We start from the raw sequence: 144179 nt of genomic DNA, 5'->3' as shown, positions 1-144179 counted from the left end.
ACGGTGAAAATCAAAGAAAAAATAAAGAACTACGTCCAAGAGATCAGGGCTCAACAATTTCTTGGTTAGAAAAACACAAGTATTGCTTATGATAAATAAACACCAAAATAGCACAAGAATGTTCTTTTAAAACAAATTGATCTTTCAATTATGTCTTATTAAGAAACACTTATCACGAACGAAGCTGAAAATGTCTCAAGGAACGATGTTTGATATAGATTGATTCTTTGAGGTAAATACAAGAATAATTTTATGTTGATTACAAACTGGGAAAAAAGTGTCTGAAGTTTATCAAACTATTTTATTGCTAATTTGAACTGAAGATAAAAATTGTTATGCTGTTTTCAAAATTTGATAAGATTATGTTCTTGCTTTTTCAAAAAAAAAAATCATAAATCTTATTAACTTTATTCAAAAAATACCATTCCTCTGTATGGAGTAATAATTATATTTACTACTGATTTACAACTGTTTAAAATGATTACACTATTATTAAAAGCATGTAAAATACCAGCGTATTAAAAAATTCTACATCTTTTATTCTCAAAATTTGTATGTTATTTCCTTTTTTACTTTCAAGTTTATTTGAATTCATTGCAAAACAAAAAAAAAATAAATCATAAACTTACGTATAACAAAATCAAGATAATAATTAAAAACTTACTTATTGCATTTTTTCTCCAGTTGTTTACACCATCATGTCAAGTTACTCTTCTTTCCACTTGCAGTTACCTAGAGAATAATCTCCTGCTTTCAGTTCATTAATATCCGTTCTATTACGTTGAAGATTAATTCCATTTCTATTGACTGTTCAAAGCAATATCCAATAATACTTTTGTTTCGGCCAGTCCTTTCACAAATACAGTCTCCCTAGATTATAACTTCTTTAATATCTGTACTGAAACATATAAAGTAAGACTTTTAAATGTATCACAAGTTCACTTGCTATCTGTTACACAAGACAGTCATATTGTTAAATGAACAGTTGAACATGCATTCGTTTACGGAATGTGTACAGCGTTTTGTATAAATCATAAACATGAATTTAACAAACGTGAACGCCCGTCTCTCACAGCGTTTCTCTCCATGCGATACATCCATAATGCAGGTATGATAATTCCATAAAGCAATTAAAAATTTAAATTCAACAAAAAATAATGTTTAAACAACCATAGTTACGTGAAATGAAATGAAAATGACAATAATGAAAATAGAACTTAAATAATAATAAAATTTAGAGACTTTTCAAAACAAGAAGGATAAAAGAAAACAACAAATAAAGAATATAAACAACAACAAAAAGCAACCAAAGAAAAACAACTACAAGCCATCCCCTCCTTCCCCCCATCCACCCTCCCTTTTCCCCCCACACACTTGTCAGCATTTTAGGACCCATTTGATTAAAACTTTTCATAAACGGTGTTGAAACCCCGGCAAAGGGGTTTATAAAGGAATATATGTTATAAAGGAAGTAAAACCAGTAGAAAAAAAAACAGAATATTAAGAAATACAATGAGTCACAATCTAATGCATTTAAATACATCACGGCTCAGATTTCCAGTAGTAAGACCGAGATGAAAATAACAATTACAATACGAAACATCGCAATATTTATCTGGATAAATAACAACACAACACACATTTACACAACAAACAACAAAAACGTTTAAATTATTGATTGAAAAAATATCATTAACATGAATGATTCATTCTCTGACATATGAACACAATTTTCATTAAGAATTATTCTACCATTTCTTAATTTACCAGTTATTTCTGCACATTACTGACTTGCGATAGCTTGTCGCCATTTCATTTAATAAGGTAACATGTTTTAGTAATTAAACTGACACACAAACAAATAAAAAATCTTATAGTGTGTTATGGGGATCAATGTAAGCATAGAGGATTTTCTTCGTGCAATTGTTTAATCAGTAAAATGTTATATTAGAACAGTAGAATACACAAACTTTATGAAAGACATGATTGTGCTTACAGAGTATATCATCATATACAGTACATAAAGTACAGTACATAGCAGAAGTAAAAATGATCTTCAAAGTATGTTAAATGTTCTTTATAACTGGTTTGTTACAAATTATATGAATCCGCTACAATCCAACATTCTACATTTTCCAAGTCCGTCTTTAACTTGTTAAGATTATGTATTTAGAATAGGATATATGTAACTTTAAATTTAAACTATGTTACACAGTATAAAATTCTTGGTCTTGCATTGACCGAACATCTTGATTATTCTGTTACAACTACAACTGTTGCTTAAGCTGCCCATACATCATTACGAATGCTTATTGCTAAAATTAAAGCTTTTGGAGATATGAAGCATATAGTTAAAAAAATGTACGAAGCTACTGTTATACCAATAACCACATATGCATCATCTGTTTTGGACTATGATAAATATTCTTGATTTCACGCTGTGCCCAATAGAGCTGCTACATGTTACTTTTTGGATATGTTGGAAGATAAACCCCAAATGCAGAGTTTTCTGGCAATATTGGTTGAAAGCCTATGATATATATTTTGTTGGAAAACTGAGTAAGATTTAGTAATATAAATGTAGGCATGTCCAATAAACAAATATTTAATGGGCAGGAAATGTGACAACTTTTGCAATGGCACATCATCAATAGGTACAGAATTAATACGTTACAAAGGTTTGCCACTGGAACAACGTTTGTATTTCCATTGTCAAACTATGGTAGAAGGTGAAAAGCATGTATAATTATTATATTGGCATCTATATAATAACATTCGAAGTAACGAAGCACAAATACTGAACAGTGGTTTTGATATCCTCTCAGAGAATTGATAAAAACAATGTATTTTTGTCTAATCCGGAGATTGTGTTTTATGTACCAAAACCTCTTACAGTATAACATTATGAATAGAAAAAAAACATATTTTATACAATTGACATTTATTTTAAATAACTTTGTGTGTTTTTATATGTACTGTTAAGAAAATACATTTGCTAATCTTCTACTACTTCTTTTGTTTCATTGCATGATATTTTAATAGTGCAATGTTAGTTTTACATTATGAGGTGTAAAGTTTTAACTTATATTTAAGCAAGAATTGCACAATATTTATATTTTGGGACAAATATATTGCACATTATCGTGCAAATTTTGCTAGTTCTTCTTTTATTGTGTAGTCCCGAGAAATAAATGTATCACTTTGAGCATCAGTGCCGAAATAATGAGAGGGAAGATTACTGAAAGGACCATACAATTGCTCTTGGTAATTTAAAGTGCTTGCACATCAAAACAGCAAAACCAAAAGCAAGAGTTGCACAAGCAGCAGCTGTTGTCTGTGTTTTATGAGTTTAATAATGGCATTAAACTGCTTATGTAACAGTTGGGAACATTGTTTAGAATGATTGACAAAATCAATGCACTTTCAACTATTTAAAATCTAAAAAATACTGTAAATGTTTTATTGGATTTTCTTTATTTTCATAACATATACACACAGCCGCCAAGATGTGCATTTATTTTATTTCGGTTGAATATGCTCCACCTTAATGTTTACTTTTTCACGAATGTCTCGAAATTAAGGGAGGACAAACTGAGTGCATATGTATGCTATTGCCATCAGAATGATTGCGGAATGCAAAATAATGGTGTCTTGTTTGATTTATTCAGAAGACAACTCTTATACTATATATCAATTTTTTTATAATTTGTGTTCATGTCGAAAAAAATGCGGCAAATAATGTTGTAGACAGGAAAAAATAAATCTTGAATGTGATTTATTTACACGTTCTATAACGCTTGCACAAATTTATTGACACACTTTTTGATAAAACGAATTTTATGTTCAAGAAAATTTTTCGGTTTTGCGACCCCTGCCGAACTAAAGATGAGCTATAAATCAGCATTTGGTAAAGTCTGGATTCACACAACTTTTAAAAGGAGCTTATCGACTTATAATGTCAGCTGTAATGCTAGCATGGGGCAGGTAAACATAAAAACGTATATGTATGCAAGTCTATTATAATTGAAAAAATACGGGCTATCAAAAATGATTTGACATTTATATCCCCGAACCAGACAATTTATCATATATCTGTAGTCAGTTACCTAAGTAGTACACCAGCATAAATTTTAAATTTTCAGTGCAGAAGGTTTACCTCCGAGTGATTTTCAATCCCTCTATATTATCAATTCAAACATCAAAATAAAAGAATAATAAAAGAATCATAAAGATATAAGATGTGCCCGAAAAAATCCGATTTTGCTAGTCCTTCTTTCACTTAACATTGTAGGCGGTGAAATAGGAAATCCCATAATCTTTGTTTTATCGTTTTGCAGCACCACAGTTATGATATTTACACGCATGTAATACACTTTCTATGTTACAGTAGTAATAACAATTAAATTGAATTTCTCGAAAATATACCTTCATCATTTCTTATGTTTTGTTTGGTTGTGAGCCATAGAACACAAGCAGTGGGGAGGTATTAACTCGTTATTTTGAGATAGATAGAAACCTTCAAAATAATGAGAAAACATTCTATAAATTTCTTAGTTTATACGAATTCGTTTTAGAAGGTATAGAATGTATAGAAGCTATTAAGCTTATCGTAGCACTCTCGAACCCATTCCGGGAACCAAACAGTACTAAACAATTAGTGTAAACTTTCTTGCTCACGAAACAACGTCTTGTTCCTTACTTACAGTTATTGAATCTAGCTGGTAGTCACCTTTATATTACTAGTCCAACACGTTAATCACTCGGTCATTCCGCCATCTACTGACATGGTTTTTGAAGGTGACTGTACAGGTTTTGGACAAGAAATGAAAGCATATTTGTTACAAAATATGCATCACAGTAGCAGTTATCTAAAGCAAAATAATAACAAAATAGGTACACTTTAGGTACATAATAATGTAACGGTCTTCGTTCGAACATGGGCGTTTTTGGATAAGTATGAAATACAGTACATTCATCTCCTATGACAAAAAATAGAAAATAAAAACAACTAGCAAAAAGCAAAATATACATGATGAATTATCAAAACATGTTTATCAAGAAAAAAGTAAAGACCGTAATTTCTATGCAAGTAGATAATATATCATTGATTGTATCGGTACAAAAACATACGGATATGTTGCGATTCATCGCCGGCAACAAGTACTTTGGTATGGAATCCTCGACCCGTAATATTTTCATGAACATACTGTCATTTATTTCAACTGTTTTTACAAATGTTTTAACACTTTTGTCTTGTTCCATAAAGACTTTACTTAAGAGTATTAATAGCATAAACCTTAAACAGCTGACTGTACATACCTTTGGCTGACCAGCTTTAAAATGTCTTCTTAATATTCCCTGTATTGATAATGAATAGTTCAAAAACTAAAAACCAAACGTCAAATTTAAGCAAATCAGCAGCTTAAGGGTAAAGACGTTCGTGGTGTGTTAATTAGTTAAACTTAAAAGCTTTACTTCTGTAAGGCTTCTTCTCTCATTACAATCAATGTATTGCATATATTATACGGGTTATCTGTCCCATCAGATGTGACATAATATCTTATCTCTCAAAAAGTATTGTCTAATAGATTGTTGATTTGTCTTTGTTTGCATTGACATTAGTCTTTATTCAGGGGGTATGTGAACCAAAAATACATTTTCACCGCGCATGTTTTAGTGCGTTGAGGGTGAAACAGTTCGCTGATTGATACCTTGCCACGTTTTGTTTTGACTAGCTTTAACGATGTTGTTCTAACAGAAAGATATGTTTTTCCTCCGTTATAAAAGTATTCTGTTGTTTGTTATTATAAATTTTAAACATCTGGAATATGGTAGGTTTGTAAAGAACACTCAAAACAGAAAGGAAACAGTTAAGGTTCCTTAACATTTCAGACTCGGTTTCATTTAGTATATACATGAGAGACAATGACAGATGTACATCTCTCATTAGCGCCTTCATTAACATCGGCGTAAGCAGTATCACTAAAGGACACAGAAGGACCACAAAGATATTGCAACACTGCGACAAATTACGGGGCAACCTTTTGCAGCTGCCACCGATTAAATTAAACTTTGAAAATCTAGGAAAAAGTACAACCGTGATGGGCACTGGAGACGAAACTTGAAAGTGAAAATTTCGCGCTGGTTTTGATTGTTCAAGAGAGAGAATAAAGTCATAAATCATCAATAGTTGTAACAGAGAACCTTGTTAAGCAGAGGATGATTGTGTTATGCTTATACGTAAAATATATATGCATTTTTTCAATTTGGGACATAATATGAATTAGTATTATTTCAATACGATATATTATTGGTTTATAGTCAATTTAAGACGTTACAAGTTTGAACTGACGGAATATCTTGATCTGTTGGTCCTTGACATTACGTGGCATTACGGAAGTAGTCAGTCATTGAAATGGATGTAATTCATTCAAATGGAATTCACTTATAAAATACAAAAAGAACAACAACGCATTTGCATTTCCCATTACTTTTGAAAAATAAGTCTTAAACTTCGTTAATCAAACTCCTCGTGTTTATCAACAGTTTGACGTGCATCAGATAAAACTTAATTAGGATATTGCTTTTATCTAAATTGGATACCTTTGGCCATCAGCACGATATATAAGTATGCATGTCAGGGTAAAATAGGCGTTTTAGTTTTATGCAACAACTTAAATTAAAAACAAAATGTTTCAAAAAATCACTATTTTTACAGATCTCAAACATTGATTGCAAGTCATCATCCTATTACACTACAAATATATACATGTATTTTTTTCTCTTGACAGTTATCACCAACAAGACTTTGTTTGTATTTTCGTATTTAATGAAGTTATTTCAGTTAAGATACAAGATTTAACACTGTCTTTCATGGCTTATCGGTAATCTAGTCGTATTTTGTACCATCATGTTAGAAACTAATTACATTTACGTTAGTGACTTTTTTCCTTCAATCAATTCTTATTGACGACGTGTACAACATGTCTGTGGTATGACAAAAAGCTATTACTTTAATGTCGCTGTACACGCATATGACACCATCCCTCTAAGTATTTAATTGGATTTTTCAGTAAAAAGGCATGGGAGTAATGAACTGTAACTTAATAGGTTATAATAAATTAATTATACTAATTTTTCATTACATGTCAACAGTGCAGTTTAGCAACGCTTTAAATGAATGTTCTGTATAATAAAATATCCATTTAAGGACATGCGGCAGGAGTATATGTGTGTTTTATTTATATATATAAAAAATCATTCAAATTGGTTTCGGGGGAACCCGTTAACATTTTGAAATATTGCAAAATTAGGTATGTTATTTCACTTACAATCTTTTTTTTATAATTATCATAATTAAAAAAAAAACGATTTCGATTCAGATGCATAAAGGTTGTTCATTTAAAAATTACAGTATTAAATGAAGAATTTTTACTCATTGGAAATATATGATATATATAAATATGTGCTTCGTAAACTTAGAACGTTCAATGTTGTTAACATTCACTGAAGAATATCTTATCACAAACTGCTGCGAAGATATCTGTATCAAACACGAGAAACGATACGCTAATGCATATTATGTTATTTGCCTTACGATGAAGATGAATATCATTTCAAATAAGTTTACTTGTATATTTGCCAGAATGATCAACGTAAAAATATGTTTATTTTCATTAATATATACAAACTGAAGCTGTGAAACGAGAAGATATTTCGTAACATAAATAATTACATACACGAGGAAATGATTACAGAAGAAACATGATACTGTACCTATGATAATTGTATGGTTGATTAACCATCAAAGTAGCATCTTTTTTGTAATTGTGTTGTACTGATTGTCACGTGACTACTTTCATATTATATAACAAATATTATAAATGCAATGCTTGTCTTCTGTTTCAGATCAAGATACATTATTTTTGGATGAGCATTATATGCTTGAAATACATAGAACAATCATAAAAAGTTGATAATTATATGATATGTCATATCTAGATTCTGAGCATTTACCCTAACACGAGATTAATGTCTTTATTTGAATCTTCAACTAGGAGCATTGCTGCGAATACAAACAAAAGATCAAAAATGGCAAAAATTTACATGAACCAAATAATGATTTTCATATTTCATTGCCTTTTGCATAAGTATGTTTGTGTATTATGAATAATTTAACCTTGGGTTTAAATTGAAATACATCAATAAAATGAAATCAATTGTTTTATATCATTTGTAATTTAGTAAAGTTTTACATACAACAATATACATGTATAATATTGACATTCATTTATTTTAAGTTCTGGCAAATTGAAAGACTCGAATATAAGTTACTGGTATGGGTGTACTACCACAATGTCATTACTACTTAAATGATTTGTTGTGGTGATGATTTTATTTCCTTGTTGTTCCTATTAATATAAAATTGCATATTTTATCATTGTTTGCCTGGACTTCATTTTTGATAAAATCTGATCATAAACAGGTGCAAGTAACCTCTCAAAGCATGTGGTGTGAACTTTGATCATCTTTTAGAGGGATAGACACATCAATCATTAAACCACCTGGGATATGAACAATATATTTTGGAGTTAATAACGAATTATACTCACGTCCTGTACTTCGGTCTCGCTTAAAGATATAGAAAAAATACAAACAAACAGTTTTCTCGAATCATGGAAATCATAATAATTGTTCAATGTATAATGGTAATAATGTATCAAACAAAAAACAGATGCTTACGTATAATTCACGTTGTACCCTGTTTTGAATGTCATAAATTATTTTAACAATAATCCAAAAATTCTACACTCCTACAATATGTCCAAATAATATTCTTAGATCAAGAATCCATATAAATTCCAATAATCCATGTTGAATGCCAGTAGTATATCGTGCAACAGGTTGAACTATACCAATCCATGTCAATACAATTAGTGACTTACATTTTTCTCGTGGTAACTAAAGTGTATTTACCAATGGCTAATTAGTTTCTCTAGTTAATTAGGAACAATTGAAAGAAACTAATGGTCATGGTAATATTAAGCTGAGGGTTATGAACTTATGCTCTTAAATCATATGATATACATGTATATTTAAAGGCAAATTATATCTTAGAAATGAAAAAAATTGTTTTCTATAGAAAAGGACAAACATTAGTTTTATAAAATTTTAAACAATAACTTTAGAGAATATTATATGCTTTTATCAACTGGGGAAAGTAGAGCTGAATGCGAAATTATTGGTTATAAAACTTGCAAAATGTAAACAATGTTGTATTTTGACTTCTAAACTAAATTACTTTTACTGTACTAAATGCCAAAAGGCAAATGAAGTAAAAGATGGTTCAGATATATGAAGTATCTTTTTGAAAGCTAGAACAGGAAACAAAAAAAAACAAAAAGCTGTTAAGACATGAATTCAAAACAAAAACATTCCTGAGGCAAAATGGGTCTTTAACGGCATAAATGTATCAAATTCATTGCCTTATTATGCGGATTTGTATACCTCGTTGACAGCGCCATCAGCATATGGGTCAGTGATGTCAGTTTAGTCGGTGACTTTAACTATTCGGCCATGAAGAACTTATTGTATATTGCTTACATAAACAATGGCACTTTTTTGGCTTTTTATTTTCTAACCAGAGTAAAACAAAAGAAGAACATATCAGAATACAAAATTTGAAAAGTTAAAAATAAGGGGCTTTTCTACTATAATGATTGCATCAAATATATCATTGAAGAAAAATAATAAAAACGAAAAGAGGAAAGTTTTATATACATTTATATCAACATCGAATTATAATTCAAGACTAAGATAAACTACGAAGTACTATAAAAATTACATAGTTTTTACTGCGCAATTGTGAATTATTTTGTATTTGTTGCTTTCTTGAACAATTAAGCAATTTTTGTGTGTGATTAAAATACACTCTTAGTCATAACATCAGAATAAAGAGTTGATAAGAAGATATTTTTAAACACGAAATAACACGGTTAATAAATATATTTTTTTTAAAAAGTATCAAAAACTGTTGTACTAGAGTTAACTTAAAAACACCCCTACCTGACATTTGGTTACATATCAATCCACCTTTTAAAAACCGTATTAAACAATACAATGGAGCAAAGTGAAAATGAATATGCACGCAAACTGCTAGATGTTATAAGATAGAATATAAAGTCAGCGTTGTTGGGATAAATGGATTTCCCCAGTCATAACTCGTACATGAAGTTATTTACAACATATGTTAAAACTGTAAAATAACATAATGTTGTACATTCGCTAATAAACATTTTAATCACATTTTCTGTTATACATTAACAAAGCTTTTAAAAAAAGATAACATCTGTTGAAAAAATTGTAAACAATATCAAAAAAATAACATTTATTTAAATGAAAAGGGAACCGTGACCGAATGGATAAGGTCGTTTATTTCAAACCAATTGCCCATCACTACTGCTTGCTTACGTTATATAATCCAAAGTCGTTGGCGGGATTTGCACCCACAGCAATTGGGCGCAAGTGGCTTTAGAAAGCAGCATAACTACTCGACCACGGACATCTTGTTGCAAAATGAAGTATAAATCAATGTTTTACTTTTGTAAACATTGTATGTGTCTAACTGATGAGTTGCATAGCAACGATGCTGCCTGTGTAAATTACATCATAAAACCCTATGCTTTTAATGGAACGGTTTTAAAATCATGGAAGATTGTAAATTGTGTATGTATGTTCCAAATAGGTATCCTACTGGGTTCAGTTACATCGTCAAAGCTTCGAGTTGATAGTTTGTTCATTTATTAAGATTTTATTGTCTCACTTTACTAATCCCTCTTAAATTGCTTAAACGATTGGCGTCATTCGTGATGAATATTTAATCATATTATGTGTCTTATATTAAGATGTAAATACAATTTTATACCCTGCTGTTGATGCAATCAGTGATCATAATGAAGTATCTTTGCCGTATTTTAATTATTGCCCGTTGTATCCCCTTTTTATGACATAATAATGTTATATTTATGGTTTAGATATTGTAGTTTATATGATTAATGACTGCATAAATATTAAGTATACGTAATAAAAATAACCATTTAAGCACCAAATTGTGTGTCGCAATGACATAGCAATATTTGCGCTCAGCTTTGGCTACATTCAAGTTAACGTTTACATTTTCATATACATCATTTAAGGTCTATAATACTTCGTATATACTTTTATTTTTATTTCTATTTTTATTTTTATTAAATAGCTTTTTATTTTGATGTCCTATTATAGTTTCCAAAGTGTTGCTTATAAGTCAATTAACTGAGCCATCTTTTGCTTCTGTTGCCTTATAGCAATCAGTACAATTACTTTGTTTTGTTTTGGATTTACGGCGCACCAACACAATTAAGTTTATATGCCGCCGAAACAGGAAGGATTCGAACCCATTTAATCGCCTCTTATGATCATGCAGGGATAAACGGTTGCTGCAATTCTGATGTCTTAAGCCTTAAAGGCAACCCCTCAGCCACGATAACTGTGATTAAGTATTATGTACGTTAGTCAAAATACTTCTTTGTTCAACTTTTAATTCTTTCATCATTAATATTTTCACATTCAGCGCTAATTTCTTCAGGTGATAAAAATCCAATATGCTTTAAAACAAGCATTCAAAATTATTAAAACCATGTTTGTCCTCTTTTTAAAACAAGCTTTCAAAATTATTAAAACCATGTTTGTCATCTTTAAAGAAAAAAAGGATTTTTTTTTAATCTGGGGTAAAATGTGCAACGAATATAATTATAACATTAATGTGCGAGTTTTTAGCACCTTTGAGGAATGTATTATATTACACATATTGATATCTGTATCTTACATTTTGTGTAATTTGTCCTGCATTTGACGTTTTGAGTAATTTGTCCTGCATCTTACGTATCATTTTCATTTGACAGGTCATTGTAAAGAACAATTATCTAGGTCAGGTCTGGTCAAATTATGACATGTTTGTATATCAAACAAGTATATTTCATACTCTACTGATCTTTATCACATCTTAATGTAAATGAAAAGTTGTTAGGCCTACATTTAACATATTGGATGGTAAAACCGTTATGGCATGAATGTCTGTCGCCAGAGCATGTACCCCCTGTCAGGTAAACTTCATATAATTGTAATCACGGCAATAATGTGTGAGTTACAAGAATGGTCTGGCAATAATTTACTCATTTATACGGTCTTTAAGAATATTAAACTACGAGACACAATTTATAATGATTGGGAAAATCCACCGACATTGTTACATGAATTCCTCAGCAAACAAATGCAGTGTGCAATATAAAAGAAAACGCACATTTTATGATACTATTCAGGAAACATCATTTTCATGACATCTTGTCTAGAGAAACATGTTTGCATTAATCCAATTTAAATCATAGACATCAACTATTGTAAAAATACTCCCACAAAGTACAAAATTAAATATATAGAAAATGAATATGATGCATTTAGATATTATTAAAACTTTCAGTAATATTGACTTCATATAGTAGTGATATAATGTAAACCTTTTCTATCATTTAGAACCTATTCTTATAAAGCTCATAACCTCTGACCCTCTTTCCGAATTAAATCTTGTTTAGTTCCGCCCCTATTTTTCTCATTCAGAGCACACACTTTCTATTACTTGTGAACCATACGCCGCTTTTCATCGAATGGCACTATGAATCTGCGGATATTTCCAAATTCAAAATTTCAACATTTTCTTGTTTAGATGTTGAATTCTGCGTAAGTCGGTGCTAGGGGACGTGGACGGTAGTTTGTACTTGACAGTGCCGTACATGAACAGGTTCAACATTTTCAATTTCGTTGTTTTGGCATTCCTTTATGGATTCTTATTTTCTCTATTTTGAGCAGAAAGTTGTAACATTTTAATGAGCTTTGAATCGAACACACATTTTTTGGGAGGCTATGCCGACCCAATGTTAATACCATCTGTCAAATCTTACTGCCGCGGTAATCAGGTCAAAAAATAGTACCTTGATTTTTTCTAAGCTGACTGATCACTCATCACAGACATTTACAATATGAAAATATTTTCATTCTTTAATTTCATATCAGATAATAATTCTCTGAAAAATTCTTGATTTTTGTTTGTTATTTTTTCAAAATCACTACTCCGTGACGTCATACTGCCGCGGTAATCAGGTTTAGGCATACGTACGTCTGTAATAAATAGTTCTGGTATGAAAACCCTTCTACATAATAATTTTATCAATAATTTTTTAACAAAAAGCATAAATGAAAATTTATAAGTAAATGCTTTTATTAGGTGGCAAATATTCTTTATTATTTTTGATAACAATTTTCCAATTACTACGCAGCGACCAACTGTTTATGACGGGTCATTAACTAGAACGTTGCAACACCGTAGTCTCAATATCATGCATGTTCTTTTGTTGATATAAACCATTAATAGTCCTTAATATTTTTTAAAGACAAATAATGGTAAATTGTCGCTTACATCAGAGACATGGATCGTGCTTGCGTGATAACTAAGGAAAACTAACTTATTAGTACACCCTAGGAGGCTGTACGCGGAAAACGCTCATAAACCGCCATATCATATAGCTGTAAAGTGAACAGTTAAATGACAGAAATATGTGGTCAAATATGTTTTAACAAGGAAATAATTATTTCAGAGAAAGACGCAAAGATCAGTCTTCAATCAAATGAATGATCCCGTATTGTGTAATTAGAAAGTTTATTCAATTCTAGGGCAACGCATCATAATTTGCTAGTCCATGTGTAATAAAATTCAAATTTTCAATACAGATTATGAGATACATAAAAAATATTAAAAAATAAGAGGCTTAAAAAACAACAACAAAAAACGCATATATATATATATACGAATGACTTACAGTTTAGCATCGGGAATTCATCAACATATCTTACGAAACTTTAATTTGAAAACGATATTTGCGGGCGCTGAAGTGATTAATGTTTATTTGAATAAATCAAATAAAAAAACTTATATGTTTATGTTCTAAAAATAATCGGCGGCATAAGAGGAATTTCGTATTCATTTTACAACACTTGAAAAAATACTACAGAAAATGTGTTGTTGTTTTTTTGTTTTGTTTTCAACAAAAGTGTGTGTGTTTTAAGTTTATTTATACTCGGGGCCGGAATAACCATATGTCCGAGATTATAGAATCGAGGACGTCTTTTTCAAGCCGAATCTTCCTGGTAGCCCATTCTTCGTTCGTTGGTGGTAAAGGAGACGACAATACTGGCAAGGCATCAACTTCCTGACTGACGACAACAAAAATGGCATTCATTAGCGCCAAACCTCCAGAGTAAGTAACGAAAGGACAACCAATCACCTCTGGTACTTGAGATGACTTGACCTTGACCTGCCGTGTGTATTCTCCGCGACGTGCACGCCTCTGGAGGGATTTGGAGAAGTTCCAACAAAAAACTTCCAAAACACACTATTTATAAATTATAACACCATTCATAGCACTGACGCTTCGATGTTCTCATCTATTTGCGGGAAATGGTCGACAGGGAAAACCCTACGTAATAACCGCACACCCTGTTAACAATAGATTTTCCGCAGTTATATTTCAAGCTAGTGAGGTTTAAAAAATACATGTAGAATCTATCTATTAACTACCATAAGTTGGTTGAGTGTTGGCGGTAAAAAAAGAAGATATAACTTCCTGATCAATTTTCACTTAGGTTGATTCAACTTTGAATAAGCTTTGCAGATATGTATTTTTTTCAAGAAATATTTAGTTTTAATAAATATCCGAAGCCGTCAAAGTCAGCGACGAGTAATGAAATGGGAATAATTTTCTGAAACGTGATTTTATTCCAGATTTGCTTCGGAAGAAGACATCTTTCTGTCCGTAGAGTATGGATATTATTACTCATCACAAGACAGTATCTTATTGATCTCAATTATGGTACATGACATGTAAATATGTATAATTTTTATGTTCAATAAAAATGTTGCATAACTTGCAGTTGTTATTATCATTCAATGATATTAAAATGACATTAAGTATTTATGATGAACAGTCCAAGAATATTTTGATAAGGAACAGTCAGTTGTAAAATGTTATTGTTATCTTAAAATGAACAGTCGTCAAACTTTCTGGTATGTCATTTATTATTGACAGTTTAGGTTTTTCAAAATTTGCAGGATTAGCAGTCCGAATGTAGACCTCAATGAAATGTTCTGGAATATTAACAAAATGAATAGTCAACCATATTAACCATATATATGAATGGTTGAACACAACAGTATGGATAAATGACACAATGTGCATATCTTCTTATTTTGGTAATAATTGAAATAACAGCACATTTTAGGCAAAAAGAAAAGAAACTATAAGTCTGAAACATTCTGTCATAGCCTCCCCATCAGTACATTCAGTGCTTTGATTATGTTATATCCTGCATAGTAGGCGTATGTCCTGTCACTCTGTTTCCCAAACACAGATATACCATTGGACTGAAGTAGCATTTGAACAATGTAATGCTTGTAGTTATAATCATAAAATGTCACTGATGAATTAAGATTTGATGATTCCTTTCCGAAGCAAATGATGTATGATTTTTTTTTGTATGAGCTCTTTCGATTTTTCCCATGACTTTGAAAGCTAATTACACTTTGGTATACATGTATAATCTTTTAAATATTTGTGATATTGAATTACCATGGGAATAAGTTTAAAGTTTATTTTCTTCAAAGAGATAAATTGATAAGGAAAATAATAATTGGAAGTAACCTTTTGGTAGAAAATAAAACAATAAATGACCACTCTTTTTTGATAACTCACACGAGTATTTTTTCTGAAACAATTAATGACACACATTTCACAACTTTAAGTGCTATATGCCGCCAAATAGCCCAGTATTCAAAATAATTACACACCAGATGAGACTGTTTTGGACAGGATGGAGACAGGAAAACTGAAGTTTCCTCTTCATTACTTTTTTAATTTTCTGAGACGCTGAGAATTGTATTTTGCTACTTAGCAAGTATGTTCGGTTTACAAATATATGTAATTAAAGAAGGATGTAAATGAGAGTTTTACATAAAATCACGGGTTACTAATATTTTGATAAAATCATTACGCTCTGAGGTTCAACATTTGGTTGATTTGTTATTAACACTATTCTTAAAAAATCATCAAATATTTCTTTTTAAAACTACAAAACATTATTTTATGTCCAACATTAAGTTCGCAGAATAGCACACACACTTAATAAATATGATATTTGTCGTGATCTGTTCTGAATAAATTGGCTAATCATACCATTTAGTGAGACTAATAAGTAAAATGCTATATTACAATGTAATTAAGTTTCATTAATAAACCGATTACAAAAAGCAAATCTTTATACCATACCTTTATACCATACCTACATTACCTTTTTCTAATATAAGCTACAATTACTTTGATGGGCATCAATTACTTTTCTGAATTCTTTGGGTTCATTGATTCTAGCACATTTAGACAAAATATACTTATGTCGGTGATGATGGGGGGAGATGTTGCACATTTACATTATGTTACGTGAACAGACACATTCAAACAGGTATTCTCATGGATCATCCACTTTTTCAGATTTTGAATGTAACGAGATACATTTTATCATCTTTAAACCTGAACTTTATTTCAACAGAAAATTTCCGTTACACTATAACATATTACGCAACCCTCGAAGGGATTCAATATGGAAGAAAGCAGAATATTTTGTTGTCTACGATGCTTATGAAATGTGATCAATAGCTTATTTTTCTGGTAAAAAGGCATTGAAATATCGCATATTCTAGACAACATGTACATGCATTATGTCACAGGGTATTTGCATCGTATGTTTGTATTGTCGGACATGATGTAAGCATTTTTTAAACCCATTATTTGTGCTTGAAATAGTTACAATAAGTGTTTGTCCGTCTTTAAAAAAAGCGTTATTAAAGAATTTATGATACATCGACATTAATCTACACTATGTCTATGATGTACATACCAAACATTCTACTATAGTCATTTGTTAACATCATAAGTAAAGAAGATGACAGAGTCTTCGAAGTACGTAACTGATAACTTGTTCTAGGCAAAGTGTTTTATTTCTATAATGAACGTATGTCTTAGCAGAATTGTAGCAATTATTGGTGGTTAGTTATAGACCTGGATTGTTCGATGTCAGATTGTGTGTTTGGGTATGGTATTATATCTATGTCTCTGGGGTGATGTTTCTGTAAAGCAGATAGTAGTTATAGCTTTAAGCAGTCATCGCCACAGTAACTGGTATATGTTTTAAGGAGACATACAAATTTTGTTTAAGACTAAATGTATTTTTGTATGTTGTTGGCGTTCATTGATTGATAGTATCCTAGGAACATGAATAGATTCTTAACTTGATTTAGAATTTAAACATCAACGGTGATGACAGTAATGTTTGGTTGATTGACTGGGTTGTTATCAGAACCACAAATAATGGTCGCAATTGTACTTAAATGAATTGAATGATATCGCCGAACATTCTCTCCGGACATAATGTTCCCCATGGAAATGTAATGTAATATCAATGACATATTTTGTCATGGATGTTTTGGAGAAGATTGTATCTTTTATTCTACATCACATAATGTAGTTCAACAATAATACATGACCGACAAGTAAATAATGTTGATTAAATTAAGCAAAACTGATGTTCTAGATAGATAGTTAAGTAAACAAAGTGTTGAGCAAAGTAATTATAACAAAAACAACTGTATTCTCACAGGTGACATAAAAGAGATATTTAGTATAATCTATATTATCGCAAATAGTAGGGCAACTGATTTGGTATTATGATAAATGTCAGTGTGTTTACCGTTTTACTGAAATGTTTCTATTTTATTTTAAAAGTACAACATAGAATTCCTTACTGAAAATAGTGTGAACAATATTTTCGACCCTAAGTCAAAGCTTGAATTAAACGATAATAAGTGATTTTAACATATCTTAAATATTACTTGTGACCGATTTATTTCATCATACACATGATGTTCTTTTTTGTTGTTTTTTTCTTTTTTGTGTGTGTGTGTTGTTGTTGTTGTTGTTGTCCTTTCAAGCATTTATCAGATTTTTATTAAAATGTTGGAAAAAGCTATTGCAAAACTATATAAAGAACCAAATAGATAATTAGAAAATATAAATTTTGTCACCAGTTATGTCAAGAATAGAATTTGTTTCACTGTTTTAACACGTGTCACTGTATAGCAACTTTACACAGGACGGAATAATGTTGATTGTGCAAATTGCATTGTACATATTTTATTAACATGTGATGTAATAACTGATGTTATGTCAGCAACTGTACACATGTGTTACGTCGTAAAGTATAAAATCGTGCTAGTTTGTACAAGATGGTTCATTCATTCCTACCTTTCATGGTTTGTGTTTTATTTCTTAAATATATGTAAATTTGTAAAGATGCACAAAGATGAGACTTTAATAAAATATTTGAGTTGAGTTAGTTGAGTTAGTTTGCGAATTTGTTTGTTATTTATACTTCAATTATTTCTTTACAAAAATTAACGTATTATCAACTAAAACCATGGTCTACATTGATATCTCTTATAATGACAATCATTTATTTACAATCATATAATAAACACGAGTCCCGAGCTTGAGAGTTAGAGTCCTTAAGATGTTACCATGTGCTTTAAGAGACGATTTTGTTGACGCCAAGTTATTTATACAGATACTTTAAATCGTATTCTACTAAAAAAGGGCGTTTGAATTTCATTACTTGGCTCCGACAGAACATGTTTATCATTTTTCTTCACTTTTCTCTTATCTCTCTGAAATAACTAAACTAATTTACATGTTTGTGCAGTCGTGTTTATAATTATAGTCAAATCTTGCGAATCAAGCAAGTTATTATCTATATTTTTGACTTTGTTTACACTATTGCTGATGCATTTCTAGGATTTCTGAAAACTTTGACAAATTATACAACATTGTTTGCCTCTCGTCAACTGTGTATGATATTATTATAGCCACGAATGAGCTTAACCCGCATTATTTAACTGATACTAAACTTTGAATGGCTCAATTAAATCTAAAAAATAGACGTGACTTATTATCTTTTTACGTCTGTTGGAATGTAATTTCCTGAAGGCTTCACTGCGTATAAAAGAAAAAAAATAAGAAAATAAGATTTAAAATAAAATCGAATTTGCAATGTTCACTAGAATTGGTGTCTATATCTTGCTTAGAACTTACAGATTTAATTTATCTTAACTATTATCTTATATTTGTATATTTTCTTAGTGAGTATTACATTATTCTTAGAAAATATAGTATGTTAGCAAGTTTAAGCAAATTTATATACAAGGATATTGATTTCACATGATGAATTCTGCAAATTTTACCTATTCATTCCGTGTTGTGTTTTTGTCCTTCGAAATTGTAATACTTTTAGTGTTGTATATTGAATATTTATAAGCCGGTGTGATGTGCCCTGAGACATTTTGCACTTTTCATTGTCTTTCATAAAATATCGAATCATATAAGAATTGTCAGATTGTTGTTTTCTTTTATTATTTATATTGAAATTAACACAGAGATATATTATATCTGTCAAAGAGCTGCTATTGTTGCATTTGTAATTTTAGAATGTATCCGAACTTGATGCATAGCATATGACATCTATATGATAAATGACTTAATTTGTATCATTGTTCCATAACTCAAGGCATAAAAGTTATCATTTATTTCAACAAAAGCTTCCAGCAATAACTCTGCAATCTGGGTGTCTATCATTAATTGTTGATTAAATATAATTGTGTAAATTATGCAAACAGAAACATGTCTACAATTTATTTGCTCAAGTAGACATACAGAGCAGACAATATGTATGGTCGTATCATTGTTTATATACTTTTCTAAAATTGCGGGGCTATTTTTACATACAGAATGCATAAAATACTTACATGGAAAGTATTTGCATATTAAATCAAATTGATTTGACCATGAATTGTCATTTACATATTATTTGTGTTCCTTCATTATGTCATCATGAGAAATTTAATACAGTACAACTCTGCAGAGCAACGGCCTTTGGGAGACATTTTTTTGTAGTTGCTTAGAGGTGTTCCTCAAGAGATGATAAATTTCTTTAAGAATTCTTACATAGAGAAATATTGTACTGTTGTTATGAGCTAGTTGTTCTACAGAGGGCCATTTACAGAGGTTATTTTGATTGGGTAATATAAAAAGGAGGAAGACGAATATTACAAAATAAACTTACATTTCTTGTTGTATAAGTTTTTTAATGTAAGAAGATATCGATATATATTATTATTTAATGCATTTATTAAACGTCTTCAATTAAAGCACTGTAGTTTTATATTGTCACTAGAATTTTGCTTGTATTAAATTTTTTCATAGTAAATTTTAGTCCAATAAGAATACTTCATTAAAAACCGTGATTTGTCAGTCAATTTCAGAAATGGAGATGCTATTATAATTCAATACAGTATATATTATACATGTACAAATATGCTTGATAAATTTAGCCAATTACTTCGTGTGCATTTTTGTGAATTTGCTGTTTCCATTGAAAAACCTCCTGTTACAAGTTCAAATTGCTATTTAACGCTAAAAAAGGCTTCAATACAGTTCAAACTTGGCACAAATGATGACTGGACCATAGCCTGTGTAACGGCATGCTCAAGTTTTAATTTACTGTTACAATGGCAACGAGGGGACATCACAAAATGTTCAAAAATCAATATTTTGCGTTGATTTTTCTATCAAAAATTATTGAAAGTGCTGCAACTTTTTAAATGGATTGAGATTGAGTCAATGGCTTTTCAGAATTGGTTACATGTTACTTTAAGGACATTTTTAGCCTCTCACAAGTCCCAAATTTTCTTGAAGGTGAGGTGGTATGCCGACCCCCTTCAAACCCCCAAGCAGAAGAGTTTCAAAAATTGCAGTAATGGTATCATGAGTAGAGCTACCTCAGCATTTCCTGAAAATGCACTTATCTTGAGAGATATTTATCATGCTTTTATTTGACAGTTAAAAATCAAACTAACTGAACAAATTTAATTTGAATATATTCAAATCAAGAATAATTGACAAAAATTTACGAGAAATTTTTTTTGACATTTATGTTTATCACGTGATTTGTCATTAACCTGCAGGTGTGCAAGGATAAGTTTTCATGTACAAACGTTATATATATGCAACGTATTGCCCACATCTGCATATAATTTATTTGAAACAGCAGTGCTGTACCTGTGCACCGCCGAAGATTCGGACTCCATATCCATATCACACCATGAACTTATCTAGGTACATCAGTTATTGTAGAAGAGAATCCTATAATTGTTTTTTAATATATTTATGTTTATCTTGATCGTACTATTTTCGTAAACACAGCTGTAATAAAAATCAAAGTGACTATCTCAAAGACATACCTTGATAAATCATGTTTTGCTTAGGTAGGTAGTCAGCAATAGGATTCATTCAGGAGTCTATGACTGTGCGGAAAACAAAACCTATTCAACAACGTTCAGTTGTAAGAGCTGGCAATTTCGAGATAAAGTATTCTCTTCAAATCAATGTGTAAACGTTATAAAAATTTCTTATCATTTGACATGGATTTTATAGTTCACTTGATAGATTTAGATCGGGGAAAAATACAAGAAAACAAGATTCTTTGAAACAAAATATACTCGTAGCACGCATCTGAATGGAAAAAACTTGTTTGTGTTAAGTAACATAGAAACGTACTGTTCGTCGTATATAACATAATTCCCAGGGTTAGAAATTAATAATAAAAAGACGAGACAGCAACAATTAATAATAATGATAATATAATGGATCATAAATATCATAATTGATAATGTAACGAAATGACCATCCCAGTATAAGTGTCTGACCTATTCACATAGATATCATGTTTGCACGTAAATTGTTTGTTCGAATGACCCTGTAGATTCATCTTATTTATTATCTTTATAACATTGCTTGTTCAACAATATTGCTTTTACATAATTAAGCAATTGTTACATCGGAATCAGTATTAGACGAGAACATTGCTTTGAAAGCAATTTCTTCTCTTGAAATTGCGTTTTCCATTAGTTTGTACCAATGTATTTACCGTAGTTTTTTATGGATAGGTGAAAACGTATGTGGATAGTTTGTTTTTTAACCTATAATATTTTTTTCTAATTGCACAGTAAAGATCTATTGAAATAAAGGGTTTATGTTTTATTGATTGTTACCTGTGGCTGGCTGTGTTTTGAGTAGATTTCATAGATTTTATAGTGTTGTTGTTTGGGTTTTTTTGCAGTGTTTGCTCAAATAAAGTTATTGTGTTTAAGTACATGTTCTTCTATCATGAGAAGTTTTAAATATGAAAGGCTGTTATAACGAGTATCAGATTGACCTTATTCAGTAGCAAACCAATATATTATGCTAAAATATAAAAACATTCGTAGAGGAGTGAATACGACTGCATATCAATTGCACAGTGGACATAACGATAACATTAAAAATAAATGATCACGTATATGATGCAATATGGATATTTATTAGTTGAATATACAGAGCTATAGCAAGCTCGATAATCTTGTAAAAAAGCTATACACGTGTATTATTTTTCTAGCAGGTTCAAATATAAAATTTATAGTTTCATTTATTATCTATTGGCATATCAGCAATAACATCCCCTTTCGTTCCTTTCTGCATTGATTGTTTTGCATATACCTCGCAATGTAGACAAGGAATGGCACGAAGTACCACATTGAAGGCTTCCTGATAACTATATGAATACAATTTTATCTTTTAAAATACTGAAACACTGAAAGGTAGAAAACATAATTACTTGTACATACATTTGTAATTCCTCGTTATTCAAGCTCCGCATGTTTTAACAAATGGTTCGCGTGTGCATCATATTAAACGTAAATGATATTAAGCGTGGTGAGATTGTTTGCGCATCATCAATCAATTCAAAAAGATTTACAAAATTGCTATGATATTTAACATGTTTGTAATACTCTTTTCGTGTTACAATTGTAATAAGTACAGTAGCAATAATAAAACATATATCTTGTTTTGCTTCGAAATTGTGCCAAAGAGTCAGTTCTAACAGCTGGTAATTTCAAGATAGTACCCTCTTTAAAGCAATGTGAAAATAGTATATAAATCTTTTATCATCTGACATTGAATTTCAATTTAGATTGATAGATTTAAAACACAAAATAGTTGATAAAACATGAAGTAGAGTGTGTTTTGGTACAAAAACATACGTCATTGCACGGATCATTTATGGAAGATAAAATACGGTAGTGTATGGAAACACAGTAAAATCGTGTTCTTTGTAAAATATCATTATTAGGTATGTTTACATTGGCAATTAATACAAACTTGTGTATCATTATGGGACACGCAAGGAAAAATGAAATAGTAACATTATAGTGCATTTCTCTTCACTTTCATCAGATGCAATATAATAACTTGTATATTGTCATTCAAAAATTTAAACCCTCCAATGAATAATACCTAATTAGTTGTCCTGTTTTGTCTGGGTGATTTGCAAAATAATTTATTGCGGAGAGTTTTATGGCCCATGGTGTATTTTCACTGCGCATTCTTAAGTTCTTATAAAGTTTAAACATTTTTTTTGTATTTTCTGATCGTAAGATCAGTAAATACATAGCTAACATCCACGGTCTAACACAAAATTTCCTCACAGTCCTAACAACGCAAAGTAGTTCTCACTCGATCAAAACTGCTTAAAAACCAGCAATTTAAAAGAAAGAATAATTTTTAATGTAGGCATTTAACTAAAAGTTTAGATTAGTCAACAGAAATATGAGGTTACAATCACAACTTTCGCGGATGAATATCTTTTTTACCCAATGAAAAATGTTCGGCTATTTCCGTAAAGCTTCGGATTATCATGAATATCATTTTAATCAATGAAAATGCTATTTTTAGCTTTGTCGATTACCGAATACTCCAGAGCGTAGTACACAAATAAATCTGACTGTCGAGTAGTGGAATATATACATGTCGGACTGTTTTGGCGAGAGGATTTTCGCTAAATTATTTTCATCAGTGTTAAACAACAGGTTTATCGTGAACAAAATACATCGAAATTAATAAGGATTACAAACACGAAATGGAAATTCTCAATTTAGAATTACATAATGTATTCGTTTTTATTCAAGGTACATATGTATAACTTCCCCGTGGTGCAGAGGTAAGCGGTCTCGTTGAGGCTTGTGATAGGCCTATGGTTCAAATCCTAGTCGAGGCAATTCTATTTTTTTTTTCATGCAAAATTCCATATGTATCAATCTCAAACTGTTATAGAAGAAAATCAAAACGCTGTCGCTGCGTAAGATGAATTATAGAATATAAAAATAAACTTATACAGGACAGTACATACAGATAGTCAGTATGATTTAGATTGCAAAAATCAGAAAATACCATAGAGCTGCAGCCCTTTGATTGTATTTTCTGATCGCAGATCAGAAAATTCAATGCTGACATTCAATCTCTGAAACAGAATTTTCACGACAAACCTAACAACAAGTAGTTCTCAAAACAGCTTAAAATTAGCGATGTTAAAGAAAGAAATATTTTTATTTTGTTACAAGTATCAAACAAATTACAACGCATTCAAAGTTTAAATAAAAGTAGCGTTGACTTATAGAATTGTCAATTCACCAATTACGCGGATGAATATGAACATGTTATTTTTAGCGATGTCGATTACCGAATACCTCAGAGCGTATTACACTGTCGAGTAGTGGAATATATACATGTCGGACTGTTTTGGGGAGAAGATTTTCGCTAAATTATTTACATCAATTTTAGACAACAGGTATATCGTGAAGAAAATACCTCGAAATTAATAAGGATTACTATGGAGCTAAATATAAGATTTATATATCTGTGGAATGGATATTCTAAAATTAGAATTATTTGATTTTATTCAGGCTGTTTTCGTTAAACATTTTCGTGGTGCAAGGGTAACGCGCTCGTTTAGGGTGTTAGAGGTCTGGGGTTCAAATCCCAGTCGAGGCAACTATTTTTCATTAAGGAAGTAGCCACGATATGCAAGGATAAAAGGATAAAGCGTTGCTGTCAAAAACAATGAACATAAATGAATTTGATGCAACTCTAGTCATGCATAGTTCCGTATGTATCAAACTCAAACTGTTAAAGTAAAAAATCAAAACGCAGTCGCTGCATCTCGGTGCCAATGCAAGGTGAATTATAGTATATAAAAATAAACAAATACAGGAAAATACATACAGATATACAGTACGATTTAGATTACAAAGATCAGAAAATACCACAGAGCTTGCAGCCCTTTTCATTTAAAAATGTAACAGATCAAAAGTATTTGCATCATTTCCAATCTGTAATTTCCATCTCTTTTAGAAAGCTACTTGACAGTTCATACAATGATTGATTGTATGTATAAACAAACATTGATAATCATTTAAACAGCTACTCGATAGGTCACACCAATGATTATATGTATAAACAACACCGATGGTCTTTTAAAAGCTACTCGATAGGTGACACAATGATTTAATGTACATGTATAAACAATATTGGTGGTCGTTTAAAAAAGCTACTAGACAAGTGACACAATGATAATATGTCTAAACAACATACAATTTGATTGTCAAAGATACTCGACATGTGACAAAAAAGTATTGATGAGTAGCTTCCACCAAATGACAATTTACTCGACAGGTGAAAAAGATAGTATGAAATAACAAAATAGACAGGCTTTTAAAATGCTACTTGACAGATGGCAAAAAGGAAAGAAAAGAAAGAAATTAAAACAATATTAACAATATCAAGTTATCATCAGCGTCGGTAGCCACGGCTGAAATAAGATAATATTCTACACCATAAAAAAACAAGAGAACTTTAGTATTTTTATATGTAATTAGAAACAAGATCTTCGTCGTTGTCATCATTTTAGTTTATTGTTTATATAGCACATACTGCATACAGGATGAAGAAATCGGTCAAAGGGAATTAACTTTAATCACGTAACGATTCACTTGTTTGTGAAAACAATATGTTTTTCTTTTTGAAAATAAGTGATAGGTCATTTGGCCGCGGCTGCATAAGACAGTCCTGGTTTGGAATACTGCGGAAGGGTCTGGATTGTTGTTTGAGGCATAGAACTATATGACTGTTTAGATGTAGTTGAGTATCCTTGGCTTTTGCTTAAATCCTGAGCATGTGTTTTTATCCTTTTCCGGCCACGGAAGATTTAACCAATAGCGGTAGTTTAATTGCAATTGCGTAGCAAATCCCTGTGATGCATATTTCACGTAAATGTTTCCTTCAAAAGACCACGCTTTTTCAACATTTGACTTGTCTTTTACACGACAGGATGCCAACATGTCCGCGTTCATTTTCGTCAAATCTTCGTTGACATAAATCTTATGTTCTTTCAGGTGTTTTGACCTGCTGAAAAGTTCGACTTTTGTTTGGCGTCTTACAAATTTAACTATAATTGGCCTATGCTTGCCGACTTTGTATTTTCCAAGTCTGTAGCTGATGTCAATATCTGCTTTCTGTAGAACAAGATCTGATTTGCTTATTATTGTGTCTAATAATTTTTGCAATCGTCCGTAATGCCAAAGATTCGAACACTATTTCTGCGACTGTATTGTTCGGACTCGTTTTCAAATTTTTCACAGCAAAATTCATCTTTTTTAATTCTTTCGTTAAATTAAATCTTTTGTTCTAGTTTTTCAATTTCTGAGCTTGTGTATGGACGTCATGTTCGAGAACCTCTACTCTCTTAGTCATTAACTTACTTTCATTTCATTCATTTTATCTCCGATAATTTTCTTTATAAAAGTGGTATCATCTTTTGATAATAGTGCTGATAATTGAATACTGATGTCTGCCAGCTGCTTTCAAATTTTGTTTCGTATAAAGTTTCCTTTAAACATGCAGAAGTATTATACACCGAGCTGTCGTCCATAATGCAATTATTTTTGGGCGTGCTATTAGATTGAGGTTTTGGATTACTGTGCTTTACTTTTTAGTTTTAGTCTTTTTACATTTTTGTTTAGAAACTGAGTTAAACAGGTCAATATTGTCACTGGTATCTAATTCACTAACAGTTAAAGAGCGTTGTCTTGCTTTCATTTGAGCTCATTATGATACATAAATCATTTCAACATAAATCTTCTATAAATATATAAATATCACACTGTTCAACAAAAGCATATTAAAGCCGATAGCGGCTCAGTCATGCGTGACCGCAAATTTTGTCAGGGACGGTAGACCCTCAGGCTATTTTGCGCTCACAAATTGCTCACAAAAAGTCTCTCCACACATTCAATTTCTAAAAGTTCAAGATAACCTCTTTATGCAACATTCAAATTCCAACTTACATATTTTAATAATATTCCATATATCCTTCATGAATGCAACAGTAACTCAATTATACGAATTTAACATTTACATCGCTATAAAAATCATGAAAGCTTTTAGCCAAAATACAACATTGCTTTGTTTACATTTTACCGGTAGTCACCACCTTTTAATCGAATAGAAAAAATATTACTACACATTGATTGTCAAAAGATTACTTTACATTGATGTACAAAAGATTACCTGACATTGATGGACAAAAGATTACATCACATTGATGGACAAAAGATTACTTCACATTGATGGACAAAAGATTACTTCACATCGATGGACAAAAGATAAACCCACAACGTTGGACAAAAGATAACCCCACATCGATGGACAAAAGATAACTTCACAACGATGGACAAAAGATAAGCCCACAACGATGGACAAAAGATTACTTCACATCGATGGACAAAAGATAACCCCACATCGATGGACAAAAGATTACTTCACAACGATGGACAAAAGATAGCCCCACATCGATGGACAAAAGATTACTTCACATCGATGGACAAAAGATAACCTCGCATCGATGGACAAAAGATTACTTCACATTGATGGACAAAAGATTACTTCACATCGATGGACAAAAGATTATAGTTTTAACGTTAGAATTTATTTTTAACAATACTTTTAGTAATAGACTCTCTGGCCAAGTGGATGTTGTTGATGACTGTCACCCAAGAAATCGGAGTTCAAAAACTAGCGTATGACATGTATTATTTTGTTTTCTTTTTTTTTTTTTTTTGTCTTTTTAATTTTTTTATTTTCCGTTGAAAATACCCTTCATATGTCTTCACTTTCAAGTCAAAGTATTTTATAGAAGCTAGTAAAGAAGCATTTTCTTTCTTTAGAGATCACATTTACCCTATTTTTTGCAATGCAACAGAATAATAATTGTTCGTGTATTGCTGAAGCAGTGTTTGATTTATAACGATGAAGAACTACATAAAAAGCATGAACATTTTTTTTTTAAATTACATGTTTTTGTATCATGGATCCCAGTAAACGTTTTACTTAGAAGAAAGACCTTAACCCGACTCTGCCACTATTATGTACCTCCATCAGGCTCTATGGAAAATATAGGGTAATTGTCTGTCATTTTTTGCTTGATATCTTTCAATATCATTTTCCTTTTCAGACGTACAGAATGTCTGTAATAAAAAAACGACTTTTAATTCAAAAATGACAAAATAATTCCCATTTCAACAAGGAAGCATTCGAAATGACACCAGGGTCATGATTTTATCTTTCTTTGCAAAATGCTTCACAGCGAATGCTTTTTGGTTCGAGAGAGAAGAATGATTTATATTGCCTTTTTTAAAATCTATATTTTTTGTTTTTTGTATCCAAGATTGCAACCGAAACCATTTGAACAACTTTGGTAGAAATTCATGTGCATTTCATCAAATCTGGCCAAGTCAGATGGCCAAGTTAGCGGATGTCATTGGACACACATGTGTACAACAGACGGACGAATAGTCATCGGGCCAATAAGCTTAATTTAAAAGTCTATAATATCATCATTTATACATTTTACCTAGTATATATAGAAAATACTGAGGTCTAAACTGTAACCGAAATCTGGGTATAAACTGTAACAAAATCAGATAAAAATCGCTGGGTCTATACTGTAACCCTGCACAATTCACCTCGCTCTATACTGTAACATTGTTTATTTTTTCGAACGCATTTGACGAACAAGAAAATAGGTTCAACTGGTCATTTACTTTTATAAACGTTTCTAAACACAAAGGACTAATGATTTGTAGGTTTACTTTTTTGTAGACATGCTTAAATAATGTCGTAATTGGAGAAAAATGCTTTGGTCTCTCGATTCAAATTTTCAATCTGTCAAATCAGCACATTTATTGAGACAATATGTAGAGATAAAAATGCGGTGCAGGGTCTGAAAAAATATATGGCTAGATACCTGATCTAGTTCCTTATAAGAAAATTACAAAACACATCTTTAAAAGAAACTGAACTACTTGTAGTATGGACCGGAATAAAATCACCTATCTGTCTTCGCCACAAATAATCCTCCATCTTGAAAATTCTATACTGTAACCGGAAAGCGCGATACTGTAACACGTTCCCTACGGTGTAAATGTATCGACTTTATGTATCTAAATTTATCAGTCAATGTTTGAATATTTATTTATATGAATATGTCTATCTAAAGATATATAAAGCAAATTGTACCTGCAGATATACAAAACATATTTTGTCACAGATATTAAGAAATATACTATTAGAAAACATTTTTTGCACATATATTTAGAAATATTTTATTACTACAGATGTTCAAAAACATAGTGTTCTTTTTTAACTTTCTAAAATCATTTTGCTTTACATATATTCTAAATAAATTAATGTAACTGATTTTCGTGATAAAACGTCTTTTCTCCTTTGGTTTGTTTTTAGAGTACATTTTGAGATCAATGATTTGTTTCCATCTCATGTATTTGATTAGACGTAATTTCCAGTTGAATGTTGTATATTTCAACTGCAAATGACGTTTGACCTTTCACATCATCTATCATGACTGATCGAAATACATTTATAATACTGGCACGTTTGTAACGTCATTTTTCATTGGATAATCTTGACGTTTAATAGTTGTATTTTCTGATCGAAGATCAGGAAATACAAAGCTAACATTCAATCTCTTACACAGCGGTTTCACGACAAACCTAACAACAAGTAATTCTTAAAACAGCTTAAACCTAGCGATTTAAAAGAAATAGTTTTATTTTGTTACAAGTATCCAACAAATTACAACGCTTTCAAAGTTTAAAAGTGACTTCGAGTTATAGAATTGTCAATAAATGTACATTCACAAATTACGCGGATGGATATGATTTTAATCAATGGAAATGCTATTTTTAGCGATGTCGATTACCGAATACTACACAAATAAATCTGACTGTCGAGTAGTGGAATATATACATGTCGGACTGTTTTGGCGAGAAGATTTTTGCTAAATTATTTACACCAATGTTAAACAACAGGTTTATCGTGAACAAAATACCTCGAAATTGATAAGGATTACAAACCCGAAATGCAATGGAAATTCTTAATTTAGTATTACTTGATTTTATTCAGGCCCTTCGTATGACTTCTCCGTGGTGCTGGGGTAACGCGCTCGTTTAGAGTGTCAGAGGTCTGGGGTTCAAATCCCATTCAAGGCAACTATTTTTTAAATTTATTTTTAAAGTTTCTTTGTTAAGGAAGTAGCCACGTTATGCTAGGATAAAGTGTGGCTGTTATACAAATGAACATAAATGATTTTTGATGCAACTCTAGTCATGCAAAATCCCGTACGTATCAAACTCTGGTGCCCTGCAAGAAGAATTATAGTACATAAAAATAAACATATACAGGAAAATAATACAGATATACCGTGCGATTTAGATTGCAAAGATCAGAAAATACCACAGAGCTTGCAGCCCTTTGATTTAAATGATTTATGCTCCAACTTGCCGTATTTTTGACTACCATTAACGATGTTGCTTTAACAAATACACGGTTTTTCTGCTACGTAATAGGATTATTGTGTTCATAACACATTTGTTATGTAGGAAAATTCCTTAATATTGTTCGCCACCAAATGTTTTTGTGAAGAAAATCAATTTGTTATCTTAAATACCGTTTCCAACATTTTGGATAATAACTTATTTATTCTCTTCAATATATGACAACTTAATGTCGATCAATGTTATTATTTTGGAAATAATAAAAACTTTATATGGGCTTATATTTAAATATTTCAATTTATATTGATTAAACGTAACGAAATTTAATTCATGTAATGACGGTTAAAATAAATTTAAGTAATGGCCACTAAATTACATATATTATTACGAAACTGCAATGATTTCTCTTCAGTTCAAAACGATTTGCAAGAGGGTAAAACATGGCATTTTCCATTTATTTTGAGACATAAGTTTGGAACCTCATTAATCAAACTATCCAGGTTTATCAACGCACGGGTTCACGTGCATCAGATAAAATGTAAATAGTTTGTTGCTGTTATCGTTATCGATACTATTGCCATCCCATCAATACGTATGAAGTATGTGCAGGCAAACAAGAATACGAAAAAAGGCATTTGAGTTTTCTCATGCTGCAACGTTCTATATCGCTTTTAAGAAAACCAAATGATTTCAAGTGATATCGTAATATCTTAAATTCTGAAGGTTATCATACTTCAAGACAACACAATGTATTATTTCTTCAAAATAAATTTTCTTTGTTAGTGATATTGGTTCGGACTTGGTAGAGACGCTTCAAATATCCTTCTCTACTTATCATTGACCTTTATTATTTACCTCGCCTTCTTTAAATTGTATCATTCAAACGTCTTCTTTTCTTTATCTCTGAGACTATTAAAGTTATTCTTTGATTTTAATACAAGTTTAATGTATGCGTCATTTATCATCATCATCATCATCATCATCATCCACATCATCATCATCATCATCATTATTATTATTTTAAATGGGGAGTTTCATAACTCGAAACTTCTCTTTCAAATGTGAAAACAAACCATACAAAACTTCCAATGAAGGCAAAAATAATCCAAAAAGCCCAAAACAACCTAAAAATTCATAAACAATTAATAAATGATGATGAAAAGGTAGTATTTTTATGCTTATGTTTATTTGTTTATTTCAATTATCTCTTTTTATCTTCCATGTCTTTTTACGAAAGATTTCAAGTGACTATCGAAATGAAATATGTGTTGATTTTAAAATGATATGATCATAATAATCATGCTACTTCCATTATGGTTGTTATCTTTATTCTTATCTTTGCTTCCTGTCTTTAGTATTGTATCTACACTTTCTACATTTCTGTTATATTCCTATCATTAACAGGAGCAAGAATTTCTCAAAGCATGTGGCATGAACTTTGATTATTTTTGATGATGACAAATATATCAATCATCAAACCACCTGAGAAATAAAAACAATCTAAATCATTAAATGAAACATGTCTTCATCACTCACGTGTTAGAATGTGTATTTAAAGGGAGCATAATAAAACAGTCAACGTAAATTATGAAAATATTCTGATCTTATAATATTATAAAACAATTTAATAGATAAATACTTAAGTTCATTTTATTTGTCAATGCCGATTTGTATATCATGACCTGATCAAACAATAATCAAATAAACTTTACCCTTAAACAATATATCCTAATTTCATCAATCCATGTTGAATGGCAGTAGTATATATCGTGCAACAGGTAAGACTGCAACAATCCATGTCTATTCAATTAGTGTCATAATCTTTTTCTCGTGGAAGACTAACCAATAGCTAATAAATGTATCGAGTTAATTAGAAACAATTAAAATAAGTTTTCGGTCATGGTACATGTAATTGAGTTGAAGTTAATAGGTATGAACTTGTAAAACAAATTACGATATAATTATAAATAGCCCCTTTAGAGCAACTTCTCTGTTCATACATTTTGGATAGTTTCATTAACATGTCTGTACTTTATTAAATTTTCATATCATAAATTTAGCCCAAAAATAAAATAAAATAGTATTGCGTTTCTTTAAATATTAGATAAATTTAAACCTGAAAAAAATAAAAAAAAATACGTTATAAACAGCACATTTATGACAAAGCAAAATCACGTTTCTTGCATATGAAAACGTATTTATGCTTATGTTATTATGCACACATCAAAACAATATAAACATTGTTGTTTTTGGGGGAGATGGGAGTAGGGGTGGTATGTGCTTTTTTTGGGAGGGGAAGGAGGGGGTCTTGATCCTTTGTTCCTTTTGTTATTGTATTACATGTATATTTGCAGTAACCATTCTTTATGTCTTGTTATTATTGTTCTGGTTGAAATTTGAAAATAAAAAAAAAAGTTTACACTCGATTTGCAATGAAGCCTGATGCTTTAACCTCTATGTCTTGGCTACGAAACACTTTGATTCTTAACATGCTTATATAGACTAGGGACCTTATTTGACTGTTACCCATATGTTCAAAAGAGTATAAACATAACAGATTATTACACCGATTTTTGAAAAACTAAATGATAACTGCTTGATCTCTAAATTATAGTCTAGAAAGCTTGTAACTTGTAACTTGACTATACAACTGAATCATAATTCCAGAAATGATAAGAATATAGGAATAATAAAGTAAAATATACTGTTTTGTTATCATTTTTGTCGCTGGGCGATATAAATCAACGAACTAGATTTACATCAAGAGTTTTAACTTATCTTGTCTCATCTAGTATCTAGCAGGTATCAGCGATCCGGAAAAGATATGTTAAGAACCTATAATTATTTAAAATTCATCACGAAGAAATTGATGGAAATTTGTATTCAGTAATCATGTTTTGAAGCTGCAAAGTTTCTTTGTATTCCAGTCTTGCAATATACTAAGTTCATATTCAGTTCATTTTAAACAGCGAAAATAGTAAACTACATATTTTTGCGCTTTTACTGATTTGTAGAAAACATTGAGCCGTGTCACGACAAAACCAACATCGTGCGTTTGAATGAATCATAACTCATACTTTGCAAAACTTCAGTTACATTCAATACAACAGTATATGCATATAAACTTCTAGATGATATAAATCAAAAACATAGTAAGGGTTGTTGAGATATCATTGTAAGTATTACACAGTTCATCAGTTATAAAATCATATATAAATAGCAACACAAGTTGAAGCCTAACTGGAATAACTGATCTTATCATTTTCGTCGATTGATATTTTTAACAGACAAATAAAAATGTTTGGAATTTGTTGTATTTCATAAATTACAAATAATAAGTAACTTATAATAACTTACAAATTCAATTTACTCATCAACAGTTACTCACAAGCGTGTAGCCTTGGCTTATTAAATGCACATTTCGCCTCAGAAACGATTACATTTATATTTCTTTAGAAATGGAAAACACACTTTAATAATGTTTGATTAAAGGTTTCAGAGCATGTTAGATACTTGTTACATGAAGAAAGTAGCACTAATTGTAAAATAAATTGTCGTAAAGGTCGAACAATGTAAAAAGTACTATTTTGACATCCATACAAAGTACTAAATCACTTTAACTGTACGCGAATTGCTAAAAATTCAAGAAGAAAAAGATGGTTCAAATAATTAGCGAATGAGTAATCATTTGGAATTTATAAAAGTACATCAGAAATAGAAAGCTTTTGAGAAATTAGAAAAAAAAGCATTTCTGAATGCATAATATGCCTTTAAAACAATAAAATTATATTCAAGGCAAGACGCTTTCTTGTAATTTTCCTGCAAAAACAATCATTTGACATTGTTAACAGTCAATATTGAATTTTAATATAACTTTTATCTTATAGCCTACAAGTTTTAATATCATTACTTAAGTGGAAGTGATAATACTCCTAAAGAAATTTATAACATGACAGTCTCCAGATTGTGTGCCCCCAGATTGTGTGCCCAACTGCTAGATAGACTTCATAAAAATGTAATCTCAGTGCGACCAGTGTGATCGGGCAATAATTTGCTCGTTAATACGGTCTTGTAGAATATTAAACTAAAACGAGACATGTGTAATAAAGATTACAATGCAAAGATGTTATAATTCTCCGCCATAATGTCTGAAATTGCAATATCTGAATTTTTCAATGCACTGATGCAATTTTCTATTAAAAAGAAAACGCACACCTTCATTAAACTATTAAAGATATTGTTTTTCAGAATCGCGATTAAAGCAAATGCCCTCAAAATGAAAGAAAGATATTTAAATCGATATGAATTTACTATGCTAAGCTAAACACAAAACATATTAAGGAGCGTCAGTCGAACATAAGACATTAGTAAGCGTTTTATGTGTTTGTATTTATATTATAAATGCTGAAGTTCCCTGAAACATAACACATGACATTAAACTGACAACAGAATGATTACTCCCGAAGCTCTCCCAGTAATTCTGAAAACTAATGGTGAAATTTACAATAATATTATAAATATTAAATAATTTCATTGAATCACCACTACATTGACATTTGATCATTGGTGCTTTTTGCGTTTTATGTGTTTGCTTTCGTATAATTTCATAAGCCAAATGATTCTAGTTCATCCATTTTCTGTTAGTGAAATCTCTTACGATTTAAAAGTATCATTTATTTAGATTGTGTTTATACATATTATCTTATTATGGTGATTGAAGTGTCATTTAATAATTTTATTTGTATTATTTCTTTTCAAAGAAAGTTAAATTATTTCTCTTTCAAACACAATTTCATTCCAGTTGATCTTTGGTTCATTTGCTTTTAGGTACATTTAGTCCATTCCATTTTAAATGTTTGCTTTTTCATTACCTTTGAATAGATTTATTGAAGTTTATCTATTTATCTCTTCGTTTATAATGGAAATGATCTTTTGAAAGTAATTCACATATTTTTACATAATTTTTTTACTAAAAGTTATTTTTTATCACCATGTTTTATGACAGGCAAATCATCACATCAAAAAAAAAATAACATAACATAGATTTACACATAGAGTATTTGAAATTTAGGAATTATTTTGAATTGATCGCTTTTCTCCACTGTAACCGACTTATTGTTGTAATAATCAAGGCATCGGTGCATCATCATATACGTTAAAATTATTCGTTTTTATACCCAAGATATGAAACATATAACAGAAAAGAAAGCATTTCACTAACAAATCTGGCAGCAAGTATTGAATAGCAAAGTCAAAGATGTATAATAAATCAATTAAACCAAATTTGTTTTAGCTCGATTGTGATGAAAATCTTTTAATAGTTTGGGTAAAGCTACTGATGAACATAACTAGCATTGGTGTCACAAAGTATCAATTAATATCAGTATAACCCTATTGATATAGCAGCAGCACATATACATAAAGGTAAGTTTAAATAATCTAACCTTTGAAATGTAACATATGTCTCTCACAGGGATTCAGTTTTGGAGAAGGCAGAATATTATCTTGTCTACAATGCTAATGAAGTGTGATAAATATGCTCGTTTTCTGGTATGAAGAGATTAAAATATCACTTATTACCTTATTTAAGACAAATAATAGATGTCAAGTGCCACAAATGATTTGTCTTTTAATGTTTTTATTGTCGGACATGCCATCATCACTCCTTACATTTTACGTGTCGTTACAAATAAGACTAGGTATGGGAAAGGCAGCTAAATCTTTTGCAACACAGGATATGAATGTGTATTTTTAACCTTTGATCGACCTTGACCTTGGCGGTCAAACATGACAGTTGTGCTATGCTCATCGTATAAATATGCACGTCAAGTTTCGTAAATATCCCTCAATATCATTGTTTCATTCATGAGAGTACTCACGATGGACATATAAAGTATGGTATCGTGCCGTGTATTTTTTACGATGACATTTGACATTTTAAATTCCTAAAAATCGTTGATGCCTTTGGCGTTTTATGTGCGACACATTTATACAAATTCATGTTCTACCTCTTATCTACTATCCATATGGGAATTTCTTTTGATCTTTTGTTCTAAAAGTGTTTTTCATCATTTATTGCAATTGCGGTTATTAAGATAGTTACGTGGATAAAAGTATCTTTTGATCAGAGTAAATGATATAATTGATTTCATTTGATATCAGTAACGTAAAAATTGTTAGTGTAATTCATTTAGAAATAATGATATTGCATTTCCATTGTCAGTAGAAAGCACTATGGTTTCATTTTTTTTAAATTGCTGTGTGCTATTTAATTATCTTTTGAAGATTTTTGAAGTTTAAATTTCCCTCTCTGATATTTATAAATAACTTACTTTACTTGTTCATAAATGAATTTAAAATGACATAATAATGACAAAACATTTTGTTATTAAGTGTATCTTTCTATAAATATATTTTAATGCATGCGACCCACACATAACATTGTATTGATTATATAACCTGTCAGACAACCTAGTAGTCTTAATACTTAAATAAATACATGAGATGTGGCTGTTTTGAATAAATCGGCGACATGAAAACTGATTTTGTCTGAAAGTTTTGTATTAATCTATTTCTATGAGGCACTAGTGCATCATAACTTTTATGCAAATTGCAGTTCTGTGAGGATTTTCAAATTAATACAGAAGTTCTTATAGCCGTGAAATAAATTTTAACAAATACACTAACCAAATAGTAAACCCATCATAAATCGACTTGAGACCATGTGTTTAAAAAGACGATTTTGTTGATGCCGTTATAATGTGCTCAGAAAGTTATAGAGATACTTTAAATTGAATTCTACGGAATTAAAGGACGCTTTTTTTTCTTTATTTGCCTCATACAGAACATGTATATCATTTATTTCTTTTTTTCTTATCTCTCTGAAATAACTAAACTAATTTACATGTTCGGGCAATCGTGTTTATAATCATAGTCAAATTAAGAGAATCAAGCAAATTATTTTCTATTTTTATTTTGACTTTATTTACATTATAGCTGGTTTATTCCTCGGATTTCTGATTACTTTGACAAATTATACAACATTGTCACTCGTAAACTGTCTATAATATTATTATAGCCACGAATGAGCTTAACCCACATTATCTAACTGATACTAAACGTTATTCCATACTTTGAATGACTCAATTAAATCTAACAAATAGACGTGACTTAATATCTTTTAGCGTCTGTAAGAATATGATTTCCCGAAGGATAATTAGGAAAATTTATGAAAATTCTTACAAAAGAAATTTAAAAAAAAATGATAAGAAAATAAAATTTAAAGAAAATCGAATTTTCAGTAAAACAATGTACACTAGAACTGGTGTCTATAGCTTGCTTACAACTTACAGGTTTAACTATTATCTTATATTTGCACATTTCCTTAGTGAGTATTTTATATTATTCTTTAAAAATGGAGTATGTTAGCAAGTTTAAGCAAATTTATATACAAGGATATGAAAATGCATTGTGATTTTTATATCATGAATTATGCAAATTTTGCCTCTTCTTCCTTTCCGTGTTGTCTTTTTATCCTTCGGGATTACTGTTTGTAATGCTTTTAGTGTTGTAGATTGAATATTTATAAGCCGGTGTGATGTGCCTTGAGACATTTTGCACTTTTCATTGTCTTTCGTAAATAATCAAATTATATTAGAATTGAAATATTGTCGTTTTCTTCAATTATTTATGTTGAAATTAACACAGAGATATATTTTATATGTCAAAGAGCTGCTATAGTTTCATATGTTTCTATATTAATTTTAGAATGTATGCGAACTTGATGCATAACATATGGCATCTATATGATAAATGACTTAATTTGTATCATTGTTCCATAGCTCAAGGCATAAAAGTCATCATTTATTGCAACAAAAGCTTTTCAAGCATTAACTCTGCAACCTGCGTGTCTGTCATTAATCAATTGTTGATTAATTGTTATAAAAATCCAATGCTCAATGTTTTATACGGTGCATGATATTTTGTCAAAAGACATCTCGTCGAATACGACAGTTTGTCGGCAATGACACTACGACATATGATCGAAAAAATAAGTTTTAATACTACAACGATTAATCGAAAATAGATTTTAATCCTACTGCACTTGAATCGCCCCCACCACACAAGTTTTGGGGTGGTCTTGTATAGATGGCTTTAATGGAAAGTAGATATAAATAATGATCAGCTTGGTAAAAAACTACTGTTAACAATGATCTAAGCATCATGATTTTATAAATTCTTTTAATTTTTAAAAGTCTAATCATAGTTTCTTTGACACTTTTGTGTTGTAATAGTTTCATGATACGATATGATTATAATTTAATACAGAATATATGATTACACATGTAAAAATGTGCTTGTTAGATTTAGCATTGATAAGTCTAATAAGAAAATGACACACAAGGTTGCAAAAACGTTGTCATTGTCTAATCTGATATTGCCTCAACAAATAAAATTATCGAACATTTATATGTTTCAGAAAATGCAGTAGTCATATCATCTTAAACAGCTATCTCGGCATTACCTGTAGATACATTTATCTTGTGAGATATTTATCACGCTTTTATTTGACAGTTAAAAATAAATTAATTAAATGAACATATTTAATTTGAATATAGTCTAATTAAGAATAAATTGGGGTAAAAATAGAGAATACATGGTTGATGTCGGGATGGAGAAGGTTTATCCGGTGAGCGAGAAAGTGTATCATGGCGAGCTTTAGCGAGCCAAGATCTACTTTCGCAGCGAACCAGATAAACCTTCTCCATCCTGACATCAACCATGTATTTGATTTATCCTGCTTTTTATCATGTTTTTAGATTAATTAAATGGTTTAATTCTTACTTTTGCCCGGTAAAATAGAATCTATATGTACTTTTGTTTTGCTGCTAACCATGTGACGTCATCATGTGACGTAATGACTGGAGATAGAAAAGTTTATAAAACCAATAAAGACAGTAGCAGGATAAAGTAATTTTAGTGCTAAGAAAACAAAATGTCATTTATTCCATCACGTGATTTGACATTAACCTGCAGGTGCGAAAGGATTTATTTTTAATTACAAACGTTATTCTCCCAGATCTGCATATTACTTATTTGAAACAACAATGTTAGACAAATAGTAACGCAAATCAAATCGCCAAGGTACCTGTGCATCGCCAAACACTCGGACTTCATATCCTTAGCGGTCCCCGAACTTATCTAGGTTCATTAGTGATAAACTTTTTGACCTTTGTAATCCCATAATTCTTCAATACCTTTATAACACTGTCATAATATCAACATTCTGGTTATACTATTTTCGTGAACAAAGTTTTAATAAAAATTAAAAGTCACTACCTTGATAAATCATGTTTTCTTTGGGTAGACAGCAATAAAATTCACTCAGGAAAATAAGTGGGAAGGCATAAATCAATGATTGTGAGGGGGGCCTCTTCTAATAAATGTGAAAATATTAAATTAATTTTCTTATCATTTGACATGGATTTTATAGTTCACTTGATAGATTTAGATCAGTAAAATACAAGAAAACATGATTCTTTGAAACAAAATATACACTTAGCACGCATCAGAATGGAAAATAAAACACGTTGGTGTTACGTAACTTAGTAACGTAATGTTTGTCGTACGGTAATATAATTCCCAGAGTTAGAAATCAATAAAAACAAGACAGAAACTTTAAATAATAATGATAGTATAATCGATCATAAATATCATAATTGATAATGTAACCAAAAAAAAACGATACCAGTATAAGCGTCTTTCTTTTTCACGTAGATATCATCTTTGCACGTAAATTACTTGTTCGGGTGACGTAATAAAAATCATCTTATTTATTATTAAGGCATATATTTCGTTAGAACATTTCTGCTTGTTAAACTATACTGCTTACACATATAAGTACAGTGTTACATCAGAATCAGCATCAGACGAGTTTATTGCCATTAAAGCATTTCCTCCTCTTAAAATTGCGTTTTTCATTAGTTTGTACTAAAGTTTTAACCTTAGTTTGTTTGGTGTTGTTGTCTTTGGATAAATTGGTTAAAAATAATGTAGATAGTTTTTATCCATAAAACATTTTTTAAATGCATAGTTAAGATTTTTTGGGGAAAAAAGTTTATGTTTGTTTATAGATACCTGTAGCTCGCTGTGTTCTGAACAGATTTAATAGTGTTTTTTTTTTCAGTGTTTGCCTAACATTATATGTTATTTTGGTTTTGGAGTGATATATGTGGATATATTACCTGGCAAGATTTTTTATCACCCGAGTCGTTAGGCGAGAGTGATATTAAATCTTGCCAGGATATATATCCACATATATCACTCAAAAACCAAAATAACAATTTTATTACCCTTTCCATGCCGAGTAAGATTTTAAAATAAATCATTGCTGTTTTGTAACGTCGAAATAAGATTCCCTTTAGGGTACCCTTTCACCACAACATGACGTCACATAAATACATGACATATTTGCTTTCGTACCTAACGAATGTAAACAAGAGAAAAGGGGTAGTCTGTCGAAGACACTTTTTTGTAATTAATATCAAGCCTTGGCGAGGCCATTTTTGTTTTCAATACTGATGAGAATATTCATCATTACTTTCTTTTGGTAAATATTTTTCATTTGACATTTAAAAAGTGCTTGTATATCGGAATTTACACTGCGTAAAATCGAACCGTACGCGCATCGCCACAACGCATGTTGTTTACAACGTGGGGTACCAAACGGGTATATTTAGTTGTATATTACCCGTCTGGCTCGGTAATATCAATTTCTTTCGACGGATCAATATCCAATCAAAAAGGTGGAAAAATCTGGAAGGGTAATAAAAAGTTATGATGTTTCAAATACATGTTGTTCTTTTATCGTGAGGATGTTTAAATATAATACAAAGTTACCAGATTAGCCTTTTTCAGTAGCAAACCAACTTATTATGCTCAAATATAAAAAAAGTAAAGAAATGGAAACAACTTATATGAATTCTATATCTGGTAACGTATTGGCCATAGAGATAACATTGAAAACAAATGAATACATGTATGCTTTAGAAATTCAATATGGTACAGAATGTTTGATGATCTGGTAAAGGCTTTACACGTGTATAAAGTATTCTGACGTAATATGACATCATATTCTAGGATGATCAAATACAAAAATTATAGTTTCATTTATTATTTATTGGCATATCAGTAATATCATCCCCTTTGGCCATTAACTACAAAAATCTGGCATTTCGCGTGTAATGAAATATAGACAATATCACCAACAATTCAAAGATAATCATACCATAAAAACAAAATCATTATCTATTAAGTGAGCAAATGATATTTTTTTCTCTGCATTAATTGTTTATTTACTTAGAAATATAGACATGCATTTTTTTGTTGACTGTTAAAAATGATATGAAATTATATTAAGAATTTTTTTCTAAAGATTCGTTCAATCGTTGAAATGAATAAATGTAATAGACCGTTTCTCCAATATATGCAACTTAGATGGTTGTCAAAGCATACATCAAAGAGATGTGATTTTAGGCATAATGAGTTTGTAAGTTTGATGTTTTTGCGAATTTGATCGTCCATTCAAAAGATTTACAAAATATTTTTATATTAACTTTTTAAACCTTTTTTCGTGTTACAATTTTAATATTTAAAATAAATTTGAAAATAAAAATAAATTAAGTTTTAATTCAAAAATAATAAATTTTTTTTGAAAAAATTTATAACATTTCCTCAAAAATTTTATCATTTTAATTTTTTTCAGGAATGGTTTTTGTAATTATGACATAGCAATAAAATCAAAAAGATAATTCAATAATTTTTCAGCTTAGAAATGAAAACATTCTTTTAAAAAATGGGAATTTTAAAATAAAACCCTTTCAAAACAATGTTAAAAACGGGACATAAAATTTTTATTCTGACAAATATTTTAAGTTACTTTTAGATTAAAAAACAGAGTTTACAAAAAAATAAAGGGGTTTTTTTGGTACAAAAAAAAACGCCATTGCAAAAACATTTTTTGGGGAACAAAGTAAAGTTGTGTTCTTCGTAAAATGTCATCGTTAGATGTATTAGCACTGGCAATGAATAAAAACTTGTCTATCATTATGGTAGTAAACCACTAGAAATGAATCAAAGCACTGATGTACTGATGGGGAGGCTATGACAGAATGTTTCAGACTTATAGTTTCTTTTCTTCTTAAAATGTTCTGTTAAATAAGAAGATATGCACATTGTGCCATTTATCGTTCAGCCATTCATATAAATGGTTAATATGGTTGACTATTCATTTTGTTAATATTCCAGAACATTTCATTGAGGTCTACATTCGGATTGTTAAAGAAAAACCTAAAAACCATTTATAAATGACATACCAGCAGGTATGATGACTGTTCATTATAAAATCATATAATACCATTTTACAACTGACGGTTCCTTATCCTGTTCATCATAAATACTTTATGTCATTTTAATATCATTGAATGATTATAACAACAGTTACTGCAAGTTAAGCAACATTTTAATTGAACATAAAAATTATACATATTTACATGTACCATAATTGAGATCAATAAGACACTGTCTTGTGATGGGTATTAATATTCATGCTCTACGAACAGAAAGTTGTCTTCTCCCGAAGCAAATCTCGAATAAAATCACGTTTCAGAAAATTATTCCCATTTCATTACTCGTCGCTGACTATGACGGCTTCGGATAATATTAAAGCTAAATATTTCTTGAAAAAAATACATATCTGCAAAGCTTATTCAAAATTGAATCAACCTAAGTGAAAATTGATCAGGAAGTTATATCTTCTTTTTTTATCTTCTTTTTTTACCGCCAACACTCAACCAACTTATCGATTTGAAACCTCACAAGCTTGAAATATATACTGCGGAAAATCTGTTGTTAACAGAGTGTGCGGTTATTACGGAGGGTTTTCCTTGTCGACCATTTCCCGCAAATAGATGAGAACATCGAAGCGTCAGTGCTATGAATGGTGTTATAAATAGCGTGTTTTGTAGGTTTTTGTTGAAACTTCTCCAAATCCCTCCAGAGGTATGCACGTCGCGGAAAAGGCACATTGCAGGTCATGGTCAAGTCATCTCAAGTACCAGAGGTGATTGGTTGACCTGTCGTAACTTACTCTGGAGGTTTGATACTAATGAATGCCGTTTTTGTTGTCGTCAGTCAGGAAGTTAATGCCTTGACAATACTGTCGTCTCCTTTACCACTAACGAACGAAAAATTGGGGTACCAGGAAGATTCTGCTTGAAAAAGACGTCCCCGATGCTATAATCTCGCACATATGGTTATTCCGGTGCCGAGAATGAATGAACTTAAAACACACACTCTTGTTGAAAACAAAACAATAAAACAACAACATATTTTCTGTAGTATTTTTCAAGTGTTATAAAATGAAAACGAAATTCGTCTTATGCCGCCAATTCTTTTTAGAACAATAACATATAAGTTCTTTTTATTTGATTTATTCAAATAAACATTAATCACTTCAGCGCGCGCAAATATCATTTTAAAATTAAGATTTCTTAAGGTATGTTGATGAATTTCCCATGCTCGACTGTAAGTCATTCGTAAATGTATATATATGCGTTTTTTATGTTTTGTTTTTTAAAGTTTGTTATTCTTTAATATTTTATGTATCTCATAATCTGTATTGAAAATTTTATCACACACGAACTATCAAATTATGATTCGTTGCCCTAGAATTGAATAAACTTTCTAATTACACAATACGGGGTCATTCATTTGATTGAAGACTGATCTTTGCGTCTTTCTCTGAAATAATAATTTCCTTGTTAAAACATATTTGACCACATATTTCTGTCATTTAACTGTTCACTTTACTTCCGATATTTGTTGTACCGAAACACTGCATGTTTCTATTTGTGTTTTCTATTCGAATCTATAATCAGTTTAATGGGATCACCACCGGGTAAACGACTACTAGGTTCTTTGGTCATGTTTTTTACCCCAAATATTTGAATGTTTTTATTGGGATTAAAATGAGCGTAGATAACTAAACTGCTGGCTGTATAAATCCCTGACCTGTCTAATTCTAATTATGAGATTAGTGGATATATTAAGACTTTCACTACAAAATATTCCTTAACAAAAGAGCACATGTTTAAATTTATTCCTTTACAAATAAAAGATCAGAGTAGGGATCTGTCAATTGCCAGACATATTTTTAAAAGATACTTTTATGTTAAAAGTTTGATTAATGAATTATGTAAGATGAAAATATAACTATTGCTTGTTTTTGTTTTTATTTTTTTTGCTTATATAAATGTAATCTTGTGGTGAAATTCTGTCGGAGGGTCCTTACATAGTTTTTTTTTCGGCGATACATGGTTTAAGAATATAATGTTTTCAAACTATATGCTCATCACCATTAGTGAATTTTTAGTTAAATGTTTGCAAAATATTTACTAACAGCTATATGATATAGCGGTTTATGAGCGTTTTCCGCGTACAGCCTCCTAAGGTGTACTAATAAGTTAGTTTTCCTTAGTTATCACGCAAGCATGATCCATGTCTCTGGTGTAAGCGACATTTTACCATTATTTGTCTTTAAAAAAATATTAAGGACTATTAATGGTTTATAACAACAAAAGAACATGCATGATATTGAGACTACGGTGTTGCAACGTTCTACTTAATGACCCGTCATAAAAAGTTGCTCGCTGCGTAGTAATTGGAAAATTGTTATAAAAAATAATAAAGAATTTTTGCCACCTAATTAAAGCATTTATCTATAAATTTTCATTTATGCTTTTTGTTTAAAAAATATTGATAAAGTTATTATATAGAAGGGTTTTCATACCAGAACTATTTATTACCAACGTACGTATGCCTAAACCTGATTACCGCGGCAGTATGACGTCACGGAGTAGTGATTTTGAAAAAAATAACAAACAAAAATCAAGAATTTTTCAGAGAATTATTATCTTTACAAATCGCAGATATGAAATAAAAGTTCATATTGTAAATGTCTGTGATAAGTGATGAGTCAGCTTAAAAAAAATCAAGGTACTATTTTTTGACCTGATTACCGCGGCAGTAAGATTTGATGGATGGTTATTAACATTGGGTCGGCATAGCCTCCCCAAAAACAATGCAATAAAGAAAACATAACCAAACATAGATAACAACAATAATGGCAAAAAATAATAACACACACACGCACACACGAACGCCCACGAAATAATCAAAAAATTAAAGGGGAAATTAAATTTAAAAAGGGGAAAACTCGTATAAATTTTTTAATTGCCCCTACAATAATGATCATAAATTTAAAAGATTGATTATTTAACAAAATAAAAAACAAAAAAAAGTTTTTTTCCCCCCTAAAATGTTGCTTGTAAAATTTTTAGGGAAATTAAAATTCCCCCAAATTTAAAATTTTTGCCAAAATTTAATTTCAAAAAGGGCATTATTGCTTGTTTTAAATGTCTTTATTGGTAAAAAATTTTTTTGAAAAAAGGTTTATGACCCATGGTGTTTTTACAGAATATTTGGGTTTTTATAAAGTTTTAAAAACCCCTTTTTTCCTTAAAGGGATTTATACTCTAATCTTCGTTTTTTTAATTTACCTTTAAACGACAATTTTTTCTTTTTTAATGGGAATATTTTGACATAAAAAAATTTTATGTAGGAAAATTCCTTTAATATTTTTACCCCAAAAAATTACTTGTTATGTAGAAAATCAATTTTTTATGTTTAAATAAAAAAACCCTTTTTAAGGGGCCTTTACTTTACCCTTTTTCTTAAAGGGAAAAGTATAATATTCTCGTTTGGATATGTAGGAAAACCCTATTTGAATAAATTTTAAAGAAAAATTATTGAATCCAAAAAATTTAATTCCTTGAAAGGAAATTTGCACTTCTTTTTTTAAAATTTTGGTGTCAAATTGATAACCCAGTTTGATAAAAAAAATGTGCCCCAAAGGGTTTGATAGTGTTTTTAATTTTTAAATTATTTTCTGATTTTTGTTACTGAAACCAGTGTAATCCCCTTGAATTTCAAAAATGTTTACAATGTTTTTGGGTCAAAGAAAAAAATAAATTTACGTGATTCCCAAAAAAAAAAAAAAAAAAGCAAAAAAAAAAAAAAAAAAAAAAAAAAAAAAAAAAAAAAAAAAAAAAAAACAAAAAAAAAAAAAAAAAAAAAAAAAAAAAAAAAAAAAAAAAAAAAAAAAAAAAAACCCAAAAAAAAAAAAAAAAAAAAAAAAAAAAAAAAAAAAAAAAAAAAAAAAAAAAAAAAAAAAAAAAAAAAAAAAAAAAAAAAAAAAAAAAAAAAAAAAAAAAAAAAAAAAAAAAAAAAAAAAAAAAGTAAAAATGGAATTTAAAAAAAAAACTTTTTTCATTAATTTTGGAAATTAATTTTTCATAAATTTTTTAAAAAAAATTTTGAATTAAAAATAAATTTTTTTACTTTTTTTAAAATTTTAAAAAAAAAAAATGGACGCTTTCCCAAATTACTCCGTCTGTTTTGCTAATTGCACCCTTTTTCCCGCTTTTTTCACATTTTTTTAAGAAAAAGGTATTTCTTCCCAAAGAAAAGGGGTAAAAATTTTAAATTTTTGGGGCTATTTTAAAGAGTTTCGAAAAAAATTTGTCCCAAAAAAAATTTTTAAAAGGCCTTTATTTAGTTTTTTAAATGTGACATTTGGGGGAAAAAACTTGAATGGTAACAGGGCCAAAACTTTTGGCAACTTTAATTTCAAAAATTTACTTTTTTTTTTTCTCTTAAATTTATGGCAATTAAATGTAAATTTAAATTTATGATAAAAATAAATTTTAAATGAGTTTTTAAATTTAACTTTTTTGGGTTATATTGGTTAAAAAAAAACATTTTTAAAAAACCCAAAAAAGGGGTTAATTCATTTAATGACATAAATTCCCTATTATTTCAAGGGAATCTATTAGCCCACAAGGACAAAATTTGTTTCAATTTTTGAAAAGGGATTACACTTAAATTTTAAATGGGTTTTGCAAGATGGAAAACTTTTTATATTTAATTACTTTTGAGAAATAAGTTTGGAACCTCATTGACCAAACTCTCCAGGTTAATTAACGCATGGGTTCATGTGCATCAGATTAAACGTAATTAGGTTGTTACTGTTAGCGTAATTGATACATTCGCCATCCCATCAAAACTTACGAAGTTTGTATATACATACAAGAGTACGATAAAAAGCATTTAATTAAGTATTCATGCTGCAACGTTCTATATCGCTTTTGAGAAAACAAAATTTTGTACACAATTTAGGAGGACAATTCTTCTCGATCTTAGCGTGAGTGTATTCAGCTGCGAAGGGAGCGTAGTTTGCATGGAAAAGGTCGTAGCAATAAAACATTCATTCATTTTATATTTTATGATCATTATAATGATTATGATTATGATTATTATTATTATTTCTATTATTTTAAATGGGAAGTTTTATAACTTAAAACTTATATTTCAAATGTGAAAATAAGCCATACGAGATTTCCAGTGAAGGCATAAACGTTCAAAAAGCCCAAAACAGCCTAAACATTCATAAACAATTAATAAATGATGGCGAAAATGTAGTATTTTTATGCCTATGATTTTTTTTTCAATTATCTCTTGTTATCTTCCATGTCTTTTAACATTTAAAAAATATAATATAAATATATGGCCACGTTATTCGTGCAATATAAGTTTTGTTTTTGATTATTTATAATTTGTATTATCATCCAAAATTAGTCCTGAATGGTATCGATCCGTCTTGTTAGTATCAAACATTATATCATAATTTTAACGAAAAAATAAATTCGTTTATAATTATTGAAAGATTTCAAATGACTCTATCGAAATGAAAGATGTGTTGATTCTAAAATGATATGATCATAATAATTAAGCTACTTCCATCATGGTTTTTATCTTTATTCTTATCTCTGCATCATGCCTTTAATCCAGTATCTACACTTTCTACATTTCTATTATATTCCTATCAAAAACAGGTGCAAGAATTTCTCAAACCATTTGGCATGAACTTTGATCATTTTTGATGATGACAAATATATCAATCATCAAACCACCTGAGAAATAAAAACAATCTAAAACATGTCTTCATCATTCACCTGTTAGAATGTGTATTTAAAAAGGGAGCATAAAAAACAGTCAACGTAAATTATGAAAATATTCTGATCTTGTAATGTTATTTATCAATTTGATAGATAGATAGATACGTTCTCTTTATGTGTCAATGATGATTTGAATAGCAAGACCTGTTTTAACGATAATGCAGAAAACTTTACCTTTAAACAATATATCCAAATTTCACCAGTCCATGTTGAATGCTAGTAGTATATATCGTGCAACAGGTTGGACTGCACCAATCCATGTCAATTCAATTAGTGTCTTATTTTTTCTCGTGGAAAACTTACCAATGTCTCGAGTTAATAAGGAACAATTAAAATAAGCTAACGGTCATGGTAATATTGAGTTGAGAGTTATGAACTTGTAAAACAATTTACGCTATAATTCTATTATATAAATAGCCTTTTTAAATCATAAATGTTTGATAGTTCCATTTGCATGTCTGTACTTTTTTAAATTTGGGGAGGGGAGGTGGTATGTGCTTTTATTGGGGGTGGGGGCGAGAAGGGTATCGATTCTTTATTCAATTTGTTATTGTATTATATTTGTAACAATTCTTTATGTCTTGTTATTATTTGTCGGGGTGAAATTTTAAGATAAAAATCTACTCTTGATTTGCAATGTAGCCAAACACTTTAATGTTTTACATGGTTATATAGACTATGGACCTCATTGTTTGTTACCCATATGTTCAAAAAAGTAATAGACATAACCGTATTTTTTAAAAATTAAATGATAAATGCTTTATCTCTAAATTATAGTCTAGAAAGCTTGTGATAACTATATAACTGAAGCATTATTCCGGAAATGATAAAATATATGAATGGTAATGAAAAATAAACTGTTTTGTTATCATTTTTGCCGCTGGGCGATGTAAATCAAAGAACTAGATTAACAGCAGGAGCATTAACTTATCTTGTTTCATCTAGTATCTTGCAGATATCACCGATTCGGAAAAGATATGTAGATAACGAATATGCATTTAAAATTCATCAAGAAGCAATTCATTGAAACTTGTGTTTTTAAGCTACAAAGTTCCTTGTATTCCAGTCTTGCAACATGCTAAGTACATATTCAGTTTATTTTAAACAGTGAACATTGTAAACAACATATTTTAGCGCTTTCTTGGATTTGTAGAAAACATTGTGTGTGAATATTTGATGCTTTTTTGCGTTTTATGTGTTTGCTTTCGTATAAATTCATAAGTCAAATGATTCTAGCTCATCTCTTCTCACTTCCCCTCGGAGCGTGCACGTCGCTGAGAAGGCACAGGGCATCGGCAGAAGATTTACAACTTGGCTGGTAGTCAACTTAAATTTTTCCTTACGGAACTCCTACTTCGTCACTTCTGCGGACCAGCTGCCGATGTCCTGACTAATGCCGAGGGGAGTGGCCCTACAAAGTAGGCTGAGACGACGAGGATGGTGTACTAGGGTGCGTGAGCCCCTAGTACAGATAGACGGCTTGTAAGGCAGGCCTATAGCTGGCACCAACAGCCCTTTTCAGGGCTAAACACCTACCTTTCCTATTGTCACAGGTTACTGTACATTTAGGTTCTCATTGACCGCCGTACAGTGACCTACTTTTGGCTCAAAATTCATATCTTTGGCTAATACTCCGTGGAAATTGCATGGAGGTAAATTATCACCATTTTGTGCTTCAAAATTAACTCTTTAAGGACATGACTGGTGACATGTCCGGGGTCCGTACTCGACAGCGCAAGCTGCATTTTGTGCCCGAAAGGGCGGATGGACCCTCATTAAGCTTTAACTTACATACATACTTCTAGCTCATCTATTTGTGAAATCTCTTTCGATTTAAAAGCATCATTTATTTAGATTGAGTTCATACATATTATCTTATACTTATGGTGATTGAAGTGTCATTGAATCATTTTATTTGTATTATTTCAAATAAAATTAAATTATTCCTCTTTGAAACACAATTTCATTCCAGTTGATCTTTGGTTCATTTGCTTTTAGGTATATTTAGTTCATTCCCTTTTAAATTTTTGCTATTTCATTACCTTTGAAAAACATTATTGAAGTATATGCTGTCCCCTAAAAGGTTTATCTATACGTTTATTATCGAAATGATCTTTTGATAGTTAATACATTACTTTTTTAATAATTTTTTTTCTTTTAACATGTTTTTTCACAGACAAATCATAACATCAAGAACAAAATAGCATAGATAGCACAAAGATTATACAGTACTTGAATTAAAAGCTTTTCATAAAAACTGATTTCCACTTTCATTGATGTATTGTTTTAATAATCAAGGCATCGGTGCATCATTATATACGTTAAAATGGTAATAGGAAAAGTATCATTATCAGTATAATCTTACTGAAATAGCAGCAGCACATATACATTAAGGTACGTTTATATAATCTCACCATAATGTTGTTATAAAAAGGGATTAAAATATAACTTATTACCTCAATTAAGATGCCAGTGCCATAAAGCAATATAATAGTCTTTTTATGTTTTTATTGTCGGACATACCATCATTGCGCATAACATTTTTAGTGTTGTTACAAAAAAGACCAGGTATGGGAAAGACAGCTAAATCTTTTGCCAAAGCGGATAAGAATGTGTAATTTTTAACCTTTCATCGACCTTGACCTTGGAGGACAAACATGACAGTTGCACTATGCTTATCTTATAAATATGCCCGTCATTTGCAATATCATTGCTTCATTTTTGCAAGTACTCACGATGGGTACTCTTTACGATGACTTTTGACATTTGAAAATCGGCACAAATCGTTGATATCAGTTACGTAAACATCTCTGTTGTATTTCATTTAGAAATATATCATTTTATCACACACCTGTGCCGGTTTTGCGACTTCGTAAAAATGGTATTGCACGGCCGTGCATATATTTTGACGTGACGTCATTAGCGTTGTACATATAAAGTGTAAAGACGCGCTAAATGTTATTTAAGGATGTCATCTTAAATAAAATCAAGTCAGATCAAAAGCATCATTATCAGTATAACCTTACTGAAATAGCAGTGGGATATAAAGGTAGGTTTATATATATTCTAACCGTAATGCACTGTTTTTGCTGTGAGTTTCTTTGAAATGTAACATATCTCTCACAGGGATTCAATTCGGGAGAATGCTGAATATTTTCTTGTCTACAATGCTAATGAAGTGTGCTAAAGATACTGGTTTATCTGGTTTAAAGGGATTAAAGTATCACTTATTACCTCATTTTAGACAAGTTAGATGCCTATTGCGACGGAGCATTTGTCATTTTTATGTTTTTATTGTCGGCAATGCCATAATTATGCCTTACATTTTGAATATTGTTACAAAAATGACAATGTATAGGAAGTACTGCTTAATCTATCGCTGACATTGACCTTGGCGGTACAACATATAACAGATGTGCTATATGCTCATCGTATAAATATGACCTTCATCTTTCGCATATTTCCCGTAATAGTATTGCTTCATCTATGAAAGTACTCACGATGGACAAATAAATTTATGATACCGTGTCGTGTACTCTTTACGACGACTTTTGACATTTGATAATCGAACCAATCGTTGATGCTTTTGGCGTTTTATTTGCTACAAATTTATACAAATTCATGTTTTACCTCTCATCTACTATTCATATGGGATTTTCTTTTGATCTTTTGTTCTAAAAGTGTTTTTCATCATTTATTGCAATTGCGTTTATTAAGATAGTTACGTTGATTAAAGTATCTTTTGATCAGTTTAAGTTATAATTTGATTCCATTTGATATCAGTTACGTAAAAATCTCTTGTGTATTTCATTTAGAAATATGATATTACATTTTCATTGTAAAAGCATTTTGTTTCTGGCTGTAGATTTTGTGAGCTCAAAGCACTATGTTTTCATTTCTTTTAAGTTCTTGTGTGCTATTTAATAATCTTTAAAAGATTTTTGAAGTTTAAATTCTCGTGTCTGAGATTTATAAATGCGTTCATTTACTTGCTCATAAATGAATATAATACGACATGAATGGCCTCAATTTTGTTATAAGTGTTTCTTTCCATAAACATATTTTAATGCATGCGATCCCCATTATAACATTGCATTGGTTATATTACCTGTCAATCAACCTAGTAGTCTTAATACTAGCATAAATACATGAGATGTGGCTGTTTAGAATAAATCGGCGACACGAAATAATCTATTTCTATGGTGCACTAGTGCATTATAACATTAATGCAAATTGCAGTTCTGTGAGGATTTTCGTATTAATACAGAAGTTCTTATAGCCGTGAAACAAATTTTAACAAATACACTAACCAAATAATAAACCCACCATAAATCAGAAGACATCCTGAACTTATAATAAAAATAATATTATGGTATTCGTTATTTATCCACTATTGTTTATAATTGGTTTTAAGCATTACATTTTCAAAAACTATTTTATTATAACTAAAAAGCAACAAAAACTATAAGGCTCTTTCATGTGTTTGAACCAAATGTTCTATTCGGTGCTCTGGGTGAGAATCAAACTAATGTACACGATTTACACAATAAAATATTGATGATGATGATGATTTGAGTTTTATTTTATCTTGGTGCCGGATATGCCGGTCCACTCTAGAAGTCACATCGGGGACGTCTTTTTCATGCCGATCTTCCTTAACCTGTTCTTCGTTCTTTGGAGGAAAGATAATACTGGAAAGGCACCATGTTCCGTGAGGGCAGCAAACAGGCAACAAACATAAACATGCTCTTGTAAGCGCCTCCCTCCCGAGTTAGTCACGACAGGTCAACTAATCGTCTCTGTTACTTGAGATGACTTGACCTTGACCTGCCCTGTGCCTTGTCCGTGACGTGCACACCTCGGGAGGGATTTGGAGAAGGTACCATAATGAACATTTGGCAATTTGATTTATACTCGGGGCACGCCCCTCGTACAAATCAGTTAGCCTTGTGTTGCTATACTCTTTCTATTACTTAAATGTATCATTTTGAATAAATCAAGTAAGATCAAGTGTTTTTGATATACTAATTAGAATAGCAACAAGTTCATTGTCATTCATTTCCGTTCAGTATCTTACCTCAACTTTTCTGTTGATTTATGACTTTAGCCTTCTTTTTTTTCATAACGTACTTTAATATTATGAACTAAACAAAAATGATTTATTAGACCTTTGAACAACTCTCAAATAGTTTCTATATGAATGAAATCAGCATATTTTGTTGTCTGCAATGCTAATGACATGTGATAAATACGCACATTTTCTGGTGTAAAGGGATTAATTAATATATCACTCATAATCTCATTCCAGACAAAATATGGACTCCTAATGTCATATATCATTTGGCCTTTTTTCTGTTTTGTCGGACATTACGTAAGCATGTCCTACAATTTTAGTGCTGCTACAAATAATGTATCTTTTCTTTTTGATACTAGTAACCGTCATTTGTAATTGAAGTTATCACAAAAAATCAAAAGAGGTATCTTTCCTATTATTTTTGGGGAATTTTTTGTGACAATTCCAATATTTATTTGATATTTGTTTGAACCGTGTCAATGATGTAAATGTTAAGTATCTCATTAGTCGGTTGATGAATACAATGTATATCAAAAATTGAAAAGATAAGCATTGATCGAGGTAACAGTCATTTGTTATTTCTATTATATGTGCATGTCTAGGCAGAATTGTAACAGTGATTGGCGTTCACTATCTAGTCATATATAATCCGATATTAGATATATACATGAGAGAGATTGTTAAATCACCTTATTGTGCTTCACATACATGTTTTGATATTGCGCTCACTGCTAAAAGAAGCTACCGTTTGTCAGGTATTTTGAGTGAAATATTTCATTTTTGGGCTTTCTTTGACTGGCACGATATTATAAAGCATTTTAACAACGTTTGGCATTTTAAAATTGTTACAAGAACCCCCAAAATGAATAAAACAGTGTCATCCAATATTGTCCCTGGACACGGCCTTTCTTGTTCTTACATAAATTAAACTATTTCATCCAACATGCTGCTGTGGTAATGTAATTTTATAGCAAGATATATTTTGCCATAGACCTTTGATGAATGATTTATCAATCTTTTTTTAATAAAAAAAGCTTATGCACTATTTTTTTTTTCAATTTTACCATTCCCCTACCCGTCTTTTTCACCTGATCCTTTGGTATGTCTTTTAAATAATTTTCATCATTTTATTTTCATCTTTAATTACGTTTTAGATTTCTATGATTTCCTGTTTTATAATGACATCCCGTTCGTTTTTTTGAACGTGTGTCCTGTCCTATTTGGTGTCCTTCTGGGCTCCTTGCTGATGGCCCTGTTTTGGGGAATGCGTTCAATGAATGCAGCCCTTCCTTCTTGATCTTGTTTTTCATATTTTTGTATATCATACGGCGATGATACATGGCCAGAATGTAAGTTATGTCAATCAAATCATTTATTGGCCATCTACAAGTAGATCATAGTCATTCAAGCAGTGTGTTGAAGGTAAAGTCATTATAATAAGAGCACAGACAGAATTCTCACCGGTGACATTACAGAGGTATAAAATTTTCTTTAATGACTCAAACATTAGGTCAGATGTTTGATATGGTTATAATGATAATGTGAATGTGTTTCCTGAAATGTTTCCAAATGTAACCCATTTAAATCAATGGTACAAAATGGGGCATGCAATAAATATGATTATAATTATCATAGTACATCTTTTATATATGTGTATTGCAAATTTAAACAATATGTGTTATTTCCGATTGCAGGATTTTAGTAAATGTATGTTAGATACATAAATAAAACACAGATTTAACAAATATTTGTATTTTCTGACCTTTAGTAATCTCAATCTACTCAACATTATTTTAGGTACAATATAATTTGCAAAAAGAAGTCGTGGAAAAATAGCACGTACTTTTTTCTTATATCATGTTATCCTTATATTACTTTAAATCAGTGTTCAAGTTTAAATATTAAATTGTGTATTTAGTGATATTCTTATTAATATGTCGCACCTACAAACATTATATAATTATAATACTCGCGTTAAATAACAAACCACATGAACTGCAAAAAGATACGACACAACAGATCATGATTATAATATATGGTTTCTAAAATTAGTGTCAATGTATGGCATTCCTTTTTCAAATGACATTTGACTTGGAAGAATATCTTGAATGAGGATCATCAAAGTATAAAGATGTCATTTTAATGTCATTGAAATACAGACAATGAATTAAAGGCCTTGATGAAAAGATTGAATCAAAATCGCCGTTTTGAGGATAGATTGAATGCACTTCATGTTTGGCCTTTTAACCTTTTTCAGGGCGCACTATGTAGTTTGTATTGCTGCCAGAAAAACAAAGGAAATTTGGTTTGCTGTAGTGCTGGGAAGCTGTAAAGATAAAGGCCTAAATATACCCGACCTTGTCTCAAGCACTGCTTTTTATATCTTCAGTCAAGACAATCTACATATTTGTTTGTGATATTCGCCTAAAAGTGATAAAGGATTGCAATGAAAATTTAATTGTGTTTTTTTTATTTGTACCGCAATGTTACATAGAAATGTATGTCGAGCTAAACCGTGGTCGAGGGGTTAGAGTCGATGATTTCTAATCCATTTACCTCTCTGGCTTGGGTTCGATCCCCGGGAGATGTTTTGGTAGTTTAGCGCGGAGGAAGGTAGTCTAGTACTGGTGTAACTCTCCAGGAACGATGGTTAGGAAACTACCCGCCTATATGACTGAAATACTGTTGGAAAAAGGCGTACAATGAAACAAACAAACACACAAATCGAGCTAAACATTTTAGTGAAAAAGTTACAATCTATTTCCAGGTGTTTTTCTTCATAAAGTAGTTATCCTGAAACGAGCAATTGAAGGGATAACAATCAAAGAAAGCGATGAAGATCAGAAGTGAAAGCTTTACTGATTCCATCCAATATTTGTTCATTTGGTATTGATTCATATAAAATTTATTGAGTTTAAACATATTTACGAGTATTCAAGCTTGATTCATGAAGGACTTTGTTCATAAATGACTTTCAAAGTATGTAGTATGGTGGGTCAGGTTAAAAGCACATGTTAAAAACGGAATCCACCTACTCCGAAACAAAACTGCTTTTAATTTTACTGGAGGTATGGTTAAGCAGAGTCCAGAAGGAATTTCTAACAGATGTATGATTAGAAAAGACAGTGTAAAATATCAATAGATAATATGTGTATTGTTGACAGAACTATCGTGAAAAATCTTAACCAACACTTGTGGAAAAGTGGGTTATTGCTGGTAAGTTATCCAGGAAAGTTGGATCTACCGCCGACATATGACCAAAAATTACGTTCAAGAAAAAAATGAAGCGTTGAAAATAAAATTAGTTTTGTTTCTTTCTAAGTAACTGAACGCCGCAAAAACTTCTAATTAAGAGTTGCACACTTTTTATACATTCCTTCATACATTTTTATTGCCTTGTTGATCTAGTTCCACTTTGATTACTAAAACGTTGTGCTTGTTTCTCCAGTCATGCTTAGTATTCTAAACAAAGTTAATGTTATTCATTAATGAGTAATTTGACTTTGCTTACATTGCTATAAGTGATGATTTTCATGTGCATGTGTTTTTATGACATTGTTGGCCTTTCCTCAACATGATAGCTGTTGACGTGTTTATGATAAAAGTAAAATGGTTGTGTGGTCTGGATTAATGAACTGAATCTGCCATAATTAATGAAATATTGCACGAACTAATCGCAGTTGCTGTATCACGTTTTGATGGACTCAATTTACTTGGGAAAAATGAAGCAGTTGTATATTGAGTACACGGATTTACTAGTAACTGTCTTCAGAAAGTCAGAACAGTGTATATTGGAGATATACAATGCTCGTCTTCATGCAAAATACATATATCAAAGAAATTTATTTAAATGCCAGAATTCTTACCGAATACGTCTTTTTTGAATAAGAGAAAGCAAAACCTATGTTTGAAAAGCTGATTTTCCTGTAAAAGATATACCGTTAAAATATACAACTATAATGTCTTAAAAATTTAATGTCTTAAAAATAAGTTGAATGTCATGAGGTGGAAGAAATGCGATTTGAAAAAAAAATTAAACGTCATTACATCGGTTGTAACTTTTAAATCCGCCATTAAATACTGTATGAAAATCATGATGTAGTTATGCTTATTTGGCTTATTTGTCGCATTGAATTTTAAAGACAGAATTAAACTGGAGGAAGATTAGTAATTTTGATTATCCATAATTTGATGCTTTTGTCGCCCTTTAGAAGTGATTGACATACTTCTTTTTTACGTGTGCCGTATCGAAATTACATTTCATTTCTCACATTATTTAATATCATCAATGAACTTCCAGTGTTTATGGTTAATATAGTACGACTACTTAAAAATCAAATGTCGCCGCTGCGGTTATACATGCTGATAAAAATGTATTCTTAAATAGTGTTCAATAGCTGAAAGTCAGACACTTTTCGATGAATCTTTGCTGCATTGATCATAGGTGCTTCCGTACAAAATCATAAATCATATTCCAGCTCATCTACTTCCTATTTAGGGAATCTCTTGTGATCTAAATATGTTTTGCATCATTTATTCTATATAGATTAGAGCTATCTGATGGTGAAGATGATTGAAATGTCATTTGATCATGTGATGTGCATTAGTTGTTTTAATTTAATATCAATTACAAAATAAACGACAATAGTTCATTTTGCCGAGCTAACTTTTTCGGTAGATGTTTCAATTGATTGTGAACGTTCATTCCACCATGATCTCTTCTCTTTTAATTTTCAACCAGTTTTTTTTCTGGTTATTAGAATGTGGTATGTCGGAAGGTGGGCGTAAACATTTTCTTCTGTTTGCAACTTCTTCTACATTTCTCAAAGGTATTTGACAAGACTTACACAAAAATTTTGTTGTCAAGTGCCATGGCGCATATTGTCCGATTCAAGTATCTTTTTGTTGGAATTATGATCTTTTTTCATTTAAAATAAACCAATAGAGAATACACTTCTGTTCTCAATTTCTTACTACATTTCACAAGCGAAAATGACTTAACTTTCACCGAAGCTTTGTCATAAAGTATCCTAGGACATATTGTTTGATTTTTATGATAATGCATGTCATAAACAATAAATTATTGAAGTAAAAAAGCAAACAAATGACCAGGCAAAATGATATTCTATTATAATCTAATGAATAGATATGTATAATGAAAAAAAAATTAAATTGTCCTTAAATTTGTTTTTTTTATAATATGTAGAGATTTCTTTCAAGTTCTTGTCCACCAAGATATTTTTTAATTCATTACCTAACCTTCACATTATTCATTTGCCCTGTGACTGAAATCTCTTCTGGATTCAATATGGAAGAAAGCAGGATGATGTCTACGATATCAATGGAATGTGATAAATACAATCATTTCCTGGTGTAAATGGATTGAAATTTTGCTTATTCTCTCGTTCTAGATGACTGGTGTAGGAGGGCATTTGTCCGTTATGTCTGTACTACATGGCATTACGTAAGTCTGACTGACAAAACCGACTCTACAATTGTCAAGTTTGTTTTATTGCTCCAGAGTAATTTTCCCTGAGAGTTTGATACTTACAACAGCAGGTGACAGCTCAGTATTTATATATTTTTCTGGTTCTTTGAGTTGATTGATTTAAATACTTTAAATGTTAAAGATTGAATACCGCTTAAGTCGGTGCTAGGGGGAGTGAGATATGTTGGGTATTGATTTCACTTTAACTCTCATGAACAGACTCAAATAAAACCGAGTCTTGAAATGCCATCTAGTTTGTATAATTTCATTGATCGTGAGGGATTTTCCCTTATCCGGTTACATTTCAAGTAGCAATGTGTGTACATTTGAACCAAATGTATAACAATGTTTCATTTATGTGTTTAACACCAAGGTGGTCAACCGACTCTTTTTCTTGAACAAAGTTTTATGTTTCAGTTATATAAATAATTTATGCATATCTCTGCAAAAGAATAACGATTGGCTCGCAGCTTTAAGTCATATTTAATTGCAATGTAGAAGGCGTGGTATCATAAAGTACTGAAGTAATACTATAAATACATTATGCCTACTTTTACAAGAAGTCATCGTTACCTTGGTATCTGAAAGATACTTGAGGGAGACCTAGAACAATACATGCTCTGTTGTTGTTTTTTTTTTAAATTTATTATAAGAAAAATATAGATCATACGTATTCTTTCGCGTTCATTGATGATTGTTTCATGACTTGTTTCTCTGTACAATAAAGCATTTCAGCATGAATTATTTGATCAGTTAGGTTTATTTAATTTGGTCACAGTCATCATTTAGATATTGACCTTGATTACAGTACTAGCGATATGTAGAGTGAATGATTTGTTAATAGCACTATAAACAACTGACACAACTGTAGTATAAATGAATTGAACAATACCATCCAATAATTTCCCTGGACTCGAAAGTCCTCACGATAATGTATTGTTATAACAAAGATAAACTTTTTTGCGGTGGTAGGAGGTGGAGCGGTCTGATGTTGAAGACAGATAGACATCTAAGCCTTCTATTAAATAAAGTATTTACATGTAGATTATAAACAGTATTTTTTCCGATGCAATATAAAAGAAATAAAACAGTCTAATCTTTATTGACATACACTCATAATGGCCGTCTTTTTGATATGGAGATAACGAAAATGTCAATGCTATTACTAAAATGTGTCCGCATTCATATCAGTTAATCTTCTTTTTGATAAAATATAAACAAAATTAGTGACAATATTGTGATTTGATAAACCAAAATCAAACAGACAGCTTTGCTTTCATTTTATCACTGAATAAAGACTGGTATATTAGAGGACTAACAAATCGTCTGCTGGAACAATTTCAATAACATTGTCAGGTACTTTCAGTTTGGTTCCTGGCTAGACGGCGACTACCTCGGCGTATTATCGAGTATCTATGCGTCATATCAGTACCAAGCTGTGTGACAGTACCTAAACGAAATCACTGTACCATGTCTTGCAAGCCAACACAATTCAATGTGTACAATGTCTTGCGATTTCTAGCACAAGTTACTTCTGATCACTGTACCTTCCTTGCTTGCGAGTACATGAAGTGGACTTGTTTCTACACTGCATATTTGACAATCACCCATTGTTCTGTTGATTCGAAATATTGGATAAAAAACTAAAAAATCAAAGCAGACGGCATTTTAGTAAACAATGATTTTCCTCACATATAACCCAATAACAGTGAAATATTGTAACAATTGAACTTTTAACGACTAGAATTCTGGCGGATCCTGGTCCTGTGCCGTGCTTTCAAGAAATTAGTACGTGCTTATCAGTGCGGGGATAATTCTGCGGTTAGCCAAATCTGGTACTGGTTATTTAATATGACAGTATCGTTTCAATGTATACTCATGATAGTACGATGTCATTGCACCATACAATTAAAGGGTGTTGAGTTTGTCTGTCAAAGAAGCGTGATCGAGAACGCCTGGAAAATATGCATGATTCAAAGACTCAGAATTTTAGCCTGTGAAAGAAACATGACACATGATATATGCCTGTGAAAGAATCGTGACACATAATTTAAGCCTGTGAATGAATCATGACACATAATTTATGCTAGTGAAAGAATCACGACACATAATTTATTCCTGTTAAAGAATAACGATACAGAATATATGCCCGTGAAAGAATCATGACACATTATTTAGGTCTGTCAAAAGATTTTTGAAAGAACTAAAGCTCGACAACACATGGCCTCATGGAATGCTGTAAAGCTTACGCAACCCACGGTGATATGCCTTTTAGAGGGTCCTTGTCCAAAAAAGACCCACGGCGATAAAGCCACGGGGAATGCTGTAAAGCTTACGCAACCCACGGTGATAGGCCTTTTAGAGGGTCCTTGTCTAAAAAAGACCCACGGCGATAGCCTCATGGAATGCTGTAAAGCTTACACAACCCACGGTGATAGGCCTTTTAGGGGGTTCTTGTCCAAAAAGAACCCACGGCCATAGCCTCTGGAATGCAGTAAATCTCACATTACCCATTTTGTCCCAACAGAACCAACGGTGATAGTCTCATGGATTGCAGTAAAGCCCACACAACCCACGGTCAAAGCCCATTTAAAGGGTCCTTGTCGCAAAAGACCCACGGCGATAAAGCCACGGGGAATGCTGTAAAGCTTACGCAACCCACGGTGATAGGCCTTTTAGAGGGTCCTTGTCCAAAAAAGACCCACGGCGATAGCCTCATGGAATGCTGTAAAGCTTACACAACCCACGGTGATAGGCCTTTTAGGGGGTTCTTGTCCAAAAAGGACCCACGGCCATAGCCTCTGGAATGCAGTAAATCTAACATTACCCACGCTAATAGGCCTTTAAGAGGGTTTCTATGCAAACAGAACCAACCGTGATAGTCTCATGGATTGCAGTAAAGCTCACACAACCCACGGTCAAAGCCCATTTAAAGGGTCCTTGTCGCAAAAGAACCTAAGGAGTTAGCCTCATGAAATGCAGCAAAGCTCACGCAACACACGGTGATAGACCTTTTAGAGGATCCATGTGGCAACAGAACCCACTGCAATAGCCTCAATGAATGCAGTAAAGCTCACGCAACTCATGGTGATAGACATTTTAGAGGGTCATTGCCGCAACTGAAGCTACGGCGATAGCCTCAGTAAATGCAGTAAAGCTCACGCAACCCACGGTGATCAGCCTTTTTGGTGGTCATTGTCGCAATAAAGAACCCACGGCGGTAGTCTCTTGTAATGCAGTTAACCTCAAGCAACCCATGGTGATAGGCCTTTTACACGGTACTTGTCGCAATAGAACCCCCTTTGATAGCCCCGTGGAATGCAACAAAGCTCACACAACAAACGGTGATAGAGCTTTTTGAGAGTTTTTTTTTTCGCAATAGAACCCACTGTGAAAGCCTTAGAACATGCAGTAAACACTACACAACCCAGGATGGTAGGTCTTTTAGACAGTTATTGACGCAACCCATGGTGATAAACCTCTTAGAGGGTCCTTGTCACAACAGAACCCACGGCAATAGCCTCAGTGAATGCTTTAAATCTCATGCAACCCACGGTGATAGCCCTTTTAGATTGTTCTTGTCGCAAAATAACCAACGGCGATATCATCGTGGAATGCAATAAAGCTCTCGCAACCCATGGTTTAAGGTCCCTTAGAGGGTCCTTGTCGCAATAAAATCCACGACTATAGCCTCGTGGAATGAAGTTAAGCTCACGCACCATGGTGTTAGGCCTTTTAGAGGGTCCTTCTCACAATAGAACCCATGGCGCATAGCCTCATAAAATGTAGTGAAGCTCACGCAACCCATGGTGAAAGGCCTTTTATAGGATTCTTGTCCCTACAGAACCCACGGCGATAGCCTCGTGAAATGCATTTTTTAGGATTATTGTCCCAATAGAGCAAAGGTCGCAATTGAACCCACAGCGAAAACCGTGTGGAATGAGAAAAGCATATTATTGCATTAATTATACTATGTTTTGAAAATTTTAGAAATATGGATTTACTATTTTGAAGCCTGTTTAAATAATTGATCATCAAAACTTTATTGAATTAAGATTTAAATATTAAATTCCACATTCTTACTATATAGAGGATATTAATAGTTGTTGTTTTTTCTATGAATTTCATTGAGCGGTACAAAAATAAATATTTCATGAGTGGTGGTAGCTAAAAATGAAAAATACGCATTTATTTCATGTATTTCACCAATGTTTCTCAATATTTTATTTTATAAGTAAGTAATAAATAAAAAAATTATGTTATTATAGATTAAATATAAAATGTATCTTTATAGTGAGATAAACAAAAACGCTCCCGCTTGGTAATCTCGGTTTAGTCTTTTTCACAGGCAACAATAATCAGTCTATATAATTATTGGAGAGGTCATCAGACCTCTCCACAGTGTTCAGACTGATTGCTGGCGGCATCCATTTTTGCGTATCTGACTGTAGTGAAAGAATCACATTTACAGCTTAAAAATATTAGGAGCAGTCTACAAAATTTGTTTTGCGCATGCTAATTTACAAAATACGACTTAACTTAAACGAAAAATTAACATCGAAGTGAACAAATCGGTATATAGAAAAATCGGAAAATATCATTTACGTTACTTAGCGCTACGTTGTTGTTTCATTCCGTTCTAATCATTTAAACTGTATAAATCAATTACAGTATTGTTTTCTGACTAGCGTTTTACTATTTCATGTTCCGATAAATAGTAACAGTGAAGATAAATAATGACGGTGAACACTTTAGCTACATTAACACCATGCACTATTATATGGCCGAGTGAACCGTGTACCGAAAGTTTGCTGCTTCGGTATGACTAAGTAACGCAACGGGGATTTTTTTGGCGCAAATGGCACACATTTGACACAAGTTTGATTTTCTTAAAATATTGTGGTTGGAGGCATGTAGCTTTATATTCTGTTTATTCCAATCAAATGAAATAAAACATTTTTTATGTAAATCCTGGACTCAAAATTGTCTGATTAACATACTTTATGCCCGTTTTGGAAAATGTTGAGGAAATGTTTCCATATACTTACCAAAACATTTACCGAAAACTTGCTTATTGAATTTTACAAGAAAATTTTATTTGGATACTACTTATCATTTATTTTAAATTTAGTTCCCTTTGTAGAAAAGTATCCCTAAAGCGCCAAGAAAAAAGTCCATTTCTCCGGCATATAATCTTTCAAAACATTCAAAAATGAAGTGTAAAACAAACTTTCATTATGATACAATATATTCAATTTATATAATAAATTATATTTTGTTAAATGATTGTCATTTATAACCATTCATTGTGTCTTTTTTCCAAATATTTTCAAGTTAAACAAATCTTCTACAGCAGCAAAAAGACCTCTCACATGCTTCTTTTTAAAGAAGCAAGCTTGTTTTCATCACATATAAAAGAAAAGTAATGGCAAACTAAACCAAAGGGAGAAAACCACCATAAGGAAAGAATTTCTGTTTCATATATTTATTTACCATTATTTACGTTTACTTCGCTTCCCATTGCTATTAAAATAAACGATATACGGAGTGTAATGATATGACATTTGATCTATTATGGTCAGTGTTATTTGAGCTAAGAGGTGAGGTATTAAGGATGTCTGTTTCTCAGCACAAAGGTTCGGATTCGTACAGCATTAAAGGCACATATCGCCTAAGAAAACCATATTCTTAAAATTCTTAAGAAATGCCAAACATGGGTTTTATACTGTTTTAATAATGGATTAAGGTCATGTTATGTGTTAAACAACTGACGAAAATAGTGCTGAACATACAGTTATGTGTCGTAAAGTTAGCAAAATGTAAGCAAAGTAGTATTTTGACTTCTATACAAAATACTAATTCACTTTAGATCTAATTTTATACCAATTGCCAACAGAAGCAAAAAAACTGTTAAAAGATATCCAAAAAAAGTCTTTGTAAAATAAATAGGATAGCATTTTTGAGGCAGTATGTGCCTTTTAAGGTTGCATATTTCACTAGATCAGTTCGGTATATGCAACGGACGCAAAATTTATCAGCGTTCGCTCAAATAAGGTTTGAAATAAAGTTAAAGAACAGTTTATATATAAAATGTATATACTTTTTCTTGCCTACAATAAATACATGTATATAATATAACTTTTAACTGTGCCTCAAATGCAACGAGAATACCGCAAACTTTCTCTTTAATAACAAAACAGAAAGACGCAAAGAATTTCTGCTTGATATAACCCTTCCTTAACAAGTTGGAATTTATAATACGTGATAAGAAATGTCTAAATGTTTAAAGACATGTAAACAAGTGCCAGACTAGTTCTTAATCGGTGAAAGATTTTACTTTTTAACGCAATATGCTTTTCTTCTTTTTTCTAATTGAAGTTCTTTTTCTTTTAATAGTTGTTCTGTGTGTGTTTTTTCTCAATTATGTTTTTTATTATTATTTTTTTGCTTAATCATTCTTAAAATGATTTAAGATTTTTAACCAAATGTTTCATGTTCCGCCTATAAAAAAAAAAGATGTTTGTGACATGAGTACATGCGCATTATTGGTTATTTACTATTTATCATGATAGATCAGTGAGTAAAAAAGTAAGTTTCTACTACGATCTGAAGGGGGAAAATAATTTTATACATATCATATTACGACAGCAAGCTGGTTTGACGCTGAAAAGCTGTCCAGTATTTATCAAATATGGTAAGAAATCGTTTATATTATTCTTAAATATACACAACATTGTTAAAATCTTTTCAAATGTTTAATCCTTTGATTGTGTATTTCAATTAAAACGTATTATTGATACAAACTTGATAGCTCAATGCGATTCTTCATTTGTTAGAGACGTCCGTGGCCAAGTGGTTATGAAAGTTGCATTTAATCCACTAGTCCTTCACCGCTGTGGGTTCGAAATCCGCCATGGACATAAGATTATTTCTTGTGGTGAAGCTATCCAGCTAGCTTGCAGAACGTCGGTGGTTCTACTCAGATGCCCGTCCGTGCCTGAAATAACGCATTGGGGGGCACCTGCAGTATTCCTTCCCGAATAAAACTGGAAGTCGCCATGTGACATTAAATGTGTTGGTGCGACCACGGATTTATATTACATGTAATATAAATCCGTGGTGCGACTTATAGAAAGCCGCGTGACATATATACAGACTTTTTATTTATGACGTAGGCGTCATACATCATAAGTACTTAGGTTGTTTAGTGTATTTTGTTTAAATAGTTTAATAATGTTTTTTTAGATAAACGTTGTAATCAGTCAAATAAATGTCGCTGCTTTTCACATAGTTGGAAAGATACGAACCTTCCACCTGGTGGCCAAACATTCTTCTGTGCTGACCTGTACGTTTTGAATTTTTTTTCAACAGTTAATAGATTTACGATAAAAAAAATAAAATGTTTTCCACAGTTTTTCCTTGTATTTTGATATTGTGTCTATCTAGTTTATGTAGTTATCCAGCCTTTTCCCTACGATTATTGCATAATCGAATTACTATTTCAGAAAGGAACGAGCTTAGTGTTCACGTCAGTTCTTGTGATATGTTTACTTATCTTGACGGTACATCACACTAACGGCCAAAGAGGTTGGTATTTTGGCCGGCCTTCCTGGGGAGGGTACAGGCCTTGGAGAGGGTATCAACGATGGGGTGGCAGAAGATATCATGGTGGTTATCGACCATGGTTTGGACGACGGCCTTACGGAGGAGGATGGCCGCACGGAGGAGGAGGAGGCCGCCCGCCCATGCACGGAGGAGGAGGTCGTCCTCCCATGCACGGGGGAGGAGGCCGTCCACCAATGCACGGAGGAGGAGGCCGTCCACCTAGGCCTGTACCGACGCCGTAGATGTACTCGGTAACATTACTAGTTATTCTAAATAAGTATGATAATCACACACAAAAGTTACTATGCGAATATGATTGTTTTCTTTGTTGTTGTTTTTTTTTCGGGGGCGGAGGAGGGATAAAGTATGCATTATCTCCCCTTATCCGACATGTGTTGGTGTGTTATGGATTGTAATTGACAAAATTCTTTCTTGATGTTTTACTGTAATACGTATCTTTCTTGAGTAATGAAGATTGTCATTTGTCCATTATTATACATTTGCTAGTTATGTTAATTGAAACAGATTAAATAGATTTTTATCGCTGTTCCTGGACCTATACAATTAACAAGATTTGAACAGTTCTACCTGTACACGGCATGCCAAAGCAAATAATTCAATATCACACGATAACAAAATGGACGTCAAAAACCTCAATGAGGGAAGCTTAAATGGACTCGCCCAACCGCCATGTTTTGTCGGGTTACTGATCAAATACCATTATCAATGTACGAACTCACTACCAGTCTTTAGTCTCTTGCAGAATAAACACAACAAATTGCAATAGTTTTTGCTACGTGCCATTTCTGATAAAAGAAAGTAGTCTTAATAAGAGTTTTTTTCCCACAAAACTGGCACTTAAAGAAAAAAACTTCATAAATGTTTGTTTTTTCTGGGCGAGTTTAATACTATGAGTGTTCACACCTATAATATAGCAGGTCAGTCATAGTCCGTTTTAGAAAAAATCGCAAAGTAGTCGACGGAGTTTAGAACATAAATTTCATTTATAGAATATTCACAGACATCAATTTTGATGTGTAGCAAGTTACTGTTTTTATCGATTAATGCACTGATTAAGTCGCGCATGTAGTCAAACTAATAATATCTTAGAATCTTACTGAGCTCGTCTATAACAGAATGGTAGATAAAATCAAGTATTTTGTTGGCTTTATGTGTTGACCCCAAACAATAAAGGTATTTGGTAATAAATGAAATAATATTTCTATATTCATGGCCGAACGGCGATTTCAAGCATTTTTGAAAATGCTAATATTTGTTAATTGACACATGATTGGTAGCAAATTGTGGCATGCTGTTGGTTACACAACAGATAAACATTTTATATTTAATACCAAATTTGGCTCAGTTTGCTCATTTCGGTTTTTGACGTGTAATATATAGTTACATCTGCCTTGAGTTACGATCATAATTGTGTACATTTTTAATTTCAGGTCTTCTTGCATTTCTACACCGATTTGAAGAAAACATAAACCTATCAAATTTGAACATATTAAAAGGAAATATTGCACTGTGGAATCTATGACTTTCTGATTAAACAAATGTAATTTTGTTAATGACCATACTTAAAATAAAAATACAAATTAACTTTCGAAATTACAGTTTGTCAGTTATCTGATTTTAATGATTATGAAAAAGGTATTTCAAATAAAGCCCATTCATACACAGGCCCCCTATCTGTTAGCAATCGGCAGCTTTTGTAAATATGTCATTTCTTGCCATAAATACCATATATTTTATCCGGAGGGTTGACAATTCAAGGCGTCGCTTTTACAGGCATCTCTCTGTAGGGCAACAACTTCCCAACTTAATCACGACAGGCCAAGCAGTCCTTCCTGCTACTTGGAATGACTTCACTTTAAATTGTCTGACGTGCTCGCCTCGGAAGATAATTTTCAATTTACCATGGTACTTGCTAACTTGTATTTATCGAAAATATCCGACACTCCTTTAAACCTCGTGATTCTCATTTGTAGGATTGGCGATGCTAATTTCCGTATCTAGTCACTCAGTATTGTTAAATTGTCACGTATAACAAAATTTTAAAAGCGAAATTACGGGTCCGCGGGAAGCATGTACAAGCTGGGGATCTGGAGGTATTTAGCTTTACAGAAGAATCAATAGTGAAAAAAAGCTTCTGGCTACTTTGAACCACTCTCGCGTCTGATTCAAGGAAGTAACCAGCGCTTTACTGTACAGAGGAAACACGGTCATGGTCAAAATTGAGCTTGAACCCACGAGACCTGAGTTGCGTTATTTCTGATATATAGTCTAGAGCTTGTGACCGACTTTTCTCTTTTTCTAGGAAATTTTGCTTTTTTGTAGGCTATAATAACCATGAAATAATCATCTGAATATTTTAATAACCATCATTATTGTGTATAATAATTACTGCACAAATAAATTCCTCAAAATGACATGCTTGTGCTCACTAAAACAACCCATTTTAGTCTTAGTTCCGGGCAGTACACATTAGTTATAATTGCATTCACAATATGTTGTATTTTTATGTGTGTTGTTGTTGTTGTTGTTGTTTTGGTTTATTTTTTTTGTAACAGCAGTAATTAACTATAAGAGGCGGAACTCAATTCGATTCTTTTTTATATCATACACAGAGTAACTTCCCATATACTTGCAATTATTTACCGGATTATTTTACATACAGATTGCAGTAATATGTCTTTTTTCTATATTTGTTTTTTCCGTGATTCATCCATGATTAGCATTCTATATTGATGCCAAATACACGATATCTTCTACTTTAAATTAAATTCATGTGAAGAAGTTAGCAATACCTTGCAGAAAACAGGCTTCTACTGGTAAAGTCGTCAGTCATCACGGAAGGTCTGAAATACAGTAGTAATTAAAGTTCGACCTATCCATAGGTTACGATATAAAGAAGGAATAAGTTTCAGACCAATCGTCGAGTTCGACCGAGACGGGGAATTCGAACTATCCGAGTTCGAGCAAATGAAGTATGCGTTCGACTGAACTGTAAACTGTTAATATCAGTAAATTAGAGTCACCTTAACTATATAATGTGTTATTCGCATTTCAAACAACCTCTCCCGTTACGGGGGGAAGTGAGAGAAAAAAGATATGAAATTTCCCACAATTTTGCCGCATACTTGAGTTCTTTTAAACAATTAGTATAAAAAATATCACATGCATTAGTCACATCTCACATGTGATAGATTACGACATTTCTAGATAATCGTGTCGTCATAGAAACACCTGAAATCCTCGGAATTTTATAGCAGACAGCAACAAGTAATTGATCATTAGGTCGGGATAGAATACTAACAAAGGTTTTGATCGAAGAGACGCCTATTTTATACATGTATTTTATAATTAACCCAATTGTAAAAAAAAAATCTTCAATTATGCGAATGTTTGTATCACGTGTGCTGATCTATTGTATTGTATATTGTTGTCTTCATGTAGCAATTATTTAATTGAAACATTCTGTTTTTATTTGACAAAGTTTTTAGTTTTTATTTCCGCGTTAACGTCATGTTTAGTGTATAATTAAACGGCCTTCAAGGACGAGAGTATTTTTTTTTTTTTGCGTGGGAATAGGGGATGTGTGCGGCAGAAATATAATTCGTCATCTAGCATAAAATAGATATTTTTCCATTGGCCATTGCCCATGTGCCAATGAACGGACCTAAATGAACATGGGTCTACAGGGACCCACTGGGTGTTTAAATGATGAGGTGAATATTGCTCGGCGATCATGACATTGAAGGCAATCGTTATTTATAAATTGTTGCTTTAGGCTAAAGCTTTTTTTTTTAATTTTCTGTTGAACATCTAGTTACTCTTTCTTCCCCAATAATCGATAGTATAAGCTTTTTTCACTCATCAACTTTGATTTTGCTGTTATGTAGGTCTTCAGTACCAAGGGTTTTATGAGAAATAAAACTTTTCATAATTGAGCTAAAGTAATTTCTGCGATGATAGCTTTGTGTTGTTAAAAACAGTAAAACTTTCATAACCAACTCATGTTAAATAAATCAATAGAAAATGCTGAATTGTGTCCAGTTATTATAGGAAATGCTTGGACGGACGGACAGACTATATCCAAAAAACGAAAGGATATTTTATTGTGTTTACAGATGGTCTGTATATATGGACAAATAGAACCAAGTACAACTCTTGGGGACACTGTATGATGTCGGAGAGCTTCGGGAAAGTCCGCATCAACACAGTAATAGTTTAAAGGTCATTCAGACCATGGGGTAATATACTTTTTATGATTAATTAAAATCATGTCACACCACCAACTACCCCCTCCCGCTATTAACAAGAAATAACAAGCTCGCTACCATCGTACTAGAAATAAATTATTAACAGTGATTTCTTCCAGATTCTTTAAAGATAAGAGAAAACGTATAACAAAAAATTTCAAGCTGTAGAAAAACACAAAACACAATTTTGACAGCCTTTTTATATTTATTCATGTCTTAAGTCCTTAAAGTCTAGACCTTGGGTCTTGTAAAATTTATTTATACTTTAATAATAACAATAGAAATCTTTAACACTTAAACTGCTGCAATCTAAAAGTGACCAGCCTATGTCACCAGGACAGAGCCCCTAGGTGCAGCCGGACAAGGCTCTTGGTGCTTGTTCAACTTTTATATTTTTAAGTTACAAAAAAAAGAAAAACAAACAAACAAAAAAAACAAAAAAAAAAGAACACAAAAATGTCAATTTTTCTGAAGAACACAAAAAATTGATAAAAGATCTTAATTCAAAACAAGACAAGTCAATTTAAGAATTCACCAGGTTAAGTGTTAAACAATCAAAACTACAAAGGAAAATAACACAAGAATTATTTCAGTATGAAATAATAGATATACATAATTTATAACTAGCACAATGACAATGGGCACTGATAGATTAACTTTATTACTTCATTAATATACCAACAAAACAGGACACTTCACTTACAGTAAAATATCAACAAAACAGAACCTCAGACATTCCTGTGAAAAATAACATGATACTCTATTGACAGAGTTAAATGACAGATGTAAGTTATTTTCAATTAAAAAAGTCACAGCTTTCTTAACAACTACAACTTGATTTGTCACCTAACATAGAAAACTGGCAGTCAGTAGATTGACACTAAAGAACTCAGAATGATTTCAAAGGGAGGTGTTAGGTTTTCTGTGTTGATTAAGAAACATATTAAAATGGATGGAATTGCTGTGGTAAATTCAGACAATCCTTTTGTGAGGTTTTGTATTCAATATTTACTTATAAATAAACTCCAATTATCAACACTTACGCTGCTGGCAGCATCTTATTACATATGTGCCGCGTCACGACAAAACCAACATAATGGGTTTGCGACCAGCATGGATCCAGACCAGACTGCACATCCGTGCAGTCTGATCAGGATCCATGCTGTTCTCTTACCAACTCTATTACAAGTAGAGAAACTGATAGCGAACAGCATGGATCCTGATCAGACTGCGCGAATGCGCATGCTGGTCTGGATCCATGCTGGTCGCAAACGCACTATGTTGGTTTTGTCGTGACAAGGCTCATGTATACTCATGGTAACAGTGCAGGCCAACTCCAATTTGGCGGCTGAAACCTGCCATCTGATCATGGTCTGCACTACTATTCAGTCAGTACATATTTTGAAATTTTCTTTCAATAAGCTGAATTATTTAGTCCAGATTGAAAGATAGACAAGTCTACTAAAGATGATTATGATTTTGACTCTTTCAACTACACAACAGCAGTACTTATGTTGATAATGTATTATGTATTATATTTTAGTGACATACAAAAATATACACATGTCTTAAGAATACTACCTAAATCATAGTCTAATTGTTCTTGCAAAATTACATATAGTGGGTTAACCGTAAGACTATTGTAAATCCTTTATTTCATTAAAGTTACTGCAGTTGTTGCAGTAAACCCTATATATCAGTTTAAAGTCAGCTTCATTAAGAACTAAACCGTACTGGTGTCATATAAGGAAACATAAGGTAGTCCCGACCCAAGTAAGGCTTGCACTCATGATCCCTGCAATAAGTTAATAACATACAGTTGCCTTAACCACTTGGCTACTTATTATTTCTTAAAGTGCTATATATTATATCATGTTTTTTCACCTTCCTAATTTATACTGGTAAAATAAAGAGAGCCATTTTGGAATCCTTTTCTTTTATCACAAAAACAATCATGTTATTTGTCCATCAAATCATGTTATTTGTCCACAGTATCATGTTATTTTTCACAATTTCATGTTATTTGTCCACAAAATCATATTTTTTGTCCACATAATCATGTTATTTTTATATATGTTTTTTAAAACACCAAAAAGATTGTGTTTTCTTGATAATTTCATGATTCCATGTTTAAATATTAGAACATAAATTAAGATGAAGCAGAAATTAACTTGAAACAGAATAATTTATTTGAAAAAATATTAAAACAATAGCCTTTAAAGAAATAAAAATTTCATGTGTTAATGACAAAACCTACATAAACTGATTTTTGAATTAAAAATAAAGTAAAAAAAATATAATAAAAAATCGCAATAAAAAAAGCATCAACACCATAAAGTATGAGATCACATGTTAAAATACAACTTTAAAATAATTACAAAGTTGTCAAGTGATATGTTTTTAATTTATAATCTGCACACCAGCAGAATGTTCTGATGTACATTGTAAACTAAAATACTCCTAGAGTAAGAAAAATAATAAAAATAATACCTTATTCCAAAAATAGGGAAATTGAATTTTTTTTTCATAGGGAAATTGATTTTTTTTTCACACTTAAGTTTTTCTCCCATCTACAGGAAAACAGGAAGAATGGGGTTGAAGGTATAAAAAAAACTGAAGTCTTCACAAGTACATCGGTGTATAGGGAAAACTGGAGTTTTAATAATTACAGAAAATGTGAATATTTTATTTCCACCTTCTTTCATGTACAGAAGCACTGGATTTTAAAATAAGTTAAAGGAAATTCAAACACTTCCAGAATTGGAATTGTCAAAATCAACAATTATCTAGGATGATGTATTAACATGAAGTGACCATAAATCAATAAATAGAGAAATATATAAAATTTAACTGAACTGTTGACTGTTAATAGTTAGATAAAAATTCATAACTAATTAAGATGCAAAAAAATTTTTTTTAGAAAAATTAATGAAAATGCAAAAATATATCCTTCAATAAACTGTAATATGCTTGTACAAACGTATGTAGGTATAAAAGACTATAGAGCAAAGAACCCATAAATGAAAAGGAATCCTTTAATTTCATTACCAAAAAGGATTGCTAGAGATTTTCATGATGCCCTCTCGAGTGTAGCTAACGTTTGCTCAAATTTTGCACTCATAGAATTATGTACCATCAAACAAAAGCTACCATAAGGACAGCATACTCCAACTATTCTCAGTGGTTGAGCCTGGATTAACATGGAAAATATTCATTCATAATCCTTTACAGGGATATCAACAGTTATCCTACTGAAAGCTAACCTGTAATTTAATACCAAGAATTTACAAAGGGCTTAACTCCATCAAATTCCATGGCAGAGTTATGGGTCTTTAAAAGTGTCTTTCAATCAGTGAACTTCAAGCCTGACACACAGGTATTCAAATTTGTATTCCTCAACTAGTTGAGCTAAAAATACCAACAGATTTTTCAATGCATTCTTGCAAAATTTTGCAAGGGCTTGCATGAAAAATATCAAAAATAAAACTTAGTCGAACTGATTAGAAAAAAGTTATTTTTACTGAATTATCATTGATTTGAGTCATATCTATGGCATACTTTCATTAAAGGCACATTTAACCACATTTTTTTTTCCTTAAAGAGAGTAAGCATGTTTTACAGCGTTGTAATAATGGATTACAATATGTGTGATGATCCTCACTGGAAGAAAATAGCTCTGAATGTGAAATAATTTGTGACAAGAGTTAGTACCAATGTAAACAAAGTTGTATTTTTACTTTCTTAAAAAATGCTACAAGACAAAATAAGGTCTGTTATATGGGCAATGAGTAAATTTAAAGGCACATTATGCCTCAGAAATCCATATTTGTTTTATTGTTCAGAAATGCCACAAACTTTTGTTTAATAATGATTAAGTAATAGATTTAAAGCATGTAAGATGTTTAGCAACTAAAGAAAGTAGCGCTGAACGTGAAGTTATGTGTCATAAAGATAGCAAAATGTAAACAAAATAGTATTTTGTCTTCCATACAAAATGCTAATTCGCTATAATTATACCAATCATCAAGAGAGCAAGGAAAGCAAAAGATAGTTCATCTATATGGCAAATGAGTATTTATTTCATTTATCAAAAACCCAAAAATAAAAGTTTTTCAGAAATAAAAATCATACCATTTCTGAGGCATAATTGACCTTTAAGAATCTTTAACAGGAAACTAAAGTAAAAAGCTTTTAAAAACAGAAACTTTCTTAAGGCTAAATGGGCCTTTAAAAAAAACTTAAACGTTCAAAAAGTATATAGAAAAATTCAAAATTAAAGCATATTTACATTATAATATATGTACCCAGTATATAAAACTAGCACCCATTATGACAGTAAGTGAACTTTTTTTAGATTTTATGAGGTAATACCCAGTGCTTGCAGAAGAAAATCCAAGTGCTGTAAACCATAAATTTCAAGCTTACAACCTTACATGATATTTGATTGAGAATATTTGGATTTTATTAGCTTATTGATGTATTAATTGATAAATAGTATATATTTTTTATGATTTATATATCTTTTTGCATTTAGTGTGTATGACATTGTAAAAATATAGAATGTTACATTGTATGGGATTAGAGAGGTAGATGTACACAACAAATATGATTGTTTTAGATCATATAAGGTCCATGATTACTTGAGGGATTGTTTTAGGTCATATAAGGTCCATGATTACTTGAGGGTTAAGATTTGACAAGACTCGGGTGCGTGTGCTTGAGGGAGGAATGTAACTTCAATAAATAAATCACACATGATCAACATGCAACATAAGTACAGTTATTACAATAACAAGAAATTAAAGAATAGTTAAAGGGAGTACAGCCATACCTAGCGAAATGTTTTTAATGAAATTTATAAACAGTAAAATTCTGTTGCTTCCATAATCTAATATTATATTCTGCAAAAAGTTGTATTAACATAGAATGTCTCTCATGATTATTGTATGTAAACAGAATAAAATGTTGCGGTACAAAGTATAACACTGCTATTCTAGTAGGGTTTTAATTGTTAAAGTCTGCTCATTCCTCTTCACCATATATTCAAAACATATTTCTTTTTTTTTTCTTACAAGTATTTTTGAAGCATTCTTATTTCAAGATTCACACAAGAATTTTGTGAACAACAAACAGTAGATATATGCATATAGCTTTACACACTTTAATCATAAAATTGACATTTTCATACCAGTTTATTGTTTCCCTAGACTTTGTTAAAATATTATCATCATCTCTCTTCTCTTTCATATGTTATATATGAAGCCCTAACTTTAGAAATAACACACCATTATTGCCAAATGGACAGATAAAATAATTCAAACTAGCAATTATTAGACACTAACAATCATCACAAATTACATAAGATATGCCAAATATGAAAATAAAACCAAAAAAACAGCACCTATGCCATTAATAATAACCGGGTAGGAAAAAAACCTAGCAAAATCAGCCAAAATTTGCAAAATACATGTTTCGCTTAGTTCATTTCTCTTTCTTTTTTTCTAAATTTTGATTTTTTCTGAAAGTCAGTGCAGCTGTAAAGCCATATTGTTTAAGAACATTTTCATACAAAATAGATGAAGCTATAAACTCTGAATTCTTCAATGCCAATTCCAAACGTTATTGAGCTCTTCCAAAGGTTTACTAATGTTGTTCTATTAACCCTTAGCAAGGTACATGTAACAACAACAGATTAGTAAGTACTGTAAGTATTAGTAATGACTTTATTTAATGAGGCTAGCACATTCAGTTTACCGATCTTCCATGTGGGCCTCAGCATATACATAGATTCTACCTATATAACCAGTGCATATCATTAGATCACCGGATGTGGTGTCTGATCATCATTGGTCAGCACTGTTTCACTATTCATTCAATAAATATTTAAAAATTTGCCCTTAAAATATTGAACAAGTCCATTTAAGATATTAAGTTATTAGTTTGTTTAGTTGTTTTCTGAGAGTGACAACTTGTCAATAAAACTACTTCCTTTCTACATGACAAACCTAACACTACTTTCTATATCTTGAAAAAAAAAATGAACACATTTATTCTACCTTAACCCTGATGATTGTCAATCAAGTGCAGCCATAAAAAAAGGGGGGAATGGGGAAAAAATTGTATCAGATCATTAAAAAAATTTGAACAGATTGTCAATCATTATCCGGTAAAAAGGTATAAAAGAACCTGTCACACTTCAGAAATTCTTTTGTTCTCTACTGATAATCACTAGTATTTTTAAGTCACATAAAAGAAAGCAATTACTTAAGATGGTTTTCCTTGATTCTGTACCAGTTATAACTAGTTTTTGTAAAGTAACTTCCTACTTCTCGTAACATGCATTAGTTGAAAAATTGATGGAGGACAAATGAAAATTTATGATATTGTCTTCAAACCAAATCATGACAACAAAATAGTTGTCGAAGGACTCAACCAGGACTCCAACACTTAAATCAGGGACCAGGACAACCTTACTCTCTATTTAATTACATGGACAAGCTTCATACAGATCTAACTAAAAATTAATTACTTTTCCGAATTTTCCATAGATTGTATGAAAATATGCTATTACGTCATATTTGTTTCTAAATGACCATACCACAACCAATATAAACATGATTGAAGAGTTTTCAATGTTATACAACCATCAAATATTTATCTGTTTTTACACATTTACACATATACATGTGTACAAAAGTTAAACATTCACAGATTACATCTGTTTTTTTGCAAGTAAATTTACTATTAATGAATTTATTGCCATAATTATTAACATTATTCTTACGAGTAGCAAACAATAATGGGGGGGGGGGGGGGTGGATTGGAAGAAAACTGCATTATCAATATTGAAAAAAAATTTCTCAAGTATGTGAAAAGTTTCTTTGTTGGCCAAAGTAAGCAAAAAATCTGGAAGGAGATGTGTACTAAAATAAACATTTTAAAAGCTTGTTCAACAAAAAATATGATACTAATTTTGTGAACTTTTTCTCATTTTAAAATACTTTATCTGGTGATTTTCATAAATATCATATCCATCTATATGAAGTATCAGCTTGGGTCAGATTTTGCATTTATTCTCACAATCTACCTTGATTTTTTTCGCCATCAAACTTCTGTCAAATTTTGTTTATCAAAAATCAGTTTAATTTTGAGCCAAATTAACTCCTCTCATCACAAAATTGTCAAAGTTACCGTTCTTACACTTAAAAATAAAATAACCATCTTGACATTTTCTGACCTAATTATGTCATTCCAATTGCAGCAGAACCCATAAAATCATTGAAGTACATGTATATTGATTGAAAAATCAATTTCATAACATGCTGAAAAACTTCAAATGATTTATGGGAAATTCTGTATGCAAATTATGATATCAGTTTAATGAACAAAAAAAAGCAATGTTGTATCGATTATCGATTACATAAACTTGGATTTTCCCTTACAGTAAAAATCTTTATAAAAATAAATTCCTTACTCGATGATTTATGTAGCTTTTAAAGAAAACAATAATTACAAACATATATAATACAAAACAATTTTGGTCAAAAAATAATTTTGATATGTAATTTATTGTGCAAAATGTCTTTTCTGAACATGAAAGTGTAACAAAATTCACATTTCTTAAATAATTTATTCTTTAATCCAAAAATATATAACTCTAGTGCAGAATAAAATTGTGTAATTTTCATCTAAAAATACGGCATTCAATTTGTTCCATGTAAGTGTCCCTGCTACTTGAAATAGTGTTCAAATAAACAGTTAGATAAATCAAAACAATACCAACAATAACAAATAACAATTCAAAACAAATAATACTATCACAGGTAAAAATTATGCATCACAATATTGTACAGAACTTGGATGACTGCTGTTTTGTCACTGCTGACGGGTGATTCTCCTTAGAGCGTGCCATGCGCGCAATTTCTTGTAAATTCTCCGATGAACTATTTTCCGTAATTCCTAAACGTCTCTTGTGTATTTTATGAAGCACTATTCTATACGTTCCAGTTACACTAGACCGAGAGTCTCTGTTATGATTCTGTCTAAAATGATCGTCTGTGATGCCAAAGTCACGTAACACTTTACGAGCATCTCGTTCCTCCTCGCTTATGTTAGCACCAGAAAGACTTGGGCACATACTGTATGGTTCCAAAGGGGTAGGAAATTCCTGGCCTTCTAGCCATTCTGAATGAATGATTTCCTGAATAGTGAACCTATCTTGTGGTACAGCTTTTAAAATACTACGTATCAAAAACTGACAACTATCTGACACATAGGAAGGAATTATATAGTTACCGTCTAAAATGCACTTTTTCAACTTCGCGACCGTGTCTGCTCTGAATGGCATAATTCCCGTTACCATGAAATACAGCATGATCCCCATAGCCCAGATGTCTACAAACACACCTATATAACTCTCGTCTTTAAACAATTCCGGAGCAGCGTATGGAGGGGACCCACAAAACGTGTTCAGGAGAGCATCAGGCATACTGTATGTACTAAATCCGAAATCGCCAACCTTAACAAACCTTTGGCCAGCATAGAACACGTTCTCTGCCTTCAAATCCCTGTGTATTATATGTTGACTATGCTGAAGATAGATATAGAAACATTCTTATTATATATCATAATTTTTGTTCATCACTGAAAAGTAACCCATATTACTAATACCCCTTCTACATAGACCTTCCTACAGTATTCTATTTATTTTTATATTTATATAGTCATATTGTGGTGCCCAGACCCCTGCTTAGTGTTTCCAGGGCAGTCTGCAGCCTCACATTAACTCAGGGTTCGTTTTACACGGCCCAAGTACCAAATTATAAATGAACACAGAAGACATTTTGTAACTTAAAACTCTTTTAATTAAAATATTATATAGATCAATTAATTTAAATATACATAGTCATGGATGCCTAAAGTCTATTATTATCATACCTATAGATGACCAGATTCAGTAAACAAGTACCAGGTTTGGTACAATATAATGAGATACCAGATCTGGTAGTTACCAGATTGGGTACTATACCAGATTGGGTATTATACCAGATTTGGTATGAACCATTTCTGGAACAACCGTTCTCTACACTGGCAAAGTAATTATTATAACTGTTTAACAATAACAACAAGTGAATTTCACCTGTACTGGTTGGCGACCTACAACCGGACGTTTTTACAACATTTTTCACAATATTTTGAAAACTGTTTACCTGACACGCTCAATATTCAACCTTGGGGAAGTTAGGTTCAAGGCCGCTGTCACGACATGGGTTTTTCTTTTTTCTAAATATAGAACACCCGTTATTGAGGCCCTAACGTAGGGTCATTAAACTGTATAAATTAAGCTTAAAACAGGACCATGTTTCCGGACGCTCTGTTAAACATTCATAACACTTCCAATTTATAATTTTTTGACTTTTTTACTGTCAATCATTAATAAGTAAGATATTTTACCTCAATATTTATTATTCAGGTTCATGTTTTTCGCCTATAAATAGAAAGCATGTATTAAAAATAAGCCGTACCGTTACTTAAGTGTGCGGTAATATGCAAAATGACCAAGAGCTCATGCAACTTCACAGGTAATATGTCTCTCTGTCTGACGTTGAAATATCATCATATGCGTTGATTTTAACTTAAATACCAAAGGAAGACTGAATTGTTATGTTTATTATACGAATCTTTATGTCAATTATAGACGTGACATTCGGGTTTTAGAATAAAAGGAAACTAACATGATTTCTAGTTCTTTATCAGTAATTTGATATTATATCCTTTCATCTTTGATAAAAATACAAATAATATTTATTTCAATTTTACATATGAAAGTATCACATATATACACATATATACACATATTAACACGAATGAAACATTTATTCCTCTTGGTACAGCCAGGGTTTACATTTGCCACAGTACCAGTCACTCTTCTCTTCCATACTCTCTCTTAAACATTCTCTCTCTTTCATACTTAAACATTCTTCATGATACCATTTCTCACACATACTCTCATCACAACCATACCACATCACACCATTTAACTCGTCATTCATCCGACCTCTCTCCCCACACACTCCACACGTAAATTTTCTATTAGCCAATCGTCCACACACAGCTCTCCTAATTTGTTCATCTTTCTTCTGTCTTTCTCGACGTTCCTTCTCTTCTGTCTTTTTCTGTTTCTTATGTTGCCTTTCTTCAATGTCCCTTTCTTTCTGCTCCTTTCTGAATTCCTTTAGCTTACGCCTTTCTTCTTTTGCCTCCTCCAATTTTCTTGCATTTTCTTCCTTTTCCTGAAACATCCATATACCCTTTATATTAATTTTTCGATCAGCAAATTACTCTAACGTTTGTTTCACTGTAAAAATGGCAGAAAGATACGCGCAGTCAAATACACAACAAATTATAATGCTATAAGTACCAACAGCTCTCGACCTTTGTTCCATTCCGTCAGTATCTTTATATAAGAAGTCAGGTAAGTAGGAAGGTGGTAAGTATTGAACTTTGCTTTTAGAACAATGGAAGTAAAATATTTACTTGAAAATACACACTGATAAATATAAAACAATTGATTAATTACTAAAACAATATATATATATAATATATCTATAAACATCAATTTTTTGTAATACTAACGCCGTGAAAAATATTTCACATAACATTTAATCTCTGTCAAATCGATTTCTATTTTGTCATTATAGGTAATACATGTATATTTTTAATGCAATAAACTACTAGTAATATATGGTTTAGAATAGATACTTTTAACTGTTTAAGTATCTCGTCACCGCTAATGACACGCCCCTCTGCCACAACCCGGGATTTTTTGGTAGGATTTACTTTCATTTGGGCATTACATGGAGGGATCAAGATTTGTGCCATAGATGCAGGAATAAGTCCTTGGTCTATCAATGGGTTAACTAGGAAGGAGCCACACGATTCACATGTTCGCACATTAGTACTTTCTGTTCTTCCGGCTGAAAAATATTCATGCGGTATATTATTAATGAACAAGTCCGGAGGAACCAAACATTATGATGACAACAAATATTTAAAACATAATTATATTCAAGTATAATAGAAACATGGGTGTATTGAATATTTTACCTACACGGATAGTTCATTTGTATAAAAGTGAAATGTCAGAAAAAAGCACTTACTTTCTTCATTTCTTCGCACAAAAGTTGGTGGTATAAGTTGACTTTTGTCGATTGCCTGAGGGTCAAATGGGATAATGCCCGTGAGCCGGAACGCTTCTCTTACAGATGACGGTGTAGTCTGTTCCAGTGCATGCCTTAAAACAACTGGAAAATTCCCCTTGCTTATCGTTAAGTTTGGATTAGCAAAGCCCAGGTTGGTGGCTAGGGAACTGAATCTCCTCTTCAGTGGTGCATTAACCTGTTATTTATTTATTTATTTAAATTATTTACAGCCAAGCATTAAATACAATCAAAAACTGTATAATTATTGCGAAATAATTATTATAATAATGATAATTTTTATTATTTACAGCTTAACATTAAATCGCTTCACAACTGTATATTTATTCAAATATGAAGCAAAATTGAAATACTTTACGTGATTTGTACTACGTAAGGAGAAAGCATTATTAAGAAAAATATATTCTTAATATATATCAAACCTTCACATCTAATGGTTGCAATATATGCGTTGTATGTGCAGGCATTCCAACCAATATTACGTTGTTTGCACGAGCTGTCTCAACTAATGGCAGCGTCACATGAGAGTCGTGATTATCAAGTATTAAAAGAACGGGTCTTTCTCTGCCGCAGTTCAAGAGAAAAATTCTTTTAAACCACGACAGAAAAAGTTCCCCGTCCATATACCCAGACATAGATGTACCGAAAATCCACGAGTCTGGAATACCTTCAGTGAAATTTCGATGCGGGTAGGATTCCTGTAAAATAATAAAAAAAATGAAATAGAATAAATGATGAATTAGTATTTTCATTTACATTAATCAGTCATTTAAATCTGTATATCAATAATAAGTGGCTAAAAAGAAATGTTATATTTACTTTATAAATGATCATTGGCGGCAGTATTTTTCCATCTCCGCATATACAGAGATTCGCCGTGACGTGGTCATTTCTGATGTTTTTATTTGCGAAAACGTGTCCCTGTTTTGGCCCGAGCACTTTTGTCCGCGACCGTTCTTTCCCCGACCACCCAGTTTCATCAACATTGAAAATCTGAAAGATGAATATGTATGAAATTACATTCAAACGATAGAGCATTTATGTATTGTCTTCAGTGCGGGTTAATAATTTAATGTCAATAATCGTGATGAATAATTCAAATGAAAATTAGCTAGGAATAGTTAAAATACCTGTGACTCTTTATTTTTCAAGTCATTTTCGTCTAGAATTGATTCCAGAAGGCTGAACCAACCATCCATGGTTTTTTGGCTTGACATCCGTGCTCTTGATTTATCAAGATTTTCAGGCGTTCTTTCAGAAAGCATCGGATTACGCTTCATGAATGCCCTAAACCATTTATCCGACGGACCTTGTCCAGCATTGGCTGTTTCCCGTCCTAAAAATTGAATTCAAATATATGTGTGTACATTTCTAAATTTATATAAGCCTACAACACATGCACTATTTAAATTTTATATGAACATTTTAAAAAGATATTTCAAATCATTACTAACGTTTGATGACTGGCGTCTTTATATAAACATGTATAAAGTAACTTAATCTATCTATCTCTGGATACTGCCAACCCCTCTTACGAGTATTAAAGTGTTAATCGTATCGGGTTTCTAATTTACCTTTACGTTTGAGGATTTCTCGGACATAGCACCTAACCATCGTCCTTGTCATGGGAAACCCCTGATGAGCCATGTACTGGATAAAAGCTACTAATGCTTTCTCTTCTTCAGTAGTAAGGAGGCGGGGCATTTTTTTCATGTTTACGTGAGATGAATTCACTTTCAGTCTGTCGTGCAACGTGCTTTTCGGCACTCCAAATTCTCTTGCTGCTGTCCTCGTTTTCAGTTTCTTTTGTTTCACAGCAGAAATTGCCTTCTGCAGGCTGTCTGCGGTATATTGTCTAGCTTGCATTTTGGGAACTGTGATTGAGAAAAAATTAAGTAGTCACGGTCAGTCGGCATTTAGATATTTCAATAAATAATTAATATTAGATCTACAAACATTATTATAAGCGAGTCATCAATTAAATTATATTGTGAACTACATTTTTTAATCACATACACAAAATAAAACAAAAAGCACGGCTTCAGCACAACGTTATTTAATATTTGCAAAGAAAGACAATCCTTCTTTTAAATATTAGGGAGAAATAGTGCGAGTTACCTCCCTTGAATTGAAAAAATTTGGCGTGACCCGTCCCTATTTTATTTAAAATTTGTTTTCATAATATGTATTTGCACAAAACATTATGCACTTTCATAAAATGATACGTTTAAGTTGTAGGGTATGTCTAAGTAAGTTATAGTTAATATATATCTTTTTGCAAAAGTTCGTCTGCTTCATATTTTCTTAAAGTTGACCCCTTTAAACTTGTCCGGGCCTCAGCAAAAAATTTGCGCATGCGCATTGCGTTATATTTGACTTCCCCCCGCGAGTAGGCACACAGCGAACTCGCAGACAAACGTAAATATTGCATTTTCATCAATTATACTTACATATCGTTGAAGTTGTTGATTTTGGTTGCTGCAGAATCAAGCGCTTGAGTGATCGACAACAGTTGATCAAATTTTTCGCGAAAATAAAGCGTTTACGCGTGTGTCCGGATTGGTGGACGTCCGGATTTGTAGGTCGCTAACCAGTATCCTATCCATTTTCGGTTATTTAATCGTCTACAATTATCTACTCCGTAGAGTACTTTTCTACCAGACGACCTGATATGAGATGACAACGATATGCTAACGCGCAGTATTTATAGTACCCTGTGACGTCATCACATTAATATTCAAAATGGCCGACCAGTGGCAAATTCAGAAATGTGACCAAATATTAAGCAAGATTACATGAAAATAAACGTATGTCAGCATTTAAGAATAGATAATAAACATTTATATATACAAATGGCATCTGAAAATCATAATAATGTGAGATAAAAGCAGTTACATAGAAAGTAATCATCAAAACAATGCGATGGTTCGTACTCAGAAATATTCGTACTCAAAGTCGGAAAATGAATAAATATTAAAGAACATTGATAAAATAGCCTGAGCATCACATTACCCCCACCTCTCAGGAATCGGTCCCCGATTAAGAAGTGTGGTAAGTTAATTTTTACATATTTTTTTAACTATTTATTTAAAGGTACACTATTAAATACTTATTATCATTATGCTTAATTGACTTAATTGATTACTGAAATACATGTAAATAATCAACATCACCAATTAATTAAGAGTTATGTTGTTCACTTGTAGATATAATCTTTTTATAACAATTTAACAATTCAAAATAACAATTTATTTACAATTAACAATAGGAAGTCTCTTTTAGGTTACAAGTACAAAAGCAATTATGACTGTAGAACCAGTGCAGATGTCTATAAAAGATGTAAGTATACAGCCTTTAAATAATTGTTTTGTGTCAATGATTTAAAAATATCACTTTTACTTAACATGCGAATAGACTTCCATAACATATGAAAACAATAAATAATAATAATTTAACATGTCTAAAAGTAAAACCTTATAACATTGTTTCATAATAGTACATGTATATTCCACCAAGATAATAATTAAAATGTCTTTACATATTCTTAATATAAGAAATTTGTAAGTCTCATCTGTTAAAATAAGCAATTATGTCACTTATAATGCACTAAGTGTTCATAAATTTTAATATTTAGTAACATTGCATTACAAAGTATAATGTCAAATGTTATATTAATAACACTAAATGTATACATGTATAGTTAATATAGATGTATTCTATTGCGTCAAATTATTTTACACAAAAATTTAATGTTCATTGTATTATTTTTTTTTTTTTTTTTAAAGTATTTCAGACACACTGAACTGTGCATGGCACAAAATCCTGTAGAATAATCACAAAATATGTATATTACGTAAGTATGAGTTTGTCTCACAAGTAAAGTTAAGATAATTAATTCTCACGAAATGGATTAAAGTTTGCTTAATAGTATTTATTGTAAAATGTTAACTTTGAAATATTTGTTAACACTAAAATTAGTTGGAAACATTAAATGTGAAATTTATTTGTATAAAGTTAAATTAATCTTTTAAAGTCCACTGAAGATATCTGTAATACTGTTCCTTTAGTTTGTTCATCAGGGTGGTATTCTGTTTATCGGTATATTCCTTTTGTCATATGTATTTCTTTTTTCTAAAAATTCCTTTTATCTTTTAATAATTATTTTCTAAATATTCCTTTGATTCTGTCTATATTTGACATTATAGCACTTTATTTATTCTTGTTTAAACATTTTCTTTTAAACTTATCCTTTTGTCACTGCACTGTTTTTCTAGCTTTGGGAGGTTGAAATATTTCGCCTCGAGTTGTAATGCAGCCAAACTTCCTCTGTCTGATGGTAAAAGATCTCTTGACAGGTTCATCACTCCTTGTTGACGGTATCTTAAATGATTCAAGACATATGGGAATAGTTCACTGTCCCTGTCAATGAACAATTCATCTTTATTTATCACTACTTTGTCCATTATGCCTTTCACGGTGGTATTTAAAGTTGAAAATTTTCGTCCTCCTACATTCAGTGTAACTATTTCCATCTTTTGTTTTTCTTCTGTTTTCTTACTATGTCTTTCCTCCTTGTCCTTTGCGTGTAGTCTCTTTTCTTCTACCCTTCCCTTTTCTTCCTTTTCTTTCTCTGCTTCCATGTTTCTCTTTTCTTTCTCAAGTCTAACTTCCTTCTCTTTTCTCTTTTTCTCCTCTGCTTCTTTTGTTTCTTTCTCTTTTCTTTCTTTCTCAAGTCTATGTTCCTTCTCTTTTCTCTTTTTCTCCTCTGCTTCTTTTGTTTCTATCTCTTTTCTTTCTTTCTCAAGTCTAAGTTCCCCCTCTTTTCTCTTTTTCTCCTCTGCTTCTTTTGTTTCTTTCTCTTTTCTTTCTTTCTCAAGTCTAATTTCCTCCTCTTTTCTCTTTTTCTCCTCTGCTTCTTTTGTTTCTTTCTCTTTTCTTTCTTTCTCAAGTTTAAGTTCCTCCTCTTTTCTCTTTTTCTCCTCTGCTTCTTTCCTTGCTTCATTCTCTTTCCTTTCCTTTTCTACTCTCTGTCTCTCCTCTCTTTCTTGCCTTTGCTTTTCCTCTGCTTCCTTCACTTCTTTCTCTTTTCTTTCCGTCTCAAGTCTAAGTTCTTCCTCTTTCCTTTTTTTCTCCTCTGCCTCTTTCCTTGCTTCATCTTCTTTTATTTCCCTTTCAATTCTGAGCCTCTCCTCTCTTTCTTGTCTCTCCTTTACCTCTGCTATCTCTCGCCTTTCTTTCTCTTTTCTAAATTTTTCCTGTTTCTCTTTTCTTTCATTTTCAATTCTTAGTCTTTCCTCACTTTCTTTTCTTAATTTCTCTTCGTAACAAGGTTCCACGATTTGAAAGTCATCCTCCAGATCAAGTAGATCCCTAACAGCAGTTACCGTTTCATCTTCTCTTGAGCTTGTACTACTTGATCTGGATGTGTCTGATGATTCAGAGCTACTGGAGCTAGAACTTTCCCTTCTCTTTTTCGAACATCTATTTTCTCTGCTTTGTGGCCTTCCCCTCTTTCTTTCGAATAATACCGGTCTTGTCTGTTTCCTTATCATATTATACCCTTGCCTTTTGTCTATTATCAAATCAGGAATTGTTAGTTTAAATCTTTCCATTATGTCATCAGCTTCTTTCCCTCTTTCACCTGTAGCCTGGACAAACCTAATATAATTTTCCTTTTTGTCGTGACAGGTATTTGCTTGCGGTGTGTTTCTATGATAGACCTTGCAACAGAATCGACACTTCCATGTCACACCAGAGTGCTGTTCTAGAATATGACTGTAACATCTGCTTCGGGTTGTAAAGGAGATATCTCCACAAATCTTACATTCAAAGGGTTTCTGAAGATAGACAAAATAAGTTTCCTAAGTATAAACTTCATTATCTTTATATTTATCCATTAATACATTTCGTGAATTTATATTTATCCATTAATACATTTCGTGAATGTACAATAATTACTTTTCAACAAGTTATGAAAGTAATTTCTTATCAAGTATTATTTATCATGTCATGTATATAATAACATCATTATATAATCTTTTCATTTATAATAATCCATTGGTAAAGAATCATATAAATTTATCTTTTCAATTTAAATAAGACATTATCAACTGAATATGATATATCTCTATACAATGTAGCAAAAATTAGCAACAACAACAACAGAACAGTAACAATAAAACTAACGCAACACCAAACAGTCTATACTGTTGTGAATTATAGGTGTGCTATTTACACTTATTTGTTTAATTAATGTATGCTTTAAGCTTATCATGATGAACAACTCTAGGTCGTTCTCTCTGACTACCCTTTATTCGATATAAAATGTTGCTAACTTTTTCAATTATTTGATATGGACCTTTCCATGGTCTTGTTAATTTTCCACTTCTACCAACTTTTCTCTGTGGGTTATAATACCAAACAGAATCACCTACTACATAAGAAGTCTGATTAGCATTTAAATCATAATTTCTTTTCATAGCATCACTTGAAATTTTTAATTTCTTTCTAGCAAAAGAATGAATTTGATAAAGTTTTTCCTCTAATTTTCTTACATAATCACTGGCATACCTGTTTTCTTTTTCAGGATTGTCTACAAGAGGAGCTCCTATCAATAGGTCAATTGGCAACCTCATCTGAGTTCCAAACATCATAGAGAATGGTGTGACACCAGTAGATTGATGTACAGCAGTGTGATGTGCCATCATGCAGAAAGGTACATACTTGTCCCAATCGTCACCATTTTCAGAAACAAATGCCGTTAACATATTTAGGACACTTTTATTAGTTCTTTCTACAAAACCAGCCCCTTGAGGTCTAAAAGGTGTATTTCTTGTCTTTTTAATGTCAAACAGTTGACAGAGTTCTTTAAAAAGATTAGACTCAAACTGTGGACCTTGGTCTGTATGTATACTTAAAGGTATTCCAAATCTTTGAAAAATATTTGATATGAGTGCATCTGCTACTACTTGAGTTTCTATATTTGGTAATGGGATTGCCTCGGCCCATTTAGAGAAATAATCAGTTACTACCATTAAATATGAATTATTTCTTTCTGTTTTCCCTAAAGGACCTACAAAGTCTACCCCAATTCTTTCCCATCTTTCTCCGGTGACAAATTGTTTCATATACGCTTTTTGTTTCTGACGAGTCGGTTTTCTGGACTCGCACACAGTGCATTTTCTAATCCAGTCTTCAATATCTTTTCGTAAGCTATACCAGAAAAACCTTTGTCTAACCCTAAATATTGTTTTCTTCACACCTAAATGAGCTGATGTTGTTGAATTATGCATTTGTGTTAATACCTGTTTAATAAGGACTTTAGGAAGAATAATCTGATATTCTACTGAGTTATCTATGTCACTAACCCATTTTCTGTAAAGGATATCTTTTTTAATTATCAATGATTCCCACCTATACCAATAATACTTATATTCGGCATTATATTTAGATGCCATATTCCAATTTGGTTTGTTTCCAGACAACACCCATTCGGACACTTGACCAATTACTGAATCTTCTCTTTGCAACTTGGCTAAGAGCTCTAAATTTAATTCATTAATATCAATGTCACTGTTGTCTTCAGTATTTTGTGTTTGTTTGACTTCATTATCTGATTGTTTGGTGCTTGTTGATGGTTTATTTAGGTTTGTGTGTGAGCTATCCTTATTTTTGTTCAAGCAGACATTACTATCTTTATTGGACGGACCTGGTAAACATTCATGTGAAGTGTTACTGTCAGACTTGGCAGACCTGACCCCTATAGTTAACATTTCACTACTTTGACCTTGAGACTTGACAGGTTCTTTGCATCCTGCCCTATTTATTTCATTTTCAGTCAGCGAAGGTTTTCCATTTTCTATTGTTGCGCCAGACATTGTTTGACTGACCACCATGCAACAATTCTTGGAAGCCTTATCTTGACAATTGATCTTACTATTATTTAGTATAGTAACTAAATCTTCATTTTTATCTCTGTCCGTACAGACATTAACACAAAAAGTTTTACATATATCCCTACTTGTCACATTTAGTAAAATAAGACAAAAAGCAACTGTAATAGAAATTGGAATTTGGGTAACTACCACTATTATTAAGATAAGACTTAATATTAACTTTTCATTTGTAACTCTACTTAGACTAAAGTTAGTATTTTCTGAGCTAACACTATCGCTCGGTTTGTTTTCAAAGACAGGACAAACAGAAACATTTTCTGTACATAACACCTTTTTGTTATTTTGAACATGTTTATCTTCAACACGTTCACAATATGAACAACTTTTGTCATAACAGGGACGACGACTTAATGCGTCAGCATTACCATGTATTTTACCTGGTCTATGCTTTATTTCATAGTCATAATTTTCTAAAATGCTTACCCAACGACATAACTGACCCTCTAATTGTTTAAAATTGGTAAGCCATCTTAGACTCGCATGATCTGTACGAATAGTGAATTTTCTTCCGTATAAATAATGATGGAAATGTTTTACCGCAGTAACGACAGCCAGTAATTCTCTGCGTGTCACGCAGTAGTTACGCTCGGATCTTGAAAAGCACTTAGAAAAATACGCGATTACTTTTTCTTCTCCGTCTTGTACTTGATGGAGCACCGCTCCCATACTTGAATTACTCGCGTCCGTATCAAGTATGAAATAATCATTTTGGGTAGGGAAAGCTAGTATAGGACTTGTTATCAAAGCTGTTTTCAAAGCTTGAAATGCATTTTCACATTCTATTGTCCATTCAAATCTCTTATCTTTTTCTGCTAAAGTATGTAAGGGTTTTGCTATGTTCGAAAATTGATAAATGTACTTTCGGTAAAATGAAACAAGTCCCAGGAAACTCTTAACATCTCTAACATTTCTTGGTGTGGGCCATTCTTTAACACTTTGAACTTTTTCTGGACATGTGGAGGTCCCTTCTTCACTTACAACATGACCCAAAAATGTTACCTGCTTTTGAAAGAAATGGCATTTTCTAGGATTTAATTTTAAGTTTGCTTGCTTTAATCTCTGTAAAGCTTCTTCAAGGTGTTTTAAAGTATCTTCAAAAGTCTTTGCAAATAAAATTATATCGTCTAGATACAAAACTAAAGTTTTCCAGATAAGACCCTTAAAAACCATTTGTACTAGTCGTGTGAATACACTTGGACTATTAGACAAACCAAATGCTAACTTTTTAAACTGCCATTGTTGACCACCTTGAAGACTAAAAGCTGTTTTCGGTCTACTCTCTTTATCAATGTCTACTTGCCAAAAACCTTTTGACAAGTCACAAGTACAAAACCATTTAGAACCTGATAAGGCGTCAAGATTATCTTCAATTCTTGGCAAGGGTTGATATTCTTTAATTGTAACTTCATTTAATTTGCGAAAGTCACAACAGAAACGAACAGATTTGTCAGGTTTTGTAACCATTATGATAGGTGATAACCAAGGTGAGCAAGCTGGTTCGATTATCCCGTCTTCAACCATTTTCTTTATTTCATTTTCAGCCACCTCTCTTTTTGCTAGAGGTATTCTGTAAGGATAGGTTTTGATAGGGGTACTGTTACCAGTATCTATATGGTGTTCCACTAACTTTGTGTGACCTATATCTCTATCATTTTTAGAGAATACATCTTGATATCTTACTAAAATTTGCCTAAGTTTAGCTTTTTCCTCACTATTTAAATGAATAGAGGACCTTTCAAAAAGATCATTTAAATGTGCTGGTATTTCAGTATTGTTTGGACTTGCAACCTTCTCTTTGCTACTGCATACACTGAATTTATTAGGTGAACTGTTCTCATTCACTGTTACAGACTCTAAATTACCCACAATTGTATTTTTATAAATTTTACAAGGTTCTGAATTGAAATTAGCAATTCTAATAGGAAAATTACCTGTATTAGGATTTACTAAAGTTTTGGCTACCAGTAAACCAGATTTTTCTACAAAATTTGTATTGGCCTCTATTATAGCTGAACTATTCTTGTCTACTGCGTCTAAAGGTTTACCCTCTAAAATTATTTCAGTTTCTGGAGGTATTTCTATTGTCTCAGCTACAACTATTCTACAACATGTGTTTTCATTATCCTTTTGGTGCATATAACATGGTATCTTATCCCCTTTTAAGGTTATATACTTTTTACTGAATATTATGTCACACTGATTTTGTAATAGAAAATCTACACCAAGTATACCACCTTGCTGTATTTCAGCAATTAAAAATGTATGTACAATACTATGTCTACCTATTTTTATAGCAATTTCTGTTTTTCCTAAAAATGGAGTTGACTCTCCGGTTACTGATATAAGTGAAGTTTGAACAGGATATATTACAGGTCTTTCTGAATATGGAAGCCTTTCTATTGTCTCTTTATTTAAAATGCTTACATTAGCTCCACTATCTACTAACATTGACACATGGTTACCATATAAATATGCTGACAAAAAGTAACCATGATCTGATCCTAGATTATTTAGTGCAATCTGGGACCTGCATTTCTTGTCAAGTTGTGGCCCCTCCAACTTGGCATTTGTTCGTTTCCCTGATTAAAATTTTGATTTCTTCTATTATCATACCTTGAACTTGGTTGGTTTTCATTAGATCTAGCATTATACCTGGTGTTTCTATTTTCATGATAATTTCTAAATTGATTGAAATTTTGTCTTGTTTGCTGTCTATTATTTTCAGGTCTAAATTCCTGAGCTTGATATGGTCTGTTAAATGTAGGTTTAGACATGTTAGGTTTAGGTCTGTAAGGGTTGCTATGAGAACTATTTTGTGAGGATATAGAATTTGTAGGGTTTTCAGTTCTTTCCTGTACACTGCCTATCAGTCTACTTCTCTGTCTGTCCGCAAGCCTATGAGCTTCCATCCTGACAGCTATTTGTTCAGCCTCAGATATACTTTTTGGGCTAACTTCTCGTAATCTTAGTCTAATATCAGACTCATTCAGGGCATCTATAAAACTATCTAAAGCTAAAGCATCTACAACGTCTGGGTTTGCGGTCGGATATGCTTTTCTTGTCAATTTACGTATTGATTGGGCCAATTCAGGAATGGACTCTCCCTTTAACCTTATTCTAGTTTTTAGTTGAGTACGAAATACCTCGGCCTTATTTTCAGAACCAAATCTGCTCTTTAGTTTTAAAATTAAACTTGAGAAATCTCTTCTTTCAGTTTCAGACAATTCTGTTAACAGAGATCTAGCAGTACCTGTCAATGTACTTGCCAAATATAAGGACTTTTCAACATATGTCCACCCATTAATTTCAGAAGTTATTTCGAACTGTGTGAGAAAATCATGTAGATCTTCTTCTCCACTAAAATTCTGTGGTTTCATTTTCAAACCATGTCTCTTGTCATGAGATATCACATTATCAGCAGAGCTTACATTGTTATTTTGGCCTATATGATTATTACTAATATTACTTGGTCTTGATGGTGTTATATGAACAGGAATTTGAGGATTATCATTATGCTCAAAATGTACATTGTTTCTATAATGATTGAAACTGACCTCATTATCAGGATGTTCTAATTCAGACAACCGTGATCTAACAGATAAAATATCATTTTCTACAGTACCTAGTTTATTTTGTATTTTACTAGTTACATTTTCTAAAGTAAGGCTTAAAGTGCCTATTTCTTTTACTATATTTGAAATTTGACTTCCCATAAAATTCTCAAGACTATCAATTCTAGAACTAGAATCATATTGTTTTTCATTAAATACATTTTCTGAAGAGCTTTGATCGCCTTCACTATAATCCCTGTTATCCATTGATTCAGTGTTTTTCGGATTCACAACAGAATAGCTATGATCAATATCTGATTCAGCCATTTTGTAACTAAGTAAATTATATAATTTTATCAAGGAAACAATTTAAACTCACAACCTGGAAATAATTATATATATACTATATTTCTTATTTGTTACTTATCATAAAGACTTATAATATAAGTTCATAATTCTGTACTAATGTACCAATAAAAATTTGTCACTATTACTTCTCACACATGTATGTGTCAACTTATTATAATATCATTATCTTTTCCAGGTTGTCAACAGAACATCAACAGATAACCTTCCAGTGTAGAGAAAACAGAACAGAAAACTGTCAACATAAACAACATCTCAATCTCAGACAATTCTTATCGCAAATATTTAACTTTTCTTAAAATTGTTTAGCCAATTGTCAGGAATATTCAACTTTTCAAATTGAAAACTTGTTTTTTTTTTCACTTATGTGTAATACTAACTAAATTCTAAAAAAAATTATTTTTGTTCTTATCTATATTATCATGTTCAATTTATCTAAAACATTTGTGTTAACCATGATCTTGTTAGACCTTGTAAATCCCACTTCTGACACCAGATGTGGTGCCCAGACCCCTGCTTAGTGTTTCCAGGGCAGTCTGCAGCCTCACATTAACTCAGGGTTCGTTTTACACGGCCCAAGTACCAAATTATAAATGAACACAGAAGACATTTTGTAACTTAAAACTCTTTTAATTAAAATATTATATAGATCAATTTATTTAAATATACATAGTCATGGATGCCTAAAGTCTATTATTATTATACCTATAGATGACCAGATTCAGTAAACAAGTACCAGGTTTGGTACAATATAATGAGATACCAGATCTGGTAGTTACCAGATTGGGTACTATACCAGATTGGGTATTATACCAGATTTGGTATGAACCATTTCTGGAACAACCGTTCTCTACACTGGCAAAGTAATTATTATAACTGTTTAACAATAACAACTAGAACTGCCACTATCATGGCGTGAATACCCCCGCATACCACTTTGTCAGAATCAACAGTGGCCATTTAGAGCTCAAGGACAACCTCCCTGCCAAATCTGAGGTGACTAAGCCAGTGCATTGCTAAGTTATGTATTCTACATGCTTCAAATGTGAAAATGTCAAAATCAATACATTGCGGACAGGACATTCTTTAGCAATTGAGAAGAAAAGCTTTTTTTTTGTCAAGGTCCCTGTGACCTTGACCTTTGACCCAGTGACCTCAAAATCAATAGGGGTCACCTTATAGTCATGATCAACATCCATACCAAATATGAAGACTGTGGGTCAAAGGAATCTTAAGTTAATGGGTGGACAAACTTTTTTGAAGTCCCTATGACCTTGACCTTTGATCCAGTGACCTCAAAATCAAAAGGGGTCATCTACTAATCATGATCAACATCATGTCAAATATGAAGACTGTGGGTCAAAGGAATCTAAAGTTATTGGGCAGATAACGTTTTTGAAGTCAAAGTCCCTGTGACCTTGACCTTTGACCTGGTGACCTCAAAATCAATAGAGGTCATCTACTGATCATGACTAACCTCCATGCCAAAATGGCGACTGTAGGTCAAAGGAATCTTAAGTTATTGGCGCGACAAGCTTTTTGAAGTCAAGGCCCCTGTGACCTTGACCTTTGACCTGGTGACCTCAAAATCAATAGGGGTCATCTACTAATCATGACTAACCTCCATGCCAAATATAAAGACTAAGGGTCAAAGGAATCTTAAGTTATTGGCGGACAAGCTTTTTTAAGTCAAGGCCCCTGTGACCTTGACCTTTGACCTAGTGACCTCAAAATCAATAGGGTCATCTACTAATCATGACTAACCTCCATGCCAAATATGAAGACTAAGGTCAAAGGAATCTTAAGTTATTGGGCGGACAAGCTTTTTTAAGTCAAGGCCCTGTGACCTTGACCTTTGACCTAGTGACCTCAAAATCAATAGGGGTCATCTACTTATCATGACTAACCTCCATGCCAAATATGACGACTGTAGGTCAAAGGAATCTTAAGTTATTGGGCGGACAAGCTTTTTGAAGTCAAGGCCCCTGTGACCTTGACCTTTGACCTAGTGACCTCAAAATCAATAGGGGTCATCTACTAATCATGACTAACCTCCATGCCAAATATGAAGACTGTAAGGTCAAAGGAATCTTAAGTTATTGGGCGGACAAGCTTTTTGAAGTCAAGGCCCCTGTGACCTTGACCTTTGACCTAGTGACCTCAAAATCAATAGGGGTCATCTACTTATCATGACTAACCTCCATGCCAAATATGACGACTGTAGGTCAAAGGAATCTTAAGTTATTGGGCGGACAAGCTTTTTGAAGTCAAGGCCCCTGTGACCTTGACCTTTGACCTAGTGACCTCAAAATCAATAGGGGTCAATCTACTAATCATGACTAACCTCCATGCCAAATATGAAGACTAAGGTCAAAGGAATCTTAAGTTATTGGGCGGACAAGCTTTTTGAAGTCAAGGCCCCTGTGACCTTGACCTTTGACCTAGTGACCTCAAAATCAATAGGGGTCATCTACTTATCATGACTAACCTCCATGCCAAATATGACGGACTGTAGGTCAAAGGAATCTTAAGTTATTGGGCGGGACAAGCTTTTTGAAGTCAAGGCCCCTGTGACCTTGACCTTTGACCTAGTGACCTCAAAATCAATAGGGGTCATCTACTAATCATGACTAACCTTCATGCCAAATATGAAGGCTAAGGGTCAAAGGAATCTTAAGTTATTGGGCGGACAAGCTTTTTGAAGTCAAGGCCCCTGTGACCTTGACCTTTGACCTAGTGACCTCAAAATCAATAGGGGTCATCTACTTATCATGACTAACCTCCATGCCAAATATGACGACTGTAGGTCAAAGGAATCTTAAGTTATTGGGCGGACAAGCTTTTTGAAGTCAAGGCCCCTGTGACCTTGACCTTTGACCTAGTGACCTCAAAATCAATAGGGGTCATCTACTAATCATGACTAACCTCCATGCCAAATATGAAGACTAAGGGTCAAAGGAATCTTAAGTTATTGGGCGGACAAGCTTTTTGAAGTCAAGGCCCCTGTGACCTTGACCTTTGACCTAGTGACCTCAAAAATCAATAGGGGTCATCTACTTATCATGACTAACCTCCATGCCAAATATGACGACTGTAGGTCAAAGGAATCTTAAGTTATTGGCGGACAAGCTTTTTGAAGTCAAGGCCCCTGTGTGACCTTGACCTTTGACCTAGTGACCTCAAAATCAATAGGGGTCATCTACTAATCATGACTAACCTCCATGCCAAATATGAAGACTAAGGGTCAAAGGAATCTTAAGTTATTGGGCGGACAAGCTTTTTGAAGTCAAGGCCCCTGTGACCTTGACCTTTGACCTAGTGACCTCAAAATCAATAGGGGTCATCTACTTATCATGACTAACCTCCATGCCAAATATGAAGACTAAGGGTCAAAGGAATCTTAAGTTATTGGGCGGACAAGAAAAAACCGACGGCCGGACGGACGGCCGGACGGACGGCCGGACGGACAAGCTGATTCCAGTATACCCCCCTTACAACTTTGTTGTGCGGGGGTATAACAAGTGAATTTCACCTGTATCCTATCCATTTTCGGTTATTTAATCGTCTACAATTATCTACTCCGTAGAGTACTTTTCTACCAGACGACCTGATATGAGATGACAACGATATGCTAACGCGCAGTATTTATAGTACCCTGTGACGTCATCACATTAATATTCAAAATGGCCGACCAGTGGCAAATTCAGAAATGTGACCAAATATTAAGCAAGATTACATGAAAATAAACGTATGTCAGCATTTAAGAATAGATAATAAACATTTATATATACAAATGGCCTCTGAAAATCATAATAATGTGAGATAAAAGCAGTTACATAGAAAGTAATCATCAAAACAATGCGATGGTTCGTACTCAGCAATATTCGTACTCAACGTCGGAAAATGAATAAATATTAAAGAACATTGATAAAATAGCCTGAGCATCACAATATGATGAGCAGTGCAGGCGAAATATGTTTTCATTTAAATGAAAAATTCATCATTTTCTCATACATGTATTTTTAAGATCTATAACTGGTTCTGTGAACTTTTCTTGGTTACAATAACTATTTGGTTTATACCTTATTTTGCTCATTTATATATTTTTGCCTATTCTAATAACTTTCATTCTTATTCAAGGGCCACCACACAATTGAAGCCATATTTTAACATAAATTACGTAAACTATACTTTATTGACAATCTTTCGCTATCTTATTAAAGCAGACAATAGTAATATTTATTATGTTCCTTAATGTAGCAAACCAATCAAAGATCATTCCTCTGTGCAGTTTCATTACAATCATCCGAGGGGTTAGGAAAGAAAATGTTGTTTGTAGCAAAACACAAACAATATAATATACCACAGACATTTGATACTGGGTGATTCCAATTAGCTCAAAACCAAATAGATGAATTTCTCCAATAAGAAGATCAGAAACAAAAGTATGAACTTCCAGCATAATCTAGAAACTGACTTGAACTAAACAATTCCCTAGTTAAGAAATCAAAAATGATAAATCTGATGTCTAATTAAAGAGAGAAAGTGTAATTCATGGTAATGAAAACAAAATCAAGGTAATGAATCAGTGCTAATCTTTTCACCTTGAAATCATTGATTCACAGACATGACCTGAATATCACTTTTATAATAAGCACTATCTAAAAATCATTGAGTAGTACACCTTGGCAACTATTAGCTTTATAGCGATCAATGACTGCCAAGTACCTACGATAACTTCTTATGTCAGATTTTGTCTTCATGTCAGATAATGTCTTCCATTTTCAGATTACAGCAACAAGTCCAATCAATTACACAATCAATATTATTTAACCAATCTTAGGTCTAATCTTCTTTAACACATTTCTGTTTTCTTATAATTTCGTATAATATTTAGCAGAACTGATAATTCTGCTGTCATTATTGATAATTTCACTGTCGAGATTGATAATTTTGCTGTCATGATTGATATTTTTTTGTCCAGATTGATAATTTTGCTGTCATGATTGATAATTTTGCTGTCATGATTATAATTTTATAATGAATTTGCTCACAATGTCTTCTACATTATCTTACCGTCATTGTAAAACCCATGTCAATTATCATTTCTAGTATGTCATTATCATTATGCCCTATTTTTTCTACATTCTCCCATCATGTTTTATCATGTATCACAGAGTATCATGATTAAGTTTAAGCGTTCTAGATTGGTGGTAATGACTACTGTGAGAATATTGATCTCGTTACAACAATTCGCGAGAAACATCATGTCTATATAATATACAATATTATCTAATAGTATTCAAGGTATATATTTTGCAGTAAGGAGACACAGCCAAGCTTTTTTGGGGTTGGTTGGTTGGTCGGGTTTTACGTCACAGTCATGTGGTGACTGTCAACTTTTACTGTGGATGAAGACCTCATGTGCTCCTTTGTAAATTTATTTCAGACTAAAAAGGGCACCTGAGTAGAACCACCAATGTTCCGTTAGCTAGTTGGAGAGCTTTCTCACATGAAAGAATTCGGAGACACTGGCGCGAATTAAACCTTAGTAACATCGGTGAAAGGCAAGTGGTTTGAAGTCAACGACCTTAAACACTCCATCAGCACTGTTTTATTTGGGAAGGAGGACATAAGATACCTGAGTAGAACTAGTGCTAACTGATAACTTTAATGCTCACATAAACATATTTAATTCTTGTTACATTGTTTAACTTCAAATTAGGGGTAGAAATTTTGATTCATCATGCTTAAACTCAAAATTATTCAATATCTTTCTCAGATGGACTGTCATGCACAATTAATAATGAACCGGTGATTATTCTAAAAAGGAAAATTGCTGAGAAAAAGATTTCAAGAAAATTACCATTCTTATAAGACAATATAGGTTTCCAGTAGGGCAATAAACGCTATTATTTCTTTTTTGTTGAAAGACAAAAAAAAAACACGAGAAATTTTACCTTATTTGGTAATATGAAACACAGTTACAACACTAAAAGCTATAGCTTATATTTACATGTATGATTATGTATCTTGGTGACATCTCACCACAAAATGAACTTTACGATCCTAGCTTTGAAATTCAATACTTAAATTCCTAGAAATACAGTTAAGAGTGCACTATATGTGACAATTATATAAGAGAATTTGTAAAGAAGGAATCAATTTACTGTTATGTCTGTGTTATGTTTAAATGCACTTATCTCCCAACAAGATTAACCTTACTAATTGACCTAATTGCTAATCGTTTTTTTACATCAAGTGCTTTTTTTTAAAGTTTTTTTTCTCTGTTTCTATTGTTCACAAAAATTCCACGATCATTAACAAGCCTTCATTAAATCTGTTAATTATTGTGTTTCGTTACATTTAACAACAGACTCTACGAAAGAAGATCAATATTGTATGATGTTTTCTCAAAAATTTATTATCATGTATTTATAATTCATTCGGCCATTATAGTCAGGTAAGGCCATTCCAATATTTTATCATAGTTTGGAGACCTTTCTATTCATAATGTGTCAAGAGTTAAAATTGTATACCCATGATGCAGAGTGCATTAACTGGAGTGCAGGTATTATTTACCTGCACTCCGATTACTGCACTATTTGTCAATTGTCGGCAATTGACATTTTTTTCCAGGGGTTCAATTATTGTGACGACAAAGAACAAGACAATAATAAAAATATTATTTTCAGATGCTTGTACATTGGTTTCAATTGTTGGGGAATTATACTGGGACGAGACGGAGTGGTTTTATTTTTGCTGATGATACAAAAGACTGAACATCAAAACACTTGGCAATCTGATTCATAATCTGTACAAATCAGATTGCCTCATGTTCCAATGCCCCGTCTATTAGCTATATGCATACAGTAATGTATACCATTAAAGTGGAAAGGTATAACACTAAAATGGTAAGGTATAACATTATTGTGCTCAGGTATACCATGTTAGTGGTAATTTTTACCATTGATAGTGGTATAAACTTTTTGTGTTCAAAATATTTCTGTCATCACATTCTAACAACATGCCAAGTTTAAAGAAATTCCATTGAACAGTTTTCATTCTGCCTATATGTCTATATGAAAACTCCTGGCACATTTAGTATGAACAACCATCCTACTTAAAATAAATAAATAATTATGCTTCCCAAACTGACAGTAGAACTCTTCTACTAAATAAAATGAGATAACAACCCTATTCAGAATGAAAAAAAGAAATAAATTCATTCAAACTAGCAATTGTATAACTTATCTAATCCTGACTTTGATAAACAATTTGTCAATGTCATATAAACGACTATGTTAGGTAAATCACAGATCATTAATTTCATTTTTTTAAGGAACCTCATCACTCAGACAACATAAGACTGTCTGTATGGCGACTTAAAGCGCAACATTTTCATTAATTTTGTATTAATGTGGCACTTCTGCTTGAAATCAAGAGTACTTTGGTCATCTAATAAAATATGTATATGCCACAACAACACATCAATGCCGAGAAATAAAACAACTTGACTTGATGATTATATTGTTTGCTTTCAAACATGCATGTTAAAAACCCGTTTTCTATATACATTAGAACTCTCGTAAGTCAAAGTTCAAGGGGGCTATTGCGTAAAAATAATTCCAGACAATAAGACTTATGTATCCACCTAAGCTTACTAACAAAATTTCAAGCTATCGACAATTACAAAACGCCTTAATTTAATTTTAAACATGTAACAAAAGACAAGGTAAATATATCCCTATTGGTTATTTTCAAACATCAATCAGGACAAGCTGATCAGTGTTTCATTAAGTGAAGCCTGCTGGCCATTTTTTCAATATGCTAGATACTTTAGTCATCACTTGTATTCTAAGACTTCTGGTGACTTGCAAGTTCTTCAAAAGAATAACAAATATTAGTAAAGCAGGATGTCTGGTCTGTAAGACATGTTGTAAATTTTAACAAATGTGTCCTCTTGTGTTAGAAAGACCCTCAGAAAAATAAAATTCCAGGGATTATCTTTAACTATCAACCTTAAGTTCATATAGCCTTTGCAACCAGTATAAATTAAGGCTAGGCCTTGCATAACAATGCAGCTTGATAAGCCTCTTTACTATTGGCAAATATGCAAATATTTATCACAACATGACCTTAGTGCAGTAACGGGTTGACTGAATTTAAAAGGAATTATTAACCTGTTGTTGCACTAAGGTAATTTAATATTGATTTCAGTAAGACTATTTCATTCAGGAAATCTTGCAATCCATTGAAGAATGAACTTGTACAAAATACGCACCAAATGTTCCATGGCTGCAACAACTTGAGAGAAGATATGCCTAGCCTCGGGTTCTGGAAGTTTGCCCTCGTTAGAGATACGAGTGAATAGTTCTCCGCCCCCAGCATACTCCATTACAATATGTAATTTGGCTAATGTCTCTACCACCTATAAAACAAATCATATCTAATTACTCCACAAGCTCTGATCATTTGATTCTCCTCTACAAAACAGAGACAAACTTTTCTCAAATGTCATTTTTTTTTTATTTTTTTATTTTTTTTTCTTCAAATAAGTGGGTTATAAAAGGACTTTCATATAACAACAAAATGAAATACATGTATCAATATCACACAAATACACAGCAGCACTTACCTCTTGTTTATTGAAGCAAAAATATCTCTAAAATTGCTTATTGGGAAGTGAAAAAAAGTGTATGTTCAGATTTTTAGGAAATCTTTATAATCTTAAAGAAATATTGCAACAAGGAAGAGGCCTTTTATTGGTGAAATACGTGAAATATCACTAGGAGTAGTGATGGAATTACTAAATTAGACTTTAGTCCTATTTGAAAGAGCACATGCTTTTTAAAGATTTTGTTATCTTTTTGAAAAATCATTCTGGAAACAATTGATAAATAACTATCTACATGTATTTCACAAAGTTCATCAATCATAACTCAGAACTGACAGTTTCAAAATCAGTCTGATTTTTACAAATCTGTTTCAATATTAGATCAACAGAAAAGTATCAATGATGCATCATAAATGTTTCTATCAATGAGATGAGTTATTACCTCGTATAACCGGATCACGTTCGGATGATGAAGTTTCTCCATACTCGAGATTTCTCGTGACAAAAGTTTTTGTGTTTTCTGGTCTAACTTCGTCTTGTCCAGTATCTTGATGGCAACTTTTTCTGTAATTTATATATAACTTTATCATTGTTATTTTATGAAGTGTAACTTAACCTGCTGAGTTTCTGACCTGCCTCAGGCTCCAATTTTTTGAACAATTCATTACAATGTACGGGGATATCAAGATGAAAGGTTGGTAGGGTGATAGTATAGCACCTGGTCTGACTGCATGGATATGGAGGCTGGCCTGGCTCTTTACTGGTGACAAAGAATAATCACTTTTGATTCCAGCAAGTTAAGGGTTAAATAGGTATTTACAGTAAGTTACTGTAACATTTAAGATCAGTTTGTTTAATTTTTGTGGGCGGAGGCTCAAAATCAGGCATGCACTAGTATTTTCCTTATAAATAAAATAAAAATATATGTTACTATTGTGAATATTGTGCCTCAACCTTCCTTTCCCAAAATAATTATTCAAGTTTGGTTGAAAATCTAAATCTTATTATTTATCTGAAAAAGCACTACCAGACAATCAATACATGTGCATTCCTTAAAAGTGACGCATAAATATATATTTAATTAAAATAGATCACACAATATGTTAACATTAATATTTTAGATTTCTTCACCTGGTACTGGCATTTGTATAATCAAATCTTTCAATGAATTTTTCGGCACAGCAAGAAACAAACAGAAATGTAAATTTAAAGAAGTATCTATCCTAATCCAGGCTAAGAACTATTGACATTTAGTTAACCCCCCACCACCACCCCCACCCCCAACCAGTAAAAATATCACCTGATCAAATAAAAAACTTTAGCAAACCTTTGACACTTACTATCCATAGTATTACTGATAGTGAATAATTGTGTCCAAATATTAAAGCTGAAATTATTATTAAGCCCTTAAACCTTTCTTCACTATTAAACAAGATAGAAATATGGTGGTTTAAGTAGAACATTCATTTGTATCTGACAAAAACATGCAAAAAGTCACTTGACCTGTGACCACATCAATAAACATGATGTAGTTCTTAAAATAAATAATCTTTTGGATTTTTTTACTAAAATTTGTTAATTTACCTGAGGAGGTCTGCCTTAATTTGCTTTAAGATTCTACTAGCTAATTTAAAAAAGAGGACCCCCATCACAAAAAAACCAGTTCTGTTTCTGGTCTCCACAACCTATTCACCCCATTTTTCAAAATAAGAAAAACAAGGTCATTTATGAGTGAAGGTCAGATCTGTCTGGTTATTTTTAAGGGATATCCTTGAAGATTATTATGTTCAAGTTTGAAGACTAAATCCATTCAAAAATAACAAAGTTACAGCCAATAACAGCATTAACAAGCAAAATTTGGACTTTTAACCTTGAAGGTCAAGGTCATTTATGGAAGAAGGTCAAGGTTAGTGTGGTCTACTGAAAGGTCTTGTCCCAAGGGTTGTTGTGGCCAAGTATGAAGACAATACACCAAGAAATAAAAAAAAATTATGATCCAGGTACAAGTTTGCAGACGGAAACGGCAACGCCGCCGCGACTATAGCAATACCTCTACCTAGTCGAGCTAATAAAAATGATTAAAGGGCAGCAATTTTTGTAATTTTATATTTGGAAGAAGTCTAAGGTAGGCAAATAAAAAAATAAGAATAACAACTTAGGTAAAACAGAACCTTTTTTTTTTTGCCTAACCTTTCATATAAAACTGTATCAGATGTTTCTAAGTTGTAATGAGCTAATGGCTACTAATTACTGATACAAGATTAATTGCTGATGGATCCCATTACCAGGTTAACAAAGCCAATTCTTCTGCTATTGATCTTGATGTTTTAATGAAAGCATAGTTGTATAGGAACATGTGGGACTGCCTTATAAAGTATTTGTATGCCCTATATTGAAAATTTAGTCAATTGCATAGAAACTGACAAAAACAGTCACAACACTAGTGACTATGTATTCATATAGTTTTATTATAATAATATTGTATATAAATATATTTTAGCTGAGATTGATTTGTATAATAAACATGGTCTGCTTTAATAAATTATTAATATAAGAATTTGATCATTGAACAGCTGAAGGTATAGAAGTAGGGTAGACTGCACAGATGTTTAGTCTAGTATTACACTGGTAACATTATTATTTATTAAGGTAGGTAATAATACCAGGAAATTAAAGGGTTACATAACTCATGCCAACAGAACCTATATGGTTCTATAATGACATCAAACACATATGCTACACCTGTACAGAGACTTGCATCGTTACTGATGCACTCAGACTTTACAAATGAGACTACTTACTCATTCATTTAGACAGATATTAGTTTTCTAGCAGCAACAATAACATGCTCCACTACTTAGCCACTAGTAAAGAGACAGGCTAGCTTGAACATCCCTGTAGCCTGACAAGAGCCGAGTTAACCTGACAACAGTCAGGTCAGCCTTAATATCCCTGCAGTCTGACAAGAGCCAGGCTAACCTGACAAGAGCCAGATCAACCTGACAACAGCCAGACCTGCCTGAATATTATTGCAACCTGACAACAGCCAGGCCAACCTGACAAGAGCCAGGTCAGCCTGAATATCCCTACAGCTTGGTAACAGCCAGGTCAGCCTGAATATTCCTGCAACCTGACAAGAGCCAGGCTAACCTGACAACAGCCAGATCAGCCAGAATATCTCTTTGCCTGACAACAGCCAGGTCAGCCTCAATATCCCTGCAACCTGACAAGAGCCAGGCTAACCTGACAAGAGCCAGGTCAGCCTGAGCTTCCCTACAGACTGACAAGAGCAAGGCCAGGCTAAATTTTCCTGCAGCATGACAAGACTCTATAGTGATAATTTGATACAATTTTAAGAGCATGGCAAAGGTTTATTCAAGTTATATATTAATAAGAAAATTCATTCTATTCATTTTATACTATGAGATGATTTTTTTTACTTTCCCATTCACTCTAAAATCTTAAACCATAAGGCCTGCTAAAATATTTGGTCTATCTCACTTGTAGATAAAAAGTGATTTTTTTATAGTGCAGAAAAAGACCAAGAAATGACAATTTTTAAAAAAAATATATTTTCAAAACAACCCTGTACCTTTTGTTAGAGCATGAATTCCCATCTTGACTTGTGAAAAGTTGCCACTTCCGAGCTCCCCTCGTATTCTATAAAACCCAATCCTTTTTCCGAGCGTGATCTCCTTCAGGACTCTAGGATCGTTACTGAGATCTTGTGACAGCCTCTCATATGGTGTGACCTTCTTATCTGCCTCCTCATCAAGCCCGTTTTGATTGTTGTCACTCATACCCCCTTGCGACAGTGATTGCGAATTTCCATTTTGCATCTCTCTCATTTTCCTATACACTATTCCAGCCCTTAAAAAAGGGTAAACATCAAACCTTAGGCAAGTTCCTCAGTTCCTAAGTCAGCATTTACATTCAAATTGTTAGTGACTTGAACAACTATCCAACCATTTAACCATTATCAACTCTTTGAAACTTTGGGTTCAATAAAATCCACAGCTACATTGTAGCAATTTCTTGAAAATTATCCGGAAAGTGATGAAAAAAGAAACCCTAGAAGATACCAGCCTCTAGTTGTTTCTACCAATCCTCCTACTGTAATCTTTTATTTCTTGATATCTGTAAATAATCAAAATAGCAACTTTTAAGTTATTTCATTAATCATCATTATATACAGTCCCTGCATAGCATAATTAATAATAAGTATATAATTTATTCCCATTATTGTATCTTTGTTGTTGTTGTTGTTGTTGTTAGGTGACATTGTGTTTTGTTTTTCCTATATTCAATACTCTTACTGATAATAACAGTGACACTTTTTACTAACACTCTTATCAGATAAGAAGATTAAAATATGAAAATGTTACTTAACCCATTACTTCATATACACGCCTTTTAACGCCTTTTTCACCCCCCCCCCTTTTTGTTGTCTCAAATGATGAAAAAATGCCTTATTTAGGCCCTAAACACTTGTTTTTGTTTAAGAAATGTTGTTAAAAAAATTGAGCTCTTTTTCGGCGCGGCCCCCCAACCAAAAGATACATCAGGGGGTTGCCAGAAGGGGGATGTGCCCCCTTCTGTTTTGGGGGGTTTGAAGGGGGGCGGAGTCCCCCTCATCGCCAAGAAAATTTTGGACTTGTGAGAGGCTGTAAATGACCCCAGATTGATCATAAGGTAACGTGTAACCAACGCTGAAAAGCATTTGACTCTATCTCAATCCATTGATAAGTTGCAGCACTTTGAAATCAATTTTGATGGAAAAAATCAACGCAAAATAGTGATTTTTGGCAATTTTGAGATGTCCCCTCGTTGCCATGGTAACAGAAAATTTAAGTCTGAGCATGTTGTTGCAAGGACAATGGTCCAGTCAACATTTGTGCCAAGTTTGATTAGTGTTGAAGCAGTTTTTATAGTATTATAGCAATTTGAACTTGTAACGGGAGACTTTTCAATGAAAACAGCCATTTTTCACAAAATGCTCATGAAGCAATGGGTTAAAAATAGATTTTTAAAGTAATATCAGCACTTATAGCTTTACACCATGTCAACCTATGGGCTAGTTCAGCTTACATATTTTGAAACTGCTGATTATCAATATGCATGGGGATTCATATCAAGATGAAATTGTAAAAGTTAGGCTAAGCTTGGTCAGACTGCAGATTAGTACATAGTGGCCTGTTCCTATACTGTTGTCAAAAACTAATCACTTTTGGTGTCATCATGGTAAATGGTTAAACAAATTGACAGAGCATTGACATTTAATACATGTATTAACTTTGCAACTGTGTAATCAACTCTTAAGACCCAATATGCCATTATGCATAGGATAATGTTTTTATTTTAATTTCTCAAAAGCTGTTTAATTTTGGTGACTACTTTGATAGTTTCCAAAAAGTCATTGGTCAAATACTAGAACAACTATTTGCTATCCTGTCTGTAATCATTTTGAAATTTTCCTTTAAATTGATAAATGGTTTTTGAAAGACAGACAAGTCCATTTAATACATTTAGCATGGTATTAGGGTTAAAGTAAAACTAAAAACTCCGAATAAAACACACAAAGGTCATGCATGTATGTATAAAGATTAAAACTGTTACATGTATTTCTAAAGTACCGAAACATGAACTGCACAAAAATAGAAACTTCCTTTATATATTAAGGCATACATTATAAAAAAAGTTCTAAATTATATCCTATGACCTAATCAATACTGCAAATATCTCAAATTACCTATACACTCAGTGCAATAAAATCTAAAACCCGATAACTTATCTTACAATGTTGGATAAAAATACAAACTATTTCATTATTTCAAGCCGATAAATGAGACTTTTACATTTTAAACCAGCTTGCAAGTAACTGTTAGACCTAATAATTATTATTCTTTAGAACACAATACCTGTATTATTAAAAGTTGATTTTTCATTAACGTGTCATTAAATTTTCGAGCAATACAGTAAAACACAAACATATTATTGTTCACATTTAAAATAAATGAAAGAGCGAGTAATAACAAGAGCTGTCGGTAGGACAGCATGCTCGACTATTCTAAGTGTTTGATATTAAAAGAGCCTTGATAATGTAACATTTTCTAAATTAACAAAATGGCCAAATTTTTCTTTAAATCCACGTTTCGGCTAAAGGTCTTTGGGAGAGTCCTATTATGCTCTCAAAGAAGTGCATAAAATTTCAGGCAGAGTTATGCGATTTTGCAAACTGATATACATTGTTACTATAAATAAGTATTGTAAGGTTAAATTGAAAATCTCAAGCAATAATTGAGATATTTGACTTTACAAAAAACTTTAACCAAAATTTCTAAAGTTAAAAAGGGGCATAATTCTGTCAATATTGTAGGTAGAGTTATCCAACTTGTCAATCTGATGTACATTGTTACTATAAATAAGTATTGCAAGTTTCAATTGAATATCTCAAGCAATAATTGAGATATTTGAATTTACAAAAAACATAAACCAAAATTTCTAAGTTAAAAAGGGGCATAATTCTGAAAATATTGTAGGTAGAGTGATCCAACTTGTCAATCTGATGTACATTGTTACTATAAATAAGTATTGCAAGTTTCAATTGAATATCTCAAGCAATAATTGAGATATTTGAATTTAAAAAAAACTTTCACCAAAATTTCTAAGTTAAAAAGGGGCATAATTCTGTCAATATTGTAGGCAGAGTTATCCAACTTGTCAATCTGATGAACATTGTTACTATAAATAAGTATTGCAAGTTTCAATTGAATATCTCAAGCAATAATTGAGATATTTGACTTTAGAAAAAACTTTAACCAAAATTTCTAAGTTAAAAAGGGGCATAATTCTGTCAATATTGTAGGTAGAGTTATACAACTTGTCAATCTGATGTACATTGTTACTATAAATAAGTATTGTAAGTTTCAATTGAATATCTCAAGCAATAATTGAGATATTTGAATTTACAAAAAACTTTAACCAACGCAGACGCCGACGCGGACGCTGACGCCGACGCCGGGGCGACTACAATAGCTCTCATATTCTTCGAATAGTCGAGCTAAAAATGAAATATATATGTACCTAATCCTGGTACATGTTTTAATTAAAAGCATTATTTTTATTAAAAATAAAATCAAGTATTTAACAAGCTTTTAAAGACAATGTCAGGGGTTTTTACACTACATAACAGGGGCCATTTCACAATTTGAAGAAAGCCAATTCATAATTCCAAAGTGCCAGCTTCACAAATCTAAGAAATGCCACTTTTACAATAAAAAAATTTCTTTGATGATTGCAACAAAACAGTTTCAGTCACCTCCTAAAACAGTGAAGTTGATGAAACCAGAGTTATATAAACATTTCAGGTTGAAATTTCTCAATTAAATGCTTTGTTTTAATCATCCTGGAGTTGTAAATTATTTTTCGCAAATAATGTCAATATCCCATTTTTTTAGGGACATTGAACTAAATCTTGACAATTTCAACAAAAAATCACACCAGTCCTGTCTCACAAATCGAGGAAACCATGCAGTGCCACTACCACTTCGCATAGTAGGGGGAAAAACACACTGTGCAGTAAACAACTTTGCTTCTATAGAACTACTTAAATGAAAACAATTCTTTTTAGGCAATAGGGCCAACATCTTTCCATGCAGCAGATTAAAAAAGGCGAACATTTATATTTTTTTCCTTCTCAAATTCATGGAAAACAATATTAATACTATGTTCCTGCATTTGCCAAAATGGCCAAAGAATGCCTATTTAAATCCATTATGTTTACCTTTTGTTTATAAATCCTTTTGAACATCTACCTCTTAACATTACACAATCATAACCGAAATAAATGTGTACATAATAGAATTATCATCAAGAAATTTCAACCACCTCCTTTAACTGTTTTAAATACGGACTTTAATTTAGAGAGCTGTATTTAATATTCCATAACTTAAGTTTTTAAAGTACACAAGTGATGTTAGGCTAACAATAAATATTAGCAACCAGCGATGGGCGTACCACTTAGTTACATCCAATATTTATTTTCCCATATTAAGAACGGTTCTACTTTAATTATTCAAATAACATTCATGGACTGGTCTCATAGAACTTGGATTTATCTAATAATGTATACAGACCAATAAACAACTGAAGCACCTGTACACAAGTATTGACTGTAACTATTGTATTTTAATGAAGTGCAGACGGGATTGTTCGCATGGGATATCATTGTATAGTATATGAATTGCCGCATCCTTTGTAAACAGTATGTTACAGGAAACAGCTATATTGCTGTCAAATAAATGGAAATATATTGTTTGAACAAGGCTTTCTGTCACTATATAAGAATTAATTGACTACCTGACCTACAGAGATTTTAATACTTTGGCCTCCATCTTTACATTGTGTTGAATCTAAATATGGCTAAAAATCCTGACTTTGCTTTTTCCAACTGATGTCATACAGCCCAACAACTATACTATACTGTATTATGTAAATCTGGAAACACAATATGGAGGCTACATTATCAAAGCTTTTTTTCCTTCTAAGTTCTATAGCAGGGACTGTTCAAGGGTGGCTCCCCAAAGATAATTTCTTTAAAATAATGCAATTTTTCCCAAAAATTGAATTGACAAAGTTTTCCCCTTTTACAATAATACCATATTATTTTCCCCCAAAATTAGGGTATTCCCACAGGAAGGGCCGCTTACCAGGCTTTTGGGGGAAAAAACTGACTAAAACTCGCACAAACAGTTTATATATATAGAAATAATATTATCGATTGCATTCATTTTAGAATTGTGGTTTAATAATGAATATTTTGTTTCTAAGTTTATCACAAATGTGACCAATGTATACAGCTGTTTGTAAGCTTGTAAGTACAAACTTATACATTCTGACATTAAACCAATATGCTTATAAGTTATAATGCCAATTTCATTTTCCTATATTTCTATAAAGTATACATCAATCTTGCCAATATTAAAATTTGAAAGATCAACAATTGTACAAATAACCTGAGTAAATACATAAAATAAACTTTGACAAATCCCTATATAAAGTCATAAAAAAATAAGTCTTGTCTATATATTAACCTCAGATGAAATAAAAAAATAATTTTAATATTAAAGTAATTGAGTCACTATTAAAGTACAAGTATATTATATGCTGTTTTAACATCTTAGAAACCATTTTCATGCCAATAAAAACTGCAAAGATTTTTCCTGTTAAATTTTTCCTTGTAAATTTTGTTTGTTTTCAAGGTTTTTCATCCTTTTATTGACCTTGAAAAGGATAATACATATAAGAAAAATGCATACCCAAAACAAGCTGGCTTTATAATTATATAAAAAAAAAAATAACGATAGTGATTTTTTGATTTTTCCCCTGAATTTTACAGCCATATAAAGGCTGTTTCCCCTAGCCCAAAATAGGTATATTTTCCACTAAAAATGCTAATATTTTCCCCTAAAAGGCATTGTGCACATTTTTCACCAGAACCATGACTTAAAAGCAGCTAGAAGCCTATAGATAGCCTCTGCTATGTACAATGCATGTTAAATTGAATTGAAATTGAAAATTTAATAAAATGTGTGGGTTAATTCCATAATTTCATTTCCCTCTTTTCTGATTTATTGTGCTATATTTTCTTCTTCAGAAAGCCACAGGTTGTTTTGAAAATTGAAAGAAAAAACACTGCTATATAATTGTTCCAATGTTGTCAATATTATTTTAAAACTATAAATGACAAAATGCAAACAAGAGTAGAGGTATAGAGTAAAGAAAGGCCGTAACAATATGTCAAAATAGCCATTTTATTTATGAAAAGAAACACAAATGTCCGCCATTTTGTATTATTTATTGTTTTGACGTGACGTCACAATTGTGGCGTTCTATCCGGTTCGCGCGTTGTGTATTTATATGAAATGAAATTGGAAATAAAAAAAGAAGAAAACTAGAAATGTGTCCATAGGACACGGATGCCCCCACACGCCACTGTTCTGTCAATCTTATGACTAGGACAAGGTCAAATATTTTTTGGTCTACATGTGCCACAAGTTGAAAACTAAAAATCAACAAAGGGCCATAATTCGATTAAATTTGGTCGCAGCAAAAATTCCTTCCTTTACTGCCATCTACACATTAAGGTTGTTAATCCCTGGAAGTTTAAGCAAAATCTGCCATCCGGTTTAAGAGGAGTTGCGTTCACAAAATTTCTACATAGTATATAATGAAAAAATCAACAAAGGGCCATAATTCTGTTAAATTTGGTTGCAGCAAAAATTCCTTCCTTTACTTCCATCTACACATTAAGGTTGTTCATCCCTGGAAGTTTAAGCAAAATCTGCCATCCGGCTTAAGAGGAGTTGCATTCACAAAATTTCTACATAGTATATAATGAAAAAATCAACAAAGGGCCATAATTCTGTTAAATTTGGTTGCAGCAAAAATTCCTTCCTTTACTGCCATCTACACATTAAGGTTGTTCATCCCTGGAAGTTTAAGCAAAATCTGCCATCCGGTTTAAGAGGAGTTGCATTCACAAAATTTCTACATAGTATATAGTGAAAAAATCAACAAAGGGCCATAATTCTGTAAAATTTGGTCGCAGCAAAAATTCCTTCCTTTACTGCCATCTACACATTAAGGTTGTTCATCCCTGTAAGTTTAAGCAAAATCTGCCATCCGGTTTAAGAGGAGTTGCGTTCACAAAATTTCTACATAGTATATAGTGAAAAAATCAACAAAGGGCCATAATTCTGTTAAATTTCGTCGCAGCAAAAATTCCTTCCTTTACTGCCATCTACACAGTAAGGTTGTTTATCCCTGTAAGTTTAAGCAAAATCTGCAATCCGGTTTAAGAGGAGTTGCGTTCACAAAATTTCTACATAGTATCTAGTGAAAAAATCAACAAAGGGCCATAATTCTGTTAAATTTGGTCGCAGCGAAAATTCCTTCCTTTACTACCATCTACACATTAAGGTTGTTCATCCCTGTAAGTTTAAGCAAAATCTGCCATCCGGTTTAAGAGGAGTTGCGTTCACAAGATTTCGGGACGTACGGACGGACGGACTGACGGACGGACGGACAAGTGCAACGCTATATGCTCCCACATTGTGAGGGCATAAAAAAATTTGATTTCGAAAGAAGCTTTATACATATTGTCGGAAAGCTTAATTTTCAGCAAGTCTCCTTGTTGGTGAGCAGGTCCAGTGAGGGAACCGAATAAAGCAGCAAGTCTAGAAAACGGTCGGCTTTCTAGTGAAGAGTTGAGCCTTAGCAACGGTCCGCTTCCCAGTAAAGAAGCAAGTCTAAGAACGGTCCGCTTCCCAGTAAAGAAGCAAGTCTAAGAACGGTCCGCTTCCCAGTAAAGAAGCAAGTCTAAGAACGATCCGCTTCCCAGTAAAGAAGCAAGTCTAAGAACGGTCCGCTTCCCAGTAAAGAAGCAAGTCTAAGAACGATCCGCTTCCCAGTAAAGAAGCAAGTCTAAGAACGGTCCGCTTCCCAGTAAAGAAGCAAGTCTAAGAACGGTCCGCTTCCCAGTAAAGAAGCAAGTCTAAGAACGATCCGCTTCCCAGTAAAGAAGCAAGTCTAAGAAACGATCCGCTTCCCAGTAAAGAAGCAAGTCTAAGAACGGTCCTCTTCCCAGTAAAGAAGCAAGTCTAAGAACGGTCCGCTTCCCAGTAAAGAAGCAAGTCTAAGAACGGTCCGCTTCCCAGTAAAGAAGCAAGTCTAAGAACGGTCCGCTTCCCAGTAAAGAAGCAAGTCTAAGAACGGTCCGCTTCCCAGTAAAGAAGCAAGTCTAAGAACGATCCGCTTCCCAGTAAAGAAGCAAGTCTAAGAACGGTCCGCTTCCCAGTAAAGAAGCAAGTCTAAGAACGGTCCGCTTCCCAGTAAAGAAGCAAGTCTAAGAATGGTCCGCTTCCCAGAAAAGAAGCAAGTCCAAGGAGCGCAGCAAGTCTAAGAAGCGCAGCAAGTCCAAGGAACGCAGCAAGTCCAAGGAGCGCAGCAAGTCTTAGAAGCGCAGCAAGTCTAAAAAGCGCAGCAAGTCCAAGAAGCGCAGCAAGTCCAAGAAGCGCAGCAAGTCCAAGAAGCGCAGAAAGACTAATAGTGCAGCAAGTCCAATAGTGCAGCAAGTCCAAAACTGTAGCAAGTCCAATAGTACAGCAAGTCCAATACTGCAGCAAGTCTAAGAAGCGTAGCAAGTCCAATAGTTCACCAAGTCCAATACTGCAGCAAGTCAAACACTGCAGCAAGTCTAAGCAGCGCAGGAAGTTGAAGGAGTGCAGCAATTCTTAACTTATAATCTCAAGTACCGCTCATTTCAATAAAAATCTCATAAGTAAAACAAAAACTTGACAATTGGGGGCTCGTCCGGGATCACTTAAAAGAGATTTTGATAAAATGAGCAATATGTATTACGACGAATGGTTAAGAATAGGAGAAAAGCTAGGGTTATCCGGCAGCGATTTATTATTGTTTCTTCAAGAGAAGGAAGAAGAATGCCTAGCCAGAGAGGAAAGGGCCCGAAGGCGTGAAGAAGAAAGAAGACAGATGGAAATAAACTTTGAGCTCCAGATGAAGGAAAAAGATCTCGAGATTGAGCGGATCAAATCCTGCAAAGTAACCACCAGTGAGGGAAGCAAGACCAAGAATACCTAAGTTCGATGAAGCAAATGATAATATAGATTCATTTCTGGAGAGATTTGAAAGATTTGCCATCAGCCAAGACTGAGAGAGAGACTCTTGGGCAATGAGCTTAAGCTCATTACTATCAGGGCAAGGTCTGGAAGTTTTTACAAGTTTGCCTATTGAAGAAGCCAACGAGTATGACACCCTGAAGAGGGCTATCTTAAAACGATACCAGTTGACTGAAGAGGGTTTCAGGGTGAAGTTCAGGCAGAGCAGACCACTACCTGGTGAGTCTGTTTTTCAGTTCATTGAGAGGTTGAGACGATATTTCACAAGGTGGACAGATATGGCTGGAGTAGAGCAGACCTTTCATGGAATAAGCGAGCTATTAATCAAGGAACAGTTCATCGAGGGGTGTTCCACAGATTTGGCTGTCTTCCTGAAAGAAAGAGTGCCGACATCAATAGAAGAGTTAACACGCCTTGCAGAGCAGTACATAGAAGCGCATAAAGGGGCGTCTTCTGTTTTTGCCAGAGGTACTCCAGTTCCAAAACAAGGGCAGATGGGCAAGAGATCCATTCCAGAGACATCAAGCAGAGTGACAGAGAATAGAAATTCGCTAGTGAAGACATGCTTTATTTGTAATAAGGCGGGCCATTTAGCCAGAGACTGCCGACAGAACAACAGAAGCCAAGCACCGAAGGTGTGCTTTATTTGCAACAAGACGGGGCATATTGCAAAAGATTGTAGGCAGACAAAACCAGAAGATGTAAGAAGTGACCGCAAGGTAGCAGCCGTATGTGCCAAAGCAGACCTTAATCCACTGGAGAAGAACACTGAAAATGGAAAGTTGAAGTTAGCCAGTGGTGAGACTGTGCCGATCCTCGCGGGAGCTTGTACCATTGATTTATTGGAAGAAGAAAGAAACCTGGAGTTGAAAAAGGGCTTTGTTGGAGCAGATGCAGTTAGAGTGCTGAGAGATACTGGATGTGAGTTAGCGGCGGTAAAGAAGAAGTTTGTGAAAGAAGAACAACTCACGGGTAAAGAAATTGTTATGATAACAATTGATGGAGATGCCAAAGTAGTACCTTTGGCGAAAATATGGGTAGATACGCCATACTATGTTGGGGAGTTAGAGGCAATGGTGCTTAAGTCATTAATATGCGATTTAGTGATTGGTAACGTTGCTGGAGTACTTGATAAGCCTGATCCTGAATGGAAGGAGACAGAAGAACCATCGGCTGTTGCAGCAGTCATGACAAGAGCACAGCATCAGAGAGCAGACCGTCCAACTAGAGCGTTGACTGTTCCAAAACCTTCCTGCGAAGCTGAAGTTGACATAGAGAAATTGAAGGAATCCCAGAAAGGTGACTCTTCATTAAAGAAAGTTTGGGACTTAGCAGAGAAGGCAGAAGAGCTACAAACCAAAGGTGGGGCCAAGTTTAAATACGTGGTGGAAAACGGTGTGCTTTTTAGAGCCTACTTTCAGAAAAATGGTGATGACTCCAAGCAGATTGTTGTTCCGACAGACTTTAGGAAGAGAGTGATGGAACTTGCCCATGAATCCATTGTTGGTGGACATTTGTCATCTAAAAAGACAGAGGACAGAATCCTGACAAGCTTCCATTGGCCAGGAATAACGGGAGATGTGGGACGTTTTTGCAGATCGTGTGACGTGTGCCAGAAGACCATCCCAAAAGGGCGAGTGAAGAAGGTCCCCCTAGGAGACATGCCGGTGATTGAGGAACCATTTCATCGAGTAGCAATAGACTTGATAGGACCGATTATACCAGTGTCGGAGAAGGGCAACAGATATATCTTGACGGTGGTGGATTTTGCCACACGTTACCCTGAAGCCGTGCCATTGGCGAAAATAGACACCGAGAGCATTGCTGAAGCACTGCTTGAAATATATTCAAGGGTAGGATTTCCTTCAGAAGTTCTAAGTGACAGAGGAAGTCAATTTACAGCAGACCTCATGAAAGAGATATGCCGACTCATATCTGTGAAGCAACTCTTCACAACACCTTACAATCAAAAGTGCAACGGCTTGTGTGAGCGTATGAATGGAGTGCTTAAAAGTATGCTGCGGAAGATGTGCCAGGAAAGACCCAAGGACTGGGATAGATACCTACCGGCCGTATTATTTGCATATAGAGAGGTACCACAGGCGAGTACAGGCTTTTCCCCGTTTGAGTTGCTCTACGGAAGAACAGTAAAAGGGCCCATGCAAATTCTAAGGGACATGTGGACTCAAGGAGAAGATCCTGATATACAGAATACATACCTATATGTGCTCAACCTGAAGCAGCGCTTGGAGGAGACATGCAAGATAGCCAGAGAAAGCCTGATGAAAGCCAAGAATACCTATAAGCATCACTATGACAAGAGAGCTCGAAACAGAGTTTTGCGTGTTGGAGATAAAGTCTTACTGCTTTTACCCACAGACAATAATAAGATGATGCTTCAATGGAAAGGACCTTTTCAAGTTGTCGAAGTAATGAATAAATTTGATTACAGAATCAAGATTGGAGACAAGCTGAAGACGTTCCACATTAATTTGCTGAAGAAATATGAAGAACGCCAAGATAAGATTGCAGCAAGTGTAGCAATCATAGAAGACGTTGATGATAATTCAGATGGAGCGGTGGACGACGAAAGTCTCCTGGACTTCCCTAACTACACAAGTGGAGAGACATACCAAGATGTCAATATCAGTGAGGGACTTACTCCTGAACAGAGGAAGCAAGTCCTTTCAATACTTAAAGAATTTAGCGAAGTGTTTTCAGAGCGACCAGGAACAACTCCACTGATAGAGCACCATGTTGAATTAACAGACAAGACGCCGGTGAGAGTGAAACAGTACCCCATACCATATGCCAAGAGACAAGCTGTTGAAAATGAAATACAAGATATGATAAAGGCTGATGTGATTGAACCATCTGTGTCGGAATACAACGCACCGATAGTCATTGTCAAGAAGAAAGATGGGAGTAATCGATTTTGTATTGATTTTAGAAGACTGAATGCCGTCACCAAATTTGACACCGAACCAATGGCAAGCGTAGATGATATCATGGCAAAGCTGAAAGATGCTAAGTATTTTACCAAGATCGACTTATGCAAAGGTTATTGGCAAATCCCAGTTGCTGAAAATTGCCGCAGATTTACAGCATTTGCAACGGATAGAGGGAGTTATCAATTCAAGAAAATGCCTTTCGGTATGGTTAACTCTGGAGCCACATTCAACAGAATGATGCGGAAGTTATTGGCAGGTGTGATTTTGTTGAAACTATGTTGACGATATGATAGGGCATACAACAACCTGGACAGAACATATGACAATGCTGCGGGAGCTCCTCCAAAGATTGGCAGAAGCAGAGCTTACCATAAAGCCATCGAAGTGTTATATAGGATATAACAACATTGGTTTTACAGGACACATGGTTGGAAATGGCATATAGTTCAAATGGAGGGAAAAAACTGACAAGAATCAAAGAAGCAGAAGTGCCAAAGACTAAAAGACAAGTCAGAAGCGTTCTTAGGACCTGCCGGATATTACAGGAGATTCATACCATCGTTTGCTGAGATTGCGGCACCACTTACAGACTTAACGAATAAAGGCCTACCAAACAATGTACGATGGGGAGAAGAGCAGGAAAAAGCTTTTAATACTTTAAAGGAGCATCAAACCAAGAGTCCATATCTTCGACTGCCTGATTTTTCAAAATAATTCATTTTACAGTTTGATGCCTCGAATGCTGCGATAGGTTCAGCATTGCTTCAGAGATATGAGGGAGACTTGTTTCCTATTGCCTTGCAAGCAAAAAGCTACTTGATCGTGAAAGGAATATTCTGTAGGAGAAAGAGAGTGTCTAGCAATCGTATATGGAATAAAGAAGTTCCAAAAATACTTGTATGGGAAAGAGTTCATCATACAAACGGACCACAGTTCATTGTCGTACATCCAGAAAAGTACACCAGACAATGGTCGATTAGTGAGGTGGGCCTTATTTCTTCAATCATACCAGTTCCGTATTGAAGCCATCAAAGGATCCGACAATATCTTTGCAGACTACCTAAGCAGACAGTATCAAGAAACAGATGAATAAAAAAAGAATGTTATTTTGACATTTGATAGAAATATCTAATATTTCCTTTTGAAGAGGGCTGTTGTCAAAATAGCCATTTTATTTATGAAAAGAAACACAAATGTCCGCCATTTTGTATTATTTATTGTTTTGACGTGACGTCACAATTGTGGCGTTCTATCCGGTTCGCGCGTTGTGTATTTATATGAAATGAAATTGGAAATAAAAAAAAGAAGAAAAAAAAATTTGATTTCGAAAGAAGCTTTATACATATTGTCGGAAAGCTTAATTTTCAGCAAGTCTCCTTGTTGGTGAGCAGGTCCAGTGAGGGAACCGAATAAAGCAGCAAGTCTAGAAAACGGTCGGCTTTCTAGTGAAGAGTTGAGCCTTAGCAACGGTCCGCTTCCCAGTAAAGAAGCAAGTCTAAGAACGGTCCGCTTCCCAGTAAAGAAGCAAGTCTAAGAACGGTCCGCTTCCCAGTAAAGAAGCAAGTCTAAGAACGGTCCGCTTCCCAGTAAAGAAGCAAGTCTAAGAACGGTCCGCTTCCCAGTAAAGAAGCAAGTCTAAGAACGATCCGCTTCCCAGTAAAGAAGCAAGTCTAAGAACGATCCGCTTCCCAGTAAAGAAGCAAGTCTAAGAAACGGTCCGCTTCCCTGTAAAGAAGCAAGTCTAAGAACGGTCCGCTTCCCAGTAAAGAAGCAAGTCTAAGAACGATCCGCTTCCAGTAAAGAAGCAAGTCTAAAGAACGGTCCGCTTCCCAGTAAAGAAGCAAGTCTAAGAACGATCCGCTTCCCAGTAAAGAAGCAAGTCTCTAAGAACGGTCCGCTTCCCAGTAAAGAAGCAAGTCTAAGAACGGTCCGCTTCCCAGTAAAGAAGCAAGTCTAAGAACGGTCCGCTTCCCAGTAAAGAAGCAAGTCTAAGAACGATCCGCTTCCCAGAAAAGAAGCAAGTCCAAGGAGCGCAGCAAGTCTAAGAAGCGCAGCAAGTCCAAGGAACGCAGCAAGTCCAAGGAGCGCAGCAAGTCTTAGAAGCGCAGCAAGTCTAAAAAGCGCAGCAAGTCCAAGAAGTGCAGCAAGTCCAAGAAGCGCAGCAAGTCCAAGAAGCGCAGAAAGACTAATAGTGCAGCAAGTCCAATACTGTAGCAAGTCCAATAGTACAGCAAGTCCAATACTGCAGCAAGTCTAAGAAGCGTAGCTAGTCCAATAGTGCAGCAAGTCCAATAGTGCAGCAAGTCCAATAGTGCAGCAAGTCCAAGAAGAGCAGCAAGTCCAATACTGCAGCAAGTCCAATACGGCAGCAAGTCCAGGAGTACAGCGATTCTTAACTTATAATCACAAATACCGCTCAGAATATCGATAAAAATCTCATAAGTGAAACCAAAAACTTGACACAATACCAAAGACATCTGAAAATTCATTACGGTTCAATGGAAAACCTATTTTTGTGACTTTAACTATGAGTTGACCCAATCAACCTCATACATAAATATAATTATATATACAAAAAAAAGAATTTGAAAGAGATCCATGAAAGGAACAAATATCAACATGCCAAACAACTACGATCCTGGTTGTTGTTTTTTTTATATAAAGATACAATGAGTAAAAGTAAGTAAGTGTGACAAGAGGACATAAGAAAAGTATACACAACCATTGGACAAACCAGAACTTAAACTTCCGTGTAAAACAAGACATATGGCTAAAGGTAATTTGGATGTGTCCGAGTTTGTGCAAGTTTCGACTGTCATCACAATTCAAGACATCAGTCCATATGTAAAAGATGTATGAGTGAAAAATGTAAAAATCTGTTTTTAGTAAGCATTCAGTATCTGACCCTGGGCAGTGACCCAAATCTCTTTCCAAAGCTTAGCAGACCACCTAAAATATCTACCTACCAAATATGGAAGATATTGAATACAAAATTAAGTTGGAGAATTACATGTAAGCATGTCAGAACTACTGAAAACGAAGCAGTGACTATAACTTAAAAGATCAAGGACTGAGGAGCATAAAAAGGGTCAGTCAAAAAAGAGGTTTTAACAGCAACATAATAAAACTTAGTATCAGACCTACAATTACTTTAATTCTGACAACAAATATGTCAAGTGTCAATTGATACAGTTAAGGAAAGGCAAATACAGTAACATACTACATTTATTGCCTTTAATTCTATAACTTTTAAGTATTTTAGAAGTGCATTACTCTGAACAGCCTATTGATTTGCCTCTGCCTAACCATCTTAGAAGGCTTGTGACAAGACCCCCAGCATAACTCTAAATCGCAAATGGATATTACTGAACTCGAAGCAGAAAAAGACCATTAAATTTGCCAGTGAATTTTTAGGATCAATTTGCCATTCCCCATCTGAAAAAATTATATATTTTTTGCCAATTATTGAAAACTTTTCCCCCACAAAATCGTTAAACATAAAGAAAACTCCTGAAATGTTTTGGAGTGATTTTGACCGAGGAAAACAGCATAGATATTAGCATGGTTATTCTGGTTTTCAATGATAAAGATTATTTCAAACCTTGCTGATTTTGAATGGTTACCCAAAAATGCTGATGACTCATTTTTTCCCAAGCTGAGGGGCCCTGCCACTTTTCCCCAAAATGTGAACAAATCACTGATTAGGTAAGTATGTTACAAAAACAAGAGCTGTCTGAAAGACAGCGCACTTGACTATTCTCAGTGCTTGACAGTAAGAAAAGGGACAATTCTCTGTAAAAAAAGTAACCCAGAGTTATGTGATCTGTGACCTAAGGGAACAAGTGTGAGAAGTTTCAATCTGTTTCCTCCGGTAGTTTTGAAGATCTATACCAAATTGCATGCAAAATCTTAGCCAGTGTGATGGTGATGCCCAGGTGAGTACAACAGCTCTCCATATTCTTTGAATAGTTGAGCTTCAAACAAGAGCTGTCAGGGGAGACAGCCATGCTTGACTCATTAAATTCTGGATGCAGTAAAGGAAGACAAAACTATGAAATAAATGATAAATCAGTTATGATATATCATAATATTTCTGTATTAGATTTTATATGGAAAGATAATTCTAAAAATAATAACGCTAGAGTTATGAACATCATATAATTATCATTTGTTTGGGTCGTCAAACCAAACAAATAATGGTAGCGAAATTACAGACCCTGATGTTCTTATTTGCAAATACCGAAAGTAGTCCAAACTCCTCGAAGCCCCTTCATATGTATATTAATACCGAAAAATTAAGGGGAGATCACTGCATAAAGTTGTCAAATAACAGGCGCATTAATTTTCGTAATGAAAAAAAAGGTCCCGATTGGTTGAAGATTTCTAATATTATAAGAGTTGTAAGAACTTAAAGAAGATCATCATATTCAAAAATAAAACGTAAATCATGTTTTATCAATAGAAAAAAAGTTTATTATAATAAAACTGTATTAAATTATAAAGAGATCAAAACCTCGAGCGTTAACTCCTTTACTTTTAGTCTTAAGGGGGCAGGGGACATAAAAATTATTCGAATGAGGGTGAGAGTGGTTTCGGCGAACTGATCTTATATAATAAACAGGTAGTGATTTCGACGAACTTAATTTATATAGTGACTGTGCAAACAATATCTATTGTATAATGGGCACGCCAATTATCATGGTTTATCACCCATTTTCATGCAATTAAAGACAAGATTTCGAAAATTTAAACCTTTTATTTATTATTTTCTTTAGTATAATTTAGTAATATTTACATAAAAACATTACACAATACAAAAGAACAACATCATAGAAATATATACACGTATATAAGTAAAACCTGAAAAAACGAATAATGATAATAAATTTATAACAAAATATTCATGATATTTTATATATATACAGACACTTGAGGTGTAGAGCTTAAAAAGCCTTAAAAATCCAATTAAAATGATATTTGTCAAACCCAGCAGCACATGCACTGATCATATATATAAAAAAACTTAATATAAGCCGTTTTGAAAAACGTCAACCCCAAGTGTCTGTGTTTATATATATATGAACCATGTCTACTTTGCCTTTAATTACTATATAACATTAGATCAACAAAACCACTTTCACAGCTCTTCATAAATTAAGTTCGTCGAACCGGTAGTTCGACAAAACAACAATAATTTTTCAAATGATAGCCGGTCAAATTTTTTAATAACTCAGACATGGTGTTTTGAAGGTACTGGAAACTTCTAATATTTATCTGTCATTGTAATTCTTTCTTGTTTGTATGTAGGAATGAGCAGTATTTTTGGGTTTTTACCCAAAACTAAGCATTTTGGCAGCTTTGTATGTATTTGTGACTCTCCAAATGAAGGTGAAAAAGTTAAAAATCAAGCTTTGACAGTTGGCGCCAAGCAAGTAAGAAATTTCGGATAAATTTTGTGAAAAATCTAAACGTATGACAGACACTTTATTGGTCATTTTTGAAAATGCCATAGCTTGCACTGCGTGTTAGTGATATTTTTAAAGGAATAGGGCGGATTCTGGAGTATGCTGCACCTTCATGAAGATTGCCTATATTGGTATGTTTTAGGTGTGATTTTGGCTGGGTAGGGGTAAATATAAATTGCTGTCAGTAGGTAAATATAAATTGCTGTCAGTCATTTTTTTAAGGAGCAATGCATGCAAACTATTATTTTCTTTAATGTATGTAATATATCATTGAATAATGCTGTGCAACTGGTTATCAGCATGTGAAACGGATTTTGAAATATTTGGAATTGTGTTTCTGGCCACACTGAAATACAAAATTGTTCATTTTAGGTCCCCTGCCCCCTTAATACACGAAAATCATCAAAATGTGCGAAAATAATTGAGGACGAAAATTATTTGATCAGGAAGACATTTTTTCTGAAGTATCACATAAATTATTAACAATAATTCGATTTGTCAGTGTAATATGTGATATTTACTTTCTTAAATACGTGTAAAAAGGACAGATACACACATACATAAACTTACAGCACAGAAAAAAATTAACTTACCCTGTTTGTCTCCTATAGCAACTATGGCCGACATAAATAGTCCGAGATATTGCGAATAAACGAATATATAAATTCTGTAAAAGGCCGTACAATTCTGTACGGATGGCTAACGTTCATCACACCGTCCTGTGCAACTGGTCGTACCGTGCGCTTAAAAACACAATTTATCGACCTATATCACTTGCAAATTAAACACACACACAAAAAATAGAATTATGTAAAATAATAAGCGTGTTTTATGGTAAAGTGTCAAGCCGGCCCTAAACCGAGTCTGCACGAGTTAACTCGGCACGGGTCAACTCGGCCAGATATAATAAAAACCTATTGGGATATATATTATTCAGTTAATAAACTTTCAAGATGCAAATTACTTAACAATTATACCGAGTTAGGATCACCAACAAAAATAATTAAAAAGTCGTCAGCGTATAATGTTTGAAATTATCTTTGTTTTGAAGACATATATTTTAATAAAAGATTTTTTATGACTGAACCATGAATAAAGTTTTTATTATTGAAGTTTGTAGCATTAAATGCAATCACATTAAACACTGTATGTTCTTTATAACATCCAATTATGTTTGTTTACATTTTCGTAAAACAAAACATTGTTTTAAGCCAAATGAGAAACCACCATTCTTTTGATTCCGTTTCAGATTAACATCCGCAAAAGTTCGGAGGTTCTCTTGAACTACTAGGGCACACAACTTGTAACTTGTTCTTTCTGTATATAAACGTACGTAAAAATCAACATTTTCTGCTGTCAACCGTTAAAACATCAGTTGTCTGATTCCGTGGCGGATTAAAAATTCAATTAGTTTAAATTTAAAGGTTCTTCATTACAGCAATATAATTAAGTTACAATTTTCTAGCCCAAGGAAAACACCCTCGACATTTCCGCTTTTTGGATCGGCGATTTGTTCTTTCTTTACATAAAGTGAAAAAAAAAATCGTAAGAAACACCCCATTCTGAGGACTACGTTTCAAACGCTTTTTGTGTGATTCCGCTGAAAATTGAAAATTGTATTTGTTGGGAGGTTCTTCTTTCCAGTAATATAAATAATGCTCAATGCCAAGTAAAATGGCCCGGAGATATCCGCGTGGCATCGTCATTTTTATGGACAGGCGATTTGGTTTTTTTATATGAAGTGTTCAAGTTTTGGTGAAAAACACCATTTTCTTATGCCAATTGTTAACACACCCTTTGTGTAATTTCGTTGAAAACTGGAAATTGTATTAGTTTGCAGGTTCTTCTTTAAAGTAATATAAGACACAAAGGTCTAATTCCATGAATATGACCGAGAGATTTCCGCGTGGCATGTGTCGTTTTTTGTTTTGTTTTTTTTACCGGGGACTTGTACGTTCTTTTTCTATATAATGTGAACATTTCATTCTTTTAAAACACTATTATGTAATGCTAACGGCTAAAACACCATTCGTGTGATGCAGTTGTAAATTGGAAATTGTATTAGTTTGGAAGACACCAAGGTCTAGGTCAATGAATATGGCCCCGAGAGATGTCCACGTGGCATGGTCGTTCTTTTTACCGGCGATTTGTTCTTTTTCTATATAAAGTGTACAATTTTTGGTAACAAACACAATTTTCTAATACACCTTTGGTGTGTCTCACTTGAAATTTAGAAATTGTATTAGTCTGGAGGATGGCTCAGATATTTCCGCGCGACATGGTCGTTTTTTGGACCGGAGATTTGTACGTTTAAATTCTGTATAAAGTGTACAATTCTTGGTGCAAACACCATTTTCTAATGCCATCGGTTAAAACACTATTTGTGGTGTGATTCCCTGAGATTTCCGCGTGGCATGGTCCTTTTTTTGGGCCTGTGATTTTTTTTTTTTTTCTTTCTAAAGTATACTTTTTTTGCAAAAACAACCATTTTCTAATGCCAACCGTTAAAACACCTTTTGTGTTACGTTAAAATTTGGACATTGTATTAGTTGGACTGTAATATAAGACTAAAAGGTGTAAGCTAAGTAATATGGCCCAGACATGTCCGCGTTGCATCGTCGTTTTTTGACCGGCGATTTGTTCTTTTTCTATATAAAGTGTACAGTTTTTGGTTACACACACAATTTTCTTATGCCAACCGTTTAAACACCATCTGTGTGATTCTGTTGAAAATAAGAAATTGTATCAATTTGGAGGTTCTAAATTACAGTAATATAAGGAATAATCGCCCATAGATTTCCGCGTGGCATGGTAGTTTTTTTAACCGGCGTTTTGTTCTTTTTCTGTACAAAAAACGATCATTCTTTTGTAAAAAAAAAACAAAACATTTTTAATGCCAACCGTTTAAACACCATTTGTGTGATTCCGTTGAAAATTGAAAATTATTATCATTTTGGAGGTTCTTCTTTACAGTAATATTAGGCACAAAGGTTAAGGCAAAGGAATATAGCCCAGAGATTTCCGCGTGGCATGGCCGTTTTTTGGACCTAAATTTGTTTATTTTTTCTTTTCTTTTAAAAGTGTAGAAATTTTGGTAGAAAACGCCATTTTCTAGTGCCAAACGTTAAAACACCATTTGTGTTAAAACTACTGCATGTTACAGCTAACTTTCATGTGCATGCTTAACAAATAAAAATAAAAGATTGTTAAAATATAATTCTTAAGAACGCCTAAAAGTCAAAGCGGCAAAATTGAAAAAAATAAATGTTTCTGGCTCACTCATTCCAACCGAACCCGGCAACATTTTTAAGGACGCAATATTGGGTGTTCTTCCATGTATCTATAATATGCTGTTGGTTGTTTTTTATACAAAATATGTGACACAAACGGATTGGAGCAATAAAACAAACACTGTAATTGTATGGTAAAGGTATTACTGTAATTATTGTTTTTCTGATAGAAAACTTATGCATATGTTTGCAAGTAATAGTGTGTGATGTGTGCCCCGCATGCATGTACAACCCTGGCAGCAACTTTGTCCTTGGTGACCTCTGTAACGGAAGCCGTGCTGAGTGTGCCCAAAAGTTTCAGCTGAAATAAATCCCATCTCTTTATTAGTAGTTACGCGTGGTTATTAATTAACATTTCATTATTGCTTAAAAATTGATTTAACCTTTGCACTTGTTATATTTGATAATGTTAAAAACTAATTACTCAGTAATCATGGATTGTATTTGACGGATCACAATCATAGATGTGTAATGGATTGATATCGGTATATTATAAAATGCCAATTAACATGCCTCTAAAACAATGAAAACCATACATAGCATATTTAAAACAAGAGGGTCAATGGCAATTTGGCTCCAAAGAGTCCACCTGAGGACAGACTGTTATTTGTGTAAAAAAAGGGACAGCTAGTGCTCATAAATCACATACTAAACCTTTTTTTCTGCAATGAGCTTCACTTAGGTTCAAAAGCCTGATCATGATTTTTTAAAATACATGCAACAGAGATCAACTGGGGTATTTAAAACAGAGAAAATAAGAATCCCTAAAGAAAGCCCAACACGGCAAAATTGAAAATGTTGCAGGCTCGGTTTGATTGAGCCTGTTCATGGACGTTACTGGCAATTACCGTCCACACCCCCTTGCAACGGCTTAAGCAGAATTAAAATTCAAACATGAAATGGTAAAATTTCTAATTTAGAAACATCCGCAGATGTGTTTATACGGCGGTTATCATGGAACCTTTAATGTGACACTTCCGTGTCATTCCATGAAAAACGGCATCTGGTCCCTAAGTAAAAGAAAGTGTGTGCAACAATGGGTGGAACTAACAAAAGGGAAAATTTAAACGAAAAATATGAAAAAATATTTAAAAAATGGATCTTGACTTGAAAAAGTATGGTGTTTTTGTTTAGAAAAAATCATATTTAGAATTCGATTTTACATATCAATTTTGCATTTGTTCATTAATTAATTGTTGGGTGTCAATTATTGTCTTGGCATAAGCATGAAATAAAATATATAATCAATATATACTTTATTTTAAAATAAGGCATGAAATGTCCATCATTTTACATAACTCAATACATTAACACACACAAATTTGAAATATCTAAATTTCATAAACGCTGTAATTAACCATCGTTTATTTTCATGTTCGTACTCAATGCAGCAATAAAAGTGAAACGACTTGGAGAAAATGTTGCATCACAAGGTTAACCTTTTCTGATTTTCCTTTCTGAGATTGTTTTGCCCTCTATTCATCATATTCAATAACACTATTAAATGATTCACTTTAAAAACAAGAGATCTATAATGCCTACATGTGTATTATAATTACATATAACATTTTATACCCATAGATTGACAACGATTGAATATGTACAGAACTCAAGAACTCTGAATAAATGGTATATATTTGATAACCAGAGATGGCAGTTCATAACTCGACAACTCTAATTTTACTTGAATAATCATATACCGAAGTTGCTTAAATACGCAATCTGATAAAATGGTATAACTTTCATAATCTCAGATCAACGATGCAATAAATATTGCACACCCGTGCCGATTTTGCGACTTCGTAAATATGGTACTGCACGACCGTGCATATATTTTGACGTGACGTCATTAGCGTTATGCAAACATAGTGTAAAGACGCGCTAAATGTTAGCGTTATACTATAGGCGCGTCAATGAAAAATGACTCTTATTTCACTTAAAATGGTCTTTATTTTGGGTATGTGATAAATAGAATATTAAATCCGTGTAAGTTCAATACTGAATTTATTGCACTCGTTGAATTAAATAATATTATGCTCGCCAGAGACTCGCTTAATATAATCTTATTCAAGTCGTGCAATAAATTCAGTATTGAACTTACACTCATTCAATATGCTCTATTACTAACCTCAACAGCTCTGATACCGGCGTCCGTGTGTATAGCAGCTTTCTCGGAGTCAGACAACATGAACATGTAACATTTGTGACCATTCACTACGATCATCATGTGCTGTAAATATTCTATAGGTCATTCAAATGAAATGTTAACATATTATAAAGGATAGATTGATTGTGGTACTACAAAGTGGCATGGCATGTTGGGGATGGACCACATAAGAATTGATGCCGATTTGGGGATACATATCTTTGTTTTCTGCTCAATAATAACATTCTATCTCAAGGTATTTCAAAATTTAATTATTATTGATTATGCCGTCAACTTACCGAATGTGGTTCATAGATGAACTTGAAATTTTCGTGCTCCGATGGTTCTACTGTGGGTCCTGTACCATGATGCCCATGGCCGCCATGATGTGGCTTTTGTGTTGTCATGGACTAATAAAATGTAAAAGAATCGCAGATCTCAACTGTTCAATTGTAGCTAAACAAATATGAAATATCTCTTACTAATTTTGAGATTTTTTTCCATTGGTTAAAATAAATATTTTTGTGACATCAACACTTTGAAAAACCATCAGACGACTTTTGAGCTTTATTAGTGGGGATTTTTAAATCTCAAGTGGTCCCGCTTTCTGCAAAAGAAGAACAACCGACCTTCCAAAAAGGATATAAGAACTACAACCTTGCAAATGGGATATATGAACTACGACCTTCCAAGAGATATATGAACTACGACTTCCAGAAGGGGTATATGAACTACGACCTTCCATAAGGGATATATGAACTACGACCTTCCAAAGGGGATTTTTGAACTACGACCTTCCAAAAGGGATATATGAACTTAGACCTTCCAAAAGAGTTATATGAACTATGACCTTCCAAAAGAGATATACCAACTACGACCTTCCAAAAGGGATATATGAACTACGACCTTCCAAAAGAGATATATGAACTACGACCTTCCAAAAGAGATATATGAACTACGACCTTCCAAAAGGGATATATAAACTACGACCTTCCAAAAGGGATATATGATCTAGCTTCATCTTATCATAAAATCTACGATCCACGGCATCAAAAATGAAGCCACATCACGCATGATGTTAAAATTTTGATTTGAAGTATGCAACATGAAAAAGTAGACCCAGGACGCCCTGCCATGTGCGAGTATTTATAAGGAATTAGATATAATTTACTGCAATATATGTAATTTACCAAGGAATATGCAACACAGAATATTCCAAATATTCCAATAGTAAGTAAACGGATCATGTTAAATTTAAATCAGTCCTGCACAATTTAAAGCGAATACTTGATGATAAATAATGATAGACTCGGTCAAATCTTATCTTTAAAATGATTATCAGCTTTCGAATTTGAATGTACTGTAAAGCAATACATGTACACGATATATATTGTTCTACAATAGAAAAAGTGCCAGAACAAGAAAATTACAAATGTAAATCGAAAATTAACCTACAGTAACCGAGTTCTTTCGAATTGAATGAGATTCTGATTACTTTCACAAAGATCACGTTTATGTTGAGTACTTTATAAAAAGCTGGGAGAAAAATATCCATTTTAAAATTGGTAAGGACAAACTATTGTATTTAGCATAATATGTAATCTTACTTGCAAATGTACATGTATAGTTATGACAAGAAATTTCTGCCAAGGTATGCTCGTCGCAGTTAAGGCAGATGCAAGGTGAGGTCAAATTATCCTTAGCACAAGGAGTGATTGGTTGATCTGTCGTGACTAACTGGGGCGGGGGGGGGGGGGTGGTACCGTACTTAGATGTATTGCCAAGTTATGTCCACCATCTAACGAAATTCAGGTCAGCGGCGGAAGATAAGCACGAGAAGTCACCGCCGGTGGAGAATACCGAGTTTATACCGGGCAGGGTGCATGTATTCAGGCCGACACTGGTTCGTCCCGGCGGTCTGTATAAATAAACCTAGCGAAAAGAAATTCATGTATCAAACGCACTATTATTCATATGACTTTTATTGACGTTGTAGATTCGTGTTTCTTGAATATAAATGTATTGGTATAAAAATGTTATTGTTATTTTCATCACCCCTTGTCATGTTTGTGTGATTGCCTTGAAAGATATCCACTGTGATAACCCAAATGTTGTAGGAAGAGAATTAACATCGCACACAAGTTTGTTTAGAAGCAATACTTCGACTCATATTTTCATTCCAATACCTTTACATTTTACAAAGATTTACAGTGAAAGTTATCCAGTATATCTTTCTATTCTTTTTCAGCTCGAGTTTTTCTTTTCAAAAAATTTTTACTAGTGCTTGCAAATATCATGATCATCCATGAAGTAATAAACTGATAATTTCGCTATAAATTATAATCAGTACTATAGCTTATAAGGATCTTACAACGGTGGACACTATAATAATTATTCTAATTGGAAGATTTCATGAGCAAATGCTGAAATTTCATTAGTTTCATTTTATAAGATGTGAAATAATGTTGATTCTTTTATTATACATTGTTGAGTAAAACATATACATTGTATTGGACTTTTAACTTTTGTGCAATATACAGTTTATCTAATATTGAACTGTACAATACGGAAATGCATGTGGAAGTGTACACAGCTGAAAAGCCCATGACAAGCCGCCGGGCGAAAAAGACATGATTTCTTAAGCTGTAAATGAGTCTTAATATATTTCCGTTTTGTATCTGTTCTATGTTTTGCAGCATTAAAATCATATTGAGGAAATACTTACTGTGATCAAATATTGTTATGGTTTGTCGAGTCAGATACAATTTCGCTACACGCTTTCAACGCGTTGAAATTCAACCGCATACTTTTGTCAACTTTTACCATTGATGTTATCAAACACATTGTCCGATGTTGCTGATTAAATTGGGCGCAACAGCGACGGCGTCCAATATGGAAATATTCCGGATAGTGACCAGGTACAATTTAAAAGCAGCGATCGGTTGATATAAAGTAATTTTTATTTGATACAACTTTATCTTTCTAAACTCGTTTTCTTTTTAGAGTCCAAAAAATTCGTATCAAATTAATCTTATACCCCATTAAGCCCTGTTTTCATTTGCCCAAAAAATCTATATCACGTTTGAAATTGTTCTATAAGTAACTCTACCTATCATTGTGAATTATTCTTTTACGAGTTATCTTTCTTACACATTTGATGCAAGTGGGCTTTTTTTCTTTTCTTTTTTTTTCCATTAAACAAATATCTATCAAATATTAAGTGATTTTATCATGCAAACCTTTAAAAAAAAACTTCAGTCAAACAGACAGTGAATTAAACATTGAAATGGAGTGATTACACATTGTTGAAGACAATAGAGATTCTATTGAACTCTAAACAGCTGCGACAATCACACGGGACGCAGTGATGTGTTAAGTGGGTATGTTACCATCTTACTGTTGTCACAGGACAGCAACTTAAATGTCCCTGCCATTGTCTGGGACTAGCCCGGGTGAGCATTTCGGCAGAAGTTTTGTTTACATTCCTACCTTAAACAAACATGAAATATATAGAACCTTTACGAAAGTTTTCTCAAGTCACAAAAAGAAAAGAAGCGAATAGTTAGCATAATTACCTCTTACTATTTTTGTAATGTTAATTTCACAATATGCCAATACGAGTTATTCTTACTGTAAATTCAAGTGTACTATGTGTGACTAAAAAGTTTGTACTATACTTTTCAAAGTTAAAATATGAAAAATCTAAACCTACAGAACAGTGTCCAAATCAAGTATTTGTTCGGGGTAATTGATTAAATAACACATATTTTCCCGGTGTTATATATTTATATGAAATATAATTATTTAAAAGCGACTGGGCTAGTAGATAATCAGTCTTCCAGTTTACGCGTAACTTTACGGTACACACCTGCTGTACACAGCAGCCCACGCAGTTATTTTTCTTCTTTCAGCCTAATTTCAGTAGATCTAAATAAAGAAGAAAGTTTGGTATTTGGTCGATAAAATAGATTGCTCTTCTAAATCGTTGGTATTCAATTCAATTCAAAGTGCAGCAAGGCATGAAATTTCTCTATTTATATAGTCGTTATTGGGTAAATAGTCTGTCAGTTTTCAACATTTTGCAGTTGGAATAGTCGCCAAATAAATCATTGAAGTGCGCTTAACGGTGCGTGTTATAAAATGATATATGTATATTATACATAGAAAGCCTTTGCTATCTATCGCCACAGTGTATTGGACATAAATCAATTATATTATAGGAATACTGTCATAATTTTCGTGGGTCACTAATTGGCACCCTTTTTATAATATTCAGAATACGGCCTAAATAAACACTAAGTGTTTAAACAGTTAAAAGTGGCACTTAATTCGTGCATAACGTGTCTTTCGTCTAGTGTCGTCGGTAAAATTTAACATTATATACGGACTTTTTAAATGTAAAGTTTGTAGGGAGCGGACACAATTGATAATGTCTGCTAAACGAAGCGCAAGCCGGGTCTCGGAGTCGGGAATGTCTCAACAGAAGAGGGCACAGTGGAGTACACAGGCTTACACGGTCGAGGACTTGTTGGCTCAGTTTAGTTTGCCACAGATAGTGAAGTGCAACCCACAAGCTATAATGGTCAAGAAGGATTCGCCATTGCCTATTAACCTCGGGCAACCGTTGTTACTGTTCGACTCCCGAACCGTGCGGAAGTTACTGGCTAGAAACGTCATCACTGACCCAGTCAGCGGAAAGTTCACGGAGAATGATGACACGGTGGTAATACCTAAAGATTATGAAGGTGAATATCTTTCTTTTTATCTTTTTTTTATTTCGTTCGTTCGTTCGTTCATTCATTCATTCATTCATTCATTCATTCATTCATTCATTCATTCATTCATTCATTCATTCTGCCGTTATCGTCATTCATCTGTTGCATAAGTAATGCAATTACTATAGCAAAGACAAGGCAGCGACAGAATGACTAATACCAATAGTTGTTTATTCTTTATACTATTTACTACTTCTTATTTATAATCTCCCAAAGAATGTCCAATCCGCTTGGTGGCTTTCCAATTTATAGGATTGGTTAAATTCTATACTATTAAAACATTAAAATATTATCAATAAACTGAATAACAAAAGTCCCATGTCCTTAAAGTTTCTGTCCCGTGGAAATAATATAGAGATGGTTTACTTTTTTTTGATATTTTTGTAATTACTGATAAAAATTTCATTTTCCTGTAACAGTTATCTTTTGCAAAATTAACGAAGTTATTACTGGCTTTACGTACATTTGTGGCATACGTTAGCTATATACTTGTGGCAAAGGCTAGCTCCTATACTTGTGACAAAGGCTAGCCCCTACACTTGTGACAAAGGCTAGCTCCTATATCTGTGGGCAAAGGCTAGCTCCTATACTTGTGACAAAGGCTAGCCCCTACACTTGTGACAAAGGCTAGCTCCTATATCTGTGACAAAGACTAGCTCTATACTTGTGACAAAGGCTAGCTCTATATCTGTGACAAAGGTTAACTCCTATACATGTGAAAAAGGCTAGCTCCTATACTTGTGGCAAAGGCTAGCTCTATATCTGTGACAAAGGCCAGTTCTATATCTGTGACAAAGGCAAGCTCTATATCTGTGAAAAAGGCTAGCTCCTATACCTGTGACAAAGGCTAGCTCCTATATTTGTGACAAAGGCTAGCTCCTATACTTGTGACAAAGGCTAGTTCTTTATCTGTGACAAAGGCTAGCTCTATACTTGTGACAAAGACTAGCTCTTTATCTGTGACAAAGGCTAGCTCTATATCTGTGACAAAGGCTAGCTCTATATCTGTGACAAAGGCTAGCTCTATACTTGTGACAAAGGCTAGCTCTATACTTGTGACAAAGGCTAGCTCTATATCTGTGACAAAGGCTAGCCCCTATACTTGTGACAAAGGCTGGTTCCTATACTTGTGACAAAGCCTAGCTCTTTATCTGTGACAAAGGCTAGCTCCTATATTTGTGACAAAGGCTAGCTCTATATCTGTGACAAAGGCTAGCTCTATATCTGTGACAAAGGCTAGCCCCTATACTTGTGGCAAAGGCTAGCTCTATATCTGTGACAAAGGCTAGCTCCTATACTTGTGACAAAGGCTAGCTCTATATCTGTGACAAAGGCTAGCTCTATATCTGTGACAAAGGCTAGCTCTATACTCTGTGACAAAGGCTAGCTCCTATACTGTGACAAAGGCTAGCTTCTATACTTGTGACAAAGGCTAGCTCTATATCTGTGACAAAGGCTAGCTCCTATATCTGTGACAAAGGCTAGTTCTATATCTGTGACAAAGGCAAGCTCTATATCTGTGACAAAGGCTAGCTCCTATACCTGTGACAAAGGCTAGCCCCTACACTTGTGACAAAGGCTAGCTCCTATATCTGTGACAAAGGCTAGCTCTATACTTGTGACAAAGGCTAGCCCCTATATCTGTGACAAAGGCTAGCTCTATAATTGTGACAAAGGCTAGCTCTATATCTGTGACAAAGCCTAGCTCTTTATCTGTGACAAAGGCTAGCTCATATACTTGTGACAAAGGCTAGCTCCTATATCTGTGACAAAGGCTAGCTCCTATACTTGTGACAAAGGCTAGCTCTATATCTGTGACAAAGGCTAGCTCCTATACTTGTGACAAAGGCTAGCTCTATACTTGTGACAAAGGCTAGCTCCTATACTTGTGACAAAGGCTAGCTCTATATGTACTTGTGACAAAGGCTAGCTCCTATACTTGTGACAAAGGCTAGCTCCTATACTTGTGACAAAGGCTAGCCCCTATACTTGTGACAAAGGCTAGCTCCTATACTTGTGACAAAGGCTAGCCCCTATACTTGTGACAAAGGCTAGCCCCTATACTTGTGACAAAGGCTAGCTCCTATACTTGTAGCAAAGTCTTGCTCTATACTTTGACAAAGGCTAATCATTTTCGGTTCAAACAAGCAGATTTTTCCTCAGAAACGAATAGTTTTACATTCATTGGAACGGGCAAACAGTTGTTTTATTACATTTAATAATTGTTAAATGCGTATCACCTGAAGAAATTAGCGCCTAATTTTAAAATTATCTGTCATAAAACTTAAAAGTAACAAAATATAAACAAAGTAGTATTTTGACTTCCATACAAAATCAGTATATTTTACTAATGATAAAAAGCAAAAGAAGCAAAAGATGGTTCAGGTAATTGGCTAGTGGGTAACGTTTTGGACTATATATAGTAGGACACTAAAAATGCTTTTCAAAATGAACATAAAATCATTATGGGGGTATAATGAGCAAACAATTTTATATTTGTCGTACATCCTGGTATATTATCAACGGGAACATTGCCCGTATTTGGTACGAAATATCTATTATCGATAAATGGGATGCATAATGTTATAAATATTCAATAACATATATCGTATGGTACAAGCTATACGTAACCTTAAATCATCTTTTTAATGGAACAAAAATGCCTTTCGATATATTTATTATTCATGAATGTGAAAAGAACCATATACCTTGGAGTTTAAAGATTTTAAATTACAGAAAAGAAAAAATATTTTAAAAGTTTTCACTGTTTGACATTAAATTTAATCATTTTTCTTAAATACAACATTATCAAATGTTTTAAAGGCAAGAACAAAACATGTATCATATATTTATTTAAGAATTTCTTCTTTTTTTAATTTTGTTTGGAACAAATTTTAACAATTACGTTCAAGGAGTTTCTGTACATTAATTGTTTTGTTCAATTATGTAATTATATATATGATACCTGAAGGAAAACTGTGTTGTTAAAAGGTTTACATTCGGATAAAATACACCTTAAAATGAAATGGATAAGAAATTATTGCTTCTTGCATCCATGGATTAAAAAACAGTTAAATTCTTCACCACCCTTCAGCACCCTAGTTTTTGTCCCAGTTGGGGATACACTTAGAGAAGAATGTTGAGATACTGTCACAAAATCTTCTTAAACGATTTATATAGATTTGTAAGGTGATAAAAGATATTAATGTATGATTAATTGAAATACACGAACAGATGTGTGCCTCGAAGCAATGTAAACATATTTCTGTCCATCTGAATACCCCGCATTAGCAAAGGCATATTAAATATATTGTGTGAAATTTTAAAACTATTTTTCTCGTTTTCTTCAAATTTGAATTCTTATATGACTTTAAAAGATGAAAGAAAAAAAAAATTCACAGTCAGACACAAGAAATATTTTGGTGAGTTAGTAAAAGCCACAAAATGAAACATGAAAATTATTCTAAAGCTACTTTTTTTCTTCGACTAATGCACTGATAACGTTAATTCTGTAAGCATATTAGGAAATGCATTACGTCTGTGGACTAGGAGTCTTGAGTTCCAGTCCTGCGTGTGAGTCACGTGGTTTGTTCGTTGTTGTTGTTTTTGGGGGGTTTTTGGGTTTTTTTTGTTGATGACGTGGTTGACGATCAGTATTTCCTATACCATTCATCTTCTTCTATCACAGTCTTCATGGATTTACATGTTAGATGTTTGCAGTTCTGTTTAGGGGGAAACAGGTTAGAGCTGGTACAAACTCCAGGAACACTCGAACGCTGAAATATGACTTAAATACTGTTTAAAATGAGACTTAACCCAACAAAACAAACTTCTTCAATATAACCCCTTGAATAATACTGTCATTTGTAATAAACGCTTTAAAAATATCATTCTATGCACAGAATGCATGCACCTACTGGATTTTATCTTACGACTTTCATCCATACCGCATATTATAAGGGTTGGGTTGAAGAGTGGTCCTTTTTATGCAAAGAAATACATTATTAATGCTATCATATTTCACTATTCAATATTTCAATGTAATTCTTTTTTCAAAAAAGAAAATATCCCACGCTATTCTAAGCTACTTTGCTCTGGCTGGCTGTCTGAAAAGATTTTTATTTACCAAAATGACTTATGCAAACATTAAATTCAACTGAGATGGATTGTTCGTTATTCTACATTGACCTAGAGTTGAATTAAAATGTGTTTAGTTATGTTATTTGAATACATTATTTATGTAAAATAATGTGATATTCTCAAGATGTAAATTTATAGAGACTCTTTGAACAGATTTAACCATCTTGTGAAAGAATGAACCCACGTGACTTAAAAAAAAAGAATAAGTTATATAATTATGTTTAGAGTTTAGTCAATTTTCATGTACAAATAGTTTATAAAGACGTATTAATGATCGCATAATCAGTAAACTATAATGTGACACTTAACCATCCTAAATCGTTATTCTGCTGACTTTCTTGAATGGAGTTGTCCAGCTTCAATTTTTGAAACTGTCCAGTTTCTATTTTTGGGATATCAAGATGAAAATAACTCAGTGATATTGAGCCTGATCAGACTCCGGGGCGTGCATACTGCTATTTAATATAAACCGGTTCCAGCAGGACCGGTTCCAGCAGGAAAGGGTTACTTAAGACAACCCCTTTCCAGGTCAATTAAAATATGGTTTACTTAGAAAATGACATAAATGAGTCGTTTAAATGAATTCATTCACCAAATGTTTACACTTCACGCAATAGGATTGAGTATATTTTCTATTTATTAATACAATAATATTCATTGATTCTATTTGTATTTTCAGGTTTTTTTCTGCGGTTAAGGTCAAGGACATCTAAAGATCATACCACTCACAAAACCATCGACTCTCTGGCTCATAACAATATCAAAGCTTTTCTAAATCTTACCAAAATCGCAGCTTTCAGGATCATAAACAGTCCAAATGGAATGGGCGATTACCCCAGGGTAGATTATGTACCTGGAAACGTGTTCGTTATCGATAATGTTTTCTCTGGAAGCGCAAAGGTGAAGCAGGACGGGAAAATTCTTCATCATAAAAATAGCATATCACAGCAGACGAACTATCTAAAATGTCGAGATGACAAAGACAACAATATTGTCATACCAGTGTCTCAAGGCGGGGAATTCGTTGAAATATTACCAAACGATCTGGATGGAACCGGAAGAATGTCTGTCAGGAGTGAAGATTTGATCGAGAAACAAAAGTTTCCGATAATTGTACGCTATATCCGTGGAAGATTCAAACCGAGGCTTACTTCATTCACTGGATTGTTCACATTACTCGATTCTTACGAGGAAACTACCATATTAGGATGTGTTCTTGACAAATCTGGCTACACTCTGATGGAACTTCCGTTAAGTTCACCTTTGACATTTCATCTCGCGCTGAACTTTACGGAACTTCAGTCACATCCGGTTGTGAAAAATGGTCTCCGGCTCTGTGAAACAACAGGAAGTAATTTCGCGCGAGACTTGAAATTCAAGTTCAAGTTTGCTCAACGATTTCTCCAAGTAGGGGGTAAAAAATTGCCTCTTGATGACGGGGATGACATTGGAGAATCCCCAAGTGCTAGGAACACGGGACAGTTTGGCGTGACTGCTACATATATTTACATATAAAAACAACTTTACCTTCAATTATTTCAAGGTAAAAATAATATGAGCAACGTCAGATGACGTTGATTTCTTTTATAATTAAAACTGATTTATACCCATATCATTTTACAGTATTAGTTGAAAACATTACCTTTGTTCAAAGAATGTTACGACTTTGACAATGTCAAATGAAAAAAACGCACTTATAACCGGTTGTACAATAAATTGAAAGCTTTTAAATTGCGTGTGTATAGAGAGGTTCCAATTGAATTATTTTAGTACTTTACTTTAGTATTCAACACCCGACTATTTGTATATTTCATCATACATCTAAACTATCATGATCAAATGAAACACGATTTCAGAGGGCTAGCAAACTAGAACAGCAGTAGAAAAATGTAAATCTGCGAATTCTTAAAGAAATATATATATAATTCACTTTTTACAAATGATGGTTCTCAATATGATGATACTGACAAATGATTATAAATGCAAAACAAATGTTTACACAATAGGCTAAGAAAATCAACGTGGTTCGGACTTGTGTTTAATGCGAGTGTTGTCAACTGCCGTTAAACTTAGAAATTGTCAACATCTCTGGTAAGAACTTATAAGAAATGGTACTGTAGACATATAATTCAGAAAACGCGTACAATTTGAAAAGAATGCTGAGTAGAACTTTCTGCATGTACATGTGTATGTGTAAATTAGTTAATGTTTAGCTTCGTGTACAAGTAATTGCCTGTCTTAATTGATGTATGTGCAACTACATGTATAAATTAGATACACTACGCAGGATGTTTTTTTTTCTAAAATAGTGTATCAAATATATAACAGACGTACCTCCTCAGTTCTGCTGATAAATATTGAATAATTTTATCAACATAACTACATGTTAATGTTAACTTAAGCAAGTTAAATAATTCACTTTTTTAATCATCTTTATTTTACTTTTTTATTACTAATTTGCCATGTTGCTACGCATAGAAATACACTGCTTGCATGCTCCATCTATATTTTTGAAATAAATTGTGCCCAATCAGGTGCAAAAGATGCTACCCAGCTAGCTTACGGGTGGTCGACCTTGGGTTCTATACTAAAGTGCCAGGTACGTAGTACCCGAGCATACCTGAAATAATCTTTGGAAAGTCACGTGAGTCAGATAATCACGTGAGCGTTTTGACCCAAAATGAAGTAATGTTCACGTAATATTATATCAATATATGGGAAAGTATTTGCATTCTTTAAAGTGTTGTCTTTTTTTTAAATGAAAATGGGACAAGCATTTTTTGTCCCAGATTGAAACAGGGTGTCACGGTGATAAGATCTTTCAAAAAGAATACATCCCCGCAAGGTTTTTACATTATATACTTGTCTCACAGAATGTGACAGGGACAGATATATGCGTTTATAATGTCCTTGGATTATATAAAGCACGCAAAAGACACGCTTTATATAATTCAAGTATCGTTTAACACAAGTAGTTGTAATATGGCCGATTTAAAGGCCAATATATTTATTAATAAAAATAGGAGAATTGTCAATGGATAGATACTAAACGATAGGCCGGTGTACGATATATTTTTGTGATTATAATTATACACATTACATATATATGAGATTTTAGTGAACATAGAGAATTTGACAAGTCATACTTTATGTGCACGCGTGATTGATATAATTACGGTATTCATGTTTATTGTGTTTATAAATATATGAAAATTTTATTAGTCATCTTTACATGCAATACCCGTGTTTGCAATAGAGCATAAAAGATTTTTCTAAACTAACATGTACAATTTCTTTGTTACGTTGAATCAACGCACCAAAACGTCAATTCAAAATATTTTGACGTGCCAAAGCTAGATTCTTCAAAATATTTTTGTTCTGGGTCAGAATTTCGCTTAAATTTTGCCAAAAGGGACTTAGTTGGACCACACTAATAAACATATAATTATAAACATTGTTCAAGTTTAAAAGTTAATAGACTTTACGAGTTTGTTACAGAACTTTTATTTTCATCAAATATGTATAAATTATATACATTATATGTGTAAATGAAAATTTAAATGTTCACGAGGGGTAAATTCTGATTTTATTATTGTTATGAATGTATAATTGTATGAATTTGTTAGTTTTGTATGCTAAACAGAAATATATATTTTCTTAAATGCCTCAAGAAAGCACTATGTCCCTATATTTCATGAAATGACATGCGTTGAAATAAAAAAACTAAAAAAAAAACTCAAAAAGTGTGTATACTTGTTACAAAAATACCAACCTGAACCTATATAATTTCTTCTGTCAAAGCAAGTTTTCATAAAAGAAAATTTAGATATTTACTTTAATAAATGAAATGATAAGATTTATGCATGTCCTTTTAGGTAATTTATACTTTGCCTTTCGTTGTTAATCATTTCATCAATTTGGCACTCGTTATGTGGTTAGAAAGTTCACTTCTTCACAGAGCACAGCTTTTGCCAGACAGTGGATGGCATCCGGGTCAACAAAGAAGTCCTTTTTGTTGACACTCTCGCGACAAATCGTCTCCTAAGTGCACGGGTTAACTCGTTATATAGTTCAATAGGAGTTAACCCGTTACTGCACTAAGGTGACGATCTGAAATAATTAGGGTCATGCTGCGGATGCTTTGGAGCCAAATACAACTGGTTGTCGAAAACTTTGATTTCGGGTCAATTACAGACAGAAAATGCTGACTTGGCAATGTTGCATGCAATAAAAGTTTCACTCACAAGCAGCCATTGGTGTGATGATGGAAATATAAAGGCTTAAACGAACGTTGCCCGATACACGAATATCGTAGATCTATATAACACAAGCATTGCTTAGTACAATAAGGAGAAAAATTAAAAATTCCTTGCCAGAATTATGGGTCTTAGACATTTACCTACAGTTATGATTCCGGGCATGCTGGTATATGTGTGAAATTTCAAAAATTACCTGCCGTGGTTAATGGGATACAAAGGTACTCGAAAAACCGTTGTTATCAAATGTGAGTGATTATTATATAGCATGCTATCCTGCGTAAAAAAAATGGCATGTCATATTCTGCAAAAATAACTTTTTCTTTATCCTGAAGGTCAGTAAAAATGAATGAAAATGCAGAAAATTACTTATCCATTACTAGAAACATAGATGTACACAGGGAGGGAGTGAGTCAAAGTAATTTCTATGCTTTCATTTGGGAGATTACATAATTTCAGCAGCTGATATTAAAAAACAGTTGGGGTTAACAATTTACAATAGCCAGGGTGTTTATTTATAAATATTTATTGAATAAAATTGGGTTGATGAATACATGTATAGTTTTATACCAAAATTACAATAACAATTACTTAACACACATATAAACATTACCATGTTTGTAATATCACACTATTATAATGCTACACTGGACAATGCTTCTGTTATGTAATACTTCTGGTGGAAAAGTCAAATGTTCCAATAAAATATTTCAATTAAAAGTTCATTCTCAATACAAAACAACATCTAATTGGCTGGTTCAAATCATTGAATTTGAATATGACCAATGGTAAACTTGCTTTGTAGAGGTGATGTTCTATCAACGCTTTAGGACTAAAAAAGTCATAAGAAGAATACATTTTGAGGCAATATAAAATATGCCCTTTGCATCATATACACTAACATGTTTGGCAGAATGTATCACAAAAAAATCTTGAAAATATATCTTTATCTTTTAAAAGTTGACAAAAACTACAATATATGACTACTATTGCATAAGTATTATCTGGGACATAATATATTATCTCCCAGGTATTGTATAATACATTTTTTATCAAACATCACGACAAAACCAACATAGAGCGTTTATTCTTTTATAAAATTAAAATAACAAACTTGCAAATAAAAGCATTTGCTCTAAAACCTTGATATCACTTTGGAATTCAAAGACTTAACATTAAGTGATAAATCTTAGAAACCTAAAGCCTTTTCCAGTCTT

The 144179-nt window shown here is 32.8% G+C and overlaps 4 protein-coding genes and 4 long non-coding RNA genes across 10 annotated transcripts; 3 read left to right on the top strand and 5 right to left on the bottom strand.

The window, feature by feature from the left end:
• Window positions 1-66276: 66276 nt before the first annotated feature.
• On the top strand, window positions 66277-68853 carry LOC132751703 (uncharacterized). The gene is made up of 3 exons (XR_009628721.1): window positions 66277-66354; window positions 67166-67516; window positions 68717-68853. It is a non-coding gene; the product is annotated as an uncharacterized LOC132751703 (long non-coding RNA).
• Window positions 68854-79143: 10290 nt separating this feature from the next.
• LOC132751695 (serine/threonine-protein kinase NIM1-like) lies at window positions 79144-125059 on the bottom strand. Its single transcript, XM_060741914.1, has 5 exons — window positions 124949-125059; window positions 106834-107378; window positions 103684-103805; window positions 102909-103055; window positions 79144-80123 (listed from the first exon to the last, which is right to left on the bottom strand). The coding sequence occupies exons 2-5, from the start codon at window positions 107087-107089 to the stop codon at window positions 79371-79373; spliced, it is 1278 nt and encodes a 425-aa protein (XP_060597897.1). The 5' UTR covers window positions 107090-107378; window positions 124949-125059; the 3' UTR covers window positions 79144-79370.
• On the bottom strand, window positions 80375-85476 carry LOC132751698 (uncharacterized). Its single transcript, XR_009628720.1, has 2 exons — window positions 85344-85476; window positions 80375-80672 (listed from the first exon to the last, which is right to left on the bottom strand). It is a non-coding gene; the product is annotated as an uncharacterized LOC132751698 (long non-coding RNA).
• On the bottom strand, window positions 81251-84860 carry LOC132751694 (uncharacterized). Its single transcript, XM_060741913.1, has 7 exons — window positions 84327-84860; window positions 83883-84088; window positions 83572-83745; window positions 83175-83450; window positions 82693-82930; window positions 82295-82509; window positions 81251-81825 (listed from the first exon to the last, which is right to left on the bottom strand). Exons 1-7 carry the CDS (start codon window positions 84616-84618, stop codon window positions 81409-81411), a joined length of 1818 nt encoding a protein of 605 aa, XP_060597896.1. The 5' UTR covers window positions 84619-84860; the 3' UTR covers window positions 81251-81408.
• On the top strand, window positions 85438-94993 carry LOC132751696 (uncharacterized). 3 transcript variants are annotated; one of them, XR_009628717.1, is made up of 7 exons: window positions 85438-85803; window positions 86035-86091; window positions 86538-86605; window positions 87027-87128; window positions 88441-88617; window positions 89339-89467; window positions 94803-94993. It is a non-coding gene; the product is annotated as an uncharacterized LOC132751696 (long non-coding RNA). The 3 variants fall into 3 exon arrangements; XR_009628718.1 differs by lacking the exon at window positions 87027-87128 and having other exon boundaries at window positions 85441-85803; window positions 86021-86091; window positions 94803-94984; XR_009628716.1 differs by lacking the exon at window positions 87027-87128 and having other exon boundaries at window positions 85444-85803; window positions 94803-94981.
• Window positions 95512-97726, bottom strand: LOC132751697 (uncharacterized). Its single transcript, XR_009628719.1, has 2 exons — window positions 97221-97726; window positions 95512-96928 (listed from the first exon to the last, which is right to left on the bottom strand). It is a non-coding gene; the product is annotated as an uncharacterized LOC132751697 (long non-coding RNA).
• Window positions 125060-127772: 2713 nt separating the features above from the next.
• Window positions 127773-131110, bottom strand: LOC132751702 (uncharacterized). The gene is made up of 4 exons (XM_060741917.1): window positions 130982-131110; window positions 130091-130201; window positions 129774-129875; window positions 127773-127946 (listed from the first exon to the last, which is right to left on the bottom strand). Exons 1-4 carry the CDS (start codon window positions 131036-131038, stop codon window positions 127821-127823), a joined length of 396 nt encoding a protein of 131 aa, XP_060597900.1. The 5' UTR covers window positions 131039-131110; the 3' UTR covers window positions 127773-127820.
• Window positions 131111-133853: 2743 nt separating this feature from the next.
• On the top strand, window positions 133854-141433 carry LOC132751693 (uncharacterized). The gene is made up of 2 exons (XM_060741912.1): window positions 133854-134536; window positions 139386-141433. Exons 1-2 carry the CDS (start codon window positions 134221-134223, stop codon window positions 140219-140221), a joined length of 1152 nt encoding a protein of 383 aa, XP_060597895.1. The 5' UTR covers window positions 133854-134220; the 3' UTR covers window positions 140222-141433.
• The last annotated feature ends 2746 nt before the right edge of the window (window positions 141434-144179 follow it).

The sequence above is a fragment of the Ruditapes philippinarum genome, unplaced genomic scaffold (genome assembly GCF_026571515.1).
Source record: "Ruditapes philippinarum isolate M1 unplaced genomic scaffold, ASM2657151v2 ctg2549_1_1_1_1, whole genome shotgun sequence".
NCBI lineage: Eukaryota > Metazoa > Mollusca > Bivalvia > Venerida > Veneridae > Ruditapes > Ruditapes philippinarum.
The sequence above is the reverse complement of the archived record's forward strand: the minus strand, read 5'-3'. Positions and strand labels throughout refer to the sequence as shown.

Coding starts and splice junctions, on each gene's coding strand:
- LOC132751694 (XM_060741913.1), bottom strand. CDS start 84,618: ATGCAAGCTAGACAATATACCGCAGACAGCCTGCAGAAGGCAATTTCT. Junction 82,931..83,174: donor TGCAACCATTAGATGTGAAG/GTTTGATATATA, acceptor AATAAATAACAG/GTTAATGCACCACTGAAGAG. Junction 81,826..82,294: donor AGATACTTAAACAGTTAAAA/GTATCTATTCTA, acceptor TGGATGTTTCAG/GAAAAGGAAGAAAATGCAAG.
- LOC132751695 (XM_060741914.1), bottom strand. CDS start 107,089: ATGAGAGAGATGCAAAATGGAAATTCGCAATCACTGTCGCAAGGGGGT. Junction 103,806..106,833: donor AATTCATGCTCTAACAAAAG/GTACAGGGTTGT, acceptor TATAAATTACAG/AAAAAGTTGCCATCAAGATA. Junction 80,124..102,908: donor TTGCAGCCATGGAACATTTG/GTGCGTATTTTG, acceptor ATCTATCTTCAG/CATAGTCAACATATAATACA.
- LOC132751702 (XM_060741917.1), bottom strand. CDS start 131,038: ATGATCCGTTTACTTACTATTGGAATATTTGGAATATTCTGTGTTGCA. Junction 129,876..130,090: donor TCATCTATGAACCACATTCG/GTAAGTTGACGG, acceptor GAATATTTACAG/CACATGATGATCGTAGTGAA. Junction 127,947..129,773: donor CCGGTATCAGAGCTGTTGAG/GTTAGTAATAGA, acceptor GATTTATTTCAG/CTGAAACTTTTGGGCACACT.
- LOC132751693 (XM_060741912.1), top strand. CDS start 134,221: ATGTCTGCTAAACGAAGCGCAAGCCGGGTCTCGGAGTCGGGAATGTCT. Junction 134,537..139,385: donor AATACCTAAAGATTATGAAG/GTGAATATCTTT, acceptor TTGTATTTTCAG/GTTTTTTTCTGCGGTTAAGG.